This window comes from Ictidomys tridecemlineatus, chromosome 11, assembly GCF_052094955.1.
Source record: "Ictidomys tridecemlineatus isolate mIctTri1 chromosome 11, mIctTri1.hap1, whole genome shotgun sequence".
NCBI classification, from domain to species: Eukaryota; Metazoa; Chordata; class Mammalia; order Rodentia; family Sciuridae; genus Ictidomys; species Ictidomys tridecemlineatus.
In genome coordinates this window covers 117792802-117925062 of record NC_135487.1, presented here as the reverse complement: position 1 = coordinate 117925062, position 132261 = coordinate 117792802, and the positions used below count along the sequence as shown (strand labels likewise).

Here is a 132261-nt window from a genome sequence, read left to right as displayed (position 1 = left end):
AATTTGATAAGTTTTTCTTCTATTCCTAATATGCTATTTTTTTATCACCAATAGATGTTCTCAATGAATTGCCTTTGCCCCTTTGTCAATAATCAATTGACCATACTGATGGGGCCCTCTTTGTGTAGGTTAATCTTTTTGTTATTTTCATTTATGTGTTTATCCCTTTGCCCATAGTACAATATCTTGTTAACTGTGGCTTTATAGTGAGTCTTAAAATTGGGTAGTGCAATACATATTGTCAAATACAGTTTCTATTTCAACTGATATTATTATGTATTCTTAGTATTTAACTATCAACATAGTGAATTACAACAACTGATTATTTTACAGAGAGCCAGTCAGGCATCCCTGGGTTTAACCCAGCAATTAGGGAGTTTCTCCCCCCAAAAAGAGAACTAATAAGATATATAGATATAAAAGGATGCATTATGAGATTTGTCCCACAATTGTGAAGGCCAGGAAGTCCCATGATATGCCATCAAAGCTGGAGAACCAGATGTAATTCAGTCTGAGTCCACAGGCTTAAGAAGCAGGGGAGCTTTCACTGCAGAGTTGAAGTGATGACTGTCGAGAAGACAAAGTGAATTAGTTATTCCTCCATCTTGATTATTATTGTTGTTATTATCCTTTGCAGTATTGGAGAATGACCCCAGAGCCTTCTACACACTAGGCAAGCAATCTGCCACCGAGGTACATTCCAACCATTTTTATTTTATTTTGTGACAGGGTCTCACTGAGTTTTCCAGGCTGGCCTTGAACTTGAGATCTTCTTGCCTTAGCTTCTCAAGAAGTGGGAGTACAGGTGTGAGCCATCATGCTCAGCTCTCTATCTTTATTTTTTATGGGACTGTGGATGAATTGAATAATATGTACCCACTTCAGTGAGGATGGATCTTTTTTCCCAGTCCTGGCCCAAATACTAATCTTTACACAGGCAGAAAAAAAATGTCTCACCAGTTATTGGTGTGTACTTTAATGCAGTTGAATTCACATTAGAAAAAAAAACTACACCCACTTATTGTATTGGTCATTTTGTACATTGCTGGAATTAATTTTTAATACTTTATTACAAACTTGCATGTATGTTCATGAGGGTTATTGATATGTAGGTTCTGGGGTTCTTTGGTTAAGTTTCTTTTAGAAAGCAGGGATCTCTTTAGTATTGTATTAAGGTCATGCTGACTTCACAAAATAAATCATGAAATATTTCCTCCTTTTCCATTTTCTGAAAAAAAAATTCTGTAACTTTTATAATGTTTCTTTTTTAGTTGTTAACAAAATTACCCTGTTAACTAATATGGACATAGAGATTATTTTTTATTATTAATATGGTTTCATTTTTAGTTAGTTTAGTAGCTTGGGGTTTTCAAGAAATGAATCCACACTTGAATTTATATGATAGGGTAGTTCATAATGTTATAAAATTTCCATATTATGCTCTTGATATTTTTAGGATCTTTAATGATATTCCATGCCATTCTTGATAATACTAATGTGTGTTTTCCTTCTTTTTTCATAAATACCAGTTAGAATATTACATTTTTTACTTTCTCAGAAAATAACATTTTCAAAAATTAGAGGAAGAATTGTGGGAGAGAGGAACTGAACAGTGGAGTTGGAGAGTCAGAAGAACCACTGAGAAGGTAATGAAGATAATGCATAGAGCTGATATGTCCATTAACTCAAGTGTGACCCCAAGGAAAGAAGTGCTGGACTCACATAGGGAGTTATTCCTTTGTGGTTCTGCACCCAGATATCTGGGTATGGGCTTCATGCCACTGTGGGTCTATGCTGGCAGCAGTCACGAAGGAGAGCTCTGTGCAAATGGAGGAGAGCAAGGGAAAGCTGGAACCCACCAATTCCTCTCCATCTGTTCATCACCACATTAAACCAGAAGAGTCCTAAATTTATAATCTAGACTAAAATTATAATTGATATTTTAAGAAAACATGCAATTCATAAATGTGTGTGCACCTAATATAGGTTTCAAAATACGTGTAGAGAAAAATGACAAGAATTAAAGGAAATCTACCATCACATATAGAGTTATAAACATTTGTCTGTAAAAGGTAGAACAAGTACAAGAAAAGAAAAAAGTGTGTATGGCTATAAAAGATTTAAATACTACAAGGGTATTTAGATTATTATATCTAGCAGATAGAGAAGAAACATTCATTTCAGGATTACATGGAACATTCACCAAAGTAAACTGTAAGGTACATCTTGGTTATAGATTTAATCTTGTATTTTCCACACATACTTAAGTGCTGAATGTGGGGTCCCTCACCGATGGCACTATTAGGAGTGGTGGAAACTTTGGGAACTGGGACCTATTTTGAGAAAGTAAAGTCATTGGAGGCATGTCCTGGAAGGAGGCCATAAGTACTTGGACCTCTTCTGCTCTCTCACTTCCCACACACTGTGATGTGAACACCTTTGCTCCACCACATGACCCCAACCAAAGTGTTTGGCTTCACCACAGGTCAAAGAAAAGGGGCAAAGAATCCATGGATTTAACCTTTTAAAACATTTGCTTAAATATATTTTTCTTTCTTTTAAGTTGTTTATCTTAGGTATTTTGTCACAGTGTTGGCAAGTTAACTCATACAATATAAAGTGAGTCTCAAGATTTTCTTAAGAATTTTTTTCAGTGTATATTATTTGACAACAGAATTAAATTATGTGTCAACATTGTAAGTATCTGAAAGATAACCAAACCTTTTGGAATTGAGTAGCATATTACTTTTTAAAATACATGTGTGTTAAAAAAATTACAAGGGAAATTGGAAATTATTTTGAGCTGAAGGATAACTGAGATTCAACCAAGCAACAGCAGTAGTAGGTAGATGAAGAAGATCTTAAAAGAGCATTTCTACGTCCACCTGCTTACATTAGAAAAAGACACATAAAATCAAGGATGTCTTGAGCTCCCACCTTGGAAGCTACAAATAAAGAAAAGAAATAAGCCAAAGTAAATGGATGAAGGGAAATAATAAAGATAGGAGGAAAAATAAAATAGAAAATGATGACACCATAAAGAAGAACAATAAAATGGAAAATGATTCTTCAAAAAGCTAAAGAGCAAGACCAAGCAAGAGAGAGAAGCGCAATAATCAATACCAAATACAAAAACCATCTCAATAGATCCTAATGTACTACAATAATGTAGTATTGTGTATCTTCCTGTAAGGTTCTATTGTAAAAAAAAACATTTAATTCAATGACAACATATTTTTTAAAAAAAAACAGAAAAAAGTGAAAAATCTGAATAAGTATATATACATGTGATAGTAACCAAATTTATAAAAACATATCAAATGTACTCTAAAACTATGACTTCATTGGTGATTATGTCAAATATTTAAGAAAGAAATAAGACTAACCTTATCCAAAGTTTTCTGATAGCATTCCCTGGATATACGATACAGCCAAACCCATAATATGAGGTCAGAAGGATCCTGGTCACAAAATGCCCAAACAACACTTAAATGTTTTATTAAAACTTATAACTAGTATCACTTTTTTCAGTGCTGGTGATCAAACCCAGGGCCTTGTGAACCCTAGTCAAGGATTCTACTGCTGAGCAAGCACCTCAGTCATCCCAAGGGCGTCCACCGACCGGCAGGCGGCGGTGGCCCGCGACGGGGCGGCGGCTTCGGGCTTTGTGGCCACGGCGCGCGCGGCGGGGCCCGGCCGGCAGGGGGCGCGCTGCCGCCGCCAGGCGCTCCGGAGCCCGCGGCCCTCCCGGCCACTCAGCCCGCGAGAGGAGTCGAGGCCGCCGCGCTCGCGCCTCGCCGGCCCCTCCCCGGGTCTCCGCGGCCACCGCGCCACCCCCTCAGGATAGCTAACTGCCCAGAGAAACAGAGTGGAAAATGCAAAACAACGAAATTATAAAACCTGCCAACTACTTCTCAGAGTGGGAAAAGAGCATCTTGCTTGCTTTGGTAGAAAAGCACAAATATGTGCTGGAGTGCAAGAAAAGCGATGCCCGAACTATCGCCCTCAAGCAGCGGACCTGGCAAGCGCTTGCCCACGAATACAACTCTCAGCCCAGCGTGTCGCTGCGGGATTTCAAACAGCTCAAGAAGTGCTGGGAGAACACCAAGGCTCGGACCAAAAAAATTATGGCCCACGAAAGGAGAAAGTGAAGCGAAGTGTCAGCCCACTGCTGAGCACCCACGTCCTGGGGAAGGAGAAGATGGCCAGCATGCTGCCCGGGCAGCTGTACTTTCTGCAGAGCCCGCCCGAGGAGGAGCCCGAGTACCATCGTGATGCCGCAGCCCCAGAATCATTTGTTGTTTCAAATAGAGAACTGTGCGATGATGAGAAAAAGTTCATACATTTTCCGGTATGTGAGGGGACCTCTCAACCTGAACCCTCGTGTTCAGCTGTCAGAATAACAGCCAATAAAAACTACAGGAGCAAAATCTCTCAGGAAGGTGCTTTAAAAAAGATGCACCATCAACAAATGTCCATCTTACAACTGCAGCTGATACAAATGAATGAGGTGCATGTGGCCAAAATCCAGCAGATAGAGGGAGAGTGTGAGATGGCAGAGGAGGAACACAGGATAAAAATGGAAGTTCTCAATAAAAAGAAGATGTATTGGGAAAGAAAACTACAAACTTTTACCAAGGAATGGCCTGTTTCTTCATTTAACCGGCCCTTTCCCAATTCACCCTAAGACTTTGGGGTTGGCTCCCTTGTAATTAATCTGTGTTGGCAAAGGAAATCTGGAACATGAACTTGCGGTCAGTAACCTGTAACAGAGCTACAACTAGGAAAATTAGAGTGGTAGTAGTCACTTATTTAAGAATACATTCAGGTAAACAGCTGCACCCTATGTACCCCTTAAGTGGCAACGAAGCTGTTATAGTTTCTGAAAATTATCTGAGTGCTATAATTCTGAATGTATTGTCTCTTAATTAGAATTCATATAAGAACCATGTGTGAGTGTTGTATCTTTTTCTAATCAAATGCAAGTGTGACTATAAAGGAGTGTGGCTGATTTTTTTCTTTTTTTAAGCAGACAACAGAATTTTTCTATCAAATGAATGCTCTCCCCATTGAAAGTGGCTGTCCAGGCAGGGTGCCCACCCGTTTCTCCAGTGGCTGTGTTATTACTCAGAACTTGCTAGAGGTCTTTAAGGAATTTCTGCAAAAGCTGCAGCACCTCTTTCATTTTTTCTAGTGTCATCCTCTGACTGTGGATTTTCTGTTTCCAAAAAGCCCAGCATTTGAAAGGATAGTTTCTAATGTGGCTCATAAACTGCCTTTTAAGGCTCTTCCCCAAAGAGGAATTCCAAATACTGTCTCCAATAGTAGAGAGTTTTGTTGGGAACTAAGGATGTAACAACTTTGAGGGAGAAATGATTATTTAGGTTTCTACACTGTTATGTTTGTTTTATTTAAAAAAGACTTGGAATTAAAAAAAAAAAGAAAAAAAAAGTAAATCTCAAAAAATTACAAAATGGACATGGCATTGGGAGCAACTGTGTCTGGAGCTGATCTCTGGGGCTGCTCTCCTTCCTGTCTCCTTTGGTCCCCTTATGCTGTGGTCGCAGGCCTCCACTAGGATAGGAGTCCCTTAGGTGCTGTGGCAACATGCCACTTCTTCAGGCTTCAGTGTTGCTGGCATCTCCAGCTGACATGCCACCTTGCAGAGGAGCTGAGGTGCTGTAACTGGATGCAGAGAGAGTCTTTGGGGAGATAATCCTGCAGTTCCTGGACACAGTGGCACATGGAATGTTGACATATCCAACCAGACCTTGAAGGACAAATATGATGCCATGAAGGTCATTTTACTGTCTTTGAGGAGAACCTGAGGAAAACTACTGCAGAGAACCAGGAGCCAGTCACTAGGCAGTTGGCCAACAAGGCCCAGGAAGCCAGCCGCCTCAATGCAGAGAAGGAAAGCGACTCCAGGAGACAGCAGGCCTGGCTGCAGAAAGAGCTTGCCGAAGCCACAAAGGAACCACTGCCCATTGAACAGGATGATGACACTGAAATCATTGTGGGTGGGACAGAGCACACAGAGGAGATCTCCCCTGTGCAAGCTATCAGCAGAGCAGCTGCTAAGTGACCCTCACAGCCCCCTGGAGGTCTTCAGGATTCTATCACTAATACCTTTAGGAGATGCTCTGTCTCTCTGTTTCCACTCCCCCAAGACAATGTGAGCACTCATCCTGGCTCTGGTAAACATATGAGGGTACCAACTACTACTGCCTTATGTGTCTTTGATGCACATGATGGGGAAGTTAATCCTGTGCAGCTCAGGGCAGGTTCCCTATTACTGGCCACAGGTGAATGGAAATGTTAAGTTATGGGAAGCATTTGGAGACAAATATGAGTTCAAAGGCTCCCTATCTGGTAGTAATGCTGGAATTACAAGCATTGAATTTTTTTTTTTTGAGAGAGAGATTTTAAATATTTTTTAGGTTTTGGTGGACACAACATCTTTATTTTATTTTTATGTGGTGCTGAGGATCGAACCCAGTGCCCCATGCATGCCAGGCAAGCATGTTACCACTTGAGCCACATCCCCAGCCCCAAGCATTGAATTTTCATTTTTTCTTTTTCTATTTTTTATTGGTTCTTGTTGGTTATATATAACATTAGGATTCATTTGATAGTACTAGGGCTTACAACTTCAAATAATTTTGAAGCTGGACTGTGGATGATTATTGATTATAGCACATGCTCACAGGACATAGTGGGAAAGTGTTCCCTGCTGATTTCCTGCTGGACAATGCATGGATGTCTCAGGAAGTCATGACCTGACTCTTGAACTCTGGGATCTATGCAAGAAAGCATAAAGAGAGCATTTGCAGGATTCAGTTACAATGATGTTGTTTGCACAGAGCAATGTGTGATGAGTGGACTTTTTGACAAGAAAAGTCATTTCAGGGACATCTGGTCAGAGTGTGGTGTGAGAAATGGAGCTGTTGGGGAAGATTTTTGCTTTGGATCTAAACCCAGAAAGGACTGAACTTCTGAGCTCTTCCCATGATGACTTGCTGAAAATCATTGGTTTTCAGACAAATGCTCTCAAGCAGAGGTTCAGTGCACCTGGATTCAAGTGCAGCTCTGTACCAGAGTCTTCAGGCCTGATTGCAGTTATGTGGTAGCAGTCTTGGCCAAGGGCTCTCTCTGTTCTCTCTCTATGTCTGGATAGTGCTCACAGGGAAAGAGGAGAAGGTTCTTTCAAAACAGCACAGCTGCTCCCTTAGGCTGGATTCAGTGAGGCCCGACTGCTAAGTGAGCCAGACTTACAGTGCATGGGGAATTTCTCTAGAATTCTTTTGCTGTCAACGAGTCTCTGCCTGGGCAGGTACAGCTGGATTTGGAATGCACTGGGTATGGTTTACAGTCTTGACTCCAGTGCTCTTCTGGTCTCTCCCAGAAGCTCTTCTGTCAACACTGTGGTGTGGTGTCTCTCCAGTGTGCATGTTGTCAGTGTGAACAAAAGCAGCAAATCTATGCTAAGGGCACAGAATTGATGACCTTCAGGAGAGTAGCAGGGATGCACACAGTCCTGTCCTGTGGGCACAGGTCCTTCCAGAGAAGAGCCCATGTCATGCAACATGGTGGCCTTCCTTTGTACAGGATTTCTGAGAATTTTGACTAAGCTCTCTAATGGCTTGGAGGAAAAAATACTGAAACAGCCTGACCCTGCAAGTCACCTGGCCAAGGATCAGGCTCTTGTCTCAGTTGGTGTGGGAAACACTAGTAATTCTGATCTTCCATACCTCATTGGGGAGCCACAGGGTCCCCTCTAGCTCTTCTCACTGGATGACAGTGCCAGTGACACCCACATGTCCAGGTTTGTTCGCAGCTGTGCTGCTCCCATCCAGTTCTACCAGATGCACAGCTATGGGAGGCCATCCTTGCACGTGATTTGAGTTACCTCCCTGGCTGGGTGAGAGACGCTTAGAAACAACTGTGTAGAGCCTTCCCCACCCTTTTCCAGGTCTGAGGGCTTGTCCTTGCAGAGGCATGTCTGGCCACTGCCCTGAAGACCCAAGCATCACCCCTGACCTTGGGATGCTGCCCCCCTTCATCTTCATTGGATGATACTTTCCCTGGAAGTTTTTGTTCCCCAATAAAAGCCCACTTCCTGACATGCGCTCTCTCTCTCTCTCTCTCTCTCTCTCTCTCTCTCTCTCTCTCTTCTCTCTCTCTCTCTCTCTCTCTCTCTTTCTCTCTCACCTCTTCTGTAAACCTCGCCACCACTTTAGGTGGCTGGTGGCAGGAGCTAGGAGAAGCCATCTCAGAGCTGGTATTAAAGGTAATGAGAGTCTTGTCTCTTTAATTTTAAACTCCCTAGCAATTACTTATGAACCAAACCTTCTTTCAAGAATCAAGAAAGGCAGTCTTCAAATTACAGGGTGGGTCAAGCCCATAGAGACATTTTGATTTCTTTATTTTTATAATCTTTCTTACATCACTGCATAATGATAAACTTGCCAGAAGACAAACTTTGTCTTCACTGGTAAGTGAGCTATTCAGGACAAATAGTATAAACATGAAAAGTTTTCTGGATAGAAAAGGCACAGACAAGTAAAAGAATGTGTACAGGGTAATGACCCAGACAGAGCAATATGACAACTGTGGCAAGAAGAAGAATGAGAAGAAGCCACAGAAGATTCAATGAACAGGACTGAAGGTTTTGTTGTGCACAGAAAATTTTATAAATTCACATGACACACAGAGGACCAACAGTTACTTGCATTAATAATTTTCCTTCATTGTGTCCAAGTCCTTTAGTTTGTCCTGGTGACAATGACAGTACCTGAGCCAGGAGAAGAAAAAGAAGAGATGTCGAAGACCAGAGTTAGAGAACCCAGCCAACACCCCAAACTACAGAGAAAATAACTGAATCTAGGGAGTAAAAACAACCAGTGTGTAGGACACCACAAACAGCCTGCACCCCAAATCATACACAGTTTAGCCTTCACCACACAAGGTTCCAGGACTTCCCTCTCATTAGCATGCATATGCCACATAAAAAACCAAAAGTCGTCAGATAGATATGTCTCTATTATTTAGAACAACAACAAAAAAAATTTGATGGACAAGTATTCCAAATGAACTTAACTTCCAGTTTAAAACTTGTTAGGTATAAATTTATAAACCAATTGTGAGTATAATTTTTTATGTGCTGTCTAGTACAATGCTTTGCAATGAAACTTAAATATGTACAGAATCACACATATATAATACACATATGAATATATGTGATATATGTATATGTTAAAATATTGATCAAAGGCTGGGGTGCAGTTCAGTGGTAGAATGCTTACTTAGCACACAGAAGGACTTGAGCTCAAACTTCCTGTATTATGAAAGTTGATCAAAATGTTATGTATCACAAAAAAAGTAGTGTGGTAAGAGGAGAGCGGGTCAGAGCCAGGCTCTAGTTCAGGAATCTGGGGTCTATGAACAAGAAGAGCTGGGATGAGCCATGGTGTTACACCTTAGCTGGTACATGGGAAAACAGTGATGGGGAAGACTGTGTTAGAAGGAAATGAAGATGTGGCTCAACACCACACCCACCATGGCAGCTCCAAAAGGGGAAGGCAACAACCTGATGTATGCTTAGCAGTTCCTGCCAGCTGGGTACTGTGCTTAGCACTTCACAGATGTTTCTTACTTAAAGGCCACAATTAAAAATCCATGAAATTGTCCATTTTTATTTGACAATCGAGGTCATCATCTGAGAAATAAGTATTCAGGGCAACCAGAGAAAATAAGGACTAACATGACCCAAGAATATCTGGCATGAGAATTTCAAGGTTCAGACTTAGAGAAACCTGAGCAGAAGTGATTGAGGATATGGCCATGCAGGTGATTGGAGACGGAGAATCAATTGGTGCTCCCAAAAGGCAAAACAGAAGACACAGAGTGGAATGATGTGTCAATAGTTTGAGGAGTGGGGCCTCTGTTAACACTCAAATTAACCTAGGAATATTGAAGAGAGCCAGAGAAATTTGGTGAACATACTTATCTGAAGAGGCAGGCAAGAGATTGGGGCAGGACTGAAAGTCAACCATGTGAAATAAATGTGCCTTCCACCCAGTGCTTTCTTCACAGTCCTCGTTTCCTTAGAATCAGGAACATTTTGCCACATACTGAGGTCCCCCTAGGTGAAGAAAAGGAAGCCACTCTAGAGAGTGTGGAAGGTCTATAATAATGAGACAGAGCCTAGTGAGGTGGAAGGAAGACCAACTAAAAAGCGAAGCACTTTATTAGGTCTCTAAGCCGTGTAAACCCCAGCTTGTCTATTAAAGTCTCAGTGCCACACTTTGCCAGTTGGGTCGTGTAAACTATAAAAATATAGTAAAACCTGTCCTACTATAAATGAAATTGGAAAAAACAGGCTCCAGGAGAATATATGTCTCCCACCTATAGCCAAACTTCCATAGAATTTTTTGTTTTTGCCTTTTTATATTTTACAATAATTACATTTTTTTTTAACTTTAGAAGTTTACAGTCATATGTAGCAGTGGATTCATACATCTATGCAATTTCAGTTCATGATTTTCCCCTCTCCCTCTCTCTTTTTCCTCCCATCCTCCTTCTCCCAAATATCCTTCATCTACTCTACTAGACTTCCTTTTCCTAATATAATAATTTATATTTGATTGGTTCTTTCTACCTATGTATAAAGGTGGAGTTCCCTGTGGTATATTTATATGTGCATATAACAACTTTTTCAGAATTCCTTTTGGGGCTGGGGTTGTGGCTCAGTGAAGAGCACTTGCCTCTCATGCCCAAGTCCCTGGGTATTATCCTCAGCACCCAGTAAAAATAAATAAAGATATTGTGTCCATCTACAACTAAAAAAAAAATCATTCTTCACTGCCTCCCCTTACCCATCCCTGCACTCTGCCTCACAATCTTCTTCATTACTGTTCTTTCCTTTATGTGTAAAATATCCTTTTCTGCCCTCCCCATTTCCTTTGTTTTACTCTAGTTTCAGCATGAGAATAAACATCCAAGCTTCAAGTTTTTGTGTTTGCCTTAGTTCATGTAGCATGATATTCTCATTTCTATCCATTTATTCGCAAACACCATAATTTCATCCTCTTTTATGGTTTTGTAGAACTCCAGTGCATCTCTCCCCACCCCCCTCTCTCTGTCTCACACACACACATACACACAAACATTTTATATATATATAATGTATATATATATATATATATATATGATCAGAATTTTAAAATTCATTTATCTATTGTGGGGAATATTGAGGTTGATTTCATAATTTAGCTATTGCAAAATGTGCTGCTGTAAATATTGAGGAAGCTGTCACTGTAGTATATTTATTTTAGAAGTTTTGGGAAAATACCTAGGAATGGGAAGATGCTCATAGGATGGTTACATCTCTAGTTTTTTGATGAATCTCAATTCTGCTTATGGAATGGTACTAGTCTGCAGTTACAATGTACAAGTGCACCTTTCCCCCACAACCTTGCCCACATTTTTTGTTTGTGTATCCTTGACAATTGCCATTTCCGGGTGAGGTGAAATTTCAGTTTTGTTTTCATTTTGTGTTTTTCTGATTGCTTGTGAGGTTGAACATTATCTCATATATTTGACTATTTGTATTTCTTTTGTTAAGTTTCCATTTAGTTATATTGCCCATTTATTGATTGGGTTATTTGGAATATTTTTGTGTGAAGTGTTTTGAGTTATTTGTATATTCTGGATATTAATTCCTTATCAGATGAGTAGCTGGTCAAGATTTTTTCCCATTCTGTAGGCTCTCTGTTCACACACTTATTTCTTTCCTTTGCTGGAAAGAAGCTTTCTAGTTTGATGGCATTCCACTTATTTATTCTTAATTTCAATTCATGCACTTTTTTTCTTTTTTATTAGTTGTTCAAAACATTACAAAGCTCTTGACATATCATATTTCATACATTTGATTCAAGAGGGTTATGAACTCCCATTTTTACCCTATATACAGATTGCAGAATCTCATCGGTTACACATCCACGTTTTTACATACTGTCATACTAGTGTCTGTTGTATTCTGCTGCCTTTCCTATCCTCTACTATCCCCCCTCCCCTCCCCTCTCATCTTCTCTCTCTACCCCATCTACTGTAATTTATTTCTCTCTCTTGTTTTTTTCCCTTTCCCCTCACTTCCTCTTATGTGTAATTTTGTATAAAAATGAGGGTATTTCATGCACTTTTGAGTATCCTGTTAAGGAGGTTGGTGCCAGTAATTTTATGATGGAATATTAGCCCTATATTCTCTTCTAGCAGTTGTAATGTTTCTGGTCTAATTCTTAAGTGTTTGATCCATTTTGATTTGAGTTTTGTGCAGGGTGCAAAATAGGGTTTTAGTGTTATTTTTCTACATATCACTATCCAGTTGTCTTAGCACCATTTATTTAAAATGTTTTTCCTCCAATGTATATTCTTTTGCACCTTTGTTAAGTATCAGATGGCTCTAAGTATGTGGATTTGTCTCTGTCTTTTACTCTGTCCTATTGGTCTTTGGGTCTATGTTGGTGCCAATATCATGCTGTTTTTGTTATTACAGCTCGGCGGCATTATTTATTGTCTGGAGCTACAACATAATATAGAGTTAAAAGGAGTCAAGTGCATTCCAGAGCCAACATACCTGAAGCTTGAAGGTCAGGGAATCTACATGCACATTCTCAACAGAATTTTTCTTCTGATTATCTTCTGTTTGCAGACACCTCTGGCAACATTAAGGACATGCTCTTGAAAACCACGTGTGTTGTCAGATGATCCTTTAAGAGCATCATCCTCTATCTTGGCATGATTTTTTATTGGAATGGAAGCATCTAAATTCAGCTCTGAAAATAAAACCAGAGACAACAGAATCCTTTATTATCTATGATCTCACTGTGACACACTCTTCCACTAAGAGGGTCGCCAAATGAAGAAAGCAGCTTTGGACAAGGAAGCCCATGAGTTGATATGCAGCTTATAATGACTCTGATATTTTATTTTTCCTTTCTTTTACTCTTATGCTTACTTTTATGTGTAGAGAACTACACAGACTCTGACTGATTCTACCCTTAAAAATGTCCACTGTACTGGGCACAGTGCTCAGGACTATAATCCCATTGGCTCAGGAGGCTAAGACAGGAGAATCATGAATTCAAATCCAGACTCAGCAACTATAAGATGCCCCTACCTCCTAAGTGCAAACAATATGCAAATATATGGCTGGCATAGCAAAGGCACAATGAAAGAAAACTGACCAGGATATAGGAAAATAGCAAAGCTTAAGATCCACCTGACCTCTGTACCTACTCGGAAACAAAATGGGTCTCCTTCCTTTGTATGCATATATCTTAGCCTACACAGTGGAGTTGAGGGCAGAGAATTTGTGCTTCACTAAGGAGACAAGTTGGACTCATCTGAATTATGATAGGAGTACTCACTGGCTTCATCCACAGCAGAGCTGACTTTAGGCTCATTGATGGGAAGACAGAGCTTCTGAGAAGTTCTTGTGAGTCAGGTGAATCAAGTTGACCAGAGGGTACAAAATACTTTTTGATCAGCAAGAGGTCATTTTCTTTCTCTTCCTGCAATTCACCATTGAGACTTTTGAGACAGTAAAGAATAACAGATGAAATCAAGGTTGTTTAGAAGCTAGAGCCTCCCAGCTGGTCCTGCTTCAAAGCTGAAGGTTGGAGTCCCCAGAAAGTCCCTCCCTTCAAATATGATCTAGGAAACCATTTTTTTTAAATTTTATGGACATAGTTATCACTGTATGAGAGTGGGAGAGCCACCAGTGCCCAGTGTACTAGCCAGAGAACAAGCTAATGAGGAAGAAGGCTCGACTCCATCTCTAAGGTATATGGCCTCAGAAGGAGCACACAATGAGAAACAAAGCTCTGGTTGAACCTCCTGCATGACTATATTGACACTTACATATAGATGGCCAGCAAATACAGCCTGGTATATAACAGAGTGCCAGAGAACTTGGGCCTTCTGTTAATTTATCTATCCATTTTTGACATAATACTTTTTGGGGGGGGCATAGGGGGTGTCTTTCTGCTTTTCTTGCCATTGCACACCTGTCCATACTCTCAGACCATTAGTATAGAAAGACAGTTATAAAATCCTGATTTTATAACTTAAAAGTTAATAAGTGATTTCTTTAAAAGCAAGAAATGTTCAAGACTGACAGCACAGTTCTTCTTAGCCAGGGTATAGGTGGTACATTTACATAAGAATTTTTTTTTCCAAATCTCAGAAACTCTGTTTGTGTTCTTCTAATTCATATTGTAATTCCCATATGATTTCTTTGATTCATTCCAGGCCCTCCTTCATGGTTCATTTCAGCCCCGAAAGATACTGCCATTATGGTGTTTGTAGCAGTACACAACATCTAGGGCCTGCAAAGAAGGAACCCAAACATGTTATGGGTTAAAAACAAGTGAACCTGAGAGCGGGCTTCAGTGGTGCACACCTGTAATGCCAGAGGCTCAGGAGACTGAGACAAGAGGATCTGGAGTTCAAAGTCAGCTTGAGCAACTGCAAGATGCTAAGCCACTCAGTGAAACCCTGTCTCTTAATAAAATACAAAAAAGGCTGGGAATGTGGCTCAGTGGTTGAGTGCCCCTGACCCCCCCCCACACACACACACACAAATTAACCCAAGTAGAAGTCATCAGGACTAATGGATGACAACAGCTGTCATGATTAACTTACTGTTGAGAAATGAGTACTCAGCACTTCAAATTCCTTCACCTTCCAAACAAAGATTCAGATATGTGAATCTATAGCTCAGACACAAAACAGGAGTGAGGAGGTAGGGATGAGTGTGCTAGGTAACAGTCTAACAGAATTAGAAAGTAGGAGATGTCATGGAATGTGGAGAGCCCCTGCCATCCTATGGCCTCATGCTGCCTGATCCACTGTTTTTTTCAGAAGGTCACCACAGACGTAGACCACCACTCATTGGGCAGTGTCAGTAGTTGTATACCCTCATGCCAATATTACCAACTTCTCTTTGTTCCCTTCTCCAAATTTACCATATTTCACTTTTCTCCTATGGGTGGATGTTGAGAATCCTCAAAGTAAAAATGGTTTCCCACCAAGGTAAAATTATCTGCAGGAATTCCCAGTAATCACTTCATTATTTCCGTAATATTAAAGTGGTCATAAGACTTTTTCTTAAAATGCAAAACTGACAATCTAAAACAGTCATAATGTTCTTCTCTGACTATCCAGCCATTATTTCCAAATCCATTAAAAATCCTGAACAACTAGAATCCTATAACACTAAAAAGTAAACCATGTTTGAAATTGCTTTCTGCCCTTTCTCAATTTTTTTTTTTGTCATACTCCATTTTTATTGTGGCCTCTTTTCTCTCACTGGGACATCTGTTGGTGTATAGGACTCTGAAGGAATTCCTCACTTCCATTACAAAAGTTCCTATTGGCTCAGACAAATACATGATGAAATTGGTAGAGAGTGGCTGCAGATCATAGACTACATATTTAGCATCCACTGGGTCCAACGTTTTGCTGTACTTTTCTAAGAAATAGTGCTAATCTGAGCCAGCTAATGTGCTCTTTTCAAAGCCCTTGGGATGCCTTTCCTTTCTTGGCCCTAGAGTCACAATTATTTTTCCAGCTTGTTTAAGTGCAAGAGGGGTGTCAGGTTACTGTGAGGTCAAGGGAAGTCTTTGCCATTTGGCGTAGGGCCACCAATTATATTACATGGAAATGTATTTTCTCCTGAAGTCATTAAGAGTCCTAAGTGCAGTGAATATTCTCTCCCAAAAGGACAGTAACCCCCCTAATGCATTGAATTCCTCTGGCTTCACTTTCTGGGCACAATCTTGACCTTGTTGGAGAATCACAAAGTCATATATATCAGGCTTATCCACTTCCTCTCTGTGAGGATTCTCTTGATTTTGCTACTATCTAAATATGATCAGTTAATAGAAACATGGAGGGAAACCATGCTAAGTATTTGTGAACCTTCAACTGTGGGACACTCACTGGAGGAGGTTTCCAGATCCCTCTTACTATGTCCCCAGCAGATAAAGTCCAGTGCTGACTCTGCTCTTCATGGCAATCCTTCCTTCAGCAGGTCGGTCTACTGGTGTCTGCTATGGATGTTCTCACCTACTGGGAACCATGGCTGCATTTGGAGCAGATATTTTAAGCTCCTTTCAGTAAGGTTTGGATACCCTTCCTAGCATGCCCCCAGTGAAACAAGCACAATGTAGGAACAAGCACCTGTAGGAACTCAGCAAATGCATTCATTGAGCTTAACTCATTTATAATGCAAGTTCTCTAGATACAGGTTGATTTTACATTTTATAAATATAATAGGGTAAATTGAGTAACAAAACTGAAAATTTTATTTTATTCTGCTTCTTTGGACACGAGTCGTTGACTCTCATCCACTTGAACTTCAGAAAGCCAGGCTTTTGTTTCCACCTTCCTCCCTTTGGACTGCAAACCTGAAAATTACTTCAATTCTTTCTCTGCATTTGAAAAGAAGTTTGAGTAAAAACAAGAGTTACACTTTGAGGAGTGACCAATATTAGTTTGTTTTTAAGTGGATAGAGAATGCTGACATCTAGAGAAAACATCTCAATAATTTTTGCAAGGATGAACTTATGTGTGTTACTTAATTTTCCTCTTTCTCCAGTTGGCCAGAAAATACTTAGTAGCTACTGCTGTCATCAGAATCCCCTTTAGACCTTGAGAGTATGAATTTCTATGAGTCAACCTGGAGAGCATGTGTTGACAGTAATCTGAGAATTCATTCATCATGATTCGGGGATCTGTTGGAAACAACCAGTAGGGGGATCAACCTGACTACCAACATTAGTTGATAGAGCACTAGCTACTCCCATCAATTATCCCACTACCAATTCTTTGGCTTGCTGTTCACCAGATTGACAGTCCTGTGAAATCTAAAATAATGTTCTACCCATCTCTGTCTTCATAGTTTCCAGTGAGGTCCAAGAACTTAGGCACCCGGCAAGGTAGACTCAATGGATGCATAAAAGTTGTTTCATACCACTGTTATAAGAATGAAGAATGTTGGGCTGGAGATGTGGCTCAAGCAGTAGTGCACTCGTCTGGCATGCGTGCGACCCGGGTTCGATCCTCAGCACCACATACCAACAAAGATGTTGTGACCGCCGAGAAATGAAAAATAAATATTAAAAAAAAAGAATGAAGAATGAAGTCCCTTTACCGAATTATCTAATGTCTTTTAGTTAGTGTCCCCTTCAATGAGTCCATGAGTACCACATACAGAGTCCTGCACATAACTCTGCAGATGTGATAAAGAGACAACTGTCTTAAGAACAATTTGTTTTCTACCTATAATCCACCTTGCACTTTAGGGTTTGTAATTGGGGCTCTGGTCAATTTAAACTTTTTAATTTGTATAAAAGTTAAATATTGACTGAAAAAAAAGGCCTTCATGTTTACTTACTATTGTTTTAAAAGCTAGGTATTTGAAAAGCATCCATTTGCCAATGATTTATAAACATCATGCCTCCTAGTAAAAACAGGCAGTGGAGCTGAGGATGCTGGGGAGAAAAGGCAAAACAGCCTACAAAGTGTGGGATTTCAGGGACAGTATCTTGTGTTTAAAAGACAATTTTCATAATATTTGGACACTGAGTTGGCTCTGCTTCAATGTGGCAGTTACATAGAAGAGCAGGACAGCAGCTTTGGGAAAAGAAAATTTCAGAGTGAAAAACATAAGAGAGGGTCAACCTTATGCATAACCAAAGTTGAGTTTTATACTCTTCTATCCAGTGAATATAGCTTCCTGCATGTGGAAAGTTCTAGAGAGCTTGTGCCTTCTATGCCTCTTTCTCTACAACATTTTGACATGTTGTTGTTTGTGTAGCTGCTGTTTTTTTCTATGGCAGAACTATCCATGATATTGGGATAACACTGAAGAAAAGAGCTATTCATGTCATTCTCATTTTAGTTCCTTCAAGGGAACAAGTGACTTATTTAAGGGAAAAAGTCTCCCAGACTCCTTGGATGAAAAAAAAAATACCCAACAGAAAATAGGCAATACAGACTGGTTAAACAAAGTAAACCAGAGACACCAGCAGATGGTTTTTACCCTTGCAGCTATCTTGGCCTGTTTGTGTGCTTCTTTTTGTCTGATAATTACCCTCCTGTAAAGTTTCCCTGGGGACAAGTGATCTGACTTATGCTTTTTCTTCATCATCATGCTCTTTACTATTTCCTACAACCAAATTTATATAAGTTCCTTTAGATTTTAGGCAGTTTTACCTCCTCCATTAAAAACACAGTGACCTATCATGGCACAGAGAGATTATTAATATGAACTTAGAAAGGTCTCATGCATTTCTTTAAACAAATACCCTACCTAGGTATTCTTATCCATGAAACCAAGTGTCCCCTGCCCAAAGCATATCCTTAGCAGCATGCTAGTTGCTTAACTGGGTAGAGGGATAAATGTCGTTTTATTCCCACATGAACAGAGACTGGAGATAACAGTGAACATTGGAAAGCTCCAGTTGTACCTACCTCCTGTCACATGGCTGCTTCCTAGGCTCCCAATATGACTTTCATAGAAAATGTACTCATTCCTTTTCAGGGAAGAAAGACAACCCTGTCCCATGACACTCCATACATCTAGGAACTACACAGAACCCTACAGGCCTACTTCTATCACTTAATAAGGGAAAATTCTCTCCATGCCACTTTTTAAGTATTCCAGTGTACCCTATATCCCACCCTCAGATTTTACTACTTCAACTCCCTAAAACAAACCTTAGGAGTGACTTTAGAAAGTACACTCATAAACAATCCCTGTTTGAATGCTACAGCTATCATGCAATGTGCATTTTAAGCAATATTTTTGAAAATATTTGAAAACATAAACTAGAAAGGATAAATCTCCCTTGTCCCACAATTAAATCAGCCTGCAAATTTCATAAAGTTTTCTTTCTTAGGCCACGTTCTTTTCAATCTCACACACTTGCACCAGTAACTCTCTCCTTCCTGAAAGTTAGTTAGGTAGTTGCTGCCTGCCATCTAAAGGACACATGCCTGGTTCAGGTAGGAACACGTTGGGATAGTATGACCTGTACCTAGTGGATGAATCTACTATCCTCCCACTGAGACAGTCTCCATCATTCAAGACTACAAACAAAATGCAGATACAAATATCACTTGCCTAATGGAATCTCTCATGAGCTGCGCACCTTGGAGCAGCTTCCTGTGAGCAGGGCCTCTGAGCAACTTACAAAGTGCTCTGCCAGCTTGTGCTCCTCAGCCAGTTATTCTCAATGGCCCTCAGGGTCATGCTGGATGAGGAGTTTTTGATATGCCTATTGAGAAGAAAGAAGCATCTTCCCCTTCCTGAAGCTTCTGCCTTCAGTGAGCCAATTCTGGTGCCTGAACCTCAGTCAGAAAATTAAAAAAACCTAAGGTAAGATACAAGGGGAAATTTATAACAAGAACTCAATGAATGATGAGATAGTAGGATTTGGACAGGGATTTCTGTGACAATATCCCTTTGAAGCTTTCAAACCAATATCCTGGTACTCTTTGATCAATTGTTCAACATTTTTGCACTTGCCAGTTTACCTTCTGTCGACTAATAAACACCCAATGTTGGTAATTTGTATACTTTCTTGGTCCTATTCTTTGGATACTATGAAAAAATACATTTATGCATTTAATCATATGTAAGTATGTGTATACATATGTATAGGTAAAAACATATGTAAGTACAGACATATATCTAACTGTATTCTTTACTGTGAGATCCTTACTACAAAAGATGAAATATGTGGAAGAAGGTCTGAATTTAACTCTTCCTTTAGACCATATATGAGAAGGTGGATGGGACCTGGATGTATAGGAAATCCTGAGAGTGGTTCATTCAGAGTAACTCTACAAGTACCAAAAAACAAACAAACAAACAAACAAATAAAAACAAGAAAACAAAACAAAACAAAAACAACAAAAGACATACAAACTTATGTGGGCAATGGCATTGTTGTTAGAGTGAATGGAATTGGTAAAAATCAGCAGCTTGTGTGTGTGTGGTCATGTTTCTCTCTGTTCTTCCACCTGGGTTAAGCTTGTAGAAAAAAAAAGTGTTGTGCCAGCCTGCTTTCATCAGCAATTTGCTCTCTGAGGACCTGTGCCAGGGGACTGTCAGTGTCTTTCTTGGTAAGGAAGTCCTTGAGATGCTGACTGAGAGAAAATTAGGCATCTTTCTCTTCTTGTGACTGCTGAAGTAATTAGGTGACAGCTCTCAAGCTCAAACATGACTTAGAACAAAGAATTTCCTGATGCAGGCAGAAGGGAATGCATCAGAATGCATGCAGTATTGAGAAGAGATAAGAATTTAAGAGAGGTGTTTCAGAAGGTATCATGGGGAGTCCTTCAGTGCAATTCAGACTCATTTAATGCCAGACGTCAATGAGCATTTATAGTTTACTTGAACTCTATTTCAATAAGTTCATAAACTAATAAGTTTGGGCATTTAATACAGGAATATTGAAGAAATCAAGTGACATCCTTTCAAAACACACTTTAAAACTGTGGACAATACGTACATAAATACAGCAGACCAATTTTTCCCTGGAATTGGAGGAAAGATGATATACAATCAACATATCACATTAGTTAGCTTAGCAGACCTCAATGATCAGAATTACCCGGTGGAATTTGACTCTTGTTCTTCATCCTTACTATCTTGTTTGTTTTTTGCCAATAAAATCAGACTGGACCAGCAACATTATACCACCCCTGCTTTACACACTGCAAACACACACATATAAATGTTTCTCTAGATATAATGGGACATCGTGGGGAAAACACTGAAGGAGAAGTTAAATGTAGGTACCCTGAACTTATGATAAAATATGGCCTTGTTTTGGAGACCAAGTGAGTATGCAGTCTTGTTCTGATAAATTATTCACCCAGATCCACTGTCTGAACTCAGGGCAAAAGTGGAGCATGCACTTTTTCTCTCCCAGAGATCCTGTTAAAAGTGCCTAGCTGCCTTCTAAAACACATGGGTAACTTGATTCAGCAGACACTTTGCTTGATGTTGGTTCAGATTAGAAAAGACAATAAAAGTAGATTTAGATGGAATATGAGAAAGAATTATTGGTGCTCCATGGACACAAGACGCTTGGCCATTCATGGGTTTTGCAGGTGACAGGGTAAAGCATTCCCTTCAGATAAAATGTAATATATGGGCAATGAGAATTTGGAACTGGAGCTTAGAGCTAAGAAAACATACCATATCTAAAAATGTAAACTATTTTGCCATCCTTGTATAGCCACAAATGCTCAAAAGCACTGTTGAGAATCTTTATAAGAGGAAACATGGGAAAAGAATTCTGTATAAATGAGGCATCTGAATGTTGAAGAACTATCTAAGTTTCTTTGGATACATTCACTCTCCTCACCCATGCCTGCAATGTTCCATAACTTGCAATTGCCAGTGAATGCCAGTTGGGACAGGTGGGGCTAAAAGTAGGAAGAGTGCAAACTACCTTACCCACCCAATGTCTGTTCTTCAGACCATGTCCTAGAGTTTGACTTAAACCAATGAGTAACTATGGAACCTTCCTGCAGGGAGATCTCTCTACCCATGTAGATGACTTAAATTAAGAATAGGGAAGCTACCTGAGATTTCCTCAGGAGCTGCAATTTTCTTTATAATTTTTTAACAGTTGTAGATGGACAGCTTTATTTGTTCATTTCTTATACCTTTATTTGTTTAGTTTTTTTTTATGCAGTGCAAAGGATTGAACCCAGTGCCTTACACATGCAATGCAAGCATTCTGCCACTAAGCTACAGCCCCACTCCACCACCTTTTTCTTGTAAGCATGGTGTACTCGCTAGCCACATGCAGAGAAGAGTACACCACATGTTCCTCAGAGAGGGAGGCTTAACTCTTGCTTGGGAGGCCAGATGAGTGAGACAAGTCATGGCAACTGAAATGAGCAAAAGCACCTCATTCAATGAGTTCATCAGCACTTCATTCATGTCCTCCTCTACTTGCAGCTCCATGCTGAGACCTGGTATATAAGGAGAGCAGAATGCTCTAATTGAAATATTGGACTGTACAACGACTCACCTGGTCTTGGTTAAAACATTCAAGGAAAAGCTCCAGAAAGCAGAGTGTTTATCCCTTCAAAGCAGGGGAACAAATAAATCCCCTGACTATAGAGTTTGACTTTCCTGGGATTTTCAGAAGGAGGGTGGAGTGTGAGAGAGGGCTTCAGGTGCTCAGTTCACTGGTTAGGTAACATTGCTGATGAGAAAGAAGACTCTTCTTCCACAACCACCCCACTCTGTTTATTCCTGGGTTCACCATCCTAAATTTTCATTGACCCCCTCCCCCCAGAAAAATGACTGATGTGAATATAATTCTCTTTTAATGGACTACTCCTAAGCTGCACTCAGAGAAGAGACTTCATACTCACCCAACAGGTCAACACTGGAGCAGGGTAGTTGGTGGATTTCAGGCAGTTCATAGTAAGTGGAGGATGTCTTATGGCCCTCATCTTCAGGGCTTTTTCTACTTCTTCCTTTTCCTCCTGTCCCCCTTTGTTCAGCCTTGTGTGATGAAGTGTATGATTAAACCAAGAAATATTGGATGCAAGAGTTCCAGGTGGTCCTGAAAGAAGTCTAAGGGAGTGGTCACAGTAGGTCAGGGGGACTACCTTCTAAGAGAAAGAAATTTGTTCACCTAGGATAATGGCAGAGTGCTGCTGCTTTCATGGCAGGACATAAAAGAAGATGTGCTGACTGAAAATGTGCTGAGGTGCCGCAGTCTGGCTGCAGCAAAATAACCTAGGGTGGGGGGGGTGATGAACAACTTGTGTAGATTGATACAGCAGGATTGGAAGCCGTTTATTGTAAGACAGGAACAGTATTTACACATTCCACACAGCTTATCTAATTAACATAAACTAAATACATCAGTCAACCAACAAGGAATCTCCACACTTAATGGTTCGCTGCTATTACTTCACAAACCACTCCCTCTGTCATTTTGCCAGGCGCCATTCAGACTTGTTTACAGACTCTAACACTGAGGATGATGGATTCTCAACATTCCCTGTTTGATATAAGCATGGCCTACAGCACACACAGAGAACACATCAGTGCCTCCAACTTTTCTATAAATTGCATCAATTTTTACATACATTGGAAGTCAATGCTCTTGAGACACTGCAGAATTCAAGAGATGTTTGGCATTCTAGGATTATTTCTCTACATATTGTGAATACATATTTTTTTTCTGGTTCCTTGGAATGAAATCCCTGCTATTATGCTACAGCCAACCATGCATCAACCAGATATACATCTCATCCTGAGTTTCTCCATACAAGAGTGTATGGATTCTGAGTTTAAAAACTTTAACAAAGTTTATTATTTCTACCCTCATGAGGCCCAGCAAAGGACAGTTCCCAAAAAGAAACCCTTGTCAAATAAATAAGTGAATTTAGTATTTGTGTTACCTTAAAGTTGAAGAGAATAACATGGGATATAGCCATAAAAAAGACTTGGTAAACTTTATAGAATCAGGGAAAATATAGTAAATTGTTGGAAATTTCCTATTATATTAAAAGTAAATATATGGTATCTTTCCTCTGTCAATCAGTCAATCAGCATATATACACCCATAAATACACAAGTATTATATTTTATTTAATATTATATAATTTGTTTTCAAAAATGAATTGAAGCCAAGATCTGTTTCATAGATTTTGTTGTTAAAAATGGGATTGTTCTCTTTCTCATTTGATACAGTAGATTGTAAATCACACAAATTGACTGTCAGAGCCTTAGTCTGCATAGATGGTGACCTTGGAACAATCAGTCATTCCTATAACTAAGTGTACTCATCTGTAAGACCAGAAGTCTTCCAATCAGGGCTCAAGATACTGTAAAGATAAGGACAAAGTAAACAATGAAACAACAATACTGCCTGATACAGAGAAAGCTCTTGAATTCTGGTTTCCAGTGCAACCATTCATGCTTTAGTTTGGTGATGCAGAGTACATGTGGGAGACTATAACTTCATAGTTTCTTTATTTTATTTTATTTGTCCTTTTTAGATATGCATGATGACAGAATATATCTTAGCATATTACACATACATGGAGTATGACATTGTATTTAGGATTCAATTTTTGTGGTCCTACATAATGCAGTTACTCTGGTTGTGTGTTCAAATACAAAGATAAGGAAGTTATGTCCAATTCCATAGTTGACTTCTGTCACCTCTAGCTATAATTGTATAGACTTCAGTGTTTTCAAGACTTTTTTCTTATTGGTGTTATTGAGGTGGAATTCTCATAAGAGTGTCCATCAAAAAATAAATTAAATAGTGATATTTATAATGTTGTGGTTTAATTACCAAAATTACCTTCTTTTAAACATTTTAATTACTGAAAATAAATTATGAAGAGCCACCCCACGCACCTGCAAGGTAGGTGGACCTGTGACCCACCGGCAGAACAGGACCAGCGGCCCGCCAGTGTGGTAGACATACCGCCCCCATTGGGGGAGGGGCAGAACCACTGTGTGCCTGCAAGGTAGGCAGACCTGCCACCCACCAGCAGAACAGGTCCAGAAACCCGCAGAGGGGCAGAGCCGCCCCCCCGCGCCTGCAAGGTAGGCAGAGAGGCGACCCACTGGCAGAACAGGCCCAGCGGCCTGCGAATGGACAGAGCCACCCCTCCCCCATCTGCAAAGGTAGGCGGAAATGCGACCACCCACAGAACAGGCCCAGCGGCCTGCGGAGGGGCAGAGCCACCACCCACGCCTGCAAGGTAGGCAGACCTGTTACCAACCAGCAGAACATTGCCCCAATTGGAGGAGGGGCAGAGCCGCCGCCCACACCTGGGAGGGAGACTTTGCAACTATACAAGAGCAATATAAATATATAGGGGGAAAATTCAATAAACCAACAGTTTCACCAAGCAGAAAGAAACGCGAACAGTATGAAAAGACAAGAAAAGAAAGGACCACAAGCCATTTAGGTCAACTCAATATTAGAAGAGGTAATATCTGCAGCAGATGGAATGTCAGATAAAGAATTCAGGATATACATACTTCAGATGATCTGGAGTCTCGAGGAAGACATTAGACAGCAAAATCAGACAATGAAAAATCACTTTGACAATGAATTACATAAACAAATCCAAGAAGCAAAAGATCAACTATACAGGGAGATAGAGGTTATAAAAAACAAACAAACAGAAATCCTAGAAATGCAGGAAGCAATAAACCAACTTAAAAACTCAATTGAGAATACTACCAGCAGAGTAGAACACTTAGAAGATAGAACATCAGACAATGAAGACAAAGTATTTCAACTTGAAAAGAACATAGACAGCTCAGCAAGACTGTTAAGAAACCATGAGCAGAACATCCAAGTAATATGGGCTAACCTAAAGAGACCAAACTTAAGAGTCATTGGGATACAGGAAGGTATAGAGGCACAACCCAAAGGAATGAGCAATCTATTCAATGAAATAATACGAGAAAACTTCCCAGACTTGAAGAACGAGACAGAATCCCAAATCCTAGAAGCCTACAGGATGCCGAATGTGCAAAATCATAAGAGATCCACACCTAGACACATTATAATGAAGTTGCTCAACATACAGATTAAGGAGAGAATTTTAAAAGCTACAAGAGAAAGGAAGCAGTTACATTTAGGGGTAAACCAATCAGGATAACAGCTGATCTTTCAAAACAGACTCTGAAAGCTAGAAGATCCTGGAATAACATATTTCAAACACTGAAAGAAAATGGGTTCCAACCAAGAATTGTGTATCCAGCAAAATTAAGCTTCAGGATGGAAGATGAAATTAAAACCTTCCACGATAAACAAAACTTAAAAGAATTTGCAGCTAGAAAACCATCTCTCCAAAACATCCTTGGCAAAACATTACAGGAAAAGGAAATGGAAAATAACAATGAAAACCAATAGTGGGAGGTAGTACAGTAAAGGGGGGAAAATAATCAAAGAGGAAAACAAATCATGTTTAGTAACATCAATCTCAATAATAACCCTAAATGTTAATGGCTTAAACTCACCAATTAAGAGACACAGGCTAGTAGAATGGATCACAAAACAAGATCCAACAATATGCTGCCTACAGGAGATGCATTTGATAGGAAAAGACATACATAGACTGAAGATGAAAGGTTGGGAAAAATCATATCACTCATATGGACTTCGGAAACAGGCAGGAGTGTTTATGCTCATATCAAATAAAATAGATTTCAAGCCAAAGTTAATCAAAAGGGATAAAGAGGGACACTACATACTGCTCAAGGGAACCATACACCAACAAGACATAACAATCATAAATATATATGCCTCAAACAATGGTGCAGCTATGTTCATCAAACAAACTCTTCTCAAGTTCAAGAGTCTAATAGACCACCATACAATAATCATGGGAGACTTCAACACACCTCTCTCACCACTGGACAGATCTTCCAAACAAAAGTTGATTAAGGAAACTATAGAACTCAATAACACAATTAATAACCTAGACTTAATTGACATTTGTAGAATATACCACCCAACCTCAAGCAGTTTCACTTTTTTCTCAGCAGCACATGGATTCTTCTCAAAAATAGATCATATATTATGTCACAGGGCAACTCTTAGACAATATAAAGGAGTAGAGATAATATCATGCAACTTATCTAATCATAATGGAATGAAACTGAAAATCAAGGATAAAAGAAGGAAGGAAAAATCATGCATCACTTGGAGAATGAACAATAGGTTACTGAATGATCAATGGGTTATAGAAGACATCAAGGAGGAAATTAAAAAATTCTTAGAGCTAAATGAAAACACAGACACAACATATCGGAATCTATGGGACACATTGAAAGCAGTTCTAAGAGAAAAATTCATTGCTTGGAGTTCATTCCTTAAAAAAAGAAAAAACCAACAAATAAATGATCTCATACTTCATCTCAAAATCCTAGAAAAAGAAGAGCAAAACAAGAGCAGAAGAAGTAGAAGACAAGAAATAATTAAAATCAGAGCTGAAATTAATGAAATCAAAACAAAAGAAACAATTGAAAAAATTGACAAAACTAAAAGTTGGTTCTTTGAAAAAATAAATAAAATCGACAGACCCTTAGCCATGCTAACGAAGAGAAGAAGAGAGAGAACTCAAATTACTAGCAAATGGGATGAAAAAGGCAATATCACCACAGACATTTCAGAAACACAGAAGATAACCAGAAATTATTTTGAATCCTTATACTCCAAAAAAATAGAAGATAGTGAAGGCATCGATAAATTTCTTAAGTCATATGATCTGCCCAGATTGAGTCAGGAGGATATAGACAACCTAAACAGACCAAAGCCAATTGAGGAAATAGAAGAAACCATCAAAAGACTACCAACTAAGAAAAGCCCAGGACCGGATGGGTATATAGCAGAGTTTTAAAAAACCTTTAAAGAGGAACTAATACCAATACTTTTCAAGCTATTCCAGGAAATAGAAAAAGAGGGAGAACTTCCAAATTCATTCTACGCGACCAACATCAATAAGTACATGAAAAAATGCTCACCATCTCTAGCAGTCAGAGAAATGCAAATCAAAACCACCCTAAGATACCATCTCACTCCAGTAAGATTGGCAGCCATTATGAAGTCAAACAACAACAAGTGCTGGCGAGGATGAGGGGAAAAGGGCACACTTGTACATTGCTGGTGGGACTGCAAATTGGTGCAGCCAATTTGGAAAGCAGTATGGAGATTTCTTGGAAAGCTGGAAATGGAACCACCTTTTGACCCAGCTATTTCCCTTCTCGGTCTATTCCCTAAAGACCTAAAGAGAGCATGCTACAGGGACACTGCTACATCGATGTTCATAGCAGCACAATTCACAATAGCAAAACTGTGGAACCAACCTAGATGCCCTTCAATAGACAAATGGATAAAAAAAAATGTGGCATTTATACACAATGGAGTACTACTCTGCATTAAAAAATGACAAAATCATAGAATTTGCAGGGAAGTGGATGGCAGTAGAACATATTATGCTAAGTGAAGCTAGCCAATCCCTAAAAACAAATGCCAAATGTTTTCTTTGATATAAGGAGAGTAACTAAGAACAGAGTTGGGGGGAAGAGCATGAGAAGAAGATTAATATTAAACAGGGGTGAGAGGTGGGAGGGAAAAGGAAAGAAAAAGGAAATTGCATGGAAATGGAAGGAGACACTCATGGTTATACATAATTACATACAAGAGGAAGTGAGGGGAAAGGGGGAAAAAAACAAGTGGGAGAAATGAATTACAGTAGATGGGGTAGACAGAGAAGATGGGAGGGGAGGGGATGGGGGATAGTAGAGGATAGAAAAGGCAGGAGAATACAACAGACATTAGTATAGCAATATGTAAAACAGTGGATGTGATGCTGCAATCTATACACGGGGTAAAAATGGGAGTTCATAACCCACTTGAATCAAAATGTGAAATATGATATGTCAAGAACTATGTAATGTTTTGAACAACCAACAATAAAAATTAAAGGAAAAAAAATAAATTATGTAATCTGTTAATCAACCACTCACTTACATGCCTTCAAAGCCCCTGGCCAACTCTTTAAAAAGGAGAGACCTTTTTAACTCTATGATTTCCAGTTTGGGATATATAATATAAATGTAGTTATAGCACAGGTAAAATTTCGTGTCTGATTTTGTTTACTTTTCTTAATATTTTTGAGATTTTGTTTACATGATTGCCTGTTTCAGTACTTTATTTTTATGGAAGAGTAATAATATTCATACATATATATAGATGCTATATAGAGATATATATTTGTTTATATGAATATATCTATATGTACATGTGCTTACTTAGACATGGATACATATAAATACATAGACACATTTTTTATCATTTTGGAAGGAAATTTGAATTTTCATATATTTCCTGGTGGAAATGGCGATGCCATTGATATTCATGTTCAAGTGTTTGAATATCTGTTTTCAGTGAATTTGGAAATATAGCTAGGAATGAAATTGGTAGGTCATGTGGTAATTCTATGTTTAAAATTTTAGCAATCATCAAATTTATTTCCATACCTACTATACCATTTTATATATTTAACAGAAGTGCATGAGGCCTCCCATTTTTCACATGGTGTCCAACACTTCTATTTTTTAGAAAATGAAGGTATTCTCTTGTTCATGAAGTTCTCTTTCATGTTATTTGTTGGATTTCTGTTGTTCAGGTGTTGTTGTAGTAGTTTTGGTGTACGGAAGTGAACCTTAAGGTGGTCTACAAATGAGATACATCTCCTACCTGTTTCATTCACAAATTCTCACTAAGTTACCCAAGGTTCCCAAAAACTTGCAATACTCTTGCAGACTCTCTCTCTCTCTCTCTCTCTCTCTCTCTCTCTCTCTCACATTGCCTAGTGAATGGCTTTTCTATTCAAGAAGTTTTCCCTGACTCAGGGTACATGATTAGGAATGGCTCTCTTTTTCCAGGTGTAGAGCCAAAGCCTTTTGTAGTTGGAGACCACCTGATTGAGGCTAAGTGGAAAATTTCACCAGCTGGATAAGCTGCTGGCATTCCTGCATTCCAGGTAGGTAATTGTTCACATGTAGTGCTCTGAGCTAGTAACTGGTTAAAACATGAATAATGAGAAACTTAGAGATTTCTTGAGACTGATTCAAGTTTTCCTTATACAAGTCTCTAATTCAGGGTCTACTTTCTCTGCAACTCTACACCCCACCCCGTTCCATCTCATTCGACCCCACTCCTCCACCAGTATCCTTTCTTTCCTGAATTCCTACAGCATTTAGTATCTCACTCCAGGACTTGGCAAGCCCCCCTTAATCTGCTACCGGGTTGATTAGTGTGCGTCACCTCAGCAGTTCAGCTATATTGTTTGGATCCACAGGATGAGTCAACATTGAGCATTTCTTTTATAATTGCCTGCTGGTACCTTGTGTTGAATTGACACATAGTAAAGACTCAGCAGACATTGGTTCTTGTTAACGTGTAGGATTCGATTTAAACTCAAAGGGAACTTGTGATATTCTTTCCCAGAAACGAGAGTTGGGTATCAGAAAATCATAGTTGGTTAATGTTCACCAGCCTCGTATCCAGCATGTACATCTTCATGACCACAGGAAAGAGGGGGTCTAGAAAAAGACCAGATTCTCAAGAATTTTAATATTTTCCCTTTAGGATGAACTAAGGTGTGTCATGAACTAATCTAGTCTTGTTATATTTTATTGCCTTTTAGAGATGGAAACTTTTTATGTCACAGATGCAGAAAGGTTATGTCAATGTCATATTAGCTAGCAAATGGCAGAAATAAGAATTGAGGTACTCACCTTTACACTCAATGCTTTTTCCAACAATTTAGGGCTAGAGTGTGGCAGGAATTCTTGCTAACTCTTGATCTTATGTTTTGGCAATCTTAAGTTAATTTTCTTACAAAGAATATTGTATTGACAAAACTGTACTTATTTGTTTAGGCAAACTGAAAACAATGACAACAAGGGCTCTTAGCTTCACTGTTCTTACTGTATTATTTTGAATTCTCCTTTAATCTATTCACTGTGTATATGTAAGTTTTCTCATGTATTATGGGGGATTGCTTCTCCAAATTGTGTCTCAGATGCCTTTTCTAGATGATAATGGCTTATACCACCAACTAGGGCATAGCAGTACATAGCTGACCACCACTGATAAAAACACAGATCCTGGGACATACAGTAAATGCCATCTATCATCTGAACTAAGAAAGTTTCATAAAGATTAGCTTTAACCCTTCATTTGAATGAAGCATCTGATTCAAACTAAGAGTCTAAACATACTAAGGGCTCATGAATTTGCTGCTATCATTTCTGTGAATATGGTATCACACACTTGGTTTCCACCAAGCATAGCCATAGGTGTGTGCTCTAAACCAGCTTTCAGAACTTCAAACTGGTGTTAAGGTGCCTTGATTGAGGAAGAGATTGCAGACCCAGCCAATGCAGTTCTATTCAAGCTGCCTCGGTCATCTTTTAATAAGGCCTATATTGTTGGGTGCAGAGCAGGCTGAACTGTGTTGCCTGCAGGGCAGGCTGAACCGATGTTGGCTATAAGATAGCCCACGCACTCAAACCCCCCTCTGTCTGGTCCTTTATCACCTGTTTGCGTCAAGTCTGAACATTCAACCCCACTCAAGGCTGAACACTTAACGCCCCCTTGGGCCAACAAGGCAGCTTGCAGACTCAGAGCTCCATTAGATTTGGGCTATAAAAACTCCCTCCTGCCAGGCCCCCCTCTCTTGCTCTCTCTCTCTCTTGCTCTCTTTATCTTTCTTGCATGCGCTCTCTCTCTCTTGCTCTCTCCCTCTTCATCTCTCTCTCTCTCTCTCTCTCTCTCTCTCTCTCTCTCTCTCTCTCTCTCTCTCTCTTTCTTTTCTCTTTGTTGCACTGCTGCAATAAAGATCTTTTAGTTGCTCCCAGTGTTGTGGTCACTTTTCTTTCATGTACCACAACATGTGTCACCTGAACTCCCAGAGAATTCTTAGGCTTGTGATTCTTCTGACTAAGTGGGTCACAAGAGACACTCCCTTAGGAACCCATGGTCAGGCAGGCAGTTTGGTCTCCCTTGAGGTCATCTGTGCGCACATAGTGTTCATGCATGTGTATGAACCTGGTTGCTTCTGCACACAATCACCCAGTGACACACTGTGCTCATTGAAGCACAAAAGGGGCTGTACTTTGCACAGTCTTATTGCAAACCGTGTCAGAGTGAGGGAATTTAGTCGTGTAGCACTGGCGTTCAATATCCCTTGAAAATCAACTCAAATCAGTGCAGAGAGTGATTTTGGTCTCTTTGTCGTCTCCCATTCTTTAAATTAAAAAAAAAATTGCAGAAGCAATTTTTAAGCCACTTGTTTAAAATCTTAATGAAGACAAGTGAACTCATGGGCACAGAAATGACTAGCTGACTCAAGAGTTATTATACAGATGCATAAAACAAGTTCTAAATGCATGAAGAAGTGGCAAATTAGACAATTCTCATTTTAGAAATAACTGTGTTTGTTGTAAGTTCTTTGTGGCTAATGGCATCCCACTGCAAAGTTTCCTGGTGTCTCAATGACCATGACTTAGTTGTAATATAAGGATCTATCATGATTGATGTTTTCTGTTTTATAAGAATATTGCATGACCAATGTTCCACCCTTTATTTCCTTAGAACACTGAGGCCCTCCAGGGGGTTGCCTGACTCAAAGCAAGACTCATGTGTACCTAGTTGGCAGGAAACCAAGAACTGGGCACAGGTTCAGAATCCAAACAACTACCCTCTTTGGAGGACTAGGACCCTAAGCCAACCAGTGCAGGATGTGTGATGTTGGAATCTTTTACCTCCCTTGGGACTGCGGCCATTATTGGGTGTTGGCTATGGTGGCCTCATAGGTTTTTGACCTTAGTCCTGCCTAATGGTTTAACCTGAAATCTGCCTAGGCCCTTAGTGATAGTGACGTAACTGCTCCTTATTGGTTTTTGGTACTGTCTCTTCTTACTCCCTCTTTCTATCACTGTATAACATTGTCCCTGACACAATAAAGTTGAGATTGCTGCACCTCTATGGTTGACTCAACTCCAGACTCCCTGTAATTCTTGGCCAGGCTGGGTGGTGGGACGGGTTGACACTCACCCTCTTGCTCAGATAAGGGAAGCACAAGCTAGTCTCGTGCATTCCCCAAAACTTTGTTGGAGGGCGGTTCTGACAGTGTGAGAAACTCTCCAATACTGTAAATTAAAAGCATTTTATCATGTAACAACCAACTGGGCTGGATTTTACAGCAATGCCCAATCACTCTGAGCCATGTGGGAAATAACTGTAGTGCTAACAGAGGAGCCAGTATGACCCTGCAGGTGCACTTGGGGAAAGGCCCAGGAGACTTGCATCAGGGTGTAACTCAAGCAAACTTAGGTGAAGGCAAATTGTACAAAAAGGTCTTTCATCTATAAGGGGGAGCATGCAGGGGCTACCTTCTCCTTGCTTTGGGCTCATTCCCCAGCCTCTATGAGGCATTTCTTCATAGAACTTGGAAGTCTTGATACTCCCCAAATGTCTGGAACAGCAGGTTTTTCATCATTTCTTGCCTGAGATCTGGCACCCTCCTGGGCCTCTGTCTCATCAGCCTCTACCCCAGCAGCCTCTACCCCAGAGACCTGTTATCTGCTGACAGCTGGGAAGGAATAGGCACAGGCATCACAAATCCTATTTTGTCACAATCCCTCCTGAACCACGGAATGAGCCTGGTGTCTCAGGAGTGCCCAAAGTGGAGGTGGTAATGGCATTGCAATTCTTCACAATCTGAGGTATCCTAGTGCTGCCAGGAATCTGCTTGAGTAACCTGAGAAGCTACACCATGATTTCCATGATGTCAGTGATATTTCATGAGCATTTCTCTATAGGAAGCAGAGGCAGGAGCAGCTCCATGCTCTCCCTGCTCTTCTTGTTGGATTCATGCTGAGCTGACTGTGGGACACTTTAAGCACATAGCAAGTAGAAAAACTACATCAGTGTCATGGTGTAGCCTCCAGCATTAGAACTGGAGTAACCAGCTATGGAGTTTAAAGCAATAAAGGGCCCATCTGTGTTGTCAAAGAGCAACCTCTGCTCATACACAAGCAAGATTCAGGAATCTCACTTTAAAATCAGCAGCATTAACCATGTTTTAGAACTATTTCTTCTGTCCAATTTGATCATAATTTACTCATGCTCTGAAAAGTATTAAAATGTACTTCAAATTATCTCTAATTGTTTTTATATATAAATCCATGAGAAGATACTTATCTACTTGAAATTTGCTTTTAGAGTTAATAAACTTTCTGCATGGAAGCAGAAACCCCAAGCCTGTGCCATCTGTGCTGTCACATGTCAGGAGAGTTGTAGACCAGACCACTCTTTCTAAAAGCAGGGTAGGGTGAGGTGCTGAGATGCAGAATCCCAGCACAGGAGCATGAGGTGCATGATGCTCACTCATACTTGGGGACTCAGAGGTCTTGACCTAATGGGGTATCAGGGCCACCATAATGCTTCTTAGGAACCCTATTTTTCTGCTTTTTTTAGACCTCCGGACAGCTGGTGCCAAAAATGAGCAAGGAGTTTAACCAAATTGGGTGAAGAAAATGGACCAAGAAAGAAAAGGAACAGGGGAAGAAAAGAGAAAGTGAGGAGGATTTTAGGGAAGGAACTTGGAAGCTGGAGGGAAACTGTGGTAGGTCACCACTCATCAGCACCTGTCCCCTGGAAAGATGATGAATGGAGGGCAGACAGCCTGGGACTAGATGCAGCTGTTCAAAGAAATAAAAACACAGCAAATAATGTCAGCTGGACTGTCAGGGAGACCAGGGGCTATTTTTCTCCATCTCAGGGATCATAAAATCACATCTCTGTGAATCTCATACCCAGAAAGAGGTCAACTTAACAATGTCGCCTAAGAACTGACTGGCCCACCTGAGCCCCAGCACTCCTCAGGGTGACCTAGGGGCTGATCACAAGCCCAGTTGACCCCCCACTTGCCTCTCTCACCTTTATCATAGGGACACTACCAGTCTGTCAAGCATGGGCAGGAGGATTCGACTTGAGAATATCTGCCCTTGCACTCCCACAGATCCCTAACTTGAGAGAGGTATGAGTCCAAAGATCAACAGCTGAAAAACATCCAAACTTTGCTCCTTGACATATTGCACTGCCCCCGCCCCAAGCCTAGGCAGAGTGTTCACCTGCTGTACTGCAGCCCTTTCCAAAGAGACTAAAGAATAAGGGGAATCTCCTCCTCCTTAGTGAGAAGAAAAGGGAAGAGACATTGTCCTTGAAGTGTAACAACTTTACTACCAAATATGCTTCCACACAGCCAGACTGAGAAGTGCTGGGCACCTGATCCAGAAGCCACTCGGACCCCACCTGTGGATATCAAAGAGAAGGACTTCCCAGGTAGCCTGGAAGTGACTTGATTCTGGAGAGAGGAACTGGAGAGAGAGTTTGCACCAGGCTCTGCACCAACTCTTCCTGCACTTGGCTCTTTTGGGATTCACAGTCACATTCTTCTGCCCCTAACCTACATCACAGCTAAGAACTGTCAGAGCTCTCCCAAGCATGTATCATTCTCCTCACTTCAGGATACTCATCAGATAATGACTGCCTCCACCTAACAGGAAAAATGGCAGGCTCAACTTCACGTCTGCCAAAAAACTGTTGGGCTGACCTCAGTTTACTGATTTAGTGGATTTTCTAAACACACATATCTTCAAAGCTGTTCTGTGGACTCCAGGAGTATTATTATCTATGCCTCATGCTGGTCAGGCATATTCTGTGCATCTGGACAAGACTAGAACAAACACGAAAAAGAAGTCCCAGGTCATACACCTCACGATAACTCAGAAACTGAAGAAATCACCTGCCATACCATTGACAGTCCTCCCATCACTGGAGACTCTGACAATGGCTTGTGGTGGAGTAGAGGGCTGGATGGGACCAGGAATGTTCATTTCTGGTCAGGTAGCAACAAAGAGCCACAGCTTGTCAGGGTGGGGCTCCATGCCATTCCCAGTGCCCATATACCATGGTGCTTAAGAGGCAGGATTATTAGACAATCTGTGGCAGCCAGATGCCAAATTAGCCAGAGAAGAATCTGCCTAACACTGGCTGTTCCAATGACAATTAGGCATTTTTCAAAGTTGGAGCTTCTTGTAGGAACTCAGGATGGGTGTCTAGGAAGAACAGTCTCTAAATCAGTGAGAATAGAATCTGCAGTTGTCAACACAGGCTGCAGTGTAGTCTCCTGGGAACTCAAACACTGATGTTCAGTTTCCCCAGAGCAACACAGCAACAGTCTCTGCATTAGGAGTAAGGGTGGGAAATGTTGCAAAGCTGCCAGGTGGTCCCCAGGGCATCCAGTATTGAGAAGTACAAAACAGAGTCCATTTGGCCCTGCCTGGCTGGGCCCTCAGCTGATGAGGGAGGGGCTTGTGGTAAGACTGGTAAAGCTACGGATTCCATAGACATGGTATGAAGATGCCACAATGCCAGGGACACAGTACAACTCCAAAGATAAATGAGGTCATTTGCAGCCCTGTTCTCCAAGGTGATGTGACCAACCTCAACTTCTAAGCCATAGGGGTGTTCCAAATCCAGCAAACATCGGTAGTTCTAAAGATGGGTCCAGGATTCTGAGGCATTCATCCTGGTGCCTTTCTGGGATTTAGGAGAAATGTGCTAAAATCTGACTTTGCTACATGGTATATTTATCTCAGCAGTCTCTCCAACAGCCTGGGTGCAGCCTTTTGATCTGTTAAGTTGGGAAGGAATAGTGTGAAATCTTTGATAAGCTCCACACCCAGAAGTGCCAATAGGAAGCAGCAAGGAGAACTGAGTGCCAGCCCCTGCCTGCATCATGAGACAGAGAAGTACATGTCAGCATGAATCCAGGGTTATTGTAAAGAGCTTTCAAACTGTGTACAATAGTTTCAATTCATGTCACCAGTATTTAAATTAACATTTAAATAAAGTGCCTATGTGACAGATACTTTAAAATCCACTAAAAACTTCTCAGTGCTTTGGAGATAAAAGCATAGACAGAAAACTCCACTGAGAGCTCAGGACCCAGGTAAATCACATCTGTGTTCTGCCAAAGACCTCACATCCTGGAAATTTTATAAAGCTGGCATGAGGATGAACTGAACATCAGGGACAATTACCAAAGGAAAAATAAAAGTAAACTCCACTTGAGCCTGGAAGAGACGGCTGTCCTGAAAGTGCTGAATACTCTTTGAAATTTGCTAAAACATCTAACTTAATACTCAACTCTAACCACCTGTTTCTAAAAATCACCTCCTGCCCACTTCAGCAACTTCATCACTCTGGTTTTCTCATCCTTTTTGCATAGTTTTTACCTTTTAAGGATATACAGATTTGACTTATCTAAGGGCATATGACTTAATTTTCTATTTCTACTAATCACTTTTTAAACTTACCCCTCTTATTAAAACTCAATTTTTTTCTTATAACTAGTTAAAGATTTACTAAGTGGTGTATCCAATCCAAAGTCTCTGTTTAAAATGAATCTAGCAATAAATGCAAGTTTATTTATGCATTATTTCATAAATTTTGACAATGATTTTTATTATTACTGTATGGCCAAGAGTTCACTTGATCATTTTGCTGTAAAAGTCAAAGATTCCATCAAATAAAATAAATATACAGCATCAATTAATCAAATTAATAGGAAAATATAGTGCAAATTTGCACCCACAATTAGATGGAAAAGGTAAAAGCTAAAACCAATGGTAAAAAGATGGAGAACCCATGAGTTCTGTGTGTATTCATATAGCCACCACAAATATTTTAATCCAAGGGTCTTGGGGCACATGTATTTAAACTTCTTTAAATACAAAGAGCCACATCACCTGTAAAATGGTGCAGAATGGTGAATAATGAATAAAATACAAAATAATGCAAAAATACTGCCTTTTGATCAATTGGGTTTTTTTAAAATTTCTTAATTGATGTTCTATAAATGGTGACATTTGGGTAAATTGTCCTTTAGGTGTATTGATTGCTAGGAGAATGGGCGTTAGACAAATCAGTTTGTGTTGTTCCCAGTTAGAAACAGTTCATCACCTCCTAGATTCTGGGAAGAAGTCTGTTAGGAGAGGCCGTGCAGCACTGGCAGAGCATACTGTAGGAGCCCTGTGCATCCTTCTGTGCATCCATCCTGGGGCCCCCTCCCTGTGTATCTCCCCTCCCCTGCATGTCTCAACTTCTTGCATGACCCCACCCACCTCCTACCTGGGGCTATGCACCAAGTCCACAGCTGCTAGCCTGACACAGGTCCGCTGCTCAACAGACCCCCTCATGTCCTTTTCCTCCAGTGTGGTGCCCGCCTTTCCTCCTGTGCTTCTGCCTGGTACTTCCTCTCTGCCCCTTCTGCCTTCCTCTTTTCTTTCTTGGACTCTTGTCCTGCCACTTGGGGATCTGCAGGTGTGTGCTGTCTTGGTGTTGCCCTTCTGGTCCCTCTGGAAGGTGGGTGCTTGCACCTTGCTCATGTGGATGCTGAGGACCACCACACCTGGCCACTCACTTCTCTGATGCAGGAGCTTGTGGGACAGGAGGCTGGCCTTCCACCTGGCAGAGGCTGGCCCCTGGGCCCCTGGCAGGTAAAGAGATGGAGTGCTGACTCTTGGAACCTCCTCTCTGGAGGCCCTCTGGGCCTCAGAAGTCTGCTATTGTTGTTCAGTGCCTTCCTCCTCAGCCCTCTCTTGGGCAAGGGTGTCCTGGTTCCCTGCTAGCTGCTAGGATTTACTTACTGCCTTCTGCCTTTTTCCCACACAGGAAAGGTCCTCAGGGCTCACAGTTTGGCAATGATGGCTACAATTGGACTGTAAAAGCTTATGCTCATCGGGATCATATGGTCTAGGATGCTCCCATCCTCCAGGCCCCAGCTGGAGTGCTAGGTCAGCATGGACCACACAAACTCAGTGAGTCTCTGCAAGCATTTTTGGGAGGTTGTAGGCTTCAGAACTTCCTCAGAGGCCAGCAGCAGCTCTAGCCTGTACTTTTCCCCAAACTGTTCGGGAGAGGGTTGCACGCAGCCTCCACCCAGCCTATGTAAGCGGCTCACTTTTGGAGGGATATTTCATGACGCGTGTCCCTTCCATGTATATCTGCCCCTGCATCAGGACTCTGGAACACTCCATTTAGCCCTACATGGTGACTTTCATCATGGCAGTAAAGCTGAACACGTTCCTTCTTTCAAGATCAAGACCAGAGAAATAGTTGAACAGGTAGTTGGTGATGGTGGGGTGTCCTGCAGGCACAGCTGTGATTAGGGCCATGTTCTCCTCGTTGCCTTGCCAGTTGATGCTTATGGGGGCACTCTGCTAAGGTTATCACAGTGTCCACAAAGCACACAACAAAAAGGCCCATCGAGCACTGCGGTTGGTCCCCTGCACCTTCTCATTTCGAGGACCCCACTGCACCAGTGCTTGAAGGAGCCCTCAATCCTTGGCACAGCAGTGCACAGGAAGGTGGCCTCCTCCAGGACATTGTCCAGGGTGCTGTCCATGCTCACCACACTGCATTTCTCATCACTTTCAGAAAGATAGAAGGAATCATCAGAAGCGATTCTATGGGTGTCTGCCAGAGTATTCTTTTCTTCACATTTTAGCTTGTCTGAAATTGGGATGCATCTCATTACCACCAACCAGTTGATAGTCACAGAATTATCCCAGATTGTGCACATGTGAATTATAGCTTATAGTGGTATCCTCTTGACTGACCTGCATACCATTAATATAAAAAATGCCAGGTTTGATTGGCATTGTAAAATGGCTTCAAAAATACTACCCTATGACTCAAGTTTATCATATATGCAGAAAAGCATGGAAACAGAGCAGCAGGGTAGAAATTTGATATTAGTGAAACAAATACTCAGTGTTAGCAGAACTGATCACCATTTCATATTTTCTTGAGTAGCACTCACAAAATATTTTGAGAGCTAACATAGGAAGATAAGCACAAGTAGATGAAGTTGAACTACATTTTGTCAGTGAGGCCTTGCAAAAGATTGTCTGTCTCATGCCAATCAATGAAGTTGAAGGCAAAGAAAATCACTGTCTCACACTGTCTCATATGTGAGACAGTGCAAGAAGGTTCAGAGGAGAAATGACTGACTGCTTGTCTTGATCTAATCAGTGAATTAGTTGAGTGGTAAACTCAAGGCAGGTGGGGTGTGGCTGGAGGAAGTTGTTCATTGGAGGCATGTCTATGAGGTATACATTTTGAATCTGGAGAAAAGAGTTTCTCTCTTTCTCTGCTTTCTGATCATCGTGTAAGTTGCCTCCCTATGCCACACTCTTTCTCCATTGATATTAAATTTATGTCTAATTACACATGAATATTCGTATTATTACATATGCTTTATATTAATGTGGTTTTATGTATAGAACTAAATTTAGGAATAGTGTAGGGTTAGACATAGGGCTAGGGAATGAATATATATATCTCAAAAGCATGAATATTCATAAGAATGTACACGTGAAAATGTGTATGAAAATATATGTTTTTTGAAAAAGGCAAGGGTTTAATTTGAATCATAATACACATTTTTAATTTGCAAATGCAGTGATAAATTATGTAAAACATATTGCTATATATGCAAATATACCATTGAAATTTGAATATATAAGTCAAAATATACATAAACATATTACTACATACACATTCATGTAAAATTAAGTATAGAGATTTTGAGAGTTAATATTAAATTATAGCTTGGGTTAAAATTAGAGAATGAATATGTAAATCAAAAACAAAAATATAATTACACATGAAAATATATGTAAGTGTACATTTTTCAAATGGAGAAGGGTTTAATAGGAGACATAAATACACATTTTTTAAAAATTATAAACACAGATAAATGTATATTAATATGTAGTAATATTTATGAAATGGACGTGTCTAATTAACAAAAATATTCATATTATTATATATGATGCTATATTAATATTTTAGGTATAATATTAAATTTAGGATTGCTATTGTTTTTAGTGTAGGGTTAGGAATTAACATATACATATTGAAAATCATGAATATTCATAAGAATGTACATGAGTGTATTTGTATGGCAATATATATCCCTATATATGGGTTTGTTTTTTTGGGAGGTGTTTCCAGGGATTGAACTCAGGGGCACCCTTGACCACCAAGCCACATCCCTAGCACTATGTCAATTTTTATTTAGAGAGTCTTACTGAGTTGCTTATTGCCTTGTTTTGCTGAGGCTGGTTTTGAACTCCAGATCATCCTGAGACTCCAGAACCACTGGGATTACAGGTTTGTGTCACTATGCCCTTGGTATATGTTTGAAATAGGGAAGTGAGTCTTATAAATACACATTTTAAAATTGTAATTGTAGAGATAAATTTTATATATGCATATACAATTATATATGTAAATATACCATTTGTAATTGAATATCTAAGTTGAAATACACATACACATTCATATTACTGCACATATACTTATGTAAATGGGTTTAGGTATAAGGATGTTGTGAGAGTTAGTATTAAATTATGGCTTGGGTTACGGTTGATGTTTGGGAATGAATAAATTTTTCAGAAAACATGAATATTAAAGAACATATACTTGTGAAAATATCTATGAAAATATATATAAACACATATGTTTTAAAACAGTGAAAGGTTTAATGTGAGTTGTATGAATATACATTTCTTATTTTGCAAATGCAGAAATAAAAAATATATATTCATACAAAAATATGCAAATATGCCATTGAAAATTGAATATATGTATCAAAATACACAAAAACATTTATGTAAGTACATAAGCTTTTATGTAAAATTAGATTTACTTAAAGGGGTATGCATAGGATTAGTATTAAATTATGGCAAGAGTTAGCAATATAGCTATGGAATGAATATGTATATCAAAAAACATGAATATTTCTAAGAATGTACATGTGAAAATATATAAAAATATATTTTTTTGAAATAGAAAAGAGTTTAATGTGAGACATATACATACACATTTTTAAATTTGTGAATACACAAATAAATATACATATATAATATATATGCAAATATATTTTTGATAATTAAATATATGTGACTCATTACACATGTATATTCACAATTTTATGTATGCTTCTATATTAATGTAGATTTAGGTATAAGATTATATTTAGGTTTAGTGTTAAATTTTGTGTAGGGTAATGGTTAGGGTTAGTAAAAAAAATGCATATGAACAACCAAGAATAGTCATTAGAATAACTCATGAATATAAGTATGAAAATATAAATAAATACATATGTTTTGAACTAGGGAAGACTTTATTTTTTATTATTTTAAAAAATTTAGTTTTTGACTTTTATTTTATTTATTTATATGCAGTGATGAGTATAAAAACCCAGTTACTCACACATGCCAGTAAATTGCACTACCACTGAGCCCCAGCCCCAGCCCTGAACTAAGAAAAGTTTTAACATAACACATATGAATACAGATTTTTAAAAATAGGACTGCACAGATTTATTATATATATATGAGTACATACTTATACATATTCTAATATAACATTGATACCTGTATACATAGTTATTTACAAATGAATATTAAAATTATTATATATGCTTTTATTTAAAGGTAGGTTTAAGTATACAAGTAAATATAGGGTTATTATCACTTTCAAATTTTGGTTTACATTTACGTTTATCTTTAGGGAATAAATATACTAGTTGGAAAAATGAATACACCTAAGAATGTGCATGGTAACATTTGCATAAAAATTAACATAACTATATGTTTTGAAATAGGAAAGGGTTAATATGAAATATAAATACAAATTTTTAATATGTGAATGCAAAGATAAATTTTATATATGTATATATAATAACACTTCTGCAAATATAAGTGATAAATGTGTATGTAAATATAAATACATATGAGTATTCATATAAGTATATATGCTTTTATCTGAATGTAGGGTAGTTATAGGGGTAAAACTATGGTTAGAACTAAATTTTGTATATAGTTAGGGTTAGGGAATGAATAAGTATATTGAAAAATATGAATATTTTAAGAATGTACATGTGCAATTTTGATGTTTTGAAATTCTGAAGGGTTCAATGTGAGATTTAGGAAGACACATTTTTAATTTGTGAAAGCAGATATATGTATATATATGTATATAAAAATGTATATATGCAAATATACCAATGATATATGAAGGCAAGTCAAATTACACATAAACATTAGGCAATGAATAAGTATATTGAAAAACGAGTAATTATAAGAATGTACATGTAAAAATGTGCATTAAAATACATAGAAATATATGTGTTTTGGGATAGGATAAGGTGTGAGATATATAAATACACATTTATTAATTTCCAAATGTACAGATAAATTATATGTGAACATATATAAATACTTATGTATACAATTATCAATTGGATATTTGAATATGTATGCAAGAATATTCATATTGCTATATATGCTTTTATATTAATGTTCGATTAGGAATGGGGTAAATTTAGGATTAATAATAAATATTGTGTAGGGTAAAGGTTAAAGTTAGGGTATTAATATATATATATATATAAAACATGAATATTCAAAAATATGCATGTGAAAATACATATAAAATATATTTGAAAAATGAACATGGACCTAGTAAAAAAGAACATTATATGGCGAAATGTTGACAATAACTAAAGGAAATCCACTGCCATATATACAGTTGGAAACATATAAGTTTAATATACAATAATAGAAAATAGAAAAAGTACAAGGGAAAAAAAGTTTATCTCCGATATTTCGAAGCAGTGAAGGCAAGATAACAAATGCAGTCATAAAGCAAGACTCAAAATTTCCTCAAGGATTTATTGAGAATAGATGATTTGAACATAGAATTCAATTATGAGTCAACAATAAAAAATAAGTGAAAGATCAACAGAAGTTTCAAATAAAGCAAAGACTTTATATAAAAAATACATATGGGGTAAAGAAAAACATTACAAGGAAAATTGGAAATGCTTTTGAGATGACAGATAACAAAGATTCAACAAATCAAAGCAATAGGAGGCTGATGAAGCAGTTCATAATTCCACCTGCTTACATTAGAAAAAGACACAGGATAAAATCAGTGTTGACTCTGATCATGCAACTTGAGAAGCACTAATAATAATTTATTTCTAATAATAATTAAGAATTTGCTTAGAGTAGATATGTACATGGAGTTCAGGGCCAATGAATGTAGCATATACTAACGTGGGATCACAAAGAGTGCAGCACCATAGCAGGCAGATGAGCAAGTGGCCAGGTGCAGAATGGTGTCCTGAAGATGTGTGCAGGTCAGCTGAAGATCTTGACTTTGTTGTCTCTGGATGGGGTGGAAGAGAAAGGAAGGGAAAGGACTATTTCTTAGTTGTTTGTGCTGCTGGATCCTGGGCACATTGACCACAACCATAGAACTTTTTTTTTTTTTTTCTCTGATGTGTGGTTTGGTCTTTGGAGCATTTTTCTTCTAGGTCCACTCCCACTCTCTGTGACACAGGCCACATTTCATAAGATGAGCGTACACTAATCATGTGACCTGTCAATGCAGGGACCTGTGGTGGCTTTGCTTCTTTTGTGGCTCCTGGAAGGCAAGGGTCTCAATGCTGGAGCACACAGAAGGACCCTTAACGATTTCACCTGCAAGTAAACAAAAGAATTCTGTTCAGATGGAACTGTTAGACCCCACTTATGATGCCCAGACACTGGAATTAGGGCAAAGCATGCAGGAAGGCATAAACATGGTGGGAGGTAGTAAAAAGAATGAGTCAAGGGGATGCACTGGGTCTGGAGGAGATTCCAGGTTCCAGCTTAGAGGATAAGCTTCCCTGTGCACCCAAATCCCTGGTGCCCCAGCCATAGCCCTACTGCATGTCATATGGTCAGATCCTACTACTGTCCTTTTATTACCCAGTTCATACTACATGTTATGTGGTCTGAAGAAAAATAAAGGCCTTGTCATATTCCAGGAAAAGAAGGATGAAGCATGAAACACGCACATGTAGAAACAGCCTGTACTGAAGAGGACATATTGGGGCAAGTTCCCCTGTTAATTGTGTGTCTCATTTTTCATAAGGAGAAGTCAAATTGGCAGGGACCTCAGAGATGGTCCACCTTTAACAGATGAAGGGTAGTAGCTCACAGAGGCAAAGGGGCCAGCCAATGGCATACAACCAGTTAACATTTAGCCTGGAGTTAGAGACCAGAAATTTGGAACAAAAGAGGGTGGCCTGCACACTGGAGGGAGCCAGCAGGAACTGGAGGCTGTGGGTTAACTTGGCAGGGATAGGAAGAGGCTGTACAGAGCCAATCCTCTAAGTGTTGTGTTAAGAGGCTCAGGAAAGAAAGCAATTCTCAGAGAACCAAAGGGAATTAGAAAACAAGAGCTAGTTAATATACATCCCATGCTTGATCACACTATGGGTGTCAAGGCTCTCAGGGTACAACTTAGGAACATTCCTAGAATGCTCAACTGCTCTGATGTTTACCATATAAGTTTAAAGGTTTAATTTCTCATATTTAAAACAATCAGTTACACATGAATTTTCTCTTAATAGGATTTCTAGGGAATTATTAGCACAGCATTTAAGTGAAAGTAGAGAATATCTGCTATATGTATATATTTTAAAACTTTTCCCTTAAAGTGTATTTTTTTCTTTTCTTTTCTTTTTTTTATTGGTTGTTCAAAACATTACAAAGCTCATGACATATCATCTTTCATACATCTTTTTTTCATTATCAGTTTTTTCTTTTATATCCAGGAGACCAAATGGATCTTCCTTCATGTTTTTTAAAGAAAATGAGATGTTAAAATAAAATGCTGTTCTTAACCTAATTTTGTGCACTAAAGTCAATTTATAAGGTTATGCCTTATTTGGTTTTTCATAAAGTAGTTCAGGAAAGTCCAGAATGCACTTATGGCCTCAAGATCTCTTGGTAGACAACTAATTCACAGAGAGACTTTGAAAGTTTCTTCCCTCAGGGACCAACTGAACTGCATTTCTCTGGCTCCTTGCTTGACTGACATCAAGGAGAGAAAATTGGGCTAAAGGGGAGAGATGGTGAGGAGAGGAGAATAATAACAGGGTAGAAAGCGGAGCGGGCAGGAGGGTGAAGGGATGGAATCTTAAGAGGAGGCTATCCAGGAGCTAAGACCTGTGTGGTGAACCTGATATCTCCTAGAAGGTAAAGGAGGTCAGGGTCACTTACAGAGCTGATGTCAGATGGTGATGTATTTGAAGCAGGCTCTGTGACTGTGTAAGATGGAATCGATGCTTTCGCTCCAAGTTAGTCCTTGCCTTCTTCAAAACATCATGTGTCCTGGTCACTGAAAGAAGAAAAGAGCCCCAGAGAGAAGGAATTTCCAGCTGGGCCCTACTTGCTGGGCATGCATTTTCTAGAGCATTTTCTTCTCACCCCTCAATCATGGCCTCTTGCTGACCCCTTTTTCTCCCCCTCCTTCTGCAACCACAACTGCTCATGTCACAGGAGGGTTGGGCCCAGTGCATCAGACTCTCCCTTCCCAACATTCCCAGTGCCTCTGTGGTCACTGTTTATCTGCAGCACAAGTGGGACATCTGCAAGACAAGCCCTTTCCTCTGCTGCTCCACAGCTCAGGGGCACCTACGCTGGCTGACAATGAACTGTTCCATGTTCTCCTTCTGCTGGTTAGCAGTCTTCAGACGCTCAGCTGTGCTCTCAAGGAGCTTCTCCTGTTTCGATACTTGGGCTCGCAGATCCAGGAGCTCCCTTTCCATTGATTCATCCTGGGGAAGAAGGACAAGCTCTCAGACAACAGTTTGGAGACCGAATGTATCCAGTTCTTTGTGGTTCCTACCAATCAGAAGCAGAACTCCAATCTTCTCAGCAGACTGAGTTCCCTTCATTATAGCTTCTCAATCCCTCAGTTCAGAACAGTTGAGAAAAAGACCACAGGTAGGAATGTTGAGAACCTGAAAGCCCCCAATCAAGGATCAAGGAGACCCTGACTCCAGACCCACAGCAACTCCCAACTGTGAACAAGACCTCCAAATCAGTCCTTGAAGTAATTTTGTCTCACCCTTCTCCCATCCATGCTGGACTTGGAATTTCAGAGATACTATGTCTGGGACACAGGGCTACCTGATGACAGTGTTCACATTTCAAAATGTCTGTACGAATCTGAAGATGGTAAAGTGCTTCCTTGTAATTAGCATAGTTTTTTCCCCAAACATACCAGTTACATTAATATGGAAATAAAAACTAGTGAGCGGATCCAGATTCTAGTCCAACCAAGGCAGGACAATTCTTTAGGGGCTCTACCTTTTCCCCAGACTGGAACAGAGATAAAAGGTGTGTTGGGATTCTAGGAGCATGACTGAAAGAAGCTGCAGGATCACAGTGACTTCCTTTGATCTTTTGACCAAGAAGCCCTGAGGAATGGAGAAGCTTCAAAGGCCCCTGAATTTTAGTTCAAACTTCAGATTTATTGGAAGCAGATATTTATAGATTACCATGGCATCTATGTCTGTGCTTCTCCATTTCCTTTTCTTCTCTTCGAATTATTATCTTGGGGTTTGGGGTGTGAGGACAAAGTAAGGTAATCAGAGCTTCAATGAAAACATCCACCAGGGGTCTCCCTCCAGGATGCTACATTAAGATCCAGCACATTCTAACAACCTGTGTAGCTCCTGACCCTCAGAAAGCCCTGGAACTGAGAATACAGAATCTCATGGGGCAGAAGAGCAGGGCTTATACCAGAAGACAACACTGGCCTCTTACCACTTTGCCAGGCAGCCCAGGGCCATGGATACTTGGTAAAGCTGCTCTCCAGAACATGGTCAGGAGGGAGGCTGACTCATCTAGGGTGCGCTGCAGGGCATGAGCACTGCTTCTTAGCTCATGGAAACATTTGCTGCCTGGTGCCTGTGGAAAGGTGGGAGGGAGCCATGGACATCACTGAAGTTGAGACATCACAGGGCTCACGACATTGCAGCCCTGCACAAGACTCAAGCTTTCTTTGTTGATGAGGCACAAAGCATGGGCTGCTTGAACCTGCAAAACCCTAGCTCATCCCTTTGAGGTCCCAGGACTGAAGTGTGGCTCCTTTTACCTGGAATGACTCCTCACCTGGACACCCTATATAAGGCTGTCACAGCTCATTCCCATGTCATGTCCTCTACAGACCTTTTACCTTCCCCGCATGCAATAAAAGACCCTTCTGCACCAGTGAACGAGAGGCACAGATGTGACTTCTCACATTGGTCCTGTGGCCCATTAGTTGGTTTATGAATAGGGGTATGTATCTTGCCCTGAAGTGGGGGTTACCTGGATGCAAGGCTCTGTCTATACATCCATGGGTCTCTGGTAGCTCAGACAGCACAGCCATTGGCCCTTGTTGTCTCTGAACACAGATGCACTCTGAGAAGCATTTGCAGATTGCCTCCCTCCCACTGCCAGATTCTTACTCTTTCCACACACAAGGCCTTTATGGATGTGAATCCCATAGTACCTGTCCACCTGACAGATTTTAATCCACATGGGTCAGCATGAGTGTAACAGATAATGAGCCATGAGACTGTGCTGATTTCAACATCATATGGGCATCAACTCTTAACAAATACTTTACTGAGGATGGTGGCAACACTGCACAGACATCTCTGTGGCTCTGAGGCAGAATATCTAGTTGGTTTCCTATACCACAGAATAGAACATAGAATTAATAAGGAGATAGGGAAGCAAGGGCTTGGCTAGAATAATTGGAAGATGCTTCCTCTGTCATTGGGAGATGCAGGCCACAAAAATAAATAGGGGAGAAGAAACTAGAATTAAGGACGAAGGGCACAAAGAAAGAGTGAAGGCAGGAGCTGCAGGTGTGACTACCTCTGAGCCCTGAGCGTCAAGGCCCAGGAAGTTGCATGTGGGTGTCAGGAGAGACTGGATCTGTTCAACCAGCTGTTTCCCCTCCGCAATCTGCTCTCTGAGAGCAGTATAGTCATCAATGTGGCCTATGATGTGGCGGCCATGCTTGTTGGCGAAGGAGCCATCCATAGAATCACCCTCTAGCTTCAGAGAGTTCTTCATTCCTGAAGGATCATTTGAATCCAGCTCTGAAAAAGAAAGCCACAATAATAAAGATCTGCTGTTATTCATGAAAATATCCTCAGTTCTCACAGTGCAGAGACAGTGAAAGAGCTCAGGGTCAAGAAAGGCAGCCTTCAGAAATGCAGGGTGGCTCAAGCCTATAGACACCTTTTGGTTTCTTTATTTTTATAATCTTTCTTACAACATTACATAATGATAAACTTTCCAGAAGAAAAATTTTGTTTTCATTGACAAGTGGGCTATTCAGGACAATATTATAAACATGAAAGCTTTCTGTATAGAAAAGGCACAGACAACTGAATAAGAATGTGTACAGGGCAATGACCAAAAGACAGCAATAGGACAACTGTGGCAAGAAGAAGAATGAGAAGAAAGGCAGCCACAGAAGTCTCAAGGAACATGGAAGATGCTTTCTCTGTGAGGAAAAAGGATGTCGCACACAGAAAATTTTCTAAATTCACATGACACACTTACAGAGGACCAGGAGATATTTGCATTAATAATTTTCCTTCATTGTGTCCAAGCCCTTTAGTTGTCATATTTATACCATTTGTCCTGGTGACAATGACAGTATCTGAGCCAGGAGAAGAGAAAGAAGAGCTGTGGAGGACCAGAGTTAGAAAATCTATGCCAACACCCCAAATACAGAGGAAATACCTGAATCTAGGGAGTAAAAACAACCAGTATCAAGGACATCACAAACAGCCTGCACCCCAAATCATGCACAGTCTGGCCTTCACCACACAAGATCTAAGGTGCCAGGACTTCCCTCTCATATCATTAGCCTATATATGTCACATAGAAAAGCAAAAGTCAACAGATTGATATGTTTCTATTATTTAGAAAAAAAATGTTTGATGGATGGATATTCCACATGAATGTAACTTCCAGTAAAAACTTGTTAGGTACAATTTCATAAACCAACTTTGAGTATAATTTTCTATGTGCTTTCTAGTACAATGCCTTGTATTGAAACTTAAATATGCACAAAATCACATACATATATAAAATACACATATATGCATATATATGAAATATGTATATGTTAAAATATTTATCAAGGGCTGGGGTGCAGAGTTCAGTGGTAGAATGAAGAAAAAGAAACCACTCTATATAGTGTGGCAGGTCTAGCACACACAGAAGAACTTGGGTTCAAATTCTCTGTATTACAAAAGTAGATCAAAATGTAAACTATCAACAAAAGGAGTTCCTGGTAAGAGGAGAGTGAGTCATAGCCAGGTTCCAGTTCAGGCCTCTGGAAGCTGAGAACAAGAGGAAGAGCAGGGACTGAGCCATGCTGCTGCATCTCAGCTGGTACATGGGAACACAGTGACAGGGAAGCCCTGTCAGGAGGAAGTGAAGAGGAAACTCAACACCACACCCACCATGGCAGCTCCAAAAGGGCAAGGCAGCAACCTAATGTATGCTGAGCACTTCCTGCCAGCTGGGTACTGAGCTTAGCAGTTTACAGATATATCTTACTTACAGGCCACAATAAAAAGTCCATGAAATAGTCCACTTTCATCTGACATTTGAGGACATTAACTGAAAAATGAGTATTCAGTGCAACCAGAGAAAATAAGGATTAATATGACCCAAGAATATCTGGCATGAGAATGTCAAGGCTCAGACTTAGAGGAATCTGAGCAGAAGTGATTGAGGATATGGCCATGCAGGTTATTGGAGAGGGTGAATTAATTGGTGCCCCCCAAAAGACAAAACAGAAGACACAGAGTGGAATGTTGTGTCAAGAGGCTGGGGAGTGGGGCCTCTGTTAACACTCAAATTAAAACTAGGGAGGCAAGATACAGGCTGGATATGGAAGAGAGCCAGAGAAATCTGGTGAACATGCTTATCTGAACAGGCAGGCAAGAGACTGGGGCAGGACTGAATGTCAACCACGTGAAATAAGTGTGCCTTCCACCCAGCACTTTTCCACAGCCCTGATTTCCTTAGGGACACGAGCATTGTGCCACAAACTGAGGTCCCCCTAGGTGAAGAAAAGGAAGCCCTTCTAGAGAGTGTGGAAGGTCTGTGATGCTGAGACGGAGCCTAGTGAGGTGGAAGGAAGACCAACTAAAAAGCCAAGCACCTGATTAGGTCTCTAAGCCCTGTAAACCCAGCTTGTCTATTAATGTCTCAGTTTCCCCTTTGTCAGTTGAATCATGTAAAATATAAAAATGTAGTAAAACCTGTCCTACAATAAATGACATTGGGAAACACAGGCTCCAGGCCAGTATGTGTCTCCCACCTATAGCCAAACTTCCATAGAAATTTGTTTTTGCCTTTTTAGGTTTCATAATGATTTTCTTACCTATATTTCTTTTTTAAAATTAGAACTGTGTAGTTATATATAGTAGTGGGTTCATTCGGTCAAAAAAATACACACATGCAATTTGACTTCAGTTCATGATTGCCCCCTTCCCTCTCTCTTTTTTCTCCCATTCCCCCTAACATTTCCCAAATCTCTTTCATCTACTCTATTAGACTTCTTTTTTGCTCATCTATTAATTTATATTTGATTGCTTCTTTCTACCTATGCATAAAGGTGGAGTCCTTGTGGTATATTTATATGTCCACCTAACAACTTTTTAAGAATTCATTCTGGGGCTGGGGTTGTGGCTTAGTCGAGAACACTTGCCTCAAATGCCTGAGTCCCTTTGATCAATCCTAAGCACCAGGTTAAAAATATATATAAATATATTGTGTTCATCTATAACAACAACAAAAAACAATCATCTGCATTGCCTCCCCTTACCCATCTCTGCACTCTGCCTCTCAATCTTCTCCATTACTGCTCTTTCCTTTATCTGTATGATATCCTATCCTGCCCTCCCCATTTCCTTTGTTCTACTCTAGTTTCTGCATGAGAGTAAACATTCAAGTTTTGAGTTTTTGTGTTTGGCTTATTTCACATAGCATGATATTCTCATTGCTATCCATTTACCTGTAAATGCCATTATTTCATTTTCTTTTATGCCTTTGAAGAACCCTAGTGTGTGTGTGTGTGTGTGTGTGTGTGTGTGTGCGCGCGCGCGCGCGCGCGCATGTGTATTTACATACATATCATATATATGTGTCAGAATCATAAAATTTATTTATCTATTAAGGTGATTCCACCATTTAGTGAAATGTGCTTCTATAAACATTGAGGTGGCTGTCACTGAAGTATGCTGATTTTAAAAGTTTTGGCAAAATACCAAGGAGTGGGCAGATCCTCACAGGGTGCTTACATCTCTAGTTTTTTGATGAATCTCTACAGTGGTTTCTGGACTTGCACTAGTCTGCAGTCCCATTAACAATATACAAGTGTATATTTTCCCCACAACCTTGCCTGCATTTTTATGTATATTCTTGAACATTGCAATTCTGGAGTCAGATAAAATTTTAATATTTCTTTCATTTGCTTTCCCTAATTGCTAGTGATATTGAACCTTTTCTCATTTGGATATTTGTAATTTTTTTCTTAAGAAGTTTCAATTTCATTTTTTCTATTGCCCATTTATTGATTGGGTTATTTGGGATATTTTTGTATGAAGTGCTTTGAGTTATTTATATATTTAAGAGTATTAATCCCTTATCAGATGAGTAGCTGGCCAAGATACTTTTACCATTCTGTAGGCTCTCTCTTCACACTCTTCTTTCTTTCTTTTGCTGGGAAGAAGTTTTGTAATTTGATGGTGTCCCACTTATTTATTCATAGTTTCAGTTCATGTATTTTTGAGGAAGCTTGTGCCAGCAATTATATGTAGAATGTTGGCCCTACATTCTTTTCTAACAGTTGCAAGGTTTCTGGTCTAATTCCAAAGTGTTTGATCCATTATCATTTGAGTTTTGTGCAGGGTGAGAAATAGGGTTTTAGTGTTATTTTTCTAGATAGTTATCTAGTTGTCCCAGAACCATTTATTAAAAATCCTCTTTCCTCCAATGTATATTTTTGCACCTTTGTTAAGTATCAGAGGGCTCTAAAGATTGGATTTGTCTCTGTCTTCTATTCTGTCCTATTGGTCTTTGGGTCTATTTTTGTGACAATATCATGCTGTTTTGTTACTAGAGCTCTGCAGCTTTACTTATTGTCTGGAGTTTTGTATTTAACAGTGGTACCAATAATAAAAAACAAACTGAAATAGAAAACTACTTCAAGAATTAGATAGTAGGAGACAACTATGTAGGCTAATATATTAACATCCCAACTTGAAGTGGTGGGAATTACAATATATATTTAGGAATACAGTATTTTTCTTCTGGCAGAGCTATTTTTGTTTAATACTTTTACTTTATTTATTTTTACCTAGTGCTGAGGATCCAATCAGTGCCTCACACATGCTAGGCAAGTTCTCCGCCACTGAGCTACAATACCAAATCTAGGAATACAGTATTTTTATTGAAAATTCTTTTTAAAAATATTATTATTTTTACATAATAGCATATTTTGGCATATTATACATACATAGAATAAGTATAACTTGTTGAAAATAGGATCCCCCATTATTGTGGTTGTACATGACGAAGAACTTCATTGTTTGTATATTCATACATGAAGATAGGAAAGATGTGTCTTATTCATTCTCCTGTCTTTCCTATTACATGTTCCCCCCTTCTCTTAATTCCCCTTTGTCTAGTCCAATGAACCTCTAATCTTTCACTCTCTAGTTGTAAGTTAGCATCCACATTCTGCCTTTGGGTTTGGGACTGCCTTATTTCACAAAGCATGATAGTCTCCACTTCCATCCATTTACTGGTGAATGATATAATTTCATTCTTCGTTATGGCTGAGTAGTATTCCATTTTGTATGTATACCAAATTCTTTATCTACTCATCTGATGTAGGGCACCTAAGTTGGTTCTATAGCTTAACTATTGTGAATTGAGCTGATATTAAATATTGAAGTGTCTATGTCACTGCGGTATGCTGATTTTAAGTTGTTTGGGTACAAAGTGAGTGGGATAATGGGGTCAAATAGCGGTTCCATTCCAAGTTTTGTAAAAAATCTCCACACTGCTTTCCAGAATGGTTGCACCAATTTCCAATTCCACCAGCAATGTATTAAGTGAATCTCTTTCCCCACATCCTTGCCATCATTTACTGTTGCTTTTATTTTTAATATTTACCATTCTGAGTGGGGTTAGTGAATTCTCAGTGTAGTTTTGATTTACATTTCTCTAATTGCTAAGATTTTAAATACTGCAAACTCTAAATCAAACAAGTTCAGGCAGCTTCTCTGATTTCAGGTTTTTCTGTACTCAATCTGTGTTTCTCTGTGTTCTCCCCTCCCTTTGTGGGGTCTCTTTGCTGCTTTCAGTACCCATGTGGCAGGTGAGTTGGCATTTATATATTCTTACATTTTGTTGTTGTACTCAAATTTCTGATTCCCTAGTCCAACTGAATGTACACTATTATATTTTGTGAAATTCCTTTTTCATCAACCTCAGTAGGTGTCTATATTCCTGCTGCTGTGCTCATGATACAAGGTAATGCAGCTTTCCACTATCTCACCATCTTCTGGTCTTGCAATACAGCTTTTTATCCAGGATGATTGCTCATCAATTTTAACACTTTTCAGATTGATGCCATCCCATTTGTGGATGTTTCATTTTATTTCTTGAACTTTAGGAGTGTACTTAAAGAATTCAGTTCCTGAGTCTCAATGTTAGGGTGTTAGGCCTACATGTTGTTCTGGTAGATGCAGGGTTTCTGGTCTACTTCTCAGGTCTTTGATATGCTTTCAGTTCAGTTTTAAGAGAGAGGGGCTAAATTTCATTTGGCTACATATGGATTTCCAGTTTTTCCAGCCCCATTTGTTGAAGAGGCTATCCTCAGCACACTATAGTGATATAATCACATCAATGTTTTTAGCAGCACAATTCACAATAGCTAAGCTATGGAGTCAACACACACACACACACACACACACACACATACATGTATTACTCAGCCATAAAGATGAATAACTTTATAATAGTTGCCATTATATGGATGAATCTGGAGACTACCATGCTAAGTGAATTAAGTCAGTCTCCCCAAATACAAATATCAAATGTATCAAATGTTTTCTTTGACATTTGGAAGCTAATCTACACTAAGGAGGGAAGAGTGGAAGAATACAAATTCCAGGTATTAGACAAAGAGAAATGAAGGAAAAAGAGTACGGTAAGGAAAGGAAATGAATGGTAAGAAAAGGAATGAACCTGACATTGTGTTCCTATATGTACATTTGCTATGTACATATAGGAACACAATGCAGAGAATGTCACCTTTATGTACATCAAAAGCCTGGGGTCCTAATTAGATTAAGATATATTCCATGCTTCTATATGATCTCAAAATGGGCTCTACTCTCATGAAAAACTAAAAAGAAGTCATAAAAAACATAATAAAAATGACACTTTAATTTGCATGTCTAAGTTAACAATCCAGGGGGCTGGGTTTGTGGTTCAATGGTAGAGAAATTGCCTCGCATGTACAAGACCCTGGGTTTGATCCTCAGCACAACATAAAAATAAATAGGTGAAATAGAGGCATTATGTCCAACTACAACTAAAAAACAAATATTAAAAAAAGATAACAACCCAGGTTTGAGTTAGACTTGTTCCCTATGAAAACCCCCAGAGAGAGATCCATGAGCTACTAACTTAGTAAAGACTCATTCACAGCACAAAGAGGTAATGAAGTCAAGCAATTCAGGTACAGAAGGCAAAAAAGTGTAGAAAGTATACAATTTAAGAGAAGGGAGCATGTGTCTGAAAGATGCTCTTCATAGGGTTGGGACTGGGCTTCCCTGCAGCAGTTATCAAGAATATTAGGACAGCAGGCATGAGAACAGAGCAGATTTCAGAATGTAAATAGAAAATGTAGATGGAAGGGCAGGTCAGGGCTACAAGGCCATGGGAAGTACAGATAAGACCAAACAGAGGCTCCATCTCCTGTTGGAGACAAGCACAGATGAAGAGAAATCACTGCAGAAGGAGGAGCTACAATCTTACAGAGTTAAAAGGAGTCAAGTGCATTCCAGAGCCAACATACCTGAAGCCTGAAGGCCAGGGAATCTGCATGCTAGTTTCCTCTTGCTCATCAGAATTTTTCTTGTAATCATCTTCTCTTTGCTGACACCTGTGGCATCATTGAGGACATGCTCTGTAAGTATGTGCAAATAAGACAGGATTTGTAAAATCCAATAGCACCCAGATATATTTCCAAACACTAGAAAATCAGAGTGGAGGTAGGTTGTGCTTTGGGGAAGGAAGAGATAATAAAAATCAAGCAAAATCAAAGGAGAAACACATTATTAAAGAAAGGAAAACTCATCCTAAGGAATTTAAAAATATGCATAATAATAATACACTGCACGTATACCCATTATATATGAAAAAGCACATATAAAAAATGTGTAATACACACAAGAGGGATCTCTATATTTATCTGATGGACAACTGCTCCTTTGGGCTCTTGACTCCACCTGTGCATGGGAAACTTGCATCTATGATATGTATGGGCTCACATGTCCACTGAAAGGCCCTTGGGCCTTCTCAGAGGAAATTGAAAGGAGAAGAGGGTTCAGTAACAATCCCAATTCTCCCTTTGCTAACTACTCCTAGAAAACCCATTTCTTATGTCCCTGCCAATTGACCCAACCTAGCAACCCAGGCACAGTGACAGAAATCACGTGTCCAATGGACATGTCATCTTTTGTACATGTGCCTAGGTATTCTTGGGTGGGTGGTGCCCATGCAAAAGTTCCTAAAATAAAGTAATACAATTGACAAAAAGGGCTTAAAAGTAACAATGAATTCATGTTTATTATCCAAATATAATTAATCTTAGTCACTATTTCTGGAGAGAACATTCTACAGAGACACCAGGGCATGGGACAAAAAAAGGAATTTATTGATCTTGATCCACAGGCAGAAAAGATCATGAATAGAAATGGTGGACATCATATTTTTCTTTGGGGGGGGGGACAACAGGGATTTAACTCAGGGGACTTGATCACTGAGCTACATCCCAGCCCTATTTTGTGTTTAATTTACAAATTGGGTTTCACTGAGTTTCTCAGCACCCCGAGGCTTTGAATTTGAATAATACTTTTTGCTGAGGCTGGCTTTGAATTCATCATTCTCCTGTCTCAGCCTCCTAAGCCACTGGGATTATAGGCCTGAGCCCCCATGCCAAGCACAGCAGACATACTTTAAAGACAAAATCAGTCAGATCCATCTGACCTCTGTACCTACTCTGAAACAAGATGGGTCTCCTGCCTCTGCATGCATATATCTCAGCCTACACAGTAGAGTTGAGTGCAGAGAATTTTTGCTTTCCTAGGGAGAAAAGTTAGATTCATTTGAATTATGATAGGAATACTCACTGGCTTCATCCATAGCAGAACTGACTGTAGGCTCAGCTGATGGGAAGACAGAGCTTCTGACAAGTTCTTGTGTGTTAGATGAATTAGGATGATCCAAGGGTAGAAAATAAGTTTTCCCCGGCAGGAGGTCATCCTCTTTCTCCTCCTGCAGTTCACCATTGGGAATGCTGAGACAAGGAAGAATAACCGAAAAAATCAAGGTGGTTTAGAAGCTACAGCCTCCCAGTTGGTTATGATTCAAAGTTGAAGAGTGGAGTCCCCTAACAGGTGCCTGCCTTCAAAAATAATCTAGAAAACCATTTTCAACTCATGGACATAATTTAGGTGCCATAGTATGAGAGAGAGAGTGAGAGCCACCAGTGTCCAGTGTACTGGCCAGATAACAAGCTGATGAGAAAGGAGGCTCAACTTCATCTATAAAGTACAACTACAGAAGGATCATACAATGAGAAGCAAAGCTGTAGTTGAACCTAGGGCATGACTGATACTGACACTTGCATATAGATGGCCAGCAAATACAGCCTGGTACATGATAGAGTGCCCAATGAATATGTGCCTTCTAGAACTTTTTCTATCCTTTTTTTTGACATAATACTTTTGGGGGGGGGAAGGGGTAGAAAGGGAGCGTATTTCTGTTTTTCTTGCTATGACATACCTGTCCAGGATTATCAGGCCATAGTACAGAAATATAGTATGCCTCTAATTCTGATTATTCAACTTAAAATAAACAAGTGATTTTGTTAAAAGGAAGAAATGCCCAAGAATGACTGTGCAGTTCTTCTCAGTCACGCTCACTGTACCAGCACCAGGAAGATAAAAGATAACCTTGCTAAAGGGCTCCATCACACTGGGCTTAGTCAACATCACCCCTGCCAACAGTAGTCTTTTTTACATTTGGTCATCAAATGTGTCTACTTTTGACCTCATGGTCTAATCTTTCAGGTTATCCTTAACCCCTTATTTTGCCTTTTCTTACAATCTCCAGATTATTTGTTGTTACCTGGAATTCAGTGAATTTTGGTCTTTTTCATCATCATTTTCATGGTTTTCTACAAACAATTCAAAAACATCCAGGAGTCATTACATAGTGCTATTTCACCCATTTCAACACAGAGCCCAAGTGGGTTCTTCAGTCACCTTGGCTAGACAGGAATAAGAATCTGCAGGAAATCTTGAAAGTTATTTCAATTTCGATCAGGAATGAGCAGAAAAAAGAGTCATGGAAAATGGAGTGGGCTAAGGGGTGAAGACAAAATGACTTCTGCCACGTATAGCCCAGATAAAGTTCAGTTGTCATAATCTTTCCCATCAGTTTTCACAATTTTTCTTTGTGTGTTGACTTAGTCCTGTTTGCCAAGGAGGGTCCAAGAAGGAGCCATGTGCTAGTGACTTATGAAGGCCATGTTCCCAGAATAAAGAGGCAGCAGAGTCAAGGAAGCAGGGTAGATCAAAAGCCTAGACAGTGTGTGATTCCAGGGAAGGTGGCATGTGTCTGAAAGATGCTCTTCATGGGATTAGGACCCCCCATTAAGCTGGGCTTTCCTGTGTCAGTTACAGGGAATATCAGGACAGCAGATGTAGGAACAGAGCAGATTTCTGAATGCAAACAGGAGGTGGAGATGGAACAGCCTCTCAGGGTGGGAGACCATAAAATAGAGACATAAGACCAGACAGTCTCCATCTGCTGTTGGAAAGAACCAATGGTGAAGAGAAATCACAGCAGAAGGAGCTACCTCCTCATAGAGAGAGCTAAAAGAGGTAAGTGCATCCCAGAGCCACAGAAGCTGTCACCACTCTACCCGAAGCTTGAAGTCCTGGGAATCTGCATGCCATTCTCCACTTGCAGAAGAGTTGTTTTCTTTTCATGATCTTCTGTTTCATGACCCTCATGGTATCAGTGAGGACATGCAGCTCACATCCAGGTGTTTTGACAGCCAAGCCTCCAAGGGCATCACCCTCAAGCTTGGGAAGGTTCTGCAGTTCAATGCAAGTATCCAAATTCAGTTCTGAAAATAAAACAGGAACTATTATCCTGTGACACAACTATTGACCCCAACGGGTCACCTAATCAAGAAAGCAGCCTTGCACAAAAAAGTCTAAGGATTTATGTGTAGTTTATAGAGACTGATACTTTCAGGGCTGGGGTTGTAGCTTGGAGTTAGAGCACTTGCCTCAAATACATGAGGCCCTGGGTTCTATCCTCACTACCACATAAATATAAAGACATTGAGACTGATACTTTCATTTTGTTGATGATTCTGGCATATCCAGTATGATAAACTTGACAGGAGGCAAGTGTGCTTACAATTCTTGAAAATATTCAAGAAATATGGAAGTTATAGACACCTATAGCTCCCCAATATAATAGGCAATAATACCACTAGAGATCTAGGCAGAGCTTTTAGTCAGGAAGTGATCATCAAAGTTAAGCAAAATCATAGTAGAAGGAAAACTATATGAAAGTAGAGAACTGGGGAAGAATCATCCCTGGAATATTTTAAATCTTACTCTGACTAACTTATTTTATATACAGGCATTATTACTAATAGAACTACTGTATATGCCTAACATATAATGGATATATCTGATGAACAGAAAATTATGAACATTCACATGTGGGATTGTATAATATCAATATTCTGGCCACAAGAAGTCAGAAATAATTTAGAAACCTGAGGGAAAAAAAGAGATGTTTGAAAAGCAGATGCTCAAAAATTCCCTGTGAGACACCAGAACACAATCACTCAACTGAGCCTGTAGGCTTAGTCTTGACTGGGATTGTGGGAGCACCCAGTAGAGTCCAGCAGGAAGAAAAGATGGTGAACCTCCGCAAGTTTTCACACGTGCTTCAAGAACTACACACCAGTGACACACACAGAGCCCATGCCAGGGAGTGCTCCACATGAGGCACAGGTGTTTCTTCTCTTGCATGACCCTCAGATGTTTGTAATGAGTGCAAGGGTGCCCACATCTGTCAGATGAGTGTGGCACCTGACATGAGAACCAGAGGCTCCAGAAGCTGATATTGAGGGAGACAGAGAATCCAGATGAACACAACCCAGATTAAGGGGACAAGGAGGGACTAAAACTCAGTCTTCACATCTGAGCAGAATTGAGTCCTTGTGAGGACACTGGCAACATGGATATGAAGACAGACGAATGGAGAGGATGGACTCAGTGTAGAATCAGCAAGGAGACAATTTGTGCACTTTCTGGGTGAAGGTGTCACATTAATTTAAAGAGATGAGGAAAGGTGAAAAGTGAGCTGGATATGTCAGGACACAGAATTGTGGGCCCAGGATTTATACCATTACTGAAAAATTGCTCTATATCCAATGAAAATATCTTTTGTGAAATTATATTTATCAAATAACCAGAAGTTATCTGAGGATTTGAGATTACAGAGTCAAATATTTCATTAAAAAATTTTTATTTTTATTGAACTGGTACTATGGAAATTATTTTAATAAACCATGAAAGAGATGAAAGCACCTAAGATATGCCCTTGGTAAAGGCCAGCCCAGGACCTGAGAGTGTATTTAACCCTAGGCCCCAGGCTCCAGCTCACATCACTATGTCAGAGAATCGCAGCTTTAAGTCTGACCGAGAGAACATGTAGAGACCCACCATCTCTGCCACCCACAATATTCTGACAACCAACATGTGGATCAGAGCTTACAAATTCCCTTGCCTTTCCTATCTGGGAAGAGCATCCACTGTTTTCCAGGGTCAGTGTTGGCTACACAGCTATCGATAGCAGAGGAAAGACTCAGCCTGGCTCCACCATCACCACAGATTAACTGGTGATCTAACATTGTCCCCTGACAACTACTCATTTGGGTATTTACATCCAGGTGTGCATCTGAGGCTTGCATCTCTGACACACTGGGGCTCACATGCCCACTCAAAGGCCATTGGAGGCAGGCCTTCTTAGTGACACCTAAAAGGAGAAGAGGGTAACTATCCCAGTTCTTTCTTTCTTTAGTACCCCCACCCAGAATGCCCATTTCTTATGTCCCAGTCTGTTGGGGAAACCAGCTTGTGTCTCAGGTACAGTGACAGAGATCATGAGTGTGATGGATATGTCACCTTTGGTTTCTGTGCCTGGATGCTAAGAAGGCCAGAATCAATAAATGGGATGGCAAACTGCAAAGCGTCTTCAGAGTAAAGGAAACAATTAATAACGTGATGAGAGAGCCTACAGAATGGGAAAAGATTTTTACCACATGCACCTTAGACAAGAGCATTCAATCCTCAGGATGTATTAAGAACTCAAAAAACAAAAAACCCAAAAGAAAAAAAAACATTAAATAACCCAATAAATAAATGGGCAAAGCACTGAACATGCACCTCACAGCCGAAAAAATACTAATGGCCAAAAGATACATGAACAACTCTTTATTATCTCTAGCAATTAGAGAAATGCAAATTAAAACTATGCAGAGATTCCATCTCACTTGAATTAGAATGGCAATTATAAAGAATTCAAGTAACAATAAATGTTGGTGGGGAATGGGGTGAGAAAGGTACTCTCAAAAATTTGAGTAGGACTGAAAATTAGAGCAGCCACTATGGAAAGCAGTATGAAGATTCCTTAGAAAACTTGGAATGAAACCACCATTTGACATCATCAACAGATGAATGGATAAAGAAAATGTAATGTATATAGAGAATGGTATATTACTCAGCCATAAAGAAAAATAAAACAATGGCATTTGCAGAAAATGGATGGAACTGGAGATATCATGCTAAGTGAAATAAGCCAATCCCAAACACCAAAGGCTATGTGTTCTGACTTCTAGATGATAACCGGAAAAAAGGGAGGTTGAGGAAGGGAATAATAGAAATCTACTGTATTGGACAAAGGAAAATAAAAGGATGGGAGGAGAGGGAGAAACAGGAAAGACAATAGAATTAACTGGATTTAACTAGCCTTAACTAGCCTTGTATTTGAATACATAACCAGGGTAAATTCACATCATAAACAAAAAGAGCGGGATCATCCACAGGATAAGTTATACTCTACTAATGTGTAATTGGCAAAATACATTCTACTGTCATATGTTACTAAACAAGAACAACAACAACAAAGGCAGGTGTCCAGAAAAGAGTGTCCCTGAAGAAAAATCATCCACTTAAGATGGCTTTGAAGAAAAAAATGAGTTTAAGGCTATTTTCCCAGGATTATTAAACTCCATCACTGTTTGTAGAGAGGACATTCTATTGAGACTCAGTGACCTGATTGAAATTAAAAGGTTTATTGATCTCTCCCCCGAGGGAGGAAAGATCATGGAAAGAATCTAGGATACCATGGAGAGGGGTGTCCAGTGGTTGTATAACATTCCTAGTTATGGGACCCTCTCTGCATTTTGGAAGCCTATGACACCTTCTGGCCTATATACCACCTACAATCCATATACAGTCTGTTGCCACCTGGAGGCTGTTAGCAGCTATAAGCAATGCAGCAGAGGAGCTGGCTCCTTATTGTAAATCAACTGTATGAAACTGTGAAGAGATATCGGGTCCATAATCCTTATATTTTCCACATACTACAGAGGCAAATTGGACATTCCTCCTGATATAATTGAGTTCTATGTCCCTAGGGAAATGAATAATGTCCTCAGAAATTGAGCTGACTGGAGGTTTCCAGCAGCCTCATGTCTATCCAGGTCAGACTCAGGAAGAACTGGGTACAATAGGGCCTGCTGCCCACTACTGTGTTCTCCACACACTCTCCTTGAAAATCCCTCATTCTCACCACGATCTGCTTCAGTTTTCTCAAAATTTCTTCAATCTGACTGTTTGGCTCCATCACCCTGAGAGCACACCTCATCATACTCTCATCACTGGTGTCTAGATTCTTCCACTCTCCTCCTCACTACCTTCTCTTCTTGTGAACTTCCCCAAAGATCAACTGTCTCATCAGGTTAACGTTTGTTAAGATACAGCTGCACAGTGTTACCCATGCTGGCCTCATGCTCCTGGCCATGAGAGAACCTCCTGCTGGGACCACTGAGCCCAGCCTCACTAACCTCTAACTCAATGTCCTGCTCTTACCATGTTCCCACTCTGCTTGGGAAAACTGCATTCCTACATCCCCCTGAATAATTCCAACTCCCTATCCTGCATTTGAAGTCCTCATTCCTGGCCCCACAAGGTTATCCAACATCACATCCCAACACTCCAATACACCATCCTTCCTTGTCAGGCTGTCTCCTCCCTGACTCTCACTCTGCTTCTCTGTCTTCCAGCATTCAGGTCTTTGTTTACAGGTGCTGCTCCCTGCCTGTCATGTACTGTGTGTCCCCAAGTCTCAGTTCATCCATTATTAATCATCTGTCATTGAAGACACTCAGTAACATGCATGAGAGATCCTCTTGACCTGAAGGAGAAAGTATCTTAAACCAATATACCTGTTTGTGAAAGCAATGGTGAAACAGAGAAAAAAAGGAGATTAGACCCTGAAGGATTGAAAATGGCCACTGACACAAGAATCTCTTCATGGACTCTTGGCAACGTGGACAGTTTCTTCACAAAGGTCTTGTACAGCATGCTTTCTACCAGCCACTCTGTCGTTAAATAATTTTGGTGGGAAGGAGAACTCCTTTTATATGTCCAACCCCTGAAATCCTGGCCCATTCCTTTTCATGAAAACCTATTTAGTATCATTATATCAAATCAAATTTCCTCCCCTTCAATCTACTTCTTTCAGTTCCTTGAGGCTGGATCCCTCAATCATTGGGTACAATATTTATTTCCACTGTGTCTAAACCTCCAGCCCCTCCTACATATAGTATCTATTATGAAAAGTGGCCAAATCTGTGAAGTCCCTTGGGAAAGTCTCACCTTCCCTCAAGGATATTACATTTAAACTACCTTGAACTCAGACTGAAGGGCTTTGGGGTAGTTTGGTCTCAAAGTGGCTGTAATTCAATGTAGACTCACTCTCTCTACCACTTCCGTGAATGACTACAGAGCTACTACTACCCTCTAGGTCATCTGCAATAAATATTTTAAATTGGGTTAGAATTTTCTCCTGTTTTCGGTTGCCTGCTTCTATCAGGAAGGAACCTTGCTGACATTTTTCAAGGCTCACAGTAGAAGATCCTCTGCAACTATTGGAGCCATTTATCAAACTCTAAAAGTATTGTTGCATGCCATTAGTGGGCAAGATGCAAAAGTCCTCAACAAAATATCAAGTTGTCGCTTAGTTATATTCATGTTGTTTCTGCAGGGCTTTCTGTGTACACAGAGGATAGGTCCGAGCAGAGAGGTCAGCACCACTACTGTAGTTACAGCTGTGTCCTGTTCACAATATACACATTAGGGTCAGTGAACCCACACAGGATGAATATTAGTACAATTAGAATGCTCTTTTTCTTCATTTCAGATTCATGTATAAAGGTGAATGTGTCCATCTCTATTTGGAGGGAATGGATGAGGCACTGGCTCTTCCCAGGGACAAAGTATACTGATTAATAGCTCAAAAACCCATGTGAGAGGCCTTATGAATTCTTTGTTCCAGAGAAGCAATGTCTGTTTCTCTTTGAAATTGTCTCAAAAACATTTGTAACATACAGAATTAGAAATGGGTGAACATCCAACCCAGCCTCCTCTTTGAAAGATCAGGCTGCACAGCAGTAAAAATATGTTGGCTGAGGAGCCAGGCAGACATGGGCCCTGTGTTCCCACCACACACTAGTGGAGATTTGGGGGCAGTGACCATGCTGAATCTCAGTGTCCTCAGCACTATTGTAGAGACACCACCAACTGTGAATAGTGTCTCTTGAGGATTTAATGGAGTAGTCTGTATACAGAGATCCCTTGGCAGTGGTTACAGTTCACACATGTATTTTATTTCTGTTTCTGAAATGTTGTGACACTGAGATTAAACTTTTGCATCACTGCACCTCAGTGGAAATGGGAAAAAGAAAAAGATGGTCACACCTGAAAAGGCACTGACTAAAGCAAGAGTTGGAAAATAAATTTAGTCAGTTAATTTTACTATAAAACATTCTGATACAGTGAGACATCAGACTTCTGCTCTTCCTAAAAACTGATTTAATGAGTAAAGACTCCCAAGAATTTCAAAAGTTTATCTGAGGAAAAGTTGAACTCTACCTTGAGTGAGAGGCAAGAAGAATATATTTTTTTTCTCTACATACTCTATAAAGCTTCCACCACTCATGGCTCTTGTTCAACAAGAGTGACATTCCTGGGAATTGTGGAGAGAAATGCTCTCTGCTGTCTGAATAACTGGGTCAGTTCCCCATCATGTACACTGGCCATTGACAATTTACATGAGAACATAACTCTCAGATGGAACACATGATTCAACATGTAATCTATGGAGGAAAGAATCATCTGTGCTCCTTTGGGTTGAAAACTACAGCAATGTATGGTGGAACAGAAACAGGAATGATTAATTGAAGGATAGCCTTCTCAGAGGAAGTTGAGAAAGTGCATTAACACTCAAGAACCATAAAAGACCTCCACAATGATTTTTGAATATTCTATCTCATGAAAAGAAGAGAGGAAATCATTAGAAAATAAATGCAATTTCCAAGGACACTGCAGAAGGAATGATTTAACCCCTTTAAAGACTGAGGTCTGACCAATCCCTCCTGGAACAAGTTGTAGTGATGTCTGTGAGATGCTTCTAATCCCCTCCTCCTAACTCCAGTCTACCTGCAACTGTGGCTGGCACATTGAAGACCAGGATTAAAAAAAACTGACCTGGCAAGAAAAATAACAAAGCTTCAGATCCACCTGACCTCTAAACCTGCTGAGAAACAAAATGGTCTCCTGGCTCTTCAGGCATATGTCTCAGCCTAGATAGTGGAGTTGAGTGCAGAGAATTTGTGATTTACCAGGGAGACAAGTTGCATTCATCTGAATTAGGATAAGAGTACTCACTGGTTCCATCCACAGTAGAGCTGACTTTACACTCATGTGATGGGAACTCAGAGCTTATGACAAGTTCTTGTGTGTCACATGAATTAGGATGACCAGAGTTCTGAAAATATTTTTCATCCAGCTGGAGGTCATTCTCTTCCTCTTCCTGAAATTCACTGTTCATACTGCTGAGACAGCTGAGGCAGGGAAGAACAAAAGATGAAATCATGGTGATTTAGAAGTTACAGTCTCCCAGCTGGTCCCGATTCAAAGCAGAAGGGTGGAGTTCAAAACAGGAGCCTCCCTTCAAAAATGATCCAGAAAACCATTTTCATCTCAAGGACATAGTTTAGGTGCCACGGTATGAGAGAAACCAAGGGCCACCAGTGCTCAGTGTAGTGATAACAAGATAACAAGCTAATGAGGAAGGAGGCTTAACTCACCTATAAGACACAGTCACAGAAGGATCACACAATGAGAAGCATAGCAGGGGCCAACCTTGTGCATAAAGCATGGTGAATTTTAGACACAAGTGTCTGATCAATAGTCTCCTGAATTCAAGAGTCTCAGAGACATTTTGCCTTCTTTGCACATCCATATTATGACATGATATCATTTTTATTCTGCACATCCATATTATGACATGATATCATTTTTATTCTATCTATTTTTCTTGCTATGGAATACCTGTTGATGAGCTCAGGCTAACAGTACAGAAATGATTTTTGAGTCTCATCCTGAGTTTGACATTTACAAAGGGAACATATGATTTATTTAAGATCTAGAAGTGCCCAAGGCTGCTCAGTTATTCTTGAGAAGACTTACTCTTACAATACTATAAAGCAGACAAAGAATTTTGCTAATGGGTTCCATCATCTTGGGTTGAATCAACAACTTCACTGCAATCAGCACTCCTACTGTGCCTTTAAGAAACTTTGACTACATTTGACCTCATGCTCTGTACTTTTAGGATTCCTGCACCCCTTTTATTTTATCCATTTTTTTTCTAGCCCCTGGTCATTCATTGTTACCTGAAATAAAGTGACTCTTCTTTATCATTGTCCTCATTGTCATGGTGTTCTGTAAACATATTCAGAAATGCAGAAGTCACTAAATAACTCCCCTTCACTCATTCCAATACAGACACCTCCCTCAGAAGAAGACATAATTTATGTATATATAATTCAGGGAGCAACTAAGGGACTTAACCTGGGAGAACTCACATGTTGAGTTTAAAGAAATGGTCTGAAATGCTATGCTGATCCATCATGCACAACGTCTCTGACTAGGGGGATCATTATGGAATGCTCTTCATGTAATTGGACAAAGTCAAAATGCATTTTGGTCTCCTGATCCCTGGATACTCATCCAGGTTCTTCTGGATTTCACTAACTGCAGCTTCCTTCCTTCCACAAAGCTCATTCCAACACTTAGTGGCTCTGGGCCCCCTCACAATTCTCAAATAGAACCAGTTTCATTCTCTATGAAGAGGATTAAAAGCCCTGAGCCTCATTTTTCTCAATACTAGGGATTGTTTTTTTTTTAAGATCGCAAAGTTAACTTTGGCAGTGTACTAGAAGGAAATTCCTCTTTCAGAACAGTTCTAGTATAAATATTACTTCCACCTGATTCTAGCATTTTAATGGAAGCAAAATTAACCATTTCAATGTTCTCTCTCTTTTATGTTTTTGGTACTGGCAATTGAACTTAGGGGCACATGACCACTGCACTACATCCCCAGGCCTATTTTGTATTTTATTTAGTGATGGGTCTGAGTTGTTTACTGCCTTGCTTTTTCCTGAGGCTGGCTTTTTAAACTTTAAATTTTTTTTTTTAGTTTTAGGTAGACACACAATACCTTTATTTTTTATTTTTTTATGGTGCCGAGAGTTGAACTCAGTGCCTCATGCATGCTAGGTGACTGTCCTACCACTTGAGCCACATCCCATGCCCTCTGAGTTGGCTTTAAACTCAAGATCCTCCTGCCTCAACCTCCTGAGCAGCTGGGATTAGAGGCTTGTGCTTGTAATCAAAGAATTAAACATGAGCAAGAACACTTAGGAGAGATAAGTTGTCCTAGGTTGTAAGAATAAGGTCATGCAGAGCCCTGATATGCACACACATAAATGGTACCTATGAGTAGGTTACAGTCTCTACAACTTCCCTGATCTTGTTAGTTCTAGGTTTACCATCCTGAATTTGTCACTGGACCCTCAGAAGTATAATTAATAGAAGTGCATTTGTGTTTTAATGGGGTGGTCATGAGCTGCAGCTAGACAAAGGGAAACTTCATGCTCACCCAAGAGATCAGCACTGAAGCAGGTGGGCTGGTGGATATCTGATGATTCAGAGTGACTGGGGAAAGTGTTACAGCCCTCATTCAATACGTCCTGCAGGATTTCTTTCTCCTCCTGTGGGGCTTGTCTCAGACTGGAGGGATAAAGAGTACAATTAAACGAGAGGATTAAATATGAGTCCCAGTTGGTCTAAATAGAGGCCTAAAGGAGTGGTCACAGAAGGGCAAGAGGGTACTCCTTTCAAAGAGAAAGAAAATGATCCTCTTAGGATGTGGGCAGGGTGCACATGTCTTTATGACAGGAGACAGGAATAGGGGCTCAATCTACTGACTAGAAAAGAGCTGAGGACAGAGACTCCACTCTCCCTGTGTGATACAACCATGAGCCACAGCATACACAGAAAATGAACTTTATGTGTGTGTTTGTGCGCACATTTGTATGTGTGTGTGTGTGTGTGTGTGTGTGTGTGTGTGTGAGATGTGTGTGTGTATGTGTATTCCCCCCACCCAAGGCTATGACATCCCTGCCAAAAAGTCTTATCAACCAGAAAGAAATCGATTTATATCTCATACTCAATGGACCCATACAAGACAGGAGATGTAGATTCTGTGAGGTAAAAAAAAAAAACATTTAGTTAGTTTGATTATTTCTAGTTGGATACAGACAAGAACCACAGAGAAAAGAAAAACACCTCCTTAAAAGATGGACTTCTTCCATGGTTGAGCAATGCAGTCATACCAGCAGCTTGTGTTTGCCTTTGCATGTGAATAGTGTGGACACTTTGTACCTCTTGGTTTGCTCATCTGGGGACCCTCCTCATATTTAACCCATCCTCTTCCAGGCTCTTAACACTCATTGTTACCTGGGAGCCAGTAATTCCTGTTCTTTTCCACTCTCCTCCTCTGCACCACTCCCTGAAATCAAATTCAGAAATGTCCAGTCAGTCAATGAGTAGTTTCTACATCACTCACTACAAACACAGGGGAAGCCTGAACTCAATGGAGAATCATTAGTCCCAGACCTTTACCAACACGGCCGTTATATGTCTGTGGATCTGATATGGTACAAACTGGATCCTGATATAAAAGATTTGAGGTATTCTTGAGGATGAAAAGGCATTTTCATGTCTCCAGTAGACATCAGTAACTGGGAATTAACCTATGCCCACTCTACACTTCCTTGTAAACTAGAAGTTGCTATAGTCTTTGTGTTTCATTATTCCATTGTTAGTAAACTGAAGGCAAAATAACAATATCTTTACTTCTAGAAATGATGGATTTCCTTTTGATGAAAGAAAAGAGGAGAAAAAGTTTTGGAGAAGATCTTTTTCTCAGAGGGGAAACAGACAATCATACCTCACTTTAGTGACCATAAACCTATCAGCAACTTACGATATTTCTGGAACTCGTTGGCCAGGGTATACACGGTAGATTGACATAAGATGAATTTTTCTTCCAGATCACGGAAATTCAGTTTGTGTTCTTGTAATTCGGCTTGTAGTCCTCGTATGACTTCTTTAAGTTTCATCTGAGGCTCTCCGTCAAGGTTCATTTCAGCCCCTCCATCAGGGGAAGGGCTGAAGAATACTGCCATGTTTGTACAGTAAATGTACAGCCAGGACCTGCAAAGAGGAAACCCAAACATGTTATGGGTTAAAAACAAGTGAATCCAAGAGCTGGATGCAGTGGCAAACGCCTATAATCTCAGAGGCTCAGAAGGTGAGACAGAAGGACCTAGAGTTAGAAGTCGGCTTGAGCAATGACAAGGTGCTAAGCCACTCAGTGAGACCCTGTCTCTTAATAAAATACAAAAAAGGGCTGCATATGTGGCTCAGTGTTTGAGTGCTTCTGACCCAAATATTTAAAAAAAAATAAAATAACCCAAGTAGAATTCATTGGGATTAAGGGAAGACAGCAGCTGTCACGATTCACTTACTGTTGAGAACTAAGTACTCAGCAGTCCACAACACTTCAAACTCCTTCACCTTTCAAACAAGGATTCACACACCTGAGTCTATAGCACGGACTCAAGACAGAAATGAGGAGGTAGGGCTGAGTGCGCTAGGTAACAGTCTAACAGAATCAGAAGGTGGGAGATGTCACGGAATGTGGGAGCCTCTGCCTTCCAATGGCCTCATGATGGCTGACCCACTGGTTTCCTCAGAAGGTCACTACAGATGTAGACCACCACTCATTGGGCAGTCTCAGTACTTGTGTACCTTCATGCCAATGTTACCAACTATTCTTTGTTCCCTTCTCGAAACATCATATTTCACATTACTCCTACAGGTATATCTTGAGAATCCTCGAAGTAAAAATGGTTTCCCAACAAGTTAAAATTATCTACAGGACTACCCAGTGGTCACCTCATTATTTCCTTAATAATAAAGTGGATCATAAGGCTTTTCCTCAAGGGAACAATGCAAAACTGTCAATGTAACATAGTCATAATGTTCTTCTCTGAATATGCAGCCAATATTTAAAAATCCACTAAAAACACAGAACAAAGAATAAACCATGAGTATTTGAAATTGTGTTCTGCACTCTCTTAATATTATTTTGTTATACTCCATTTTTATTGTGGCCTCTTTTCTCTCACTGGGACATCTGTTGGTGTATAGGACTCTGAAGGAATTCCTCACTTATTACAAAAGTTCCAATTGGCTCAGGCAATAGGAACATGGAAAGGAGAATAGAAACATGGAGGGGAGCCATGCTAAGTCTTTGTGAACCCTCAACTGTGGGACACTCATTGGAAAGAAAATTTCCAGATCCCTCTTACTAAGTCCAAAGCAGATAATGTCCAGTGCTGACTCTGCTCTTCCTGGCAATCTTCCCTTCACTAGGTCAGGCTACTGGTGTCTGCAATCAATGTTCTCACCTACTGAGAACCATGGCTGAATCTGAAGCAGATACGTTAAGCTCTTTTCAGTAAGGATTGGATACCCTTCCTAGCATGCTGCAGGGAAATGAGCCCAGTGCTTTATCTGTAGGACCTCAGCAAATGCATTAATTTGCTTTAACCCACTTATAATGTAAGTTCTCTATATTACATGGAGATTTTACATTTTACACACGTCACAGGGTAAACTGAGGAGCAAAGCAGGGGAGTTAGTTTATTCTGCTTCTATGAACACAAGAGTCATGGACTCTCATCCACTTGAATGTCAGAAAGCCTGGCTTTTAGCCCCACCTTCCTCCCTTTGGACTGCAAACCTGAAAATTACTTCAATTATTTACCTGCATTTGAAATGAAGTTTGAGTAAAAACAAGTGTTGAACTTTGAGGAATGACAATATTAGTTTGTTTTGAAGTGGATAGAAAATGCAGAGGTCTAGAGAAAACATCACGATAATCTTCGTAAGGAAGAACTTATGTGTCTTACTTATCCTGCCTCTTTCTCCAGCTGGCCAGAACATACTCAGTATCTGTTGATGTCATCAAAATCATCTTCAGATCTTGAGAATATGGATTTCTATGAGCCAAACTGGAGAGCAGGTGTTGGTCTGAGAAGTCATCCATCATTATGCTGGGACCTGTTGGAAACAACCAGTAGGGGGATCAACCTGACTACCAACAGTTTTTGATACAGCACTGGCTACACTCATCAATTAGCCCACTATCAATTCTTTCACTTGCTGTTCACCAGACTGACAGTTCTGTAAAAGCTAAGATAATGTTCTACCCATCTCTGTGTTCACAGTTTCCAGTGAAGACCAAGCACTGAGGCACCTGGCAGGATACACTGAATGAGTGCATAAAAGTGGTTGCCTACCACTGTCTTTAGAATGAAGTGCCTTTACAGTGTCATCTAAAGCCTTCTAGTTAGTGTCCCCTTCAATGAATCCACAAGTGCCACATACAGAGTCTTGCACATAACTCTGCATGTGAAGAAGAGAAAACTACCCTAAAAACACTTTGTTTCCCACCTATAATCCACATTGCACTCTAGGATTTGTAATTGGGGCTCTTGCCAGTTTTAAATTTTTTTATTAAATTTTTAATTTGTATGAAAGTTAAAGGTTGACTGAAGAAAAGGCTTACAGTTGACTTACTCTTATTCTAAAAGATAGGTGTTAGAAAAGCATCCATGTGCCAGTGATTTAGGAAGACCATGCCTCCCAGGAGAAAGAGGCAGTGGAGCTGAGGGAGCTGGGAAGAGAAGGCAAAACAGCCTACAAAGTGTGATTTCAGGGACAGCGCCATGTGTTTAAAGGATAATTTTTATAGTATTTGGACACAGAGTTGGCTCTGCGTCAGTGTGGCAGTTACAGAGAAGAGCAGGACAGCAGCTTTGGATACAGAAAAGTGTTCAGAGTGAAAACCACAGGAGTGAGTCAACCTTATGCATAGCCAAAGTTGAATTTTACACTCTCCTATCAAGTGAATACTTCCTGCATGTGGAAGGTCCCAGGGAACTTGTGCCTTCTACATACACAATATTTTGCTATGTTGTTGCTGTGTGTGTAGCTGCTGTTTTTGCTATAGCAGAACTGTCCAGGATCTTGGAATAACACTTCAGAAAGAAGTTACTCATGTCATTCTCATTTTAGTTCTTTCAAAGGAACAAGTGACTCTTTTAAAGGAGAAAGCCCCCAAGACTTCTCAGACAGATGATAAAAATGCTCAACAGAAAACAGGCAATTCAGAGAGGTTTAGCAAGGGAAACCAGTGACACCAGCAGATGGTTTTTACCTTTGCAGCTATTTTGGCCTGTTTATGTGCTCTTTTTGTCTGATAATTACCCTCCCATGATGATTCCCTGGGGGCCAGTGATTCAAGTGATGCTTTTCTTCATCATGATGCTCTTCACTATTTCCTACAACTGAATTTATTAAACCCCCTTTAGATATTAGGCAGTTCTATCTCATCCATTAAAAACTGTAGCCTTTCATGGCACAGAGAAAATATCGGTATGAATTTAGAAATTTAGAAATATCTCATGCATTTCTTTAAAGAAATGGCCTGCCCAGGTATTCTTATCCATGAAACAAAGTGGCCCCCATAAAGTAGATCTCAGGAGCAGCATGCTAGTTGTTTAACTGGGCAGAGGGAAAAATGTCCTTTCTTCCCCACATGAACAGAAACTGGAAACAACTGGTGAATGCTGGTAAATTTCAGCTATACCTACCTCCCATTACATGGCTGCTTCCCAGGCACAGTGATTTACTTCCCAATACGCCTTTCATAGAAAACATATTCATTCCTCTTCAGGGAAGAAAGACAACCCTGTCATACATCTAGGAACTCCATACATCTAGGAACTACACAGGACCCTCCATGCCTGCTCCTATCACTTAACCAGGGAAAATTCTCTCCATGTCACTTCTTAAGTATTAAAGTGTACCCTACATCTCACCCTCAGATTTTACTACTTCAACTCCCTAAAACAAACCCTGAGAGTGACTTTTGAAAGTACACTCATAAACATTCCCTGTTTAGATGCTACAGCTATCATGCCATGTGCATTTTAAGCAATATTTTTGAGAAGAGAAAACATAACCAGAAAAGATAAATCTCCCTTGGCCCACAATTAAATCAGCCTGCAAATTCCTTAAAAGTTTTCTTTCTTAGGCCATGCTCTTTTCAATTTCACAAACTTGCACCTGTCACACTCTCCTTCCTGAAAGTATGCTAGGTATTTGCTGCCTGCCATCTTAAAGGCACATGCCTGGTTCAGGAAGGAACATATGGGATAGTATGACCTCTGCCTAGTGGGTGAATCTACTGTCCTTTCACTTAGGCAGTCTCCATCATTCAAGACCACACACAAGATGCAGATACCAGGAGAGCAGGTACAAATATCACTTGCCTAATGGAATCTCTCATGAGCTGGGCACCTTGGAACATCTTTCTGTGAGCAGGGCCTCTGGGCACCTTACAAAATGCTCTGCCAACTTGTGCTCTTCAGCCAGTTCCTCTCCATGGCTCTCAGGGTCATGCTGGATGAGGAGGTCCTTGATATGCCTACTGAGGAAGAAAGAAGCATCTTCATCTTCCTGCAGCTTCAGGGGGCCAATTCTGGTGCCTGAAATTCAATCAGGACATTAAAATCCCTAAGGTAGGATACAAGGGGAAATTTATAACTAGAACTCAATGAATGGTGGGATAGTAGGATTTGGACACAGATTTCTATGACAATATCCCTTTGAAGCCTTCAAACCAATATTCTGGTACTTTTTGAGCAATTGTTCACACATTCTTGCACTTGCCAGTTTACCTCCTGCAGACTACTACACACCCAATGTTGGTACTTCATGTACTTTCTTGGTACTTTTCTTTTGATACTATCAAAAAATACATTTGTACATGTGTATATATTTATACATTTAGGCATATAAATGTATATGTATACTCATGTACAGGTACATATGTATAGATAAAAACATATATAAGTACAGATATATATCTAACTGCTTCCTTGCTTTGAGAGCCCTACTACAAAAGATGAAGTATGTGGAAGGAAGTCTGAATTTAACCCTGCATTTAGACTCTACATGAGAAGGTGGATGGGACCTGGGTACAGGAAATCCCGAGACTGATTCATTCAGAGTAAGTCTACAAGTACCAAAAGGAAAACAACTTATGTGGGGAATGACATTGCTGTTTGGGTGAATGGAATTGGTAGTAATCGGCAGCTTGTGTGTACATGGTCGTGTTTCTCTCTGTCCTTCCACCTGGGTTGAGCTTGGAGACAAAGTGCTGTGCCAGCCTGTTCCTATCAGCAATTTGCTCTCAGAGGACCTTCCCCAGGGGACTGTCAGAGTCTTCCATGTGAGGAAGTCCTTGAGATGCTGACTGAGGAAGAATTAGGCATCTCTCCCTTCCGGGGACTGCTGGGGTAACTGGGTGACAGCTCTCAAGCCTGAGCATGACTTAGAACAAAGAATTTCCTGACGCAGGTAGAAAGGAATGCATCAGAATGGATGCAGTATTGAGAAGCGATAAGGATTTGAGACAGGTGTTTCTGAAGACATCATGAGGAGTCCTTCAGTGCAATTCTGACTCATTTAATGCCAGAAGTCCATGAACGTTCATAGTTTACTTGAACTCTATTTCAATAAGTTCAGAAATAATAAGTTTTGACATTTAATACAGGAATATTGAAGAAAGCAAGCAATATCCTTTAAAAACACACTTTGAAACTCTGTGCAATACGTACAAACACACAGAAGACCAATTTTTCCCTGGATCTGGAGGGAAGAATCTATACAATCAACATATCACATTGGTTAGCTCAGCACCCCTGGATGATCAGAATTACCTGGGGGCATTGGCTCCTGTCCTTCATCCTTACCATGTTATTTATTTCCTGCCAATAAAACCAGACTGGGCCAGCCACATTAAACTACTCCTGCTTTACACATTGCAAACACGAGCATAGAAATGTTCTCTGGGTACACTGGGATGTCCTGAGAAGAATACTGAAGGAGAACTTAAAAGAAGGTACCCTGCACTTACCATAAAAACTGGCCTTGTTTTGGAGACCAGGTGAGTAGGCAGTCCTCTTCTGATAAATTATTGACCCAGATCCTGTCTCTGAACTCTGGAAAAAAGTCAAGCATGCACTTTTTTCCTCCCAAGAGATTCTGGTAAAAGTGCCTAGCTGCCTTCTAAAACACATGGGTAAGTTCCCTCAGCAGACACTTTGTTTCATGTTGGTTCAGATTAGAAAAGACACTGAAAATATATTTAGATGGAATATGCAAACTCTCACAAAGGAAACATTTATTGGTGTGCCATTGACACAGTATCCTTGGCTATTAATGGATTTTGCAGGTGACAGGGTAAAGCCTTATCTTCAGGGAAAATGCCATACATAGGCAATGAGAATTTGGGACTGGAGCTTAGAGCCAAGCAAACATGGTACCATCTTGAAACATATAAGCGATTTTGCTGTCCTTCTTGGATAGCCACAAATGTTCAAAAACCACTGCGGAGAATTGATATTTTAACAGGACAAGTAGAGGAGAGATAAGAGAACCCACTGCAAAAGAGTCTTTTGGATAGATGATTAGGCATCTGCATGCTAAAGAACTAAATGAGATTCTTTGAATACATTCACTCTCCTCATCCCTGCCTGCAATGTTCCATAGCTTGCATTTGCCAGTGAGTGCCAGGAGGGACAGGTGGGGCTAAAAGTTGGAAGAGTGCAAGCTACCTGACCCACCCAATGCCTGTACTTCAGACCTGGTCCTAGTGTTTGACTCATACCAATGAGTAACTATGGGACCTGCCTGCAGGGAGATCTCTCTACCCACATAGAGGGTTGAAATTGAAGAATAGGGAGGCTACCTGGGAACCCACCAGGAGCCACCTTTTTCTTTTTAATTTTTTTTAATAATTGTAGATGGACAGTTTTATTTGTTTTGTTTTTATGCTCTAATCTCTTTAGTTTTTTATGCAGTGCTAAGGATCACACTCAGTGTCTCACACACATAGCCAAGCACTCTGCCACCAAGCTACAGCCCCATTCCACCACCTTTTTCATGGAAGCAGTGTATTCACTGGCCCCATCCAGAGTAGAGTAAACCACATGTTCCTCAGAGAGGGAGGCTGGACTCTTGCTTGGGAGGCCAGAAAAGTGAGACAAGTCATGACAGCTGGAATGAGCCCAAAGCACCTCTTTCAATGAGTCCATCAGCACTTCATTCATATCCTCCTCCACTTGCAGCTCCATGCAGAGACCTGTATGATATACAAAACAATTACATGGCTGCATTTTCTTAGTTTCAGAAGAGTATATCACTGCAGTGTTTTGTACAAACACTAGTTTTTCCTATACTTACACACAAAAAGCAACCTTCAATGACAATAAATATACTCTACGTGAATGGCAGTAGTGATAATGATTTATATGCTCCATTCAAAGTTAGTAACATGAAATGCAAAAGTACTAAAAGAAATGATCTGAGCAAGTTTGACAGCCAGAATCGAAGATTATTGTCTTATATCATCTTGTTATTCTGAATAATTGTAATATATGTGTGTGAGGTTGTATATTCTGAACTTAGTCCTATCAACAAAATTAATTATTTGACGGAATTAATTATTTTGAGTTTCAACATTCACAGGCAGGGATAGAAACATTTTTATATGCAGATCTAGCTTCCAGGCCACAGGTCAGAACACCCAGCATCACATTTAATTCCCATTAGTAGTCCAGTCATTATTTTATTATGATTATACAGTCTTGTAAATTGTCCTTTTTTATGAAATGCAATCAATTTTCATCTAATAACATTTTAGATGCCAAGTATTTAGAAGTGACTCTGAAGAACAAAGTTATTTCCTGAAAATGTTCATACTAACATACAAATTAGCACCAGACTGAAGACAAGGACAAAACAAAATCAAATATAAAGACTGGATTTTAAATGCCACTACTAATACCAGATTAATTTTGAATATTCCTATTTGTACTGGAGTATTCATTACAAAAAGAACATTTCTAGTTTAACATCTTCAGAATAAAGTTTTAAATAGCAATCCTTAAAATAGTTCATTTGAAAATATATAGAGAAATGTAATAAGCATGCATAAATGTTTTTTCATCAGATTTGATTACATACTTTTTGCAGATATTTATAAGTTATTCACCCCTGATTATCAGTAAAGTTTGCTAGATGTCATGAAATAAAAGATCCGAAAAAAGATTCTAGAATAAACACTGCCACTGGAAAAGACACTGAAAAGCAGCCGTTTGCAACATTTTGAAAATCTGCTTTCATATTTCAGTTTTATAAGAAGTAGTTTTAAGTATTACATACATGATGATAAATTTATACTTGTCTCATGTAGTCCTGAATTTGGTACAAAAGAAACTAAAATCACATCAAGGGCTGGGGATGTGGCTCAAGTGGTAGCGTGCTCGCCTGGCATGTGTGCGGCCCGGGTTCGATCCTCAGCACCACATACAAGCAAGATGTTGTGTTCGCCGAAAAACTAAAAAATAAATAAATAAATAAATAAATAAATAAATATTAAAAAGATTCTCTGCTCTCTTTTTTTTTAAAAAAAAAATCACATCAAATCTCAAATCGAGAAAAGTAGTTTTGTTTTGTTTTTTCCTTTTGATAAGTGAGCATGTGTTTTGCAATCTCTCAATTCACAGGAGTACAAAGTTAGACCCTGAACATGTCTTGTGGCTGTCTTTGCCTTCCTTCAGAGCTCCCAAATCACAATGAAGTACATTGTAACACAGTACTGAGGTTCAATAGTTGAACACCTGAAAAATATGACTGATTAATTGGTTAAAATGTAATCATATTTGTCAATATAATTTAAGATTAAAAATAATTCTCATATCTTACTACTGATTTTCAATATAGCCCATCATTTTGATTCTTTAATACTTGGTATATTTCTCTTAAAAAACATATTGGGAAAGGACAGTTTCATTGAGATAAGGACAAAAACAAAAATTATTGAGCTCTATGGAAACTTTGATGATTAAACAGACAGCAGTTCAAGCACCTCTTACTTTCTTAGCTAAAGGTACTATTGATGAGCACATCAGGTACTAGGAAGGTCAAAGTGCATTGTGCTAACAGACAGGAGAGTTGTATTTAAGGTAGTGTGTTAATAAGCACTGAAGAGATCCATTAGTAACTACAATGAGGTTGTTTTAGTCAAAGGGAGTAATTAATAGAATTATGAATAATGGTTGTTATGCAATTCAACCCTAGAAAATGATATTGAATATGAAAAGACAGACTTGATATTATCCAATAATGTAGTGTTTGTCAAGTGTCAACGTTAGACTAAAAAGGAGTTGATTGTGTATATCTCTAAGTTAAATACAATTGCCTAATTGTTGAGTGACTTCTACAAGTGTTTTGTTTGTAAAAAGGTTTTTTTTTTTCTTTAAAAGTGGGAAGACACAAATTGCTATTTGCTTACTGTATTTCAAACTTTCACAAATAGTGAGGATGGGGGTTAAGAGCATAATGTTGGATAAAATGTTCAAATGTTCTAATAAAGACCAAAAAAATGTAAATAAATCTACAAGTGCTGCAAGACTACTTATTTCTCAGTTCAGAAACTGATTTTATGACATCAATGACAGCTCATTGTTAGAAAAAAATTGAAGACTAACTCTGATAATAGGAATTTCTTAGAAGATACTGATCTTTTCCTTCATTTAATAAAATTGATTCACTTTCTGCATTCCCTTCTGCTTTCTACCTTCCTTTAAATACATTAACAGATTAAATATATTAACAGACTTTCCCACGAAATATATTAACAGATTTGTCCATTCTTATTGACTTTCTATTCTCATTTGACAGCCCCCCAGCCTTCAGTGCCAAAAGGAAGCACTAAAATAACAAAATGCTTGGCTCCAGAAATTACTCTAGGCAACAACCTTTATCTTCTGTCCATTCTTTTTCAGTTCATCTCCCATTGACCATGAGCAATCTTCCTCCTTTCTTTTGACATCTTAGAGACTTCACTGGCTTTGAATCAGCTTCTACCCAGGTGGGAGCTATAAAACTACCCCAGTAATCACAGAGGACTGTGTAAAGGCAAATTCAAAACCTTTTTCATGGTGAGGAAGAGATGAAAGGCTTAGAACTCTCATAAATTAATAAATTCTTCTAATCACAATTCTAAAATAGTATTCTTCCTTTATATTCATATTTGTCTTTCCAGAGCTCAGATCTTCAACAATTATTATAATAGTATACTTATTATTCATTTCCTCCTCAATTCACTTAACTACATATACACACATACAATAAAGGACTCTAATAACTCTATCAATGCAATTTTCACAGAGAGTATACCCGATTGCATTATTGTCATTAAAATCATTCAATATCACTCTTTGTTTTTAGAAAAATTCTATTTGGGGGGATTGGTGTTTCATGACTTGGATCCTTTTCACTAATTTGACCTGCTTTTTTGCACTTTAAAACAAAAATGCTAATTCTAGTGTTGCAAACCACTTTGGGTTCTCTAGATGGTCAAGCTTGAGTATTTCTGTGCACCTTCAATCCCTTACTCCTTAATATGGCATTTCCAATGACTTATAATTCCTGCCTCATACCATGTCATTGCCTGACTGATTCCTACCTAGCTTTCTAAAGTGAGTCTATCAGTGGGATGTTCTGATAACTGGTGCTTACAATTCGCTCAGTTGCTCTTTCTAGGTGATTCTATGGCACTCTGTTAATTCCCATCCAACAGATACAGAACGTGCACAAATTCTTTTTCTGCTTGCCACTTTATGCAACGATACCACACACCACCTGAGGGTCTTATATCTTGTATGTTTGAATTCCAAGCACTTTGTCACAGTAAGTGCACAAAAAATGTTTGCCAATTGCGTGCCATAAACTCCAGATACTAAAATATTAAAAATTTCATATATGGAATTTCAAACTTAAATTTTAAAATATGAATATTGATGTTAGGACAAAGTTTCCCTTTTAGAGTCTTTCTATTTGACTAACTGGATTCTAAACTGGATATCAGAGCTCTTGGAACATGAGGCAACAACAAAAGCCAGGGACACTTAATACAGGAACTTTTCTCTACCTACTGGACTTCCAGAATACATCTCTGTGTTCTATAGATCAAACAAAGCTCCCAAATACATAGCAATTCTGGATGTTGAGAAACTTTAAAAAAGGAATGTCCAAAAGAATATCATTTCAACAAAACACAGAAGTCAAGGGGAAGAGAAAAGGACGAATAGCCAATAGTAGTGAGTGACATCTAATATTATGATGATAAGATGGAGACAAAATAGTCTTTATGCTCATTTATGATATGAAAATACTACAGTTTATATAGCATAAGGATGAGAGATTAAATAGAATATCAAGCATAACAGACAGAAAAAGCAATTTAAAATCATGACTACATAAGGTATTTGTGACTACATTATTAAATACATCTTATTCAGCTTTACATGGTTTCCTTTATTTTGGTAATTTAGCTCAATGTCAGTATTTCCCTTCAAATTACTGAAAATAACTTTAAAACACTTTGGAAGATATTAAACAGTTAAAAGCATACACTACTTATAATTCTTACTAATTCCACACTTAAATGTATGACTTGTAAAGTTGTTAGTACGTATTATATTAGAAACAAAAAGTTGTCGCCCACATCTTTCTCTAGCTGGGCCCAGTTTTACCTTAGAAATTGTATTATTTTAGGAAGTCAACTGAGTGGTCCTCCCAATTATGCAACAGTGTGACGAAAAATCACGCTTCTGTGAATGGGGACAGAGATACTTGACCTTCAGTGTTCTGACTGAAGCTTCCCTGACCACTAGCCCCTTCCTGTGTAGAAATGATTGTAGAAAAAGGACAAGGAGCCTGCTGGGAAGAAAAGGAACAGAGTTCAGGAGTCAACATCCAGAGCCTACAGAGACTCTAAATTTCAGAGCTACTTCCAGCAATAGGGCCCAGAAGCATTTGAACATGGAAACTTGTGTGCAGAATACTTTGAGCTCATCAACTTACATTTGTGTATTCTTTAGAATGGAAAAACCTCCAAACTAATAGAATTCTGGAATTTGTGAGGTCCAAAACAGTTGATATTAGACTTCTTGGCAAAAAGGAGAGAACTCATGCCATTAATTGGGCAAGTACAATATTCAACGGTATTTGTACCACCAAACTTGTGAAGCAGTTCATGCAGCTTGTGCTGAAGGGGAAAAATAGCATTTGTAACACCCATTTCCAGATATGAAATATTTTTACTACAAAGACATCTGTCTCTGCATAACAAAGTTATAAATCATCTGGGGAAAAATTATTTCCTGTAACTCTACCTTGTATGGATGCTAAAGCATCAATCATTTTTCTTCTACAAATGCTATTTTGGTTCCAATATTAATAAATATAAACCTATTTCCTCTGTTGACCTCTCAGGCATGTTAAAACAACTGCTGCCTTAGCAATGCTTTTCTCAGACAGCACGTACATCCTAGCCAAGCTAGATTAATTTTATCTGCTTTCCTGATTCTCTTTAACACAGTACAATAAATTAATTCAATATGAAGTAAACTTTAACATATCCAAGATTTTGTACATGTAACAGATACAGATTTTGTAAACTTGTTTTTGAGGGAAAAAGTAGCTTAAATTTTAGTTTTTTCAGTCCACTTAATCTGTATTAATTACTACATTCTTATTTTGAAGCTTAAAAGCAGGCAATATGTACATGAATGATCATGGTTATTCTAACAAAAGTTTATTTACAAAAACACTCATAACAGGTCAGATTTGAACTGTGGGCCCACTTTTTTTATCCCTGTCATGTATTACAAAACTGGGAAATAATACATAAAAGAACGTGCAGTAAAGCAAACCATGACTAATACAAGTAACTACAAAAAATTTCTAGGACATAAAGTATATTTACCTCAGATTTGTTACTATTATCTCATAATTAAGTGGCCTACAAATGGTTGAATAATGGAAATACTCTACCAGCATGCAGGTAATTCTAACCTAGGTCAGTGAAAATCATATTGCCTCTCAAAAATTCTTTGTTGGGGCTGGGGATGTGGCTCAAGTGGTAGCGCACTCACCTGGCATGCACAGGGCACTGGGTTCGATCTTTAGCACCACATAAAAATAAAATAAATATGTTGTGTCCACCTAAAACTAAAAAATAAATATTAAAAAATTCTCTCTCTCTCTCTCTCTTCTCTCTCTCTCTCTCTCTCTCTCTCTCTCTCTCTCTCTTCTTTCTCTCTCTCTCTCTCTCTCTCTCTCTCTCTCTCTCTCTCTCTCTCTCTTTAAAAAAATTCTTTGTCAAAGCTCTAAACAATTGCTTTGGCTATTGTTGAATTTTAATAGTATACTTGCAATTTTCAGATTATCATGTTTTCACTAGTGATCCTTAAATTGATGAGGAAAAAAAACTGTATGGAATATGGGTGTTAATTGAGCCACCTTCATTACACAGTCAAGAGTGTGGTCATGAAGTTTTGATATCCTCTGCACTCACTTCAGGCAGAGTTCATATCCACAGACCCTGTGATACTACCTATCCCTGCAATAAAACTACAGATTACATGAGCTATTCCTCACTGGGCATACAGTGTCAATAATGCAAGCTGAACAAATTCTTGACATCTGCTGTACAAATTTGTTCCTCTCAACCACACTGTCTTCTATACCTAAATGTTTGTTAGGGGATACATCTTATGTTAAGTGTTCTTACCACAATAAAGTAAAATTTAAAAGTCACAATAGATTAAATATAAGCACAGACATTATATTATTATAAACAGGAAGAAACAAATTTGAGTTACCTCATTTCTGTCATTCAATTTTACAACTTGAGTTTTTTTTTAATATTTTCTGGAATTTATTGTGAAATAAACTTTTTATGTATCTTTCAAATTGATTTTTCTTTTTAAAACGTTCTGTTTATTATTCATGTTTCAGAGAACCTGCCCTTTACTAGTGTTCTGCTAGAGCACTCCTCATTCCAGTTCACCCTGACATGTCACACCTCCCTGCCTTTGCATAGATTCTTCCCCTGCCAGGTGTCCTTCCACTTGATGAGCTCTTTCTCCTCTGAAAACCACATTCAGAATTATTCTCTCTTTGGATACCCCATAGTACTTTCTCTTTCAAATATTTTGTTTTAGTTGTAGTTGGACATAATACCTTTATTTTATTTGTATATGGTACTGAGTATCAAACCCAGCTAATCCACAACCCCAGCCCACCCTACAGCATTTTAAAAGTATTCGCATTATTCTGCAGTGATAATTTATTAGATTATAGACTAAGGTTTTGGTTTTATATATTTATTTTACTTTCAAGAACTCTTAAAATGATTAAGACCTTGTCTCCTTGCACGGATTTCCTACAGCCTACTCTTATCTCTCACAGAAGAGAAACATCAGTAAATACTTGTTAAATGAATGAGTTTATTGAAAGATCTATCTATCTTCATTTCTAAGGCGCTATCTATTGTAATACTGTCTTTCAAGTCGACAAAAGTTTTTCAAAAAAGAAAAACTACATTAAACATTTACCAATTTAAAAATGCACCTTAATTTAGGGAATATGAAAATGGAAAATTATTTACATATCTGAATTGATGTAATCCAATAATGTCTAGAAAAGAGACTAAATATATTAAAATAAAGCATGTGCACAAAACAAATTAATGGAAAACAAAATATTCCAAAATAAAACTGCATCTTCTGTTTTAGAACATAGTACTGCATGGAAAATGTTGCTTTTGTTCAGAAAAAGCTTTTAGTTTTAACCCAGTATGTTTTCTCTCTAAGCAGTTTTTTGCAAAAATACAACTGCTTCCATTTCTCTCTTCTTTCTTGATAATTACTTCACTCCCAAGTAATTATCTCATCTTTTCATCAATTATTACATTTCCCACCTTTCGGTTAATGATGCCTTTGCTTGCTTGCCTATAGGTAGAATTAAGATTAAGGATAAAAGCACATTATTTAAGTTAATTTCAATCATTTATGTTATTATTAAATGGAGAGCCAAAGACTGCTAAGGTGAAGTTGGAATTTCTGGATTACTACCATCCTGTGGAAGTTATTAATCAGCTACATCACAATGGCCTGATGGACCATAAGAACTCAGAAGCCTTCAATTATGTCACAAGGTCTACACTGCTGCAACAACTAACACTCTATGTCTCTAGAGGGTGAAGGAGGAAAGTATGTACCTAGTCTGGTGTTTGAAAATTTATGTCTAATCTGCACAGAAAAAAGTAATTTAAGATTTACTGTTTTTAGGTATTAGCTTCATATCATAGCCATGCAAATTAGAAAAAAAGTAAAATTACATTTAATGATAACAAACTAGAAATTGAAATAATTTTATATTTATTTTAATTGCTAAATGTTCATACATACTTAATTTCATTTTGATGAAATTCTAATTCTCCAATTTTTAGATCTTGAAAATATGTTCAAAGTATACTATAAGGAATCACAAAATCATTCTTTTTAACATTAAGATGTTCATTTAGACACAATATAGAATAATATAGCTCATATTAATTATCCTCCAATTCTAGGCACAAAATCAATATGCTATTTTTCACTGTGTGGCTAATAAGGGCAACAATTAGTCAACAGTGAATCAGTTACCTATAAGAGTGTCAACAGTCTTATAACAGTACACAAACTATTATATTTATGCTATAGTACAATAAATTATTTTGTTTGTAATTCTTTCAAGGATGAGTATATTAGCGGACATCATTTTATACCTATAAGAACAAGATTAGATACATAGGTCCCTATAGCAATTTAAAAACAAAACCCCAAACAGTGAATCACTATTTTTAAGAAAATGTGCTCCAAGATACACAGTTCCTTATTGTGTGTGTCTATTTTCTGTGGGTCTTGCTTCATGACCATTTTGTGCAGCTTGTGTGTGTCCAGTTAGAGATTTTTAAGGTTGCTAAATGTTGAATGGAATTTCAGTGGCTGCTTGACTACAGAAGAGCATAGATAAAGGGTGTGATTATTTAACAGCTAAAAGAACACAAAGATTATTTAAGCATAAATCAACACAAAAAAATATCAAAAATGAAATTGATGATGTTCAATATTCAGTATAACTATACAAGCAAAGACCGTTTACTACAGACTCATATGATTAATATGAAAATAACCTTGTTACACAGGACACTTTTTCAATAGAAATACCTATCATGAGATTCCAAACTTAACATCATTTGACAAATTAAAACAAGGGAAAAAAACTGTTATTGCTTTGTTCTCAATATTGTGGTTCTATCACAAAGATTATTATTTTAAACTTTTTCTGGTTTGCTTAAGTATTAATGTAAAGCATATGCTTATTAATCGAAGAAAAATTCACTATGCAATAACAATTTCTTGACATAAATTTGCATAAAACAATGCAGAATGATATTAGGATCACATGGTCATGCAAAAGTGCCTTTCTTTTTTTTTTTTTTTTTTTGGTGGGGAGGGAGGGGGGCATCCAATGGACTTAACTCAGGGAAACTCGACCAGTGAACCACATCCACAGCCCTATTTTGTATTTTACTAGACACAAGGTCTTACTGAGTTGCTTAGCGCCTCTCTAAATTGCTGAGGCTGGCTTTGAATTCGAGATCCTCCTGCCTCCACCTCCAGAGCCACTGGGATTACAGGAGGGCGCCCCCATGCCTGGCCAAAAGTTCCTTTCTTAATTTTCAGGATTTTTTCTCCTTTTAAAAAATAATTTATCAAAACTACACTGAGTTTTATCTCGCTCCAGTTTGAATGCCAACCATCAAGAGTACAAATAGTAAGAAATGCTGACAAGGATGCAGGGAAAAGGGAACAGGGACCCTCAGTGGAATCCTAAATTGATCAACCACTATGGAAATCAATATGAAGGTTCTTCAATAGTGTAGTCATATTACCACCATATGCCCTAGCTACACCACTCCACAGTATTTATCCAGAAGAACTCTTAGTTAGCACATATAGAGCAAACATAATCATGTTTATAAACATGCAGAACATGCACAATTCATGTTTATAGTAAAACAATTAACTATAGCCAAGTCGTACAAGCAGCCTAGGTGTCTGTCACCAGATGAAAAGACAAAAGAAAATGTGATACATATAGACACAACAGAGTTTTACTGAGCCCTGGAAAACAAAACAAAATTATGTCATTAGTAGGAAAATGAATCTAGAGAATATGGTGTAACGTGAAATAAGCCAGACTCAGAGAGTGAGAGTCATCTGAATCCATTATACGTGGAAGGTAGAGAGAAAAGGGAGGAGGGGGGAATGCAACATCTCATAAAGACAGAAGAGAGAACAGTAGTGTAAAGGATGGGTTCAAGGGGCGGGAGGATGGGAGAGAGCGCGCAAGTACTGGGGGATGAAATTAACCAAATTGTGTTATGTGCAGGTATAAATATCGCAATGAAGAGGAGGAAGGGTCCGCACAGGAGGCAGCGCTCCTGGAGAGCGGGGTCTACCTGCGAGCAGAAGTCCATGCCCTGGACGCCCAGCTTGATGCACGTGGGACGCTGGAGCTTGGTCTCGCTGCTGCAGCCGTCCATCTCGCACACCCCCGTCTCCACCGCCGCTGTGCTGCCCGCCTGCCCGCCTGATGCCGGCGGAGGAGCGGTTCACTGGGGAAGAGGTGGGAGGGAGGGGGACCGACAGCGCAAGGGGAGGAGGTGGCAAGGGAGTCTAACAAGGAGTCCCGCCCCCTGCGGGTCCAGAAGTGAAAGTGGGGAAAGCGGAATCCCGGAGGGGACCACGCTGTGCGCTCCGCCCTAGTCCAAGAGCGCAGCTGGCGCCCCGCCTACGCCTTCCCCCGCCTTAGGGACGGAGCGCAGGTGGGGGCAGCGGGGAGTCCAGCCTCGCTTTGTGCTGGTTGAACGCAGTTCACTGTCTGCGCTCAGCTCTCTCAAGCTCTGGGCGGTGAAGGCCAGTGAGAGTCAGCGAGGAGAAGGGGGTACGCCATGCCAACTCTGTGCCTTGGAAGACACATGCCCAGATGTCCTTACTGACCAAGGCTCTAGAGCTCTGCAGGTTCCCACGTCCTGCACCTCAGGCAGGTGAAAAGGGCGCTCCACTCTTCTGCTTTGGTTCCACTGGCCGCTAGGTGCAAAGTAATTTCTTTTCCTATTTCTCACTTATAATGTTTCCTCTGAGGCCTAAGGACCACCGCTTGTCACAGAAAGGAGAATCAGAGCTGTCATGGGGCAGAGAGCTGGGGTTTGCATCTGTCCTCCCTTTCTTTCTCTCTCTCTCTCTCTCTCTCAACTTTTGCACACACCATCACCACTGCTGGTTTATCTCTTGCAAGAGAAAACATACCTTATACATATTTACATATATGTAACCAGGGATATAGTAAATTCTAAATAAATAATTAAAGAATGAAAGGTAAATGAAGTATTAAGAGAGTTCTTTTTTCAAGTGACAAGAATTTTTGGCTAGCAGATTAGCAGTGGAAGCGAAATTAACCAAATCAGGGTAAACTGAGTATTTATACAAAAAAGACAAAATTGAAGTGCCAATCATATAGTCAGAAAACTTTCTACTGAAAAGTTTGCAATTTTATTAAATAGATACTAAATGGACATGTAAGTCATGTCCAAACTATTTTATCTCAGTGTAGTGTCAAGATTACAAAATTCACTTCTTTTATACGGGAGAAAAACAGTGTTTTTATATGTCATGTCAAACATGATGAGACTTCCCTGAAGGTACTCAAGGATATATACTTATCTTAGAAAAACAAAGAACACAAAATCAGATATTTTTATGTTTCATGGATTATCTTTTTCACTTTTTAGAAAAATAAGGAACATTACATGATTACACAGGCCTCTCCCTAACCTCTTAAAGACTGAGTTGGGATGGGTGTCATAGGCATCACTTTCCTGGTCTTTTGCAAAGCCCACAAGATGGTACCCCTATTTTGCATGAATTAGGCACAAATAGAACTTGCCTTCTTGGGTTTTCTATCTATGTCCTTGATCTTCTTTGCCAAAATGTGGGTATGTAGAAATACTTGTGTATGATGCAATCTATGACAGTTTTTATCATCTGTATAGTTTGTATTCAATTAGAGACCTTTCCTATGGAAATGTTACTAATTTTTATTAAAAGATTGCTATTGTTCATGTAAAACATGAAAAAAAAATCAGTGAATCTGATAGTGTGAACTTGGGGGACTAGTTACTCAGAGCTGTGACCAAGCAGAGGGATTCTTGCAAAATGTATGTGCTTTCCTCTCCTGGGCTCACTTCTGTTTCACACTCTCTTGCACTCCAGATGATCAATGATGTCTCTCCATCAAGAGCCTGTGCCTCCTGGGCATGCCAGTCTTGGCATCTGGCCTGCAGCACCTGGCTCCACATCCTGCCCCAGCTCACAAGCACTGTTGTGCAGTATTGGTGGGAATTGTTTTGTGTTGTTGGAAGGCTTCTTGGATACTCAGCAAGCATCAGCCTTTTAATGTTGGAGGCTTATTGTCATTCAGATGTGTAACTCTGCAGGTGTACAGAGTATCAGATTTTACTGTCAGTGGGTTGTACTTGACATGTCTTAAATTGTATGTTTTTTGGAGAAGTTTATATACTTTCTTGGAGACAGGATAGCCTTTTCTTTAATATCCATTTAAAATCTATTCATTTCATTTAGTGGGAGTGTTAACTTGTCACCAAACAGGACTCTACTTAAAAGAAAATTTAAAACTCTTTGGCTTATATGTGCAGGCTGGGTGTGGTGGTACATGTCTGTAATCCCAGCAGTGCAAGAGGCTGAAGCAGGAGGATGGGGAGTTCCAGCCAGCCTCAGCAAGGGCAAGGTACTAAGCAACTCAGTGAGACCCTGTCTCTAAATAAAATACAAAATAGGGCTGAAGATGTGGCTTAGTGGTCAAATGCCCCTGAATTCAATCCCAGATACACCTCCCCACTCCCCACCAAATTGCTTCTACACCCTGATGCCCCTTGACTATGGGATGAGAAAGTTCTGCTCCTGAACAATGCAGACAGTGTGCAGGCCAAAGTACAAATGCCGGACAACTTCCTGGACATTGGGATGGCCTGCAGTTGGCTTAGGGGTGGATCTGATGACAGTAGCAAGGACCCCATTGATGTCAACTACAAGAAGCTCAAAAGTGACATTAAGGTAGTTGACAAAGACTCTGAAGAAGCAGAGATCATCAGGAAGTATGTTAGGAACACACACGCACAATGCCTATGACCTGGAAGTTTGGATATCTCTAAGGTAGAGTGCAAAGGGGAGAGCCAACACTACAAACCCTTTAAGTAGCTTCACAATCGAAGTTTGCATGGCACAGGTGCAGGACTATCCTGGTCCCCTTCTAGGCATAGCCCTGCCTGAAGCACCTGTGACAGGCTACATGTTTGGCAAAGGCATATTTTTTTCTGATATGGTCTCAAAGAGTATCTACTACTTCCACACATCTCAAGGAGACAAGATAGGCTAAATCCTATTGGGAGAAGTTGTCCTAGGGAACATGGATGAACTGAAGCATGCTTCACATATCAACCAATTACCCAAGGGCAAGCAGAGTGTCAAAAGATTTGGGCAAAACTATCCCTGATCCTTCGGCTAGTATTACTCGGGAGAGGATAAAGGACTGGTATCTCATAAGGTGTTATCTATACCTGCCTACTATATAATGAATACATTGTCTTTGATATTGCTCAGGTAAATCTGAAGTATCTGCTGAAACTGAAATTCAACTTTAAGACCTCTCTGTGGTTAACAGAAATATGAGTTGCACCCTGGTGACTCTCATTTGAATTAACTGTGTGCTCATGCACCAACACACCCAGCAGAAACCTCAACTAAGCTGCCAATGGATGTTACCTTTACTAAATCTCCTTAGAAAGGGTTTTTACATAAACAGGTTAAAAGGTTTTTCTCAAATTTTCAAATCCTTTTTATGTTTAATTTTGCATTGGAGGGTTTGAGGGTTCTATCTAGCCAGGCACAGTCCTGACAGATACATCTGACAGTAGAGGGAAAGTGGGGGAGAGGTTTTTGGTTTGTTTTGTTTGCTTAGACTAGTCCTGTTTCAAAAAAAAAAAAAAAAAAACCAAGCCAAATTACAGCACTTGCCTTATTGGTTTCCCAAGAGATGGAAACAATGTGTTTCCACCCTTTTCTCTAAGTGTTCATCTTTAGTTTTAATTCTGGCAATGTGTGATGCATTTATTTTGAGCTAAACATAAAAAGTAATTTCATACTAAAAATGCTACCATTAATAATATTTGTCAACATCATCAGTGATCACTTGCCTATTATGTTTCTCAAGACCAGAACTCTAAAAACACAAATAGTTTTTGGTGGTTACATACATTTTCTTTCTGTTTTCCTTTTTTGTATTTTTATTTAGAGACAGGGTTTTGCTTAGTTGCATAGGCTGACTTTGAACTTGTGATCCTCCTGTCTTAGCCTCCTGATCTGCTGGGATTGCAGATGTGCACCACTGTGCCCAGCTAGAAAAAAAATCTTGTCTGGTCTTCTGGTGGTGATATGGACAGAAGCTAATTGAGCCATGTATGAAATGCTTGCTTGTGCATCAGTCCTATGATGAACCTGTCACCTGTTTACCCCACTAAATTCACATGACCAAGAGTGGAGGAAGCATGAATCCCCAAGGGACAATCAACGTGCTATTACCAGCAGAAGGGGAAACACAGGGTTATATCTCAGTAATACGGTAACCCTGGGTTCAATCCTTTGTCCTGCCAAACAAAACAAAATAAATGAAATGGTCTGAGATGAATCCACAGGCAGACAGACCAAGAATACCCCCAGATCTTTCCATAATACAAACCACCTCAAAGATGTCCAAATCTGCTTTCAGTCTTGCTCTGCCTACACGGCTCCTGAACACAGGAACCTCAAACTCAGCATGTCCCAAATCAAACTTAACTACATCTAAACTTGCTTCTTTTTTATGTTATCTTCCCATTCACCTCGTTTCCCAAGCCAGAAATATGAGAATCACCCTGAGGCATGAGTGGAGAGAGTAGCTGGGTATATAAATATGGAGCCCAGATTTCAGAAGGAAATTATCATGAAAACGCATGAGACCACTTAGGGAGAATTTGATAGTGTGAGCAGAGAAGAGGTAAAATAGACGGAGTCTCAAGGAACAACTACATTTAAGGGAAAGTATTCCCTTAAAGAAGAAAAAAAGGGAGAAACAAAGAGTCTTGGCATCACAGAAACCCAGGGAAGAGTGTTTTGAGAAGTGGGAAAGTTTGATTGAAAAATGCCACACAGGTCATGTATAAGGAATGAGGATGTAGTCACTGGGCTCCACAATTAGAAAACCATTGGTAATCTTGACCAGACCAGCATCAGTGGAGTCCTGGCAACAGGGATTATTAGACTGCAGTAGGCTGAGGAGGAACCAGGAGAGCATGTGGAGACAGGGAGAGTAACTAGCCTTTTCAACAAGCTTCACTATGAAGGGCAGGATCTGGGTGCAACTTACGTTTGAGGCATGGATTTAATTTTATTTTTAAGGCAAAAGAGATTCCAGCATACAAAATACTGATGAAAAAAGCTGGTAATGAGGCAAAGGGGAACACTACAGGAGAGAAAAAATAAAGTCCTTGAGGAGATGGGAAGGGATTTAACTGTTGAACAAATGAGAATTAGTCCTAAGAAAGAATACCAACTTCCACTCTGATAGGAGAAAAAAGAGATAGAGGTCCGACTGGGGACACATTTACAAGTTGGGAATATGGAAGTCGATGGAATCCTTGATTTTGGGGATATGCCTGTAATCCCAGCAACTGGGGAGGCTGAGGCAGAAGGATCAGGAGTTCAAAGCCAGCCTCAGCAACTGAGTGAGACCCTGTCTCTAAATAAAATGCAAAATGGGGCTGAGGACATGGCTTTTTTTTTAATCATCAAATGTTCTGTTCTAAAATATTAGAGAATATCAAGAGAAAAGCTCCCTTAAAACTGTTCTTTTTCTTTTGAAATTTTCTATTGTTTCCACCACTCAGCAAAGGCTACCTGCTTCTAAGGCAGGATCAAGCTTACAAGGCACAAGCTGGATCCTTGGGAAAACTCCTGCTTCAATTCAGGGGAAGTCATGCCTTGGTGGGTTTGAATGAAATTGTTGAGGATGTGATTCCTTGCGACTTTGCCAGCATCGTCCCACTCTTGTAGAAAGCTTAAGAGCCTGCTAATTACTGCCTGTTCTTTTATAAAAGTCATGATCAATCAGTAGTCCTGAGGTGGGCTCACTACCCCCAAAGGAGTACACTTCATATGTGATTCCAGGAAGGGTGTCCACTTAGCCTAGCCAAGCAAGACAACTGGGTGGACAACTGTGGATCAATCTCCAGCCCTGGAACTGCAGCTGGTAGTGGATAGTGGAGGCAGCTGGACAATGAAACCAAAGGGCACTGTCTTCACAGGATACTAATAGATGCAATATGGAGAGGAGAGACCCTCTGGGTTGGCAGAATAGGACACTGCAGGCTTCCTACCTTCACAGCTGTGTGAGGGGGTACATCTTCCATTTATGACTCAGTTTAAGCTTTTTGATGTTCCATAAACAAGACAAACATATATATTGGGCAAATCTGGTGTTTCAAACCCAGCAACTGCCAGGAGTGGTGGCTCCTGCCTACAATCCCAGCAACTGGGGAGGCTGAGGCAGAAGGATCAGGAGTTCAAAGCCAGCCTCAGCAACTGAGAGAGACCCTGTCTCTAAATAAAATACAAAATGGGGCTGAGGACATGGCTTGGTGGTCGAGTGCCCCTGAATTCAATCCCTGTTACTCACCCCCCTACACCCACCCACCCCCCCCAAAAAAAGAAAAACCAAACCCAGCAACTGAAAACTACCATTTTGGCTCCTTGCTGGTAGACCCTCTTCTTTCTCCTTTCTGTTGCCATCCCCTCCCTACAGGACCATCCAAGGCTCCCAACTCTTTCTTTTCTTTTTTTTTTTTTTTAAAGAGAGAGTGAGAGAGGGGAGAGATAGAGAGAGAGAGAGAATTTTTAATATTTATTTTTTAGTTCTCTGCAGACACAACATCTTTGTTGGTATGTGGTGCTGAGGATCGAACCCGGGCCGCACGCATGCCAGGCGAGCGCGCTACCGCTTGAGCCACATCCCCAGCCCCCCCAACTCTTTCTTTTCAGATGCTCCCAAGTGCGTCCCTCCAAAAAGCAATCATTTTCACGGAAATTAAAAAAAAAAAAGAAAGAAAGAAAAGCCTGTCTAGCGCCAGGTGGGGAACATTTTAACTAGACAGGAAGCTCCTTTCAAGTCCTCTCCTAAATTTCTCCGTGAAGAGGAGGAAATCGCCATAACTTTTCATGGTCTCCAAGGCGCCTCCACAGAGCAGAGCCTGGCAGAAGCGAGGAGCAACCCTGCTATGCTGGGGGCGCCCCTGAGCTGCTCAGGTTCCTCTCGCCTTCTCCCAGGACGAACTCCGCTGGGATGCCCTACACTGAGGCGCAAGACCCTGGGCACCTGCGCCCCCTACTGGCCTCAATAGATGCTTGGAAGCGCGCGGTTCTTCAGGTCAAACGTGGGTGACAGTTAAGAATCTAAGTAACTGACTGAACTGCTCCCAACCGCTTGAACCCAGGACTGGAAACTGAGTCTGATCATCCCACCTCTGAGCCTAGGAACACCTTTTCCTATTTCAAGTATTTTCTACTTGAATGGAAATAGGACAATAGGTCCAAATAGAAGCAGGTGTCCTGGCGAAGGATTTGGTGGTCAGCGGCTTAGGGTCACCTGAGGACAGAGGGGGTCTTGCAGGGTCATGGGGCCCATTGGCCACGGGGTGGAGACCTCCAGTGCCAGCAAGCATGGAGCCCTCAGAGTCATTCTTGATAATACTAATATGTGTTTTCCTTCTTTTTTCATAAATACCAGTTAGAATATTACATTTTTTACTTTCTCAGAAAATAACATTTTCAAAAATTAAAGGAAGAATTGTGGGAGAGAGGATCTGAACAGTGGATTTGGAGAGTCAGAAGAACCACTGAGAAGGTAATGAAGGTAATGCATAGAGCTGGTATGTCCATTAACTCAAGTGTGACCTCAAGGAAAGAAGTGCTGGACTCACCTAGGGAGTTATTCCTTTGTGGTTCTGCACCCAGATATCTGGGTATGGGCTTCATGCCACTGTGGGTCTATGCTGGCAGCAGTCACGAAGGAGAGCTCTGTGCAAGTGGAGGAGAGCAAGGGAAAGCTGGAACCCACCAGTTCCTCTCCATCTGTTCATCACCACATTAAACCAGAAGAGTCCTAAATTTATAATCTAGACTAAAATTATAATTGATATTTTAAGAGAACATGCAATTCATAAATGTGTGTGCACCTAATATAGGTTTCAAAATACGTGTAGAGAAAAATGACAAGAATTAAAGGAAATCTACCATCACATATAGAGTTATAAACATTTGTCTGTAAAAGGTAGAACAAGTACAAGAAAAGAAAAAAGTGTGTATGGCTATAGAAGATTTAAATACTACAAGGGTATTTAGATTATTATATCTAGCAGATAGAGAAGAAACATTCATTTCAGGATTACATGGAACATTCACCAAAGTAAACTGTAAGGTACATCTTGGTTATAGATTTAATCTTGTATTTTCCACACATACTTAAGTGCTGAATGTTGGGTCCCTCACCGATGGCACTATTAGGAGTGGTGGAAACTTTGGGAACTGGGACCTATTTTGAGGAAGTAAAGTCATTGGAGGCATGTCCTGGAAGGAGGCCATAAGTACTTGGACCTCTTCTGCTCTCTCACTTCCCACACACCATGATGTGAATACCTTTGCTCCACCACATGACCCCAACCAAAGTGTTTGGCCTCACCACAGGTCAAAGAAAAGGGGCAAAGAATCCATGGATTTAACCTTTTAAAACATTTGCTTAAATATATTTTTCCTTCTTTTAAGTTGTTTATCTTAGGTATTTTGTCACAGTGTTGGCAAGTTAACTCATACAATATAAAGTGAGTCTCAAGATTTTCTTAAGAATTTTTTTCAGTGTATATTATTTGACAACAGAATTAAATTATGTGTCAACATTGTAAGTATCTGAAAGATAACCAAACCTTTTGGAATCGAGTAGCGTATTACTTTTTAAAATACATGTGTGTTAAAAAAAATTACAAGGGAAATTGGAAATTATTTTGAGCTGAAGGATAACTGAGATTCAACCAAGCAACAGCAATAGTAGGTAGATGAAGAAGATCTTAAAAGAGCATTTCTACGTCCACCTGGTTACATTAGAAAAAGACACATAAAATCAAGGATGTCTTGAGCTCCCACCTTGGAAGCTATAAATAAAGAAAAGAAATAAGCCAAAGTAAATGGATGAAGGGAAATAATAAAGATAGGAGGAAAAATAAAAGAGAAAATGATGACACCATAAAGAAAAACAATAAAATGGAAAATGATTCTTCAAAAAGCTAAAGAGCAAGACCAAGCAAGAGAGAGAAGCGCAATAAGCAATACCAAATACAAAAACCATCTCAATAGATCCTAATGTACTACAATAATGTAGTATTGTGTATCTTCCTGTAAGGTTCTATTGTAAAAAAAAAACATTTAATTCAATGACAACATATTTTTTTAAAAAACCAGAAAAAAGTGAAAAATCTGAATAAGTATATATACATGTGATAGTAACCAAATTTATAAAAACATATCAAATGTACTCTAAAACTATGACTTCATTGGTGATTATGTCAAATATTTAAGAAAGAAATAAGACTAACCTTATCCAAAGTTTTTCTGATAACATGCCCTGGATATACGATACAGCCAAACCCATAATATGAGGTCAGAAGGATCCTGGTCACAAAATGCCCAAACAACACTTAAATGTTTTATTAAAACTTATAACTAGTATCACTTTTTTCAGTGCTGGTGATCAAACCCAGGGCCTTGTGAACCCTAGTCAAGGATTCTACTGCTGAGCAACCACCTCAGTCATCCCAAGGGCGCCTACCGACCGGCAGGCGGCGGTGGCCCGCGACAGGGCGGTGGATTCGGGCTTTGTGGCCGCGGCGCGCGCGGCGGGGCCTGGCCGGCAGGGGGCGCGCGGCGGGGCCTGGCCGGCAGGGGGCGCGCCGCCGGCGCCAGGCGCTCCGGAGCCCGCGGCCCTCCCGGCCGCTCAGCCCGCGAGAGGAGTCGAGGCCGCCGCGCTGGTGCCTCGCCGGCCCCTCCCCGGGTCTCCGCGGCCACCGCGCCACCCCCTCAGGATAGCTAAATGCCCAGAGAAACAGAGTGGAAAATGCAAAACAATGAAATTATAAAACCTGCCAAATACTTCTCAGAGTGGGAAAAGAGCATCTTGCTTGCTTTGGTAGAAAAGCACAAATATGTGCTGGAGTGCAAGAAAAGCGAAGCCCGAACTATCGCCCTCAAGCAGCGGACCTGGCAAGCGCTTGCCCACGAAGACAACTCTCAGCCCAGCGTGTCGCTGCGGGATTTCAAACAGCTCAAGAAGTGCTGGGAGAAGATCAAGGCTCGGACCAAAAAAATTATGGCCCACGAAAGGAGAAAGTGAAGCGAAGCGTCAGCCCACTGCTGAGCACCCACGTCCTGGGGAAGGAGAAGATGGCCAGCATGCTGCCCGGGCAGCTGTACTTTCTGCAGAGCCCGCCCGAGGAGGAGCCCGAGTACCATCCTGATGCCGCAGCCCCAGAATCATTTGCTGTTTCAAATAGAGAACTGTGCGATGATGAGAAAGAGTTCATACATTTTCCGGTATGTGAGGGGACCTCTCAACCTGAACCCTAGTGTTCAGCTGTCAGAATAACAGCCAATAAAAACTACAGGAGCAAAACCTCTCAGGAAGGTGCTTTAAGAAAGATGCATGAGGAAGAACACCATCAACAAATGTCCATCTTACAACTGCAGCTGATACAAATGAATGAGGTGCATGTGGCCAAAATCCAGCAGATAGAGCGAGAGTGTGAGATGGCAGAGGAGGAACACAGGATAAAAATGGAAGTTCTCAATAACAAGAAGATGTATTGGGAAAGAAAACTACAAACTTTTACCAAGGAATGGCCTGTTTCTTCATTTAACCGGCCCTTTCCCAATTCACCCTAAGACTTTGGGGTTGGCTCCCTTGTAATTAATCTGTGTTGGCAAAGGAAATCTGGAACATGAACTTGCGGTCAGTAACTTGTAACAGAGCTACAACTAGGAAAATTAGAGTGGTAGTAGTCACTTATTTAAGAATACATTCAGGTAAACAGCTGCACCCTATGTATCCCTTAAGTGGCAACGAAGCTGTTATAGTTTCTGAAAATTATCTGAGTGCTATAATTCTGAATGTATTGTCTCTTAATTAGAATTCATATAAGAACGATGTGTGAGTGTTGTATCTTTTTTTAATCAAATGCAAGTGTGACTATAAAGGAGTGTGGCTGATTTTTTTCTTTTTTTAAGCAGACAACAGAATTTTTCTATCAAATGAATGCTCTCCCCATTGAAAGTGGCTGTCCAGGCAGGGTGCCCATCCGTTTCTCCAGTGGCTGTGTTATTACTCAGAACTTGCTAGAGGTCTTTAAGGAATTTCTGCAAAAGCTGCAGCACCTCTTTCACTTTTTCCAGTGTCATCCTCTGACTGTGGATTTTCTGTTTCCAAAAAGCCCAGCATTTGAAAGGATAGTTTCTAATGTGGCTCATAAACTGCCATTTAAGGCTCTTCCAAATACTGTCTCCAATAGTAGAGAGTTTTGTTGGGAACTAAGGATGTAACAACTTTGAGGGAGAAATGTTTATTTAGGTTTCTACACTGTTATGTTTGTTTTATTTAAAAAAGACTTGGAATTAAAAAAAAAGAAAAAAGTAAATCTCAAAAAATTACAAAATGGACATGGCATTGGGAGCACCTGTGTCTGGAGTTGATCTCTGGGGCTGCTCTCCTTCCTGTCTCCTTTGGTCCCCTTATGCTGTGGTCGGAGGCCTCCACTAGGATAGGAGTCCCTTAGGTGCTGTGGCAACATGCCACTTCTTCAGGCTTCAGTGTTGCTGGCATTTCCAGCTGACATGCCACCTTGCAGAGGAGCTGAGGTGCTGTAACTGGATGCAGAGAGAGTCTTTGGGGAGATAATCCTGCAGTTCCTGGACACAGTGGCACATGGAATGTTGACATATCCAACCAGACCTTGAAGGACAAATATGATGCCATGAAGGTCATTTTACTGTCTTTGAGGAGAACCTGAGGACAACTACTGCAGAGAACCAGGAGCCAGTCACTAGGCAGATGGCCAACAAGGCCCAGGAAGCCAGCTGCCTCAATGCAGAGAAGGAAAGGGACTCCAGGAGACAGCAGGCCTGGCTGCAGAAAGAGCTTGCCGAAGCCACAAAGGAACCGCTGCCCATTGAACAGGATGATGACACTGAAGTCATTGTGGGTGGGATGAGCACACAGAGGAGATCTCCCCTGTGCAAGCTATCAGCAGAGCAGCTGCTAAGTGACCCTCACAGCCCGCTGGAGGTCTTCAGGATTCTCTGTCTCTCCGTTTCCACTCCCCCAAGACAATGTGAGCACTCATCCTGGCTCTGGTAAACATATGAGGGTACCAACTACTACTGCCTTATGTGTCTTTGATGCACATGATGGGGAAGTTAATCCTGTGCAGCTCAGGGCAGGTTCCCTATTACTGGCCACAGGTGAATGGAAATGTTAAGTTATGGGAAGCATTTGGAGACAAATATGAGTTCAAAGGCTCCCTATCTGGTAGTAATGCTGGAATTACAAGCATTGAATTTTTTTTTTTGAGAGAGAGATTTTAAATATTTTTTAGTTTTTGGTGGACACAACATCTTTATTTTATTTTTATGTGGTGCTGAGGATCGAACCCAGTGCCCCATGCATGCCAGGCAAGCATGTTACCACTTGAGCCACATCCCCAGCCCCAAGCATTGAATTTTCTTTTTTTTCTTTTTCTATTTTTTATTGGTTCTTGTTGGTTATATATAACATTAGGATTCATTTGATAGTACTAGGGCTTACAACTTCAAATAATTTTGAAGCTGGACTGTGGATGATTATTGATTATAGCACATGCTCACAGGACATAGTGGGAAAGTGTTCCCTGCTGATTTCCTGCTGGACAATGCATGGATGTCTCAGGAAGTCATGACCTGACTCTTGAACTCTGGGATCTATGCAAGAAAGCATAAAGAGAGCATTTGCAGGATTCAGTTACAATGATGTTGTTTGCACAGAGCAATGTGTGATGAGTGGACTTTTTGACAAGAAAAGTCATTTCAGGGACATCTGGTCAGAGTGTGGTGTGAGAAATGGAGCTGTTGGGGAAGATTTTTGCTTTGGATCTAAACCCAGAAAGGACTGAACTTCTGAGCTCTTCCCATGATGACTTGCTGAAAATCATTGGTTTTCAGACAAATGCTCTCAAGCAGAGGTTCAGTGCACCTGGATTCAAGTGCAGCTCTGTACCAGAGTCTTCAGGCCTGATTGCAGTTATGTGGCAGCAGTCTTGGCCAAGGGCTCTCTCTGTTCTCTATGTCTGGATAGTGCTCACAGGGAAAGAGGAGAAGGTTCTTTCAAAACAGCACAGCTGCTCCCTTAGGCTGGATTCAGTGAGGCCCGACTGCTAAGTGAGCCAGACTTACAGTGCATGGGGAATTTCTCTAGAATTCTTTTGCTGTCAACGAGTCTCTGCCTAGGCAGGTACAGCTGGATTTGGAATGCACTGGGTATGGTTTACAGTCTTGACTCCAGTGCTCTTCTTGTCTCTCCCAGAAGCTCTTCTGTCAACACTGTGGTGTGGTGTCTCTCCAGTGTGCATGTTGTCAGTGTGAACAAAAGCAGCAAATCTATGCTAAGGGCACAGAATTGATGACCTTCAGGAGAGTAGCAGGGATGCACACAGTCCTGTCCTGTGGGCACAGGTCCTTCCAGAGAAGAGCCCATGTCATGCAACATGGTGGCCTTCCTTTGTACAGGATTTCTGAGAATTTTGACTAAGCTCTCTAATGGCTCGGAGGAAAAAATACTGAAACAGCCTGACCCTGCAAGTCACCTGGCCAAGGATCAGGCTCTTGTCTCAGTTGGTGTGGGAAACACTAGTAATTCTGATCTTCCATACCTCATTGGGGAGCCACAGGGTCCCCTCTAGCTCTTCTCACTGGATGACAGTGCCAGTGACACCCACATGTCCAATTTTGTCCGCAGCTGTGCTGCTCCCATCCAGTTCTACCAGATGCACAGCTATGGGAGGCCATCCTTGCATGTGATTTGAGTTACCTCCCTGGCTGGGTGAGAGACGCTTAGAAACAACTGTGTTAGAGCCTTCCCCACCCTTTTCCAGGTCTGAGGGCTTGTCCTTGCAGAGGCATGTCTGGCCACTGCCCTGAAGACCCAAGCATCACCCCTGACCTTGGGATGCTGCCCCCCTTCATCTTCATTGGATGATACTTTCCCTGGAAGTTTTTGTTCCCCAATAAAAGCCCACTCCCTGACATGTTCTCTCTCTCTCTCTCTCTCTCTCTCTCTCTCTCTCTCTCTCTCTCTCTCTCTCACCTCTTCTGTAAACCTCGCCACCACTTTAGGTGGCTGGAGGCAGGAGCTAGGAGAAGCCATCTCAGAGCTGGTATTAAAGGTAATGAGAGTCTTGTCTCTTTAATTTTAAACTCCCTAGCAATTACTTATGAACCAAACCTTCTTTCAAGAATCAAGAAAGGCAGTCTTCAAATTACAGGGTGGGTCAAGCCCATAGAGACATTTTGATTTCTTTATTTTTATAATCTTTCTTACATCACTGCATAATGATAAACTTGCCAGAAGACAAACTTTGTCTTCACTGGTAAGTGAGCTATTCAGGACAAATAGTATAAACATGAAAAGTTTTCTGGATAGAAAAGGCACAGACAAGTAAAAGAATGTGTACAGGGCAATGACCCAGACAGAGCAATATGACAACTGTGGCAAGAAGAAGAATGAGAAGAAGCCACAGAAGATTCAATGAACAGGACTGAAGGTTTTGTTGTGCACAGAAAATTTTATAAATTCACATGACACACAGAGGACCAACAGTTACTTGCATTAATAATTTTCCTTCATTGTGTCCAAGTCCTTTAGTTTGTCCTGGTGACAATGACAGTACCTGAGCCAGGAGAAGAAAAAGAAGAGATGTCGAAGACCAGAGTTAGAGAACCCAGCCAACACCCCAAACTACAGAGAAAATAACTGAATCTAGGGAGTAAAAACAACCAGTGTGTAGGACACCACAAACAGCCTGCACCCCAAATCATACACAGTTTAGCCTTTACCACACAAGGTTCCAGGACTTCCCTCTCATTAGCATGCATATGCCACATAAAAAACCAAAAGTCGTCAGATATGTCTCTATTATTTAGAACAACAACAAAAAAATTTGATGGACAAGTATTCCAAATGAACTTAACTTCCAGTTTAAAACTTGTTAGGTATAAATTTATAAACCAATTGTGAGTATAATTTTTTATGTGCTGTCTAGTTCAATGCTTTGCAATGAAACTTAAATATGTACAGAATCACACATATATAATACACATATGAATATATGTGATATATGTATATGTTAAAATATTGATCAAAGGCTGGGGTGCTATTCAATGGCAGAATGCTTACTTAGCACACAGAAGGACTTGAGCTCAAATTTCCTGTATTATGAAAGTTGATCAAAATGTTATGTATCACAAAAAAAGTAGTGTGGTAAGAGGAGAGCGGGTCAGAGCCAGGCTCTAGTTCAGGAATCTGGGGTCTATGAACAAGAAGAGCTGGGATGAGCCATGGTGTTACACCTTAGCTGGTACATGGGAAAACAGTGATGCGGAAGACTGTGTTAGAAGGAAATGAAGATGTGGCTCAACACCACACCCACCATGGCAGCTCCAAAAGGGGAAGTCAACAACCTGATGTATGCTTAGCAGTTCCTGCCAGCTGGGTACTGTGCTTAGCACTTCACAGATGTTTCTTACTTAAAGGCCACAATTAAAAATCCATGAAATTGTCCATTTTTATTTGACAATTGAGGTCATCATCTGAGAAATAAGTATTCAGGGCAACCAGAGAAAATAAGGACTAACATGACCCAAGAATATCTGGCATGAGAATTTCAAGGTTCAGACTTAGAGAAACCTGAGCAGAAGTGATTGAGGATATGGCCATGCAGGTGATTGGAGACTGAGAATCAATTGGTGCTCCCAAAAGGCAAAACAGAAGACACAGAGTGGAATGATGTGTCAATAGTTTGAGGAGTGGGGCCTCTGTTAACACTCAAATTAACCTAGGAATATTGAAGAGAGCCAGAGAAATTTGGTGAACATACTTATCTGAAGAGGCAGGCAAGAGATTGGGGCAGGACTGAAAGTCAACCATGTGAAATAAATGTGCCTTCCACCCAGTGCTTTCTTCACAGTCCTCGTTTCCTTAGAATCAGGAACATTTTGCCACATACTGAGGTCCCCCTAGGTGAAGAAAAGGAAGCCACTCTAGAGAGTGTGGAAGGTCTATAATAATGAGACAGAGCCTAGTGAGGTGGAAGGAAGACCAACTAAAAAGCTAAGCACTTTATTAGGTCTCTAAGCCGTGTAAACCCCAGCTTGTCTATTAAAGTCTCAGTGCCACACTTTGCCAGTTGGGTCGTGTAAACTATAAAAATATAGTAAAACCTGTCCTACTATAAATGAAATTGGAAAAAACAGGCTCCAGGCGAATATATGTCTCCCACCTATAGCCAAACTTCCATAGAATTTTTTGTTTTTGCCTTTTTATATTTTACAATAATTACATTTTTTTAACTTTAGAAGTTTACAGTCATATGTAGCAGTGGATTCATACATCTATGCAATTTCAGTTCATGATTTGCCCCTCTCCCTCTCTCTTTTTCCTCCCATCCTCCTTCTCCCAAATATCCTTCATCTACTCTACTAGACTTCCTTTTCCTAATATAATAATTTATATTTGATTGGTTCTTTCTACCTATGTATAAAGGTGGAGTTCCCTGTGGTATATTTATATGTGCATATAACAACTTTTTCAGAATTCCTTTTGGGGCTGGGGTTGTGGCTCAGTGAAGAGCACTTGCCTCTCATGCCCAAGTCCCTGGGTATTATCCTCAGCACCCAGTAAAAATAAATATATTGTGTCCATCTACAACTAAAAAAAAATCATTCTTCACTGCCTCCCCTTACCCATCCCTGCACTCTGCCTCACAATCTTCTTCATTACTGTTCTTTCCTTTATGTGTAAAATATCCTTTTCTGCCCTCCCCATTTCCTTTGTTTTACTCTAGTTTCAGCATGAGAATAAACATCCAAGCTTCAAGTTTTTGTGTTTGCCTTAGTTCATGTAGCATGATATTCTCATTTCTATCCATTTATTCGCAAACACCATAATTTCATCCTCTTTTATGGTTTTGTAGAACTCCAGTGCATCTCTCCCCACCCCCCTCTCTCTGTCTCACACACACACATACACACAAACATTTTATACATATATATATATATATATATATATATATAATGTATATATATATATATATGATCAGAATTTTAAAATTCATTTATCTATTGTGGGGAATATTGAGGTTGATTTCATAATTTAGCTATTGCAAAATGTGCTGCTGTAAATATTGAGGAAGCTGTCACTGTAGTATATTTATTTTAGAAGTTTTGGGAAAATACCTAGGAATGGGAAGATGCTCATAGGATGGTTACATCTCTAGTTTTTTGATGAATCTCAATTCTGCTTATGGAATGGTACTAGTCTGCAGTTACAATGTACAAGTGCACCTTTCACCCACAACCTTGCCCACATTTTTTGTTTGTGTATCCTTGACAATTGCCATTTCCGGGTGAGGTGAAATTTCAGTTTTGTTTTCATTTTGTGTTTTTCTAATTGCTTGTGAGGTTGAACATTATCTCATATATTTGACTATTTGTATTTCTTTTGTTAAGTTTCCATTTAGTTATATTGCCCATTTATTGATTGGGTTATTTGGAATATTTTTGTGTGAAGTGTTTTGAGTTCTTTGTATATTCTGGATATTAATTCCTTATCAGATGAGTAGCTGGTCAAGATTTTTTCCCATTCTGTAGGCTCTCTGTTCACACACTTATTTCTTTCCTTTGCTGGAAAGAAGCTTTCTAGTTTGATGGCATCCCACTTATTTATTCTTAATTTCAATTCATGCACTTTTTTTCTTTTTTATTAGTTGTTCAAAACATTACAAAGCTCTTGACATATCATATTTCATACATTTGATTCAAGAGGGTTATGAACTCCCATTTTTACCCTATATACAGATTGCAGAATCTCATCGGTTACACATCCACGTTTTTACATACTGTCATACTAGTGTCTGTTGTATTCTGCTGCCTTTCCTATCCTCTACTATCCCCCCTCCCCTCCCCTCCCATCTTCTCTCTCTACCCCATCTACTGTAATTTATTTCTCTCTCTTGTTTTTTTTCCCTTTCCCCTCACTTCCTCTTATGTGTAATTTTGTATAAAAATGAGGGTATTTCATGCACTTTTGAGTATCCTGTTAAGGAGGTTGGTGCCAGTAATTTTATGATGGAATGTTAGCCCTATATTCTCTTCTAGCAGTTGTAATGTTTCTGGTCTAATTCTTAAGTGTTTGATCCATTTTGATTTGAGTTTTGTGCAGGGTGCAAAATAGGGTTTTAGTGTTATTTTTCTACATATCACTATCCAGTTGTCTTAGCACCATTTATTTAAAATGTTTTTCCTCCAATGTATATTCTTTTGCACCTTTGTTAAGTATCAGATGGCTCTAAGTATGTGGATTTGTCTCTGTCTTTTACTCTGTCCTATTGGTCTTTGGGTCTATGTTGGTGCCAATATCATGCTGTTTTTGTTATTACAGCTCGGCGGCATTATTTATTGTCTGGAGCTACAACATAATATAGAGTTAAAAGGAGTCAAGTGCATTCCAGAGCCAACATACCTGAAGCTTGAAGGTCAGGGAATCTACATGCACATTCTCAACAGAATTTTTCTTCTGATTATCTTCTGTTTGCAGACACCTCTGGCAACATTAAGGACATGCTCTTGAAAACCACGTGTGTTGTCAGATGATCCTTTAAGAGCATCATCCTCTATCTTGGCATGATTTTTTATTGGAATGGAAGCATCTAAATTCAGCTCTGAAAATAAAACCAGAGACAACAGAATCCTTTATTATCTATGATCTCACTGTGACACACTCTTCCACTAAGAGGGTCGCCAAATGAAGAAAGCAGCTTTGGACAAGGAAGCCCATGAGTTGATATGCAGCTTATAATGACTCTGATATTTTATTTTTCCTTTCTTTTACTCTTATGCTTACTTTTATGTGTAGAGAACTACACAGACTCTGACTGATTCTACCCTTAAAAATGTCCACTGTACTGGGCACAGTGCTCAGGACTATAATCCCATTGGCTCAGGAGGCTAAGACAGGAGAATCATGAATTCAAATCCAGACTCAGCAACTATAAGATGCCCCTACCTCCTAAGTGCAAACAATATGCAAATATATGGCTGGCATAGCAAAGGCACAATGAAAGAAAACTGACCAGGATATAGGAAAATAGCAAAGCTTAAGATCCACCTGACCTCTGTACCTACTCTGAAACAAAATGGGTCTCCTGCCTTTGTATGCATATATCTTAGCCTACACAGTGGAGTTGAGGGCAGAGAATTTGTGCTTCACTAAGGAGACAAGTTGGACTCATCTGAATTATGATAGGAGTACTCACTGGCTTCATCCACAGCAGAGCTGACTTTAGGCTCATTGATGGGAAGACAGAGCTTCTGAGAAGTTCTTGTGAGTCAGGTGAATCAAGTTGACCAGAGGGTACAAAATACTTTTTGATCAGCAAGAGGTCATTTTCTTTCTCTTCCTGCAATTCACCATTGAGACTTTTGAGACAGTAAAGAATAACAGATGAAATCAAGGTTGTTTAGAAGCTAGAGCCTCCCAGCTGGTCCTGCTTCAAAGCTGAAGGTTGGAGTCCCCAGAAAGTCCCTCCCTTCAAATATGATCTAGGAAACCATTTTTTTTAAATTTTATGGACATAGTTATCACTCTATGAGAGTGGGAGAGCCACCAGTGCCCAGTGTACTAGCCAGAGAACAAGCTAATGAGGAAGAAGGCTCGACTCCATCTCTAAGGTATATGGCCTCAGAAGGAGCACACAATGAGAAACAAAGCTCTGGTTGAACCTCCTGCATGACTATATTGACACTTACATATAGATGGCCAGCAAATACAGCCTGGTATATAACAGAGTGCCAGAGAACTTGGGCCTTCTGTTAATTTATCTATCCATTTTTGACATAATACTTTTTGGGGGGGGCATAGGGGGTGTCTTTCTGCTTTTCTTGCCATTGCACACCTGTCCATACTCTCAGACCATTAGTATAGAAAGACAGTTATAAAATCCTGATTTTATAACTTAAAAGTTAATAAGTGATTTCTTTAAAAGCAAGAAATGTTCAAGACTGACTGCACAGTTCTTCTTAGCCAGGGTATAGGTGGTACATTTACATAAGAATTTTTTTTTCCAAATCTCAGAAACTCTGTTTGTGTTCTTCTAATTCATATTGTAATTCCCATATGATTTCTTTGATTCATTCCAGGCCCTCCTTCATGGTTCATTTCAGCCCCGAAAGATACTGCCATTATGGTGTTTGTAGCAGTACACAACATCTAGGGCCTGCAAAGAAGGAACCCAAACATGTTATGGGTTAAAAACAAGTGAACCTGAGAGCGGGCTTCAGTGGTGCACACCTGTAATGCCAGAGGCTCAGGAGACTGAGACAAGAGGATCTGGAGTTCAAAGTCAGCTTGAGCAACTGCAAGATGCTAAGCCACTCAGTGAAACCCTGTCTCTTAATAAAATACAAAAAAGGCTGGGAATGTGGCTCAGTGGTTGAGTGCCCCTGACCCCCCCCCACACACACACACAAATTAACCCAAGTAGAATTCATCAGGACTAATGGATGACAACTGCTGTCATGATTAACTTACTGTTGAGAAATGAGTACTCAGCACTTCAAATTCCTTCACCTTCCAAACAAAGATTCAGATACGTGAATCTATAGCTCAGACACAAAACAGGAGTGAGGAGGTAGGGATGAGTGTGCTAGGTAACAGTCTAACAGAATTAGAAAGTAGGAGATGTCATGGAATGTGGAGAGCCCCTGCCATCCAATGGCCTCATGCTGCCTGATCCACTGTTTTTTTCAGAAGGTCACCACAGACGTAGACCACCACTCATTGGGCAGTGTCAGTAGTTGTATACCCTCATGCCAATATTACCAACTTCTCTTTGTTCCCTTCTCCAAATTTACCATATTTCACTTTTCTCCTATGGGTGGATGTTGAGAATCCTCAAAGTAAAAATGGTTTCCCACCAAGGTAAAATTATCTGCAGGAATTCCCAGTAATCACTTCATTATTTCCGTAATATTAAAGTGGTCATAAGACTTTTTCTTAAAATGCAAAACTGACAATCTAAAACAGTCATAATGTTCTTCTCTGACTATCCAGCCATTATTTCCAAATCCATTAAAAATCCTGAACAACTAGAATCCTATAACACTAAAAAGTAAACCATGTTTGAAATTGTTTTCTGCCCTTTCTCAATTTTTTTTTTTGTCATACTCCATTTTTATTGTGGCCTCTTTTCTCTCACTGGGACATCTGTTGGTGTATAGGACTCTGAAGGAATTCCTCACTTCCATTACAAAAGTTCCTATTGGCTCAGACAAATACATGATGAAATTGGTAGAGAGTGGCTGCAGATCATAGACTACATATTTAGCATCCACTGGGTCCAACGTTTTGCTGTACTTTTCTAAGAAATAGTGCTAATCTGAGCCAGCTAATGTGCTCTTTTCAAAGCCCTTGGGATGCCTTTCCTTTCTTGGCCCTAGAGTCACAATTATTTTTCCAGCTTGTTTAAGTGCAAGAGGGGCCTCAGGTTACTCAGGTCAAGGGAAGTCTTTGCCATTTGGCGTAGGGCCACCAATTATATTACATGGAAATGTATTTTCTCCTGAAGTCATTAAGAGTCCTAAGTGCAGTGAATATTCTCTCCCAAAAGGACAGTAACCCCCCTAATGCATTGAATTCCTCTGGCTTCACTTTCTGGGCACAATCTTGACCTTGTTGGAGAATCACAAAGTCATATATATCAGGCTTATCCACTTCCTCTCTGTGAGGATTCTCTTGATTTTGCTACTATCTAAATATGATCAGTTAATAGAAACATGGAGGGAAACCATGCTAAGTATTTGTGAACCTTCAACTGTGGGACACTCACTGGAGGAGGTTTCCAGATCCCTCTTACTATGTCCCCAGCAGATAAAGTCCAGTGCTGACTCTGCTCTTCATGGCAATCCTTCCTTCAGCAGGTCGGTCTACTGGTGTCTGCTATGGATGTTCTCACCTACTGGGAACCATGGCTGCATTTGGAGCAGATATTTTAAGCTCCTTTCAGTAAGGTTTGGATACCCTTCCTAGCATGCCCCCAGTGAAACAAGCACAATGTAGGAACAAGCACCTGTAGGAACTCAGCAAATGCATTCATTGAGCTTAACTCATTTATAATGCAAGTTCTCTAGATACAGGTTGATTTTAGATTTTATAAATATAATAGGGTAAATTGAGTAACAAAACTGAAAATTTTATTTTATTCTGCTTCTTTGGACACGAGTCGTTGACTCTCATCCACTTGAACTTCAGAAAGCCAGGCTTTTGTTTCCACCTTCCTCCCTTTGGACTGCAAACCTGAAAATTACTTCAATTCTTTCTCTGCATTTGAAAAGAAGTTTGAGTAAAAACAAGAGTTACACTTTGAGGAGTGACCAATATTAGTTTGTTTTTAAGTGGATAGAGAATGCTGACATCTAGAGAAAACATCTCAATAATTTTTGCAAGGATGAACTTATGTGTGTTACTTAATTTTCCTCTTTCTCCAGTTGGCCAGAAAATACTTAGTAGCTACTGCTGTCATCAGAATCCCCTTTAGACCTTGAGAGTATGAATTTCTATGAGTCAACCTGGAGAGCATGTGTTGACAGTAATCTGAGAATTCATTCATCATGATTCGGGGATCTGTTGGAAACAACCAGTAGGGGGATCAACCTGACTACCAACATTAGTTGATAGAGCACTAGCTACTCCCATCAATTATCCCACTACCAATTCTTTGGCTTGCTGTTCACCAGATTGACAGTCCTGTGAAATCTAAAATAATGTTCTACCCATCTCTGTCTTCATAGTTTCCAGTGAGGTCCAAGAACTTAGGCACCCGGCAAGGTAGACTCAATGGATGCATAAAAGTTGTTTCATACCACTGTTATAAGAATGAAGAATGTTGGGCTGGAGATGTGGCTCAAGCAGTAGTGCACTCGTCTGGCATGCGTGCGACCCGGGTTCGATCCTCAGCACCACATACCAACAAAGATGTTGTGACCGCCGAGAAATGAAAAATAAATATTAAAAAAAAAGAATGAAGAATGAAGTCCCTTTACCGAATTATCTAATGTCTTTTAGTTAGTGTCCCCTTCAATGAGTCCATGAGTACCACATACAGAGTCCTGCACATAACTCTGCAGATGTGATAAAGAGACAACTGTCTTAAGAACAATTTGTTTTCTACCTATAATCCACCTTGCACTTTAGGGTTTGTAATTGGGGCTCTGGTCAATTTAAACTTTTTAATTTGTATAAAAGTTAAATATTGACTGAAAAAAAAGGCCTTCATGTTTACTTACTATTGTTTTAAAAGCTAGGTATTTGAAAAGCATCCATTTGCCAATGATTTATAAACATCATGCCTCCTAGTAAAAACAGGCAGTGGAGCTGAGGATGCTGGGGAGAAAAGGCAAAACAGCCTACAAAGTGTGGGATTTCAGGGACAGTATCTTGTGTTTAAAAGACAATTTTCATAATATTTGGACACTGAGTTGGCTCTGCTTCAATGTGGCAGTTACATAGAAGAGCAGGACAGCAGCTTTGGGAAAAGAAAATTTCAGAGTGAAAAACATAAGAGAGGGTCAACCTTATGCATAACCAAAGTTGAGTTTTATACTCTTCTATCCAGTGAATATAGCTTCCTGCATGTGGAAAGTTCTAGAGAGCTTGTGCCTTCTATGCCTCTTTCTCTACAACATTTTGACATGTTGTTGTTTGTGTAGCTGCTGTTTTTTTCTATGGCAGAACTATCCATGATATTGGGATAACACTGAAGAAAAGAGCTATTCATGTCATTCTCATTTTAGTTCCTTCAAGGGAACAAGTGACTTATTTAAGGGAAAAAGTCTCCCAGACTCCTTGGATGAAAAAAAAAATACCCAACAGAAAATAGGCAATACAGACTGGTTAAACAAAGTAAACCAGAGACACCAGCAGATGGTTTTTACCCTTGCAGCTATCTTGGCCTGTTTGTGTGCTTCTTTTTGTCTGATAATTACCCTCCTGTAAAGTTTCCCTGGGGACAAGTGATCTGACTTATGCTTTTTCTTCATCATCATGCTCTTTACTATTTCCTACAACCAAATTTATATAAGTTCCTTTAGATTTTAGGCAGTTTTACCTCCTCCATTAAAAACACAGTGACCTATCATGGCACAGAGAGATTATTAATATGAACTTAGAAAGGTCTCATGCATTTCTTTAAACAAATACCCTACCTAGGTATTCTTATCCATGAAACCAAGTGTCCCCTGCCCAAAGCATATCCTTAGCAGCATGCTAGTTGCTTAACTGGGTAGAGGGATAAATGTCGTTTTATTCCCACATGAACAGAGACTGGAGATAACAGTGAACATTGGAAAGCTCCAGTTGTACCTACCTCCTGTCACATGGCTGCTTCCTAGGCTCCCAATATGACTTTCATAGAAAATGTACTCATTCCTTTTCAGGGAAGAAAGACAACCCTGTCCCATGACACTCCATACATCTAGGAACTACACAGAACCCTACAGGCCTACTTCTATCACTTAATAAGGGAAAATTCTCTCCATGCCACTTTTTAAGTATTCCAGTGTACCCTATATCCCACCCTCAGATTTTACTACTTCAACTCCCTAAAACAAACCTTAGGAGTGACTTTAGAAAGTACACTCATAAACAATCCCTGTTTGAATGCTACAGCTATCATGCAATGTGCATTTTAAGCAATATTTGTGAAAATATTTGAAAACATAAACTAGAAAGGATAAATCTCCCTTGTCCCACAATTAAATCAGCCTGCAAATTTCATAAAGTTTTCTTTCTTAGGCCACGTTCTTTTCAATCTCACACACTTGCACCAGTAACTCTCTCCTTCCTGAAAGTTAGTTAGGTAGTTGCTGCCTGCCATCTAAAGGACACATGCCTGGTTCAGGTAGGAACACGTTGGGATAGTATGACCTGTACCTAGTGGATGAATCTACTATCCTCCCACTGAGACAGTCTCCATCATTCAAGACTACAAACAAAATGCAGATACAAATATCACTTGCCTAATGGAATCTCTCATGAGCTGCGCACCTTGGAGCAGCTTCCTGTGAGCAGGGCCTCTGAGCAACTTACAAAGTGCTCTGCCAGCTTGTGCTCCTCAGCCAGTTATTCTCAATGGCCCTCAGGGTCATGCTGGATGAGGAGTTTTTGATATGCCTATTGAGAAGAAAGAAGCATCTTCCCCTTCCTGAAGCTTCTGCCTTCAGTGAGCCAATTCTGGTGCCTGAACCTCAGTCAGAAAATTAAAAAAACCTAAGGTAAGATACAAGGGGAAATTTATAACAAGAACTTAATGAATGATGAGATAGTAGGATTTGGACAGGGATTTCTGTGACAATATCCCTTTGAAGCTTTCAAACCAATATCCTGGTACTCTTTGATCAATTGTTCAACATTTTTGCACTTGCCAGTTTACCTTCTGTCGACTAATAAACACCCAATGTTGGTAATTTGTATACTTTCTTGGTCCTATTCTTTGGATACTATGAAAAAATACATTTATGCATTTAATCATATGTAAGTATGTGTATACATATGTATAGGTAAAAACATATGTAAGTACAGACATATATCTAACTGTATTCTTTACTGTGAGATCCTTACTACAAAAGATGAAATATGTGGAAGAAGGTCTGAATTTAACTCTTCCTTTAGACCATATATGAGAAGGTGGATGGGACCTGGATGTATAGGAAATCCTGAGAGTGGTTCATTCAGAGTAACTCTACAAGTACCAAAAAACAAACAAACAAACAAACAAATAAAAACAAGAAAACAAAACAAAACAAAAACAACAAAAGACATACAAACTTATGTGGGCAATGGCATTGTTGTTAGAGTGAATCGAATTGGTAAAAATCAGCAGCTTGTGTGTGTGTGGTCATGTTTCTCTCTGTTCTTCCACCTGGGTTAAGCTTGTAGAAAAAAAAAGTGTTGTGCCAGCCTGCTTTCATCAGCAATTTGCTCTCTGAGGACCTGTGCCAGGGGACTGTCAGTGTCTTTCTTGGTAAGGAAGTCCTTGAGATGCTGACTGAGAGAAAATTAGGCATCTTTCTCTTCTTGTGACTGCTGAAGTAATTAGGTGACAGCTCTCAAGCTCAAGCATGACTTAGAACAAAGAATTTCCTGATGCAGGCAGAAGGGAATGCATCAGAATGCATGCAGTATTGAGAAGAGATAAGAATTTAAGAGAGGTGTTTCTGAAGGTATCATGGGGAGTCCTTCAGTGCAATTCAGACTCATTTAATGCCAGACGTCAATGAGCATTTATAGTTTACTTGAACTCTATTTCAATAAGTTCATAAACTAATAAGTTTGGGCATTTAATACAGGAATATTGAAGAAATCAAGTGACATCCTTTCAAAACACACTTTAAAACTGTGGACAATAGGTACATAAATACAGCAGACCAATTTTTCCCTGGAATTGGAGGAAAGATGATATACAATCAACATATCACATTAGTTAGCTTAGCAGACCTCAATGATCAGAATTACCCGGTGGAATTTGACTCTTGTTCTTCATCCTTACTATCTTGTTTGTTTTTTGCCAATAAAATCAGACTGGACCAGCAACATTATACCACCCCTGCTTTACACACTGCAAACACACGCATATAAATGTTTCTCTAGATATAATGGGACATCGTGGGGAAAACACTGAAGGAGAAGTTAAATGTAGGTACCCTGAACTTATGATAAAATATGGCCTTGTTTTGGAGACCAAGTGAGTATGCAGTCTTGTTCTGATAAATTATTCACCCAGATCCACTGTCTGAACTCAGGGCAAAAGTGGAGCATGCACTTTTTCTCTCCCAGAGATCCTGTTAAAAGTGCCTAGCTGCCTTCTAAAACACATGGGTAACTTGATTCAGCAGACACTTTGCTTGATGTTGGTTCAGATTAGAAAAGATAATAAAAGTAGATTTAGATGGAATATGAGAAAGAATTATTGGTGCTCCATGGACACAAGACGCTTGGCCATTCATGGGTTTTGCAGGTGACAGGGTAAAGCATTCCCTTCAGATAAAATGTAATATATGGGCAATGAGAATTTGGAACTGGAGCTTAGAGCTAAGAAAACATACCATATCTAAAAATGTAAACTATTTTGCCATCCTTGTATAGCCACAAATGCTCAAAAGCACTGTTGAGAATCTTTATAAGAGGAAACATGGGAAAAGAATTCTGTATAAATGAGGAATCTGAATGTTGAAGAACTATCTAAGTTTCTTTGGATACATTCACTCTCCTCACCCATGCCTGCAATGTTCCATAACTTGCAATTGCCAGTGAATGACAGCTGGAACAGGTGGGGCTAAAAGTAGGAAGAGTGCAAACTACCTTACCCACCCAATGTCTGTTCTTCAGACCATGTCCTAGAGTTTGACTTAAACCAATGAGTAACTATGGAACCTTCCTGCAGGGAGATCTCTCTACCCATGTAGATGACTTAAATTAAGAATAGGGAAGCTACCTGAGATTTCCTCAGGAGCTGCAATTTTCTTTATAATTTTTTAACAGTTGTAGATGGACAGCTTTATTTGTTCATTTCTTATACCTTTATTTGTTTAGTTTTTTTTTATGCAGTGCAAAGGATTGAACCCAGTGCCTTACACATGCAATGCAAGCATTCTGCCACTAAGCTACAGCCCCACTCCACCACCTTTTTCTTGTAAGCATGGTGTACTCGCTAGCCACATGCAGAGAAGAGTACACCACATGTTCCTCAGAGAGGGAGGCTTAACTCTTGCTTGGGAGGCCAGATGAGTGAGACAAGTCATGGCAACTGAAATGAGCAAAAGCACCTCATTCAATGAGTTCATCAGCACTTCATTCATGTCCTCCTCTACTTGCAGCTCCATGCTGAGACCTGGTATATAAGGAGAGCAGAATGCTCTAATTGAAATATTGGACTGTACAACGACTCACCTGGTCTTGGTTAAAACATTCAAGGAAAAGCTCCAGAAAGCAGAGTGTTTATCCCTTCAAAGCAGGGGAACAAATAAATCCCCTGACTATAGAGTTTGACTTTCCTGGGATTTTCAGAAGGAGGGTGGAGTGTGAGAGAGGGCTTCAGGTGCTCAGTTCACTGGTTAGGTAACATTGCTGATGAGAAAGAAGACTCTTCTTCCACAACCACCCCACTCTGTTTATTCCTGGGTTCACCATCCTAAATTTTCATTGACCCCCTCCCCCCAGAAAAATGACTGATGTGAATATAATTCTCTTTTAATGGACTACTCCTAAGCTGCACTCAGAGAAGAGACTTCATACTCACCCAACAGGTCAACACTGGAGCAGGGTAGTTGGTGGATTTCAGGCAGTTCATAGTAAGTGGAGGATGTCTTATGGCCCTCATCTTCAGGGCTTTTTCTACTTCTTCCTTTTCCTCCTGTCCCCCTTTGTTCAGCCTTGTGTGATGAAGTGTATGATTAAACCAAGAAATATTGGATGCAAGAGTTCCAGGTGGTCCTGAAAGAAGTCTAAGGGAGTGGTCACAGTAGATCAGGGGGACTACCTTCTAAGAGAAAGAAATTTGTTCACCTAGGATAATGGCAGAGTGCTGCTGCTTTCATGGAAGGACATAAAAGAAGATGTGCTGACTGAAAATGTGCTGAGGTGCCGCAGTCTGGCTGCAGCAAAATAACCCGGGGTGGGGGGGGTGATGAACAACTTGTGTAGATTGATACAGCAGGATTGGAAGCCGTTTATTGTAAGACAGGAACAGTATTTACACATTCCACACAGCTTATCTAATTAACATAAACTAAATACATCAGTCAACCAACAAGGAATCTCCACACTTAATGGTTCGCTGCTATTACTTCACAAACCACTCCCTCTGTCATTTTGCCAGGCGCCATTCAGACTTGTTTACAGACTCTAACACTGAGGATGATGGATTCTCAACATTCCCTGTTTGATATAAGCATGGCCTACAGCACACACAGAGAACACATCAGTGCCTCCAACTTTTCTATAAATTGCATCAATTTTTACATACATTGGAAGTCAATGCTCTTGAGACACTGCAGAATTCAAGAGATGTTTGGCATTCTAGGATTATTTCTCTACATATTGTGAATACATATTTTTTTTCTGGTTCCTTGGAATGAAATCCCTGCTATTATGCTACAGCCAACCATGCATCAACCAGATATACATCTCATCCTGAGTTTCTCCATACAAGAGTGTATGGATTCTGAGTTTAAAAACTTTAACAAAGTTTATTATTTCTACCCTCATGAGGCCCAGCAAAGGACAGTTCCCAAAAAGAAACCCTTGTCAAATAAATAAGTGAATTTAGTATTTGTGTTACCTTAAAGTTGAAGAGAATAACATGGGATATAGCCATAAAAAAGACTTGGTAAACTTTATAGAATCAGGGAAAATATAGTAAATTGTTGGAAATTTCCTATTATATTAAAAGTAAATATATGGTATCTTTCCTCTGTCAATCAGTCAATCAGCATATATACACCCATAAATACACAAGTATTATATTTTATTTAATATTATATAATTTGTTTTCAAAAATGAATTGAAGCCAAGATCTGTTTCATAGATTTTGTTGTTAAAAATGGGATTGTTCTCTTTCTCATTTGATACAGTAGATTGTAAATCACACAAATTGATTGTCAGAGCCTCAGTCTGCATAGATGGTGACCTTGGAACAATCAGTCATTCCTATAACTAAGTGTACTCATCTGTAAGACCAGAAGTCTTCCAATCAGGGCTCAAGATACTGTAAAGATAAGGACAAAGTAAACAATGAAACAACAATACTGCCTGATACAGAGAAAGCTCTTGAATTCTGGTTTCCAGTGCAACCATTCATGCTTTAGTTTGGTGATGCAGAGTACATGTGGGAGAGTATAACTTCATAGTTTCTTTATTTTATTTTATTTGTCCTTTTTAGATATGCATGATGACAGAATATATCTTAGCATATTACACATACATGGAGTATGACATTGTATTTAGGATTCAATTTTTGTGGTCCTACATAATGCAGTTACTCTGGTTGTGTGTTCAAATACAAAGATAAGGAAGTTATGTCCAATTCCATAGTTGATTTCTGTCACCTCTAGCTATAATTGTATAGACTTCAGTGTTTTCAAGACTTTTTTCTTATTGGTGTTATTGAGGTGGAATTCTCATAAGAGTGTCCATCAAAAAATAAATTAAATAGTGATATTTATAATGTTGTGGTTTAATTACCAAAATTACCTTCTTTTAAACATTTTAATTACTGAAAATAAATTATGAAGAGCCACCCCACGCACCTGCAAGGTAGGTGGACCTGTGACCCACTGGCAGAACAGGACCAGCGGCCCGCCATTGTGGTAGACATACCGCCCCCATTGGGGGAGGGGCAGAACCACTGTGTGCCTGCAAGGTAGGCAGACCTGCCACCCACCAGCAGAACAGGTCCAGAAACCCGCAGAGGGGCAGAGCTGCCCCCCCGCGCCTGCAAGGTAGGCAGAGAGGCGACCCACTGGCAGAACAGGCCCAGCGGCCTGCGAATGGACAGAGCCACCCCTCCCCCATCTGCAAAGGTAGGCGGAAATGCGACCACCCACAGAACAGGCCCAGCGGCCTGCGGAGGGGCAGAGCCACCACCCACGCCTGCAAGGTAGGCAGACCTGTTACCAACCAGCAGAACATTGCCCCAATTGGAGGAGGGGCAGAGCCGCCGCTCACACCTGGGAGGGAGACTTTGCAACTATACAAGAGCAATATAAATATATAGGGGGAAAATTCAATAAACCAACAGTTTCACCAAGCAGAAAGAAACGCCAACAGTATGAAAAGACAAGAAAAGAAAGGACCACAAGCCCATTTAGGTCAACTCAATATTAGAAGAGGTAATATCTGCAGCAGATGGAATGTCAGATAAAGAATTCAGGATATACATACTTCAGATGATCTGGAGTCTCAAGGAAGACATTAGACAGCAAAATCAGACAATGAAAAATCACTTTGACAATGAATTACATAAACAAATCCAAGAAGCAAAAGATCAACTATACAGGGAGATAGAGGTTATAAAAAACAAACAAACAGAAATCCTAGAAATGCAGGAAGCAATAAACCAACTTAAAAACTCAATTGAGAATACTACCAGCAGAGTAGAACACTTAGAAGATAGAACATCAGACAATGAAGAGAAAGTATTTCAACTTGAAAAGAACATAGACAGCTCAGCAAGACTGTTAAGAAACCATGAGCAGAACATCCAAGTAATATGGGCTAACCTAAAGAGACCAAACTTAAGAGTCATTGGGATACAGGAAGGTATAGAGGCACAACCCAAAGGAATGAGCAATCTATTCAATGAAATAAACGAGAAAACTTCCCAGACTTGAAGAACGAGACAGAATCCCAAATCCTAGAAGCCTACAGGATGCCGAATGTGCAAAATCATAAGAATCCACACCTAGACACATTATAATGAAGTTGCTCAACATACAGATTAAGGAGAGAATTTTAAAAGCTACAAGAGAAAGGAAGCAGATTACATTTAGGGGTAAACCACTTCTCTATTCTTCTGTCAGCAACCACACCAGGTCCCACCAGGTCCTCTTACCAGCTAACCCAAAGCTCAAACTAGCTGAGGAGAGCCCTTGGACCCTATCAGAGATCTGGTGAAAATGGCCTTTAAAGTTGCTTTGTCATCACTGAAAACAGGTTACTAAGAATTGTCCCTTACAGGCTTTTTGGGATATCCACTCCCATCCTCCCCTCTGCTCTACCTGTTCTACTGCTCAAGTTTTCCTTGCTAGAGAAAATCCTATTCTTTTACATCACTCCTTCCTCATTCTCAGATCCACAGCTACTCTCAGCCCTGCCTTCCCATCTTCCCCTCCTTACCCAGGCCCACAGAAAAGTCTTAACTGACCTTCCCCACAAATCTTCACCATGGCTGATTTTAGGACTTTCAGCAAAAGAATCTCTCCAAAAATATTAATGTAGATAAACTTCCTATTTTCCTGTTGCCCTGTTTTACTTGGCCACTGTCTGGAAAAAAATCAGCACTCCAGACCCTGGACACCTCCTTACTAGTTTTCCCAAAATATGTAAACAAGGCCTCTGGCCTTGAGCTGGGGTTTCACAGAGAAGGCTACATTTCTAAGATAAGGAAGTTTCAAACTGGGCTCCATGATAACAGCTGGTGGGGGGGGGGTGAGGAGGAGAGAAAAGGAAGAAAAAGCTCTCCCCTTCCCAGGTGTGTCCTTGGAAGGGTTAACTTGCCCAGAACACACACACACACACACACAAATACACAAAAACTGCTTTTTGTGAACTTCTGCAGACTGTGAACTTCTGAGCCCCTTCCCTTACATGTTGGGTACAAAATTCTGAAACAATCTAAACTTGGGGTTCAGGGGATTAATTGATTACAACAGAAGCTGTGCCTTCTGAATCTGGCTGCAACCAAATAAAACTATTTCCCTATCTTCAGTGCTATCTTAGGTGCCTTGCCTTGTCTGTCCCTACTACAGTATAATTCTATATACTTAAACATTGTTCATGTTTTCATGAAATGGTCAACAGATGTGATTAAATGTGTGCTGCAAACAACAAAATATCTCTTATTAAAATGGAATAATTTGCCTAAATTCAGAAATTTACAAGGATTGTTTCAAAGTGTGAATAAAGAAGTAGTTAACAGGAGAGAGAAATTAGAAGGTTCTAAGTATGGATTTAATAGAAGAAAAATGTGTTTTTGGATAAGAGAGTCTATTAAGTAAATAAGAGGATTGAAGCAAGTGATGAAGAAAGTCTGTGTATGCTGGCTACATAGGTTTAAGTAAGTGCTAAAGAAGGTCTGTGTATACAACTATGGTTAAACAACAACTGTTATTTTGCAATATTGTAATATGTTATTTCTTTAAAAGCTAAACTTGATTAATATAAAAACATCAATAATAATCGTGGTACTATTACTCTTCTTTGTATATTAAATGCGTTCATATTTTCCAGGTATATGTCATTAAGATGGAAGCTTTAAAAAATTTTATCAAGCTAGTGTTCTACAAAAGGTTGCATGGTTATTTTAGGATTATAAAAATAACATATTGGAGATTTATTTATATCATTTAGTCTTCTAAAACTGAACCTGTTATCAATAAGATTAATATAAAATTCTATACACTGGGTACAATTTAAATGTAATATACTGTTTTACCTAGAATTAATGTGACATCAAGTAACAACATATATAAACTTTATAAAATAATATTTAAAAACAAAGATCAGTTTGATAGTAGAACACTTTACCTAAGATTTATAAATCTTAGCCTTACCTGAGATAAGGCTATGCTTCCCATCTTACTACATGTCAGAATGATTCCAAAGTAGGCCAGAATTTAGCTAAAGCCCAATACTCTTAATTTAGGGTGAAAATGACTTTGCTGGATGTTATAATCAAGACTTAAAGTTAAATTGAAATGGCCAAGAAAACCAATATTTGGTTCTGGCCCTCTGAGTCAGTTTGAATCCAGGGAACAGGGAACTTCTCTAAAGAGCTTTGCAACTCTGGGCCACATAACCTCCTAGTCAGGGAGATTATTGAGACCACTGGAGAATGAAAAGCCAATCAGTGCACTTTCTGTGAATAGGAGGGTCATTGGAGACAGGAGACATCCCTGATGTTTCCAAGGGAACCCACATGATCAAGCAAGACCTGGACCCATCCTAGCACAAATGGCATTAGCAGAACTAAGAAGCTGCTCTCAAGTTCCCCCACGAGCGACCCCTATGGGAACTCAGCTGACTCTTAACAATAGATAGAAACAAAGTCAATTTTGACCAACTTGATCTTAAACACCTACCAAAACCAGTTAAGCCAAAACACAGTCTTTCCTGGGAGTAATAAAAGACAAGAACAGCTAGAAAAGAGGAGACAGCAAATAAGCCAACAGGCTCCATGGGGAATGTTCAGTCAAGTATAGCCTTGGCTCCTCCCCCTCACAGGACTCCTATTAGTCCTCTCTAGGTTTCTCCTAATCCAGTTTTCGCAACCCCTCTTTAACTTCCTAGGAATGAGAACTACTCTCCAGCAGGTCCACTCTGCTTATTCTGTCTGTTCTACAGTATCCACACAAGGAAGCATCAAACCTAAACTCCCCACACCTCAGATGAGGAGCCACCAGCCAGGCAAAGACTGGTAGATCAACTTCACTCATGTGCCTAGGCACAAAAAGCTTTGCTACCTACTTACATTGGTTGATACTTTTTCAGGTTGGATAGAAGCTTTCCCTACATCCAGGGAAATTGCTGACACTGTCACCTCCATCCTCATCCAGCAGATCATTCCCAGGTTCAGACTTCCCGCCTCCATCCAGTCAGACAACAGTCCGGCCTTCACTTCTCAGGTTGTTCAACTAATCTACAAAGGTCTCAACATCACTTGGAGGCTCCACAACCCCTATCAACCCCAATCCTTGGGTAAGGTTGAGAGGCCTAATGGCATTCTCAAGGATCATCTCACTAAACATGCTATTGAAGTCAGGCTCTTCTGGCCCAATCTCCTGCCATTGGCTCTCACCTGAATTCAGGTAGCCCCAAGAGCTCCCTCAGGCCTTAGCCCATTTGAGCTACTCTCTGGGTGCCCTTTCTTAATCAACCAAATCTTTTCAATCACTCCTCCTCCCCTTGTGTCCTACCTGCCTAATCTCACACTTCTATGCAAACTCCTAAGGGAACATGCAGACCGGTGCCTTCCTGTTCCATTCATTGCCTCAATCCCCGCACAACCACCAACTGAATTGGACCCTCTTCAACTGGGTGACTCAGTCTTACTTCAGGAACTGCATTCTCAATCGTTGGAAGCTCAATGGATGGGACCCCATACAGTCATACTTACTACCCCAATGGTGGCCAAGCTTTTGGGCCACTCCCCGGTACCATGTCTCCCACCTTAAAAAGGTACTTGTTTCAAATGTCCAGTCCTGGACTTCCACCACGCCCACCAAACTCAAAATTTCTCACGAACCCTCTTCTTCTTTTACTAATCATTTTTCTCTCTCAAGTTTTTATCTCAAACCAGATACCACTTCTACATCCAAGTGACATGACACCAGGATGACATCATCCACTCTCAATTTATGGGTCAAGGCAATTGCCCTTCCACTGGCTGCAATCGTTCTGTCACCCTTAACATTACTGGATTCAACCAAGCCACCTCCAATACTTCCTAGAGTCCCTGCTACAGGAACAGTGGCTGATACCAGAATCTCCTCCATACAGGACTGGTTTGATGCCATCGAGGACTTGTGGCTTCAAGGAACTTTTATGGACTTTACCCCTACCACAGTAGTTGTCTGTAGCCACTGAGTGTTATTTCTGGCTGCCCTGGTGTTCTCAGACCTGTCCCCCAAACATTCCTCCACTTCCCCTTATAGGTCAAATGCCTCCCACATTAAGCAGGAAGTAGCCAGAGGACTTTACGCAGTTCCCCATGTCACTTAGAAAAACCAAAAAGGAGAAATGTTGGGTGCAGAACAGGCTGAACTGTGTTGTCTGCAGGGCAAGCTGAACAGATGTTGGCTACAAGATAGTCCATGCACTCAAACCTCCCTCTATCTGGTTCTTTATCACCTGTTTGCATCAGGTCTGAACATTCAACCCCACTCAAGGCTGAACAATTAACCCCCCATTGGGCCAACAAGGCAGCTTGCAGACCCAGAGGCCCCATTAGATTTGGGCTATAAAAACTCCCTCCTGCCAGGCCCCCCTCTCTTGCTCTCTCTCTCTCTCTCTTGCTCTCTTTATCTTTCTTGCGTGTGCTCTCTCTCTCTTGCTCTCTCCCTCTTCATCTATTTCTCTCTCTCTCTCTCTCTCTCTTTCTTTCTTTCTTTTCTCTTTGTTGCACTGCTGCAATAAAGATCTTTTAGTTGCTCCTAGTGTTGTTGTCACTTTTCTTTCATGTACCACATGTGTCACCTGGACTCCCAGAGAATTCTTAGGCTTGTGATTCTTCTGACTAAGTGGGTCACAAGAGACACTCCCTTAGGAAGCCATGGTCAGGCAGGCAGTTTGGTCTCCCTTGAGGTCATCTATGTGCACATAGTGTTCATGCATGTGTATGAACCTGGTTGCTTCTGCACACAATCACCCAGTGACACACTGTGCTCATTGAAGCACAAAAGGGCTGTACTTTGCACAGTCTTATTGCAAACCATGTCAGAGTGAGGGAATTTAGTGGTGTAGCACTGGTGTTCAACGTCCCTTGAAAATCAAGTCAAATCAGTGCAGAGAGTGATTTTGGTCTTTTTGTCCTCTCCCATTTCTTTAAATTAAAAAAGAAGCAATTTTTAAGCCACTTGTTTAAAATCTTAATGAAGACAAGTGAACTTATGGGCATAGAAATGACTAGCTGACTCAAGAGTTATTATACAGATGCATAAAACAAGTTCTAAATGCATGAAGAAGTGGCAAATTAGGCAATTCTCATTTTAGAAATAACTGTGTTTGTTGTAAGTTCTTTGTGGCTAATGGCATCCCACTACAAAGTTTCCTGGTGTCTCAATGACCATGACTTAGTTGTAATATAAGGATCTATCATGATTGATGTTTTCTGTTTTATAAGAATATTGCATGGCCAATGTTCCGCCCTTTATTTCCTTAGAACACTGAGGCCCTCCAGGGGGTTGCCTGACTCAAAGCAAGACTCATGTGTACCTAGTTGGCAGGAAACCAAGAACTAGGCACAGGTTCAGAATCCAAATAACTACCCTCTTTGGAGGACTAGGACCCTAAGCCAACCAGTGCAGGATGTGTGATGTTGGAATCTTTTACCTCCCTTGGGACCGTGGCCATTATTGGATGTTGGCTGAGGTGGCCTCATGGGTTCTTCCAGAGCATTTCCGTATACATGACCTGGCTGGATTGGGGTTTGCCAGCTTTTAGCCTGTGTGCGGGCTTTTGACCTTAGTCCCGCCTAATGGTTTAACCTGAAATCTGCCTAGGCCCTTAGTGATAGTGACGTAACTGCTCCTTATTGTTTCTTGCTACTGTCTCTTCTTACTCCCTCTTTTTATCACTATTTAACCTTGTCCCTGACACAATAAAGTTGAGATTGCTGCACCTCTATGGTTGACTTAACTCCCGACTCTTGGCCAGGCTGTGTGGTGGGATGGGTTGCGACACTCACCCTCTCGCTGAGATAAGGGAAGCACCAGCTGGTCTCATGCATTCCTCAAACCTTTGTCGGAGGGCGGTTCTGACAGTGTGAGACCCTCTGCAATACTGTAAATTAAAAGCACTTCATCATGTAACAACCTGGGCTGGATTTTACAGCAGTGCCCAATCACTCTGAGCCATGTGGGAAATAACTGTAGTGTTAACAGAGAAGCCAGTATGACCCTGCAGGTGCACTTGGGGAAAGGCCCAGGAGACTTGCATCAGGGTGTAACTCAAGCAAACTTAGGTGAGGGCAAATTATACAAAAAGGTCTTTCATCTATAAGGGGGAGCATGCAGGGGCTACCTTCTCCTTGCTTTGGGCTCATTCCCCAGCCTCTATGAGGCATTTCTACATGGAACTTGGAAGTCTTGATACTTCCCAAATGTCTGGAACAGCAGGTTTTTCATCATTTCTTGCCTGAGATCTGGCACCCTCCTGGGCCTCTGTCTCATCCACAGCAGCCTCTACCCCAGAGACCTGTTATCTGCTGACAGCTGGGAAGGAATAGGCACAGGCATCACAAATCCTATTTTGTCACAAGCTCTCCTGAACCACGGAATGAGCCTGATGTCTCAGGAGTGCCCAAAGTGGAGGTGGTAATGGCATTGCAATTCTTCACATTCTGAGGTATCTTAGTGCTGCCAGGAGTCTGCTTGAGTAACCTGAGAAGCTACACCATGATTTCCATGATGTCAGTGATATTTCATGTGCATTTCTCTATAGGAAGCAGAGGCAGGAGCCGCTCCATGCTCTCCCTGGTCTTCTTGTTGGATTGATGTTGAGCTGACTGTGGGACACTTTAAGCACATAGCAAGTAGAAAAACTACATCAGTGTCACGGTGTAGCCTCCAGCATTAGAACTGAAGTAACCAGCTATGGAGGTAAAAGCAATAAAGGGCCCATCTGTGTTGTCAAAGAGCAACCTCTGCTCACACAGAAGCAAGATTCAGAAATCTCGCTTTAAAATCAGCAGTATTAACCATGTTTTAGAACTATTTCTTCTGTCCAATTTGATCATAATTTACTCACGCTCTGAAAAGTATTAAAATGTACTTCAACTTTTCTCTAATTGTTTTTATATATAAATCCCTGAGAAGATATTTATCTACTTGAAATTTGCTTTTAGAGTTAATAAACTTTCTGCATGGAAGCAGAAACCCCAAGCCTGTGCCATCTGTGCTGTCACATGTCAGGAGAGTTGTAGACCAGGCCACCCTTTCTAAAAACAGGGTAGGGTGAGGTGCTGAGATGCAGAATCCCAGCACAGGAGCATGAGGTGCATGATGCTCACTCACACTTGGAGACTCAGAGGTCTTGACCTAATAGGGTATCAGGGCCACCATAATGCTTCTTAGGAACCCTATTTTTCTGCTTTTTTTAGACCTCAGGACAGCTGGGCCAAAAATGAGCAAGGAGTTTAACCAAATTGGGTGAAGAAAATGGACCAAGAAAGAAAAGGAACAGGGGAAGAAAAGAGAAAGTGAGGAGGATTTTAGGGAAGGAACTTGGAAGCTGGAGGGAAACTGTGGTAGGTCACCACTCATCAGCACCTGTCCCCTGGAAAGATGATGAATGGAGGGCAGACAGCCTGGGACTAGATGCAGCTGTTCAAAGAAATTAAAACACAGCAAATAATGTCAGCTGGACTGTCAGGGAGACCAGGGGCTATTTTTCTCCATCTCAGGGATCATAAAATCACATCTCTGTGAATCCCATACCAAGAAAGAGGTCAACTTAACAATGTCGCCTAAGAACTGACTGGCCCACCTGAGCCCCAACACTCCTCAGGGTGACCTAGGGGCTGATCACAAGCCCAGTTGACTCCCCACTTGCCTCTCTCACCTTTATCATAGGGACACTACCAGTCTGTCAAGCATGGGCAGGAGGATTCCACTTGAGAATATCTGCCCTTGTGCTCCCACAGATCCCTAACTTGAGAGAGGTATGAGTCCAAAGATCAACTGCTGAAAAACATCCAAACTTTGCTTCTTGACATCTTGCCTTGCCCCCCACCCCCCAAGCCTAGGCAGAGTGTTCACCTGCTGTACTGCAGCCCTTTCCAAAGAGACTAAAGAATAAGGGGAATCTCCTCCTCCTTAGTGAGAAGAAAAGGGAAGAGACATTGTCCTTGAAGTGTAACAACTTTACTACCAAATATGCTACCACACAGCCAGACTGAGAAGTGCTGGGCACCTGATCCAGAAGCCACTTGGACCCCACCTGTGGATATCAAAGAGAAGGACTTCCCAGGTAGCCTGGAAGTGACTTGATTCTGGAGAGAAGAACTGGAGAGAGAGTTTGCACCAGGCTCTGCACCAACTCTTCCTGCACTTGGCTCTTTTGGGATTCACAGTCACATTCTTCTGCCCCTAATCTACATCACAGCTAAGAACTGTCAGAGCTCTCCCAAGCATGTATCATTCTCCTCACTTCACGATACTCATCAGATAATGACTGCTTCCACCTAACCGGAAAAATGGCAGGCTCAACTTCAAGTCTGCCAAAAAAACTGTTGTGCTGACATCAGTTTGCTGATTTAGTGGATTTTCTAAACGCATGTATCTTCTGAGCTATTCTGTGGACACCAGCAGTATTATTGGCTATGCCTCAGGCTGGTCAGGCATATTCTGTGCATCTGAACAAAATTAGAACAAACATGAAAAAGAAGTCCCAGGTCACACACCTCACAATAACTCAGAAACTGAAGAAATCACCTGCCATACCATTGACAGTCCTCCCATCACTGGAGACTCTGACAATGGCTTGTGGTGGAGTAGAGGGCTGGATGGGACCAGGAATGTGCATTTCTGGCCAGGTAGCAACAAAGTGCCACAGCTTGTCAGGGTGGGGCTCCATGCCATTCCCAGTGCCCATATACTGCCAAAGGCCAATGTCTCGGCTTGGCACCAGAATCACGAGGCACTCACAGCTTTGTAGGTTCAAACAGCAATTCTTTATTCCCGCTCTCACACCGCCTCCACACAGGTCCAGGGGCAAACACGTTCTGCCGTCTGCCTGCACAATTCACCTACTCCACGAGGCTATCTCCAAATCCCATTTTAATCTCACGAGAACTCAACGGGAACAAGCAGCAGGAACACCCTAATCCCAGCAATAATCTTCAATCTCCAACTTCCCTAAAACCCATTATCTTAAACTGGCAACGCCTTAAACTCAAGGAGCCGGTTACTTCCTCAAACCTGATCAGCTCTAAACCCGGATCTGCCTAGGTCCTTGAGCAAGGTCACCTCATTAAACCATGCATGCAATGTCCCATCAAATGTCCTCTAAGCAGCATGGGGTACGCTTGGCAAGGAAATTTCGATGCGTCATTCCTACTTGGTAATGGCCCTCAGCAATATACCATGGTGCTTAACAGGCAGGATTATTAGACAATCTTCTGGCAGCCAGATGCCAAATTAGCCAGAGAAGAATCTGCCTAACACTGGCTGTTTCAATGACAATTAGGCATTCTTCAAAGTTGGAGCTTCTTGTAGGAACTCAGGATGGGTGTCCAGGAAGAACAGTCTCTAAATCAGTGAGAATAGAATCTGCAGTTGTCAACACAGGCTGCAGTGTAGTCTCCTGGGAACTCAAACACTGATGTTCAGTTCCCCCAGAGCAACACAGCAACAGTCTCTGCATTAGGAGTAAGGGTGGGAAATGTTGCAAAGCTGCCAGGTGGTCCGCAGGGCATCCAGTATTGAGAATTACAAAACAGAGGCCATTTGACCCTGCCTGGCTGGGCCCTCAGCTGATGAGGGAGGGGCTTGTGGTAAGACTGGTAAAGCTATGGATTCCATAGACATGGTATGAAGATACCACAATGCCAGGGACACAGTACAACTCCAAAGATAAATGAGGTCATTTGCAGCCCTGTTCTCCAAGGTGATGTGACCAACCTCAACTTCTAAGCCATAGGGGTGTTCCAAATCCAGTAAACATCGGTAGTTCTAAAGGTGGGTCCAGGATTCTGAGGCATTCATCCTGGTGCCTTTCTGGGATTTAGGAGAAGTGTGTTAAAATCTGACTTTGCTACATGGTATATTTATCTCAGCAGTCTCTCCAACAGCCTGGGTGCAGCCTTATGATCTGTTAAGTTGGGAAGGAATAGTGTGAAATCTTTGATAAGCTCCACACCCAGAAGTGCCAATAGGAAGCAGCAAGGAGAACTGAGTGCCAGCCCCTGCCTGCATCATGAGACAGAGAAGTACATGTCAGCATGAATCCAGGGTTATTGTAAAGAGCTTTCAAACTGTGTACAATAGTTTCAGTTCATGTCGCCAGTATTTAAATTAACATTTAAGTAAAGTGCATATGTGACAGATACTTTAAAATCCACTAAAAACTTCTCAGTGCTTTGGACATAAAAGCATAGAGAGAAAGCTCCACTGAGAGCTCAGCACCCAGGCAAATCACACCTGTGTTCTGCCAAAGACCTCACATCCTGGAAATTTTATAAAGCTGGCATGAGGATGAACATCAGGGACAATTACCAAAGGAAAAATAAAAGTAAACTCCACTTGAGCCTGGAAGAGACGGCTGTCCTGAAAGTGCTGAATACTCTTTGAAATTTGCTAAAACATCTAACTTAATACTCAACTCTAACCACCTGTTTCTAAAAATCACCTCCTGCCCACTTCAGCAACTTCATCACTCTGGTTTTCTCATCCTTTTTGCATAGTTTGTACCTTTTAAGGATATACAGATTTGACTTATCTAAGGGCATATGACTTAATTTTCTATTTCTACTAATCACTTTTTAAACTTACCCCTCTTATTAAAACTCAATTTTTTTCTTATAACTAGTTAAAGATTTACTAAGTGGTGTATCCAATCCAAAGTGTCTGTTTAAAATGAATCTAGCAATAAATGCAAGTTTATTTATGCATTATTTCATAAATTTTGACAATGATTTTTTTTATTACTGTATGGCCAAGAGTTCACTTGATCATTTTGCTGTAAAAGTCAAAGATTCCATCAAATAAAAAAAAATATACAGCATCAATTAATCAAATTAATAGGAAAATATAGTTCAAATTTGCACCCACAATTAGATGGAAAAGGTAAAAGCCAAAACCAATGGTAAAAAGATGGAGAACCCATGAGTTCTGTGTGTATTCATACAGCCACCACAAATATTTTAATCCAAGGGTCTTGGGGCACATGTACTTAAACTTCTTTAAATACAAAGAGCCACATCACCTGTAAAATGGTGCAGAATGGTGAATAATGAATAAAATACAAAACAATGCAAAAATACTACCTTTTGATAAATTGTTTTTTTTTAATTTCTTAATTGATGTTCTATAAATGGTGACATTCAGGTAAATTGTCCTTTAGGTGTATTGATTGCTAGGAGAATGGGTGTTAGACAAATCAGTTTGTGTTGTTCCCAGTTAGAAACAGTTCATCACCTCCTAGATTCTGGGAAGAAGTCTGTTAGAGGCTGTGCAGCACTGGCAGAGCACACTGTAGGAGCCCTGTGCATCCTTCTGTGCATCCATCCTGGGGCCCCCCTCCCTGTGTTTCTCCTCATCACTGCATGTCTCAACTTCTTGCATGACCCCACCCACCTCCTACCTGGGGCTCTGCACCAAGTCCACAGCTGCTAGCCTGACACAGGTCCTCTGCTCAACAGACCCCCTCATGTCCTTTTCCTCCAGTGTGGTGCCCGCCTTTCCTTCTGTGCTTCTGCCTGGTGCTTCCTCTCTGCCCCTTCTGCCTTCCTCTTTTCTTTCTTGGACTCTTGTCCTGCCACTTGGGGATCTGCAGGTGGGTGCTATCTTGGTGTTGCCCTTCTGGTCCCTCTGGAAGGTGGGTGCTTGCACCTTGCTCATGTGGATGCTGAGGACCACCACACCTGGCCACTCACTTCTCTGATGCAGGAGTTTGTGGGGCAGGAGGCTGGCCTTCCACCTGGCAGAGGCTGACCCCTGGGCCCCTGGCAGGTAAAGAGATGGGGTGCTGACTCTTGGAACCTCCTCTCTGGAGGCCCTCTGGGCCTCAGAAGTCTGCTATTGTTGTTCAGTGCCTTCCTCCTCAGCCCTCTCTTGGGCAAGGGTGTCCTGGTTCCCTGCTAGCTGCTTGGATTTACTTACTGCCTTCTGCCTTTTTCCCACACAGGAAAGGTCCTCAGGGCTCACAGTTTGGCAGATGATGGCCACAATTGGACTGTAAAAGCTTATGCTCATCCTGATCATATGGTCTAGGATGCTCCCATCCTCCAGACCCCAGCTGGAGTGCTAGGTCAGCATGGACCGCACAAACTCAGTGAGTCTCTGCAAGCATTTTTGGAGGTTGTAGGCTTCAGAACTTTCTCAGAGGCCAGCAGCAGCTCTAGCCTGTACTTTTCCCCAAACTCTTCGGGAGAGGGTTGGGCGCGGCCTCCGCGAGGCCTATGTAAGCGGCTCGCTTCTGAGGGGATATTTCATGGCGGGTGTCCCTTCCATGTATATCTGCCCCTGCATCAGGACTCTGGCACACTCCATTTAGCCCTACATGGTGACTTCATCATGGCAGTGAAGCTGAACATGTCCCTTCTTTCAAGATCAAGGCCAGAGAAATAGTTCAACAGGTAGTTGGTGATGGTGGGGTGTCCTGCAGGCACAGCTGTGATTAGGGCCATGTTCTCCTTGTTGCCTTGCCAGTTGATGCTTATGGGGGCAGTCTGCTAAGGTTATCACAGTGTCCACAAAGCACACAACAAAAAGGCCCATCAAGCACTGCAGTTGGTCCCCTGCACCTTCTCATTTCGAGGACCCCACTGCACCAGTGCTTGAAGGAGGAGCCCTCAATCCTTGGCACAGCCAGTGCACAGGAAGGTGGCCTCCTCCAGGACATTGTCCAGGGTGCTGTCCATGCTCACCACACTGCATTTCTTGTCACTTTCAGAAAGATAGAAGGAATCATCAGAAGCGATTCTATGGGTGTCTGGGAGAGTATTCTTTTCTTCACATTTTAGCTTGTCTGAAATTGGGATGCATCTCATTACCACCAACCAGTTGATAGTCACAGAATTATCCCAGATTGTGCACATGTGAATTATAGCTTATAGTGGTATCCTCTTGACTGACCTGCATACCATTAATATAAAAAATGCCAGGTTTGATTGGCATTGTAAAATGGCTTCAAAAATATTACCCTATGACTCAAGTTTATCATATATGCAGAAAAGCATGGAAACAGAGCAGCAGGGTAGAAATTTGATATTAGTGAAACAAATACTCAGTGTTAGCAGAACTGATCACCATTTCATATTTTCTTGAGTAGCACTCACAAAATATTTTGAGAGCTAACATAGGAAGATAAGCACAAATAGATGAAGTTGAACTACATTTTGTCAGTGAGGCCTTGCAAAAGGTTGTCTGTCTCATGCCAACCAATGAAGTTGAAGGCAAAGAAAATCACTGTCTCACACTGTCTCATATGTGAGACAGTGCAAGAAGGTTCAGAGGAGAAATGACTGAATGCTTGTCTTGATCTAATCAGTGAATTAGTTGAGTGGTAAACTCAAGGCAGGTGGGGTGTGGCTGGAGGAAGTTGTTCATTGGAGGCATGTCTATGAGGTATACATTTTGAATCTGGAGAAAAGAGTTTCTCTCTTTCTCTGCTTTCTGATCATCGTGTAAGTTGCCTCCCTATGCCACACTCTTTCTCCATTAATATTAAATTTATGTCTAATTACACATGAATATTCATATTATTACATATGCTTTATATTAATGTGGTTTTATGTATAGAACTAAATTTAGG

At 40.3% G+C, this 132261-nt stretch overlaps 2 protein-coding genes, 1 long non-coding RNA gene and 6 pseudogenes across 8 annotated transcripts; 6 read left to right on the top strand and 3 right to left on the bottom strand.

Moving 5' to 3' along the window:
- The first annotated feature begins 3766 nt into the window (after nucleotides 1-3766).
- Nucleotides 3767-4892, top strand: LOC144367781 (myb/SANT-like DNA-binding domain-containing protein 3 pseudogene; annotated as a pseudogene).
- A 56-nt stretch (nucleotides 4893-4948) lies between these two features.
- LOC144368689 (autophagy-related protein 16-1-like) lies at nucleotides 4949-7808 on the top strand (annotated as a pseudogene).
- Nucleotides 7809-42108: 34300 nt separating this feature from the next.
- On the bottom strand, nucleotides 42109-48872 carry LOC144368347 (myomegalin-like). Its single transcript, XM_078027170.1, has 3 exons — nucleotides 46272-48872; nucleotides 45854-45971; nucleotides 42109-44284 (listed from the first exon to the last, which is right to left on the bottom strand). The coding sequence occupies exons 1-3, from the start codon at nucleotides 46399-46401 to the stop codon at nucleotides 44281-44283; spliced, it is 252 nt and encodes an 83-aa protein (XP_077883296.1). The 5' UTR covers nucleotides 46402-48872; the 3' UTR covers nucleotides 42109-44280.
- Nucleotides 48873-57008: 8136 nt separating this feature from the next.
- On the bottom strand, nucleotides 57009-67145 carry LOC144368346 (uncharacterized). The gene is made up of 3 exons (XR_013428132.1): nucleotides 67014-67145; nucleotides 66004-66179; nucleotides 57009-59093 (listed from the first exon to the last, which is right to left on the bottom strand). It is a non-coding gene; the product is annotated as an uncharacterized LOC144368346 (long non-coding RNA).
- Nucleotides 67146-74095: 6950 nt separating this feature from the next.
- On the bottom strand, nucleotides 74096-87595 carry LOC144368344 (uncharacterized). Of its 6 annotated transcripts, XM_078027165.1 has the most exons (6): nucleotides 81757-82375; nucleotides 81426-81609; nucleotides 78049-78223; nucleotides 76761-76966; nucleotides 75740-75824; nucleotides 74096-74306 (listed from the first exon to the last, which is right to left on the bottom strand). In XM_078027165.1, exons 4-6 carry the CDS (start codon nucleotides 76956-76958, stop codon nucleotides 74104-74106), a joined length of 486 nt encoding a protein of 161 aa, XP_077883291.1. In that variant the 5' UTR covers nucleotides 76959-76966; nucleotides 78049-78223; nucleotides 81426-81609; nucleotides 81757-82375; the 3' UTR covers nucleotides 74096-74103. The 6 variants fall into 6 exon arrangements, 5 of the variants coding, with proteins under 5 accessions (XP_077883291.1, XP_077883290.1, XP_077883293.1 ...); XR_013428131.1 differs by lacking the exons at nucleotides 81426-81609; nucleotides 81757-82375 and adding an exon at nucleotides 87248-87588 and having other exon boundaries at nucleotides 74096-74248; XM_078027164.1 differs by lacking the exons at nucleotides 81426-81609; nucleotides 81757-82375 and adding an exon at nucleotides 87248-87595.
- Nucleotides 87596-89670: 2075 nt separating this feature from the next.
- Nucleotides 89671-90536, top strand: LOC144368688 (poly [ADP-ribose] polymerase 1 pseudogene; annotated as a pseudogene).
- A 6482-nt stretch (nucleotides 90537-97018) lies between these two features.
- Nucleotides 97019-97967, top strand: LOC144368342 (myb/SANT-like DNA-binding domain-containing protein 3 pseudogene; annotated as a pseudogene).
- A 177-nt stretch (nucleotides 97968-98144) lies between these two features.
- Nucleotides 98145-100092, top strand: LOC144368687 (autophagy-related protein 16-1 pseudogene; annotated as a pseudogene).
- LOC144368343 (autophagy-related protein 16-1 pseudogene) lies at nucleotides 99841-100789 on the top strand (annotated as a pseudogene).
- The last annotated feature ends 31472 nt before the right edge of the window (nucleotides 100790-132261 follow it).

Coding starts and splice junctions, on each gene's coding strand:
- LOC144368347 (XM_078027170.1), bottom strand. CDS start 46,401: ATGGAAAGGGAGCTCCTGGATCTGCGAGCCCAAGTATCGAAACAGGAG. Junction 45,972..46,271: donor ACAGTTCATTGTCAGCCAGC/GTAGGTGCCCCT, acceptor TTCTTCTTTCAG/TGACCAGGACACATGATGTT.
- LOC144368344 (XM_078027164.1), bottom strand. CDS start 76,958: ATGGAGCTGCAAGTGGAGGAGGATATGAATGAAGTGCTGATGGACTCA. Junction 75,825..76,760: donor ACACTGCTTCCATGAAAAAG/GTGGTGGAATGG, acceptor ACTTTTTTCCAG/AGTTCAGAGACAGGATCTGG. Junction 74,307..75,739: donor AAACAAGGCCAGTTTTTATG/GTAAGTGCAGGG, acceptor ATTGAATTTCAG/GCACCAGAATTGGCCCCCTG.